The sequence below is a fragment of the Vombatus ursinus genome, unplaced genomic scaffold, assembly GCF_900497805.2.
Source record: "Vombatus ursinus unplaced genomic scaffold, bare-nosed wombat genome assembly UNPS02005659.1, whole genome shotgun sequence".
In the NCBI taxonomy this organism is placed as follows: domain Eukaryota; kingdom Metazoa; phylum Chordata; class Mammalia; order Diprotodontia; family Vombatidae; genus Vombatus; species Vombatus ursinus.
The window spans coordinates 22,110,522-22,243,104 of NW_020945437.1; the positions used below are offsets into that span (position 1 = coordinate 22,110,522).

Genomic DNA, 132,583 nt, shown 5'->3' on the forward strand with positions numbered 1-132,583 from the left:
TCACTGGAGGGAACTGCTGAGTCAATGACTTCCATTGACTCAGTACTTTGAGAGTCGGTTAACAGCTCTTCAGTCAGGTACTAATTGCATCCAATGAGGTTTGCCTGAAACATGGCTTTCAAGTGGAATGAAGCTTTTAGATCCCAAAGAGGCAATAGACTCAATGTCCCCCCAATCCCAGAAGGAAGTATGATTTCGTGGGAAGAGCACTGGACCTGTAGTTAGTGGGCCCAAATTCTAGATTTGCCACTCATTAACCAGGTTAAGTGCCTTAAGCAAGGCACTTCTGCTCTCTTGGCCTCAGTCTGCTCAGATAGAAAGTAAGGAGGCTGGACTTTGTGATCTTGCTAGTATCTTCCTAAGATAAATCCTGTGACCTTCTCTCATAGGATTCTGGGAATCTCGTAGGAAAATCTCATAGGATTAATAGGAATTATTTAGTAGGAATGATCTCATAGGAAACTGGGCCTCAGTTTCCTCTTCTGGAGAATGGTGGTGTTATTCGAGATCATGGGTTCTTACTCTAGGATCCACAGACAACCAGGGAGTTTGTGGATAGATTTCAGGGAGTCCCTGAACTTGGATGGGGAAAAATACATTTTATAGTCACTAATCTTTTATTTTCTTTGTAATCATATGTATTACATCTTACGAATTTTAAAATATAATTCTGAGAAGGGGTCCAAAGGCTTTGTCTGACTGCCCAAAGAGTCCATGACCCAAAAAAGGTTAAGAATTCTTGGACTAGATGGTTTCTAAGGTCCTTTCAGTTCAGCTATTCCATCATTCTGTGAGATCTGGGCTCCAGTTTGCCTGTTTACCAAGGCATGGAATGGGTTTGAAACAGGAAGTGATAGGGCCAAAATGCCTCTAAGGACTGACTGAGAGGGAAGAGAACTCAGTGGAACAGTGGGTGGCACCCACATCTAAGGCAGTGTGGTAAAAGGTCCTGGAAAGTGGACTGGATCACAGCCACGTAGACCAGAGGTGAAGTAGGTGAGAGCCATGAGAGATTCTAATGAAGAGCTTGGTCAAGGAATTGCATAGTGCTGAGGTCATGTGTCCCCCTTACACCATTCCATTGTTCCTCTAAGCCCCGAGGCTCTGAGAATGGGAGAACCCATAGGTGGGGCCTTGTTTACTTTTAATAACAAGTCAGCTATCCTGAGCCTGGAATTTCTTCCAGGGGTGAGACCTCAGGGCCTTTGGAAGCTCAGGAGCCCCATTTAAATGAGGGTTTTGGAATAGATGATCTCTAAAGGTACAAAGGTTGTTAGTGTGGTGCGGTGGAAAGAACAGACCTGGATTCAGGAGACCTGGATTCAAATTCTGACTCTTTCACTCAGTAGTTAGAGGCAAGTTATTAATCCTCTTTGAGTCTCAGGTTGCTCTTTTTTTTTTTTGCCAGTCAATAGGGGTTAAGTGACTTGCCCATGGTTACACAGCTAGTGAGTATCTTGTGTCTGAGGCCAGATTTGAACTCAGGTCTTCCTGACTCCAGGGACAGTACTCAATCCACTGCGCCACCAGATGCCCCTGCTTTTCATTTCAACCTATGAAATATGTTTGATGATACGTACAGTATCCTCCCTCATAAGATCATAGACATGGAACTGGAAGGTACCTTACAGAGATCATCGCACCCAATGTAGGAGCTCTAGCTCTGGTGTTCTATGTTCTAAGGTCTCTTCCAGTTCTGGCATTCTAGATCCTAAGGTCCTTCCCAGATAACGTTCCATGTTTTAAAGCTCTGACATTTCATGTTCTACAATCCCTCCCAGCTCAGACATAACCAGATCCATTTTAATTCTGACATTCTATCTTCTAAGGTTCCTTCCCTCTCTCGCTTTCTGGGATTCAATGATTCATAGAAATTATTTGTTGTTAAAAGCACTGTGAGGTTAATGAAAGGTAGGAAGCAGGAGAGACAGGATCACAGAACATAGAACCTCAGAGCTGCATGGGCCTCAGAGGCCACTTGTTTCTATCTGTTCCTGAAAAAATCCCCAGTCATATAGCTTTTGCTTAAAAACTTCCATTAAAGTTTAGGTTTTCAACATATTTGGTGTGAGATCTGATGAGTTCACCAGCAGGCTAATAGTGGACAACTCTAGAAAGAGGAAGGAGGATTTTCTTCATTTTCCAGTGATGCCCTCAAACTTGGCATGCCAATAATGGCAACAAAAAACTAAGTTCCCTTCAGACCACGTGTGGAATATTGTGTTCAGTTCTGGGCACCACAATTTTTTTCCATTAAAAAATGTATTGCCATTTGGTTTTATGTCATCTTAATTTCTAAATATATTCCCCAACCTTTCTTTATGCACATATTCCTTATAATGAAGAATAAAAAAGAAAGAGAGAGAAAAGGGTAGTTCAGCAAAACTAACCAACAGATCACCTGGGTCTGATAGTGTACGAACTATTATTCCATACCCATAGTTTTCCACTTCAACAAAGAAGGGGGTGGGGGTAGGTGCATATCCTCATCTATTCTTTGGGGCCAGATTTATTACTATCATCACATAGCATTCACCTCTGGGGTTTTGTTTTTTTGTTTTTGCAAATATCATTTTCCTGGTTCTGCTCATTTCATTCTGCATCAGTTCATAAAAGCATCAACCACCAGGTGGCACTGGTGAACAAGACAGGCTGAGCTGTCAATCATCACCTGAGTCGCAGGACCCAGTTGAGCATGCTCAGATAACTTACTCTCCTACCTCTGGCTAGTGGTAGGGCTTTCTTTCAGGAATACCTCCTTTCACAGGGCTGGCTTTTCCTTTCCAAGCAGCTTATTTCTCCTGTCTTTGAGGAGACACATCTTTCTTTGTGACTCTAGGGGGCAAAAAAGAAGGAGGAAAATGACTGTATTTTGTTTACTTTCAGCAGTTACTATCAGCAGATGCTTTTAAAGTATCTGGGCTTTTGGATTTCTTGCCAGGCTCATAACAATTCAATGCTGTCACCCCACTTTGCCCTAATGTTTCCATTCTCAAATTCAGCCACCCACATGTCTGAAACAAACGTTTTATGTCTGTAAAACAAAGAATTCTCTCTCTTATTGTCTCTCTATTTGCAAAAATTGAATAAAATATACACGGCTTCGTATTTCTGCAGGCCAAACGGGTTAAAATAGAATATTTTTTTAAAATTAAAAACGAAACAGATAAGGAGCAAACAAGTTCACACTTGTAGAGAACCGGAAAAGCGTCAAGCAGTTTTACCAGAAGGTGAAAAGGCTCACGGTATCAGTACTATCACATCTCTCCCTGCCCTACTTCTCTGGATGGTATTAGGCCACAGTACTAGATCAGTCTCACCTCCAAACAGGTCCATAAGATTTGTCTTTCATCAATTAGTTACTCTTAATTGTGACTGCTGGGCCACTTGTGATGCCTTCCTCCTTCATCTTATTCACCTTCCTCCTTTATTGCTCCATCTTGCTTGGCTTCTGGATTTTTATTACATACAAGTCCGTTTCCTGAGGTCTGATACAGTGGCACTATGATTAGTCTGACCACATGTTAAATCTGAAACCCTCGAAGAACTTAGGAAATGCTGGGAGAAAGGCTGTTCTCCAACAGACAGACCTCTTTTGATTTGGTGGTGTTCAAAAGGCAGGTTCTATAAGTCTTCTCATGTTTCCCTAAATTCTATCACCTTCATTTGCCACAATATGTCTAGCCATTACCCAATTTCTAGGCATCTACTTCATTTCCAGTTTTTTGATACTATATAAAAAGCAGTTGCCACATTTTAGGGGGGACATTGACAAACTGAGCATTTAGAGAAGGACAACCAGTAGGAACTTGAGATCCAGCAAAGAAGGATCAGTTGAAGGAATTGGAGATGTTTAGCCCAAAAAAGAGAAGACTTCAGAGGAATTTCATAGTGTCTTTAATTATTTCAAGGCCTGTTGTGTGGAAGAGGGAATGGTGTTGGGATTTGGGGTTCCAGAAGGCAGAACCAGGGGCCATGGGTGGAAGTCGTAAAGAGTCTACATTTAGGCTTGATGTTAGGAAACCTTCCCAACAATTAGAGCTATTCAAAGGTAGAATGGGCTGCCCTTGGCGGGTAGTGGGTTCTCCCTGCTTGGAGGTCTTCAAGAAGGACCTGGATAACCACTTGTCTAGTGTGCTATAGTGGAGATTCCTTTTGTGTATGGATTAGATGAGGACCACTGAGGGTCCTACTGACTCTCAAATTTGGTCATTTTGACTTGTTCTGCTTGGCTCCAGAGGTAAGAACTAGGAGCCATGGGTGGAAGTTACAAAGAGGCAGGTTTAGGCTTGAAATAAAGAAAATCTTCCTAGCAATGAGAGCTATCCCACTGGCTGCCTCAGGAGGCAGTGAGATTGAATGACCACTTGTTGGATACATTGTAGAAGGGACTTCTGTTCAGATTCAGGCTGGATTCTATGGTCTCTGAAGTGTCCTCTAGCTCTGACATTCTGGAATTCTGATTCCATGATACTTTGAAAGATTGTAGGAAGATGATAGGAATAACTTTCCTAAGGAATTAGGTGATTCCAATATCTAAGACTGGGGTTCCTAACCTTTTTTGTATCATGGGCCCCTTTGGCAGTCTGGTGAAGCCCATAGATCTCTTCATATTTTTTTTTCATTCTTTTATTTATTTTTAATATATTTTCTCTCCCCCATTACATTTTTCCACTTAACAGTATTTTTTCCAATTCATGTTTTTAAATATACAAATATACACACTCATATATATGTGTATATTTATATACATATATAAATATAAATACATAAGTATATATAAATATAGATCATGTTTTTAAATGTATAATATAAAATACAGATTACCAAGGAAGCTAATTATATTGAAATATAATGATCAATTTTTTTTTTTAAGTTCATGAACCCTAAGGTAAAAAATTCTGTAAGAATTAGGCTGACTCAAGCATCCAGAGCATTTTACTACTGTCAGGCCTACATTTATCTCTTTATAATTCTCACCTGTTTTTCCTAGTTCTGACCTGAGGATCAAGCAGAACTAATCTAATGTGTCTTCCGTATGACAGCCCTTTAAATGCTTGAAGACAACTATTATAATAGTTGTCACAGTGGATAGAGTGCCGGCCTGGAGTCAGGAAGACATCTTCCTGAGTTCAAATCTGGCCTCAGACACTTGCTAGCTGTGTGACCCCGGGCAAGTCATTTAATCCAGTTTGCCTCAGTTTCATCATCTGTAAAATGAGCTGGAGAAGGAAATGGCAAAGCACTCTGGTATCCTTGCCAAGAAAACTCCAAAGAGGGTCACAAAGAGTGGGACGCTACTGAACAACAACAACAATATCCCCCCAAGTCTTAACTTCTTCAGGCTAATTCCCTCATAAATATATGTTGACTCTCTCATAAGACATGGACTCAAGGTTCTCCATCTTGGACCCTTGTCCTCCTCTGGGCATGTTCTAGCTTATTAATTATATCCTTCTTAAACTGTGGTGCCCAAGCAACATTCTAGATGAGGGCAGAATACAAAGGGTCTATCTCCTCCCTAATTCTGGAAGCAATTTCTGCCTTAATCCAGCTTTTCCCCTTCGCCTACCCTTCTCCTTTACCCTGACCCTGAGTAGCAGTCTGTAACACATAGGCCTGCCTGGCAGGAAGATCGACGTGGCTGTTGATACTGTCTGAATAAGCTGGGAATCATCAATTCAAATCAGTCAGGTGGAGATGGAGGACCATCAGACCATATCATCTGTCTTGTCATTGTTTCCTAACATCCTCAAAGCCTTACCATGTTCTGTGCCTTCCCAGACCTCCAGGCACTGTAATCTGGCCTGCTGACATACTCTAAGAATCCCTCAGACTTGCCCTTCACACTATCTCTTCACCTTTCAGACTTTCTATCAGATTTTCAGAACTTTCTATCTGCCCTGCAATTGAACTCTCTTGAATTCATTGGCATTGCCAATTAAAGCACGAGCCCCTTGAAAGGTGGGACTTTCTCATATCTTGAGAGCTTAGTATAGTGCTTGGCATGTGCTTAACAAATGCTTGTTCATTAATTCATTAGTCCATTCATACCATTAGTTTTCTTGGCTGCTGCATCTTATTGCTGACTCCTTTCTGGCTTGCAGTCCACTAACCCCCCCACCACCTTTTTCAGAACAACCACTGTCTATCTATGCCTTTCTTCATCTACTTGTGAAGATGATTGCACCCAAGCGCAAGACCTTACATTTATTCCTATTTAATTTCATCTTATTTGATTGAACCCCATGCTCTAGCTATCAAGATCTTTTTAAGGAATCTGACTCTGTCATCCAGTGTGTTATCTCTCCCTGTTGAGTATCTATCTGATCTGTGCCTTTATACCAGTCATTGATAAAAATGGTTAACAGCCCAGGGCCAAGCATAGATCCCTAGACTATTCCACTGAAGACCTCTTGATTGACATTGAACCTTTAACAACTACTCTTTGATTCTGTTCATCCAACTAATTTTGAGTCATCCTAAATGTATTATCATCTAATTCATATTTTTCCATCTTCTTCACAAGAATAGGTAGAGATATTTTATCAAGCACTTTGCTAAAATCTATGTAAATTATAACCACAGCATTCTCTTATCTACTAGTTTAGTAACTAATTTTGTCAAAAAAAAAAAAAAGGAAATGAGCTTAGTCCGACATCTCCTATTCTGGATGAAGGCATCTTGGCTCCTTGTCTTCACAGCTTTCCATTCTACATGTTAGTCAACCATCTCTTTAGTGGTCCTTTCTAGAACTTTCCCAGGAACTCAAGTCAAGCCCACTGATCTATAATAAGTGGACCATGCTAATTTCCCATAAGGGATATATACCCTTCTCCAATCTTGTGGCAGCTCTTCCATTTTCCATGATCTTTCAAATGTCATTGACAGTGGCTCTACAATCTTTTTTTCTTTTCGGCTATCTATCGCTTTGGTTATCTACATAAGCATCCTTCTCCTTTCCTCATCTTTTTCAGTTGAAAGTCCTTTTGTTTAAATTTGCAAGATTCTTAGCAAATAGATTCTTATCAGCCTTTGTCAGGTGTACTCCACCTCTGGTCTAGAGTCTGTTATCCCTATTTTTTAAACCATGGTCCAGAAGGCCAAAGTCCATTCTGACACATCATCTTCTTAACATTCACTTGAGAAATTCATTTTCTTCTGTATCCTTTTCCTTCAATGGGCAATGGTGGGAATAACACAGCCTCTGCCCCTGTGGTCTTTAGCTTCTTGCCCAAGACTTTATAATTGTTGGCAATCCTTTTTAATGTTCCTTTCGGTGGTGACCACATGCCCACGTGACTTACCAGAAGTGGTCAGTTGTCATTCATTTTGACAAGTTTTTGAAGGCTTTCTTCTCTTCCTCTGCCTCTTGGTAGACACTTGCATCATTACACTCTGATGTCATGGGCATTATTCAAGCTTCCAATCCAGGTAAAGGAGATCAGGAAATCCAGCTCCATGCTCTTTCCTTAATACCAGTGGCTAAGTGCTACAGTTGAAGTCCTGGAGACCTGCGTTCAAATCCTGCTTCAGATACTTACTAGCTGTGTGACTATGAGCAAGGTTCTTAACTCACAGAGCCTCAGTTTTCTCAGCTGGAGATAAGTATTGTATCTACCTCATAGGGTTATTGTTAGGGTCCAAAGAAATTATGTATGTAAAGTGCTCTGGAAATCCTAAAGCGCTATATTGGGGCAGCTATGTGGCACAGTGGATAGAATGCTGGGCCTAGACTCAAGAAGGAAGACCTGAGTTCAAATCAAGCCTCTAACACTTACTGCTGTGTGACCCTGGGCAAGCCTCTGTTTTCCTCAGTTTTCTTATCTGTAAAATGAGGATAATAATAGTACCTATCTCCCAAGGTTGTGTGAGGATCAAATGAGATAAGAGTTTAGCAAAGTGCCTGGTATATAATAGGTGCTATACAAAAATTAGCTGCTATAATAACAATAACAATAATAATAATAATAATAATAATTATTATTATTATTATTATTGTCAAAAGCAGACACTATGGTGTGGGACTCCTGGCTTGGACAGCTTCATGAGCCAGGTTAGACCTGAGGAGCTTTACTTAAGACTTAGATTAGAAAGCTAAGGAGCTATTCAGCTTTGTACTATATTATATTCATACAAATAATGACTTTATATGTTGTTCTTATTATATATTATTTCTGAATTAGTATCTAGAGGCTCTTTAAAAAGGCAGAGGTCATACTGCTCAGAGTTATCTCTTGCCTTGACTATCTCCTAAGGGAGCTTATCTCTCCTTTGTTTGTTTGGTTTTTTTGGTGAGGCAATTGGGGTTAAGTGACTTGCCCAGGATCACACAGCTAGTAAGTGTCAAGTGTCTGGTCTGAGGCCAGATTTGAACTCAAGTCCTCCTGATTCCAGGCCCAGTGCTCTATCCACTGTGCCACCCAGCTGTCCCTAGACCTCGCTTTCTTCAAGAAGACAACCACAAGAAGGCTAAGGCTATGGAGAGTATGCACAAAAATGGGGCTTCCAAATAACAGAAGTGTATTTTTTTTCCAGCTGGTGAAAAAAAAAAAAAACGAAACAGCTCACTCAGACACTTGTCCTAAATGGTTCCCCTGAGACAGAGAATGAACAGAATCTGTTGTATGGGAGTTGACCCGGTGAGAGCAGCTCTGCAGAGTGAGAGAGGAGGGGAAGGAGGCACAGTGCAGTGGTCTGACCATCAGTTGGGTCTGCCACATCCTTAGAGCTGATAGGCTCTCTGGACAAACTGGGCTGAGCTAAGAAACATGAGGCAACCAGCCCTGCAGCTTATTGGCAAAGGGTACATGGAGAGACAATGAGCCATCTCTGCCCATGCAGGCAAGGTTTGGGGCACACCAATTTCCAGATGCACAGACACAATTTGGGCCCAGCAGCCCTGGGCTGGTAGCAACCAGACAGCAAATGTAGGTATGAGCTTTTTATGCAAGAAGCCCTGAGAATCACACAAATCCGCAAGTTAATAACAGCTCTACAAACAGCCTAAGGAGCTAGCCTCAATTGCCTTACTAGAGGTAACTGGCAACAGGAACCTAAGTAGCAATTAATTGCTATACCCAAGGCAGCTACATTCAGCAGGCCCTTAGGTCAGGGCAAGGCAGGACAGACAAAGCAGAGACAAAGAAGGCAGCTGTGTTGGAGGGGGGAGAGCTCACCCCAGCCTGTTATCTGGTAGCTTCTCATTTCAACTAATTATTCCTGCTACCTAAATACTAAGCTCTATTGTTATTCAGCGGTGCTGAAACCACTGGAGGTGCTTTCGGTGTCTGCTAAGATCAGTGCCCTGACCAAAGTGCAGATTGCTCTACCCTAGTTACATCTCTGGCGTCAAGGGTTAGTGGACCTCGACAAGTTCTCCAAGACCTGGGTTGTGAAAGCAAGCCCAGTGGTACGTGGTGAGGCAAATGGTGCAATAATACAAAGTCTTGCAGTTGCAGCAAACTGCGACATTCTATGCTAATAATCAGGTGTGGAGAGGACAATATCACCCCCGGGAGTAATTGAGGGCTATGAGGCACCTGGAGTGTGAGCGCTGATGTTTCTGTGACTTGGGTAGCTCAGGAGGTTTGCTGAAAGCAGTGGGAGGGGCAGTGAGGCGCTCCCAGAGAAGCCCCAGTGAGGGAACAAACCCGGATCACTTTTACTCGGAGCTTCCTCCGGGGCAGTACTGGAAGTCACAGTGATGGCACTTTTCTCTGGGGCTGAGCTGCTGTGTTACTTTCTATGGTGTTCCTTATGATATAATAAAATTCCATTACATTAATATGCCATAATTCATTCTGTGGAAGAACCCTTGAGATTAATACATCTGTTTACTATGAGTTACCTTACCAGGCAGGTGCCCTGGACACAGAGTAAGCCCGTGTGCTGAAATGAGCCGTTCAGGAGCCTTCAGTGAGTCCAGTCTTGCTCAGTCCCAGATGCCTCTGCTGGGGTTCTCTGGCTGAGCTGTGCCCACCACCCCAAAACTGACCCAAACTGGCCTTGCTGTCAGCTGTTCCTGCAAAAGCCTGTCTGATGGGGTGCTTGCGTGCTTGTGCCTGTACTTGGACCCCAATTTCTCCCTAGCCTCAGAAACACTGTCTCTGACAACCACTCCCCAGGCCAAGGACACTGTGCCTAGAAGTTATTCATGCATGGGCCCCAGCACGACCCTTATCTTTCTCCCTGGTGCAGCTACACAAAGCTGGGTGAGACAGTGCTGGACTGCTCAGGCCCCAGCCCTCAGATCATGTCTCTGGAAGCCTCCCAATTCCTTAGTAAGTTCCTGTTTTGTAAGAAAGCTTTCCCTTGTTGCAGAGCATTCTCTCCTCAAGACAGAGGGAGAGGGGTGCCTTGCCCAGCCCAAGGAGTTTTGTCCTTGTCTGGCCCAAGGACTCTTCCTCCCACCAGATTCCCAAGATCCATGCCTCCGTCATCTCCATCCCTGTCTGGTATACTCCCTGTACTTTCCCATCCATAGCTCCCGAAGACACCTGCACCTTTGGATTACCTCATCAGTGTCCCTGGCATTCCTTTCCCATGCCCTTTTTCATATAAACCCGAGCTCTATCCTCAGTCTCTCACAGGTTCCTTAAGAATCCTTGCCGCTGAAAAGCATAACAATAAATCTTTGCCACCTTGACTTAAAGAATGCTTGAGTCTGTGAATTCATTCCAGACGACCCAGTCCTATACTTTGGTCTTTGAGGGGCCTCAACCTCTCAGACTGCAACATGTCCACTCTTCTCTCCAAGCCTTCTCTGAACCTCCCTTTGTGGTTCTCAAGCATAAATCTTCCCTGATTCTTCTGGACCTCGGGCTCCTTTGTACTTTACTTTGTACTGGGGGCCTCAGCACTAGTGTCTGATTTTTCTCCTATTAAAACTTTTCTGTATTCAACTCCACTTAGATCCTCTTCATTTTGAGGGGTAGACTTCCTCCGGTTGACAATGCCAAGGGGCAGCTAGGTGGTGCAGTGGATAGAGCTCTGGCCCTGGAGTCAGGAGGACCTGAGTTCAAATCTGGACTCAGACACATAACACTTACTAGCTGTGTTGACCCTGGGCAAGTCATTTAACCCCGTTGCCTGGCCCCCCAAAAAATAAAAAAAATGGACAATTCCATCATTCTCTTATCATTGGACACATGCTATATCTCTAAACTTTTCCTATTGCAACATAAGTTGCTGCTATGAATACTTCCATGAGGTTTGCTTATCAAAAACCTTTTTGTGAGTGTAAATACATTAGTGGGTCAAAGAGTATGAATAATTTTTGTCATATTTATTGCATGATTTTATCACATCATATATTTCATAAGTATGCTGGTAAATATTTAACAACTGACTCTCTGAATACAAATGTACACTTGACACACTTTTAAGTTTAATTTGCCTTATATTTTCTCCTTCACTTTCAAGTCTAGGCAATCAATAAAACAATAAACCAAAGCCTGATTAGTAGTGTTTGCTGAGTTCTGATTTGCAAACGCTCACATTGAAAAGGTAATAAGCTGACTCTGTAAGGCGGGCTTGAGCTGGCTCCAGCACCCACTTCTTTGAGACAGTAAGCCCCTTATCTAAATCTTGTATTTCTCTTAGTGCCAAGTATAGGGTTCTGTATACAGTAGATGCTTAATAAATACCTCTTAGTAATGGTAGGGCTATTACCTGATGTCTTCCCAGAACCATCCTCATCCTCTCCCTTTATGATGATCTAAAAGGGTAGGATATGAAATTAGAGAGAGGCCTGCTTATCCATGTGACTTCCACAGGGAACCTTATTAACCTAGGAGTTAGTGCCATGTGGAGATGCAGAGAGAAGAAGCCTGGAAGAAAGAGAAATCTTAATGACAGAAGTTGACAGAGAGAGTCAAGATGCCCAGCCTTAAGTGGACTTGGAGGTGACCTGTTTGATTCCAAAGGGGAAGAAGGAATCATATTAACAGAGAATTAGAGAGTTGCTTGAGGCCCTCTAGAAAGGATAGGATAATTTACCTGACTGTTCAAGGGCTTGAGTACAAGAATGGTCTACATTTTCAGTTGGGTTCAATGAATTCAATGCCTTATTAACCAGAGTGTTTGCTGGGGAAGTGAGGGTTAATTAAGGGCAGGTATTCTTAACTTTTTTTGTGTCATAGACTACTTTGGAAGCCTCATAAAGTCTATAAATCCATTCTCAGAATAATGCTTTTAAGTGCATAAAATAAAGCACATACAATTTCAGATGAAACCAATTATGTTGAAATACGGTTGTCAAAATAAATAGAAACAGAGACAGGTAGAAAGCAGGAGAGAGAGACAGAGACAGAGAGAGAGACAGAAAGGAAGGAACGTAAGAAGGAAGAAAGGAAAGAAGGAAAGAAGATTATAGATAGACCATTTATTAAGTGCTTAAGTGGTATTAATGTACCCTGCACTGTGCTAAATGGTAGAGAAGTAAATTCAAGCAATCCAAGACAGTTCCTGCCCTCAGGAAGCTTACATTTTAATGGGGAAAGACAACACATAAAAAGGACCTAGAAAATGAGGTGGGTGGGAGATGGTTCCCTGGGGTGGGGAAGAGCAGAAAAGGATGACAGGAGAGGAAAGACATGTTTTGGAGCTGGTATCCAGGAAGAGGGATGGAGGTCTGGTTTCCTGTAACATAAGGCAAAAAATCCCAGGTAATTCCCAAAGCAGAGTCCAAGTTTCTGGTTAGGATGATAGCTTTACTGGAGCCAGCATACTTTAGTGGCCAGGGAGTTAGATTCTAGAGGTGAGGCCAGGATTATAATTTCTTAGAGCTCTGGACCTGGAGTCAGGAAGACCTGAATTCAAAGCTGGCCTCAGATATTTAGTAGCTGTGTGTCCCTGGGCAAGTCACTTAACCTCTTTTTGCCTCAGTTTCCTCAATTGTAAAATTGGGATAATAATAACACCTACCTCCCAGGGTTGTAGTAAGGATCAAATAAGATAATTTTTGTAAAGGGCTTAGCATACCTAAAAAGCTATATAAACGCTAGATATTATTACTAGCTTTTCCCTGAGGCATTCCATCTCCAATCTCTTTCTCACAGCTAATCCCTTAAACCTAACATGCATTTCCTATTTACTCTCAGTCCTCTTCTCCTTGGAAGCAGGGGCCCCCTCCTCCAGGACGAGTTGTCAGTACTCTCTCCAGTTGTCAGTACTCTCTCCTTCCTCAAATTAACTGCTATTTACCTATCTGTTGTCCGAGTTATATCACCTCCCACCCCCAGTAGAAGGTAAACTCCTTGTGGGCAGGGTCTGAGTCCTCACAGCTTTCCTTCCCTAAACTCACTGCTCTGCAGTTATAACAATAATACAAGTTGACATTTACAAAATATTTACAGGCTTGCAGAATACTTCACACACATCATGTCACAAACCCTAACAACAGCCCTGTGAAGTAGGGACTATTGCCCCCATTTTACAGACAGGGCAACTGAGGTCCAGAAAGGTTCAAATGACTTGCCCATGCAAGCAAGTATTGGTGCTGGGATTCATACCCAGGTCTCTGCTGACCCCAATCTAGCATTCTGTTCTTTATAGCACACTGCCTTTCAATAAACCCTTAACAAATTAACGGAATGAATGAATAAATGTCTCCATCCTTTGACTTCCTGGGGTCCAAGGAGAGGCTGGGTCAGAGGTAAACATAATAACACAACACCTTCTTCTTGTCCTCAGACCTCCTTCTACCCACTGCGGGGGTAGAAGATGTCCCCCCAGCCACGTCTACATAATTACTTCTCTCCCTCTCCTAACATCGATTTCTTCACTGTTTGATATTAATCCCTCTCTGCGTCAGAGATGAGGGAGAAGTCATCCTGACTTAGCTCTTGCCTAATGGCTGATTTTGGAGCTCACTCTATGTTCCAAGCCTGAATAACTGAAATCTCAGAGACACAGAAGCAAAAAGAACTTTGGTCTTGGATGCAGGCTTAGAACCACGGGGGAAACGCCCTTCTGTTATTCTTGTGGATTACAGGTAGTGTTGAGGAGGAGGAGAAGAACCTTAACCATAAGGAGGCCAACGTAAAAGTTCCTCCTGAAAGATCCCTGGTTTTGGATCTCAAGACCCAGACGTGAATCTAGACAGCTCCGTTACTCATTGGCTACTCTAGTCCATCCTCCACATCGATCATGAAGGGATTTTCCTTAAGCCCCCAGATGTAACCATTTCTTCCTCCTACTCAATAAACTTTTGATAGCTCCCCATTGATTCTAGGGGAAAAAATATGAACTTTGTGTAGCTTTTAAAATTCTTCACGACCTGTCCCCCACCTTCTTCCAGCTTTATTGTAAATTATACCCACTCCTGCACTCTGTAATTTTGCCATACTGGCCTTTTCCCTGATCCTCATCAGAACACAACATGTCCTCTGTGTCCTTTCTCTGGCTGTCTGCCATGCCTGGAATGCATTCCTTACTCATATCAGCCCCTTGGAATAATTTTCTTTCTTAAATATCTCTTTTAAATGGTACCCTTTACATTCAAGCTTTCTTGATAATAACATCTCTTCCAAATAACCTTAAACTTAACACCTTTGTATTTAATAACATTAGTAGTTAGTATTTATATAGCACCTACTATGTTCCAGGTGCTATGCTAAGCACTTTACAAACATTATCTTATTTGATCCTCACAACAACCTTGGGAGTTAGGTGCTATTATTACCCCTGTTTTAAAATTGAAGAAACTGAGACAAACAGAGGCTAAGTGATTTGTTCAAGGTCACATAGCTAATAAATGTCTAAGGCTAGATTTGAACTCAGATCCTCCTAAGTCCAAGCCTATTACTCTACCCACTGTGCTGTCTAGCTACATTCTGTGTGTGTCTGTGTCTTTGTGGTCTCCCTATTAGAATGGTGGTTCCTTGAAAGTAGGGATCATTTCTTTCTTTGTACTTGTATCTCCAGTGACTAGCACATAGTAGACATTTAATTAATACTTGCTGATTTCATGATTGATTGAAGAATATGCTGCAATTAATATAAAGGAGTAAAAATCTTGGAATACAATAATCTGAAAGGAAAAAGATGTATTCCTATAACTAAGAATAACTTAGCCAAAAAAAAATTAAGTACAATAATTTAAGAGGAAAATGGTCTTTTAATTAATTGGAGGAATTTTAAGTCTTACTGATGAAAAAAACAAAACTGAGTACAAACTCTGAAATGCAAACACAGGAGTCAAGAGAAACCTAGAAAGGTGAATATATTTTAAAAATTAGAATGTGCAAAATGTTGATGAAGTGCTTACATTGTAATAGGCAAAGAAGAGACCCATAAATCAAATTATAGGAAGAAATAGATAGTAAAAGTATAATAGGTGGGTAACTGGGTATGCCTCTTTTAGCCCTAAACAAATCTAACAAATCGATCAACAAGAAAAAAGTTAAGAACCTGAGCAGAGAGTAGACTTCTGGGAGCCAAGATGGCCGAGTAAATTATCTCACATAAAAGAGGGAAGAAAAAGCTTTTACACACAATCAGTTGAATATAGAAATCTATCTTACCTGACAGGGAAGTAGGAGGGGAGAAGATTAAGTAAAGGGGGTGGGTAGGGACTGACAGGAGGGTGGGCAGATCAGGGAAGATGGTAGACAGAAGCAAGACACTAGTGAGGAGAGATGGGGTGAAAGAAGAGAGAGGACAAGCAGGAGGACGAATAGGTTGGAGGCCAATACACAGGTAGTAATCATAACTGTGAGTGTGAATGAGATGAACTAACCCCATAAAACAGAAATGGAGAGCAGGGCGGAGCAAAAACTAGAATTCTACAATATGTCGTTTACAAGAAATACCCTTGAAGCAGAGAGACATACACAGAGTAAAGGTAAGGGGATAGAGCAGAATCTATCATGTTTCAGCTGAAGTAAAAAAAAAGTAGGGGTAGCAATCCTGATCTTAGACAAAGTAAAAGCAAAAACAGACCTGATTAAAAGAGATAAGGGAGGGAACTACATCATGCTGAAAGGTACCATGGACAATGAAGCAATCAAATTAGAAGAGCAAGGGATAGTCTACCTGTCAGATCTATGGAGAGGGGAAGAATTTATGACCAAACAAGAGACAAAAAGCATTATGAAATGTAGAATAGATCATTTTGATTGTGCTAAAATAAAAAGCTTTTGTACAAACAAAACCAATGTAACCAAGATTAGAAGGAAAGCAGAAAGTTGGGGAACAATCTTTACAGCAAGTGTCTCTGATAAAGGCTTCATTTCTCAAATATATAGAGAACTAAGTCAAATTTATGAGAATACAAGCCATTTCCCAATTGATAAATGGTCAAAGGATATGAACAGACAGTTTTCAGATGAAGAAATCTAAATACCTATAGGCATATGAAGAAGTTCTCCAAATCACTTTTGCTTAGAGAAATGCAAATTACAACTCTGAAATCCACCTTGCACCTATCAGATTGGCTAATATGACAAAAAAGGAAAAAGATAAATACTGGAGAGGATGTGGGCAAATTGGGACACTAATGCACTGTTGGTAGAATTGTGAACTGATCCAACCATTCTGGGGAGCCATTTGAAACTATGCTTAAAGGGCAACCAAACTGTGCTTACCCTTTGATCCAGCAATAACACTACCAGATCTGTATCCCAAAGAGATCGTGAAAAAGGGAAAAGGACCTACATGTGCAAAAATATTTATAGTGCACTATTCATGGTGGCAAAATATTGGAAATTGAGGGGATGCCCATCAATTGGGGAATGGCTGAACATGGTATATGAATGTAATGGAATACTATCATACAGTAAGAAATAATAAACAGGCAGATTTCAGAAAATTTTGGAAAGACTTGTATAAACTGCTGCAAAGTAAAATGAGCAGAACCAGGAAAACATGGTACACAGTAACAGCAAAATTGTGTGATGATTGACTATGAATGACTCAGCTCGCCTCAGAGATATGATGGTCTGAGACAAGTACAAAGGATTCAGGAAGGAAAATGCTATCCACATCCAGATAAAGAACTGATGGATTCTGAATGCAGATCAAAGCATTTTTTTTCACTTACTTTATTCTTTCTCATGGTTTTTTTCCCTTTTAATCTGTTTCTTCTTCCACAAGTGTGGTAAATATGGAAATATGTTTTACATGATAGCACATGTATAAACTATATGAAACTGCCTACCATTTTCAGAAGAGGGGAGGGGAGGGAGGGAGAAAAATTTGGAATGCAAAATCTTGTAAAAATGAATGCTAAAAATTTTCTTGATATGTAATTGGTGAAAAAATAAAATACTATTAAACTTAAAAAAAAATAAGAACCTGAGCAGAATTTTAGAAAACTTAGATCTGGTGATTTCTGAATGGGAATAGAAAAGAATATATATATTACTGAGCTGTTTAATGACACCTTTATACAAATTAACCATACCCTGAGGGATAAAAACATCACAAACAGATGTTAAAAATCAAAAGTATTAAATGCATCTCCTGCTGACTACAACACAGTAAAAATTATAATCAACAAAGGGCATTCAAAGAAAATATTCAAATAAGTAATTTAATCTTAAACAACCAGGGTATCAAAAACATATTAGAGAAACAATAGACAATGTTATTAAATAAAATTATAACTATGAGGTAGCATACAAATTCTTTTAGGATATATCTGAGTAGTCTTATGGGGAAAATTAAATCTATAAACATTTTCATCAACAAAAGAATGAATTATAGCTCAATGAATTTGTTATGCAACTACAGGTACTAAAAAAGAAAAAAAAGAAATCAGAAACCACCAACCACACAAAAAAGAAGACATTCTGAAAGTCAAATAAGAGATGAACAAAATTGAAAAATAAAACAACTTGATAAACTTAGCAGTTGCTTTTTAAAAACTGGCAAAATAGCTAATCTGATCAAAAACAAGAGAATAACTAAATTGCCAATATTAAAAATGAAAAAAATTGTAATTCACAGCAAATGAAAATAAAGAATAATAAAGAAAAATACTAAAAACAATTTTGCCTAATTATATACTAACAAAACTTTACTGAACTGAACTGAAGTGATATGGATGAATATTTACAAAATACAAGATTTCCTCTCCTCCCTGCCCTTCCCCCTCTGACCATGGCATCTAGCAATTGTCAGAGCTACTTGCCAGAAGGAGATACCCTAACAAACAGTCAAAGAGAGTTAGGTTGAAAGAGTTCAAGGCACAGTTGAGGGAGACATATTCTCCAAACAAACACAAATGAAGAAAGGCAGTTGTTTGAGGTCAGAAGTAACTCCAAGAAGCATGACAACTAGAAGCAAGAGAGAGGAAGGAAAAGGGGGGAGGGAGGCTATGGATTCAAGAGAGATACAGCCCTGAAAATTGAAATGGAACTTGAAAAGAAACAGATACCTTAACGAAATGTGTAGGAAACACTTGGAGCAAGAAATGGGGAAATTGAGAAAAGTCAAATGAAGATGAGGGATCAAAAGTAAAATACTAAACAAACAAACAAACAAAAAGACTGCAGAAGAGGAAGGGGGAAACTATTCCTTAATATCTCTATCAGATATTAAACGAGACAAACCAATTCCACAAGATTTTTTAATTTTGTCAAAATTATATCTGTCAAGTCAACTATCAGAATGTTCAGGCAGTAGTAAAACTGACAGTATCGATGAATGTTCAGGTTGTGTTCTCATTTGCCAAGCAAATGCATTGAGTGTACAGAATAACAAGCACACAGAATCATCCAGGATTCAACCCAAAGACAGACTGAAATGCAGGGAGATTGTTCCAAGAGATAGTTGGCTTCCAAATTCTTCCTTCTAGCAACAGTCATATAGAAGCTAGACCCTAGACCAGAATGAGGTCAGGAAAGTGGTCAAGTAAGAACAACTTATAGATTATAATCCCAGTCATACCATAGCCTCTCGGCATGCTGGGTATCACATATCTGTTTATGTCACCACATTGACAATAGTAAACAACAAACAAGCAAATAACAAAAGCCCTACCATGTCAGAAAAGAAAAAGAACGTGGCAAATTAAAGGCTAAAATGTTTGAATTAAATGATTCAAGTCAAATGATTTGTCTTAGCCTTTCTAAAACAGGCAAAAAATAAAAGGATAATGGAGATGAAGTAACATAGGGAGCAAAAGAGAACTGGAAAAATTTCACAGAGAGCATGTAAAAGTTGAAGACAAAATGGAATCTAGTCAGGGTAGAATTCTAAGCATTGTGAACCAAACCATATGAGATAAGCAGAGAAGATTTAAAGGGAAAAATTCAGAAGTCAAGGGTGCAGAAAAAAAAATGAATCCATTTTATGGTTAAGATTAGTCATTGAGTGACAATAAGTATCAATGAGAACCTCTTTTTTGGGGGGACCATAGCATAACAGCTTGATTTTCCATGTTAAACATACATTTCCCTCAAAGGCAAAAAGGGACTTTTTCCTAGCTAAGATTTGTTTCTTGCTGTGTTCTTTTTACATCAAAGTTTAACAACATGACTTTTTATGAATTGGTAAAAGTGTTGCCTTATCTTCTTTATTAGACTGAAAATTCCTTCAGGGCAAGTGCTGTGCCCTCCTCTTTGTGATAGGCAATGAGGAAAGAGAGGCTGTGTGCCTGTTAGTAGTTATTATTTGACCCCTGGAACTATAAAAAATATAATCAGTATGTTCTAATATTGTACATGAACAGAAAATACCTGGGCTGGAGAGGAGTAGACTCAAACAAGAACATCCGTGTATGAGTTAGTGACTGACTTTTATTAATTGTACTTGTTCTGTGAAGTTTGGATTCAGTCAAAGGGCCGTACTTGAGGACCTAGAGGGCCACATGTGGCCTTGAGCCACAGGTTTGCCACCCCGAGTTAGTGTGTGAACTTTGTAGTGTGCACATTAGTGCCATGCATGGTGTCTTGCAAGTGGCACACAGACAATAAATGTTGAAAGATGAATGAATATTTTAAAAAAGATGGGGCATTAGAAGCATGGGTAGAGGTGCAAGGACCAGAACTCTGGGCACCAGACTATCTGAATGGGATAGATGTGTTGGTACATGAGAAGGAATGAGATATGTTGGGACAGATAATATGTTGCTGAACCATTCTCTTGTCCCAGTGCTTTATCCCTCCACTCCCTAATGCTCTATCTCCTTTCTCCTTCCAGGCTCCTTCCTGGAAGCCTGAAGCTTTTCTTCCAGAGGAATGGGAAAGTCTGTTTACTTTCCTCTGTTTTAAACATTTATTTTGTCTTGTTAATCATAAGTATTTGTTAGGCTGGGTGTATTTATTCAGAATGTATTTATTCTGGAGGAAGAAGCTCAGGGAGCAAGCATTCTCAGAGGAGAGAGAGATATAATAGTAAGGTATTTTGACAGTGGGCTGGGGATTCAGAGGAGAGAGATATAAATCATATAATGACTTTTTACAGTACAATACTATATGGTTACATGATACAATATTGCATCATCAAAATTTCAATGCAGGAAAAAACCTACAAATTTACAATAAATTATTCAATTTAAGATGCATCATTTTTTAGAACTTATATTTTTTTGAATGATTCAAATTTTTAAAAAACATTAAAGGGTTAAAGAAAGTAGATTTCCAGGGGAGTATTGAGCAATTTTTTTTTTGAAAAGGGGATAGTAGGCCAAATAAGTTTGGGAATCTCTGCTCAGTAAGATGAGTCTTCCTGACTCCAGGCCAAGTGCTCCATCCACTGTGCCACCTAGTTGCCCAACTAGACTACAGGATGATTAAATATGCCTTTCTGTTAGTTATAAAAATAGCAATATTTATTTTTAACTAGACCATAGGATAATTAAACAAGGACTGTTGCTTTTATAACCAACAGAAAAGCAGACTTTATGAGTTTTGCCTCATAAAGGAAATACTAGTCACTGAGCAAGCACTAAGAAGCTGTGATTTCATCCATTGAGAGAACCCAGCAGAAAAGGAAATGACAGGAAAATTAAGACGTTGCCAGCAGAGGCAGTCAGCTGAGAGAAAGACTTTACTTGTTAGATCTAGGGCTTGCTGATTAAAGGATAAATATCACTATTTTGATTGACTGAAGAAAAGGCTGTGAGCCTGCCGCCTGGGGCAGAGCTAAATTCTGCTATGGGCAGTTAGGTAGCACAGTGGATAGAGGGCTGGGCCTGGAATTAGGAAGGCTCATTTTCTGAGTTCAAATCTGGCCTCAGACACTAACTAGCTGTGTGATCCTGGGCAAGTCACTTAACCCTGTTTGCTTCAGTTTCCTCATCTGTAAAATGATCTGGAGAAGGAAATAGCAAACCACTCCAGTATCTTTGCCAAAAAAACTCCAAATAGGGTCACGAAGAGTTGGATACAACTGAAAAATGGCTTAAAAGCAAAATTCTGCTGTAGATAGAGCTATTGCCCCTTTGAACTATCTATAGTATGAGAGAGATGAGGCCTTGAAGAAGTACTTGATAGCTCTGTGCTGCTGCCTATATGGTTTGAGAGAGGAAAGCAGAGGGGAAAAAGTTGGGCTTTATCACTGCTTTAAGAGATTTGAAGTTGATTGGACAACTTAGCTGACTATGGTGTGAATAACTAACTAGGCTAGTCTGCACTGACCAGAAAGCCAATCTGAAGAACTTTACAACTCTCTGTGAGGAGTAGAAGCACATCAGTTAGCAGTGAAGCAGATTCATGTGGTACAAATTGCCCAAGGACATTAAGGCCTAAAGTGAGTTGCCCTGAACACATAGGTTGCCTCCACTCTCTAGGTTTCTATTAGTATGTGTCCACTCTCTCCCATGCATAATGCGTGAATGTGTGTGTGACCCATGTTAATGTGTTAACTTTGATATATTATTACTGCATTGCTTTATATTGAGAAATTGTGATGTTATAATTATTCTTTGCTTTTGACTTATCATCAAGTAAATGTTTTATGTTTAAGAGTTAATGATGTCATCGTTGTGAATAATTGATTTTGTGTAGACGGAAAATACACTAGTGCTAGCTCAGGAACCATAGTAGTAAGAAAAGGGAATATCCCAACCCCCCCCCATAGCAGGATTATTCTTTGGCTCCTGAGAATGCTTTTGAGGTAGCCACATGGCAGGAGTCCTTCTCTGGAAACCCAGACTTGCCAGTGTGAGGGCAGGCTTGGGGAGCAACCCAGCCCAGAGACAGGGTGGCCCATACCCTGTGGGGCCCATGACAGTCACGACCTCAGGCAGGTGATACAAAAGTAGGTATCACTTCTAAAAAGCCACCATCCTTTCCTATTATTCATTGTAATGGGTGTAATTTTCTGTTTCCACACCCCAGTGCCTTAGTGATAAATGCAGTTTTAAGCATGTCTAAATAATTAAAAAAAAAAAGTTAACACAGAATTTGAAGACTTTGGATAACTTCAGATATGAAGGAAAATTCACACAGCTCCCATAATGAAAGCATTTTCTGATATTTTACATTAGGGAGGAAAGAGTCTTTGGTTCTACTTTGTGCTTCTATCACAGTGGGTGGTGAAGCCTAGTCACGTCTTTATCAACTTCAATTCATCTTCTTGACATCTAGCCTGAATAGTGGGCACAGAGTCATGATTTCAGACTCTTTACAAATGTTGTAAGAAATCACCATCTGCCTGCACAATATCTAATCATTCGTTCCTTTTCATTTATCGAACAAATATTTGCTAAAAGTCTACTAAGAACAGGACTCTCCCCTCCATCCCTTCCTACTTATAATTCAGTAGGGGAGGTGACTAGCACAAAAAAATTAAAAGTCAAAAGGACAAGATATTCTGTGATAAATGCCTCACAGAGGGATTTGTTGAAGTTAAGATCATTGAGGGTGGCAGAGTCTGGTCTACAACAGGGCTTCTTTTTTTTTTTTAATTTTTAGGCAATTGGGGTTAAGTGGATTGCCCAGGATCACACAGCTAGTAAGTATCAAGTGTTTGGTCTGAGGCCAGATTTGAACTCAGGTCCTCCTGACATCAGGGCTGGTGCTCTATCCACTTCGCCACCTTGCTGCCCCCTAGAACAGGGCTTCTTAAACTTTTTTCCTCTAGTGACCCCTTCTTATGTTTCTGCCCCTTTTGTTAGTGTTATGTGGCCTGAGGACATGCACAGTGCAAAGTGCACATGCTTTGTGTTCAGAACCACGGCTGCAGTGAAGTTGTGTGATGCAATACGGGCAAGCACTGCCAGAAACACCTCTGATTCATTACACATTTGATTTTGAATTAATTTTTGGTCATGGTATTTGCATTTAGTCACACCCTTTATAGAATATCTCTTTTCTCCTAGAGTAACATTGATTGGTGATGCCTCCTGACCACGAATGAAATAAAATTACTAAGTTTCTTTTCCCCTCTTTTAACGACCTTTTACTGTTGCCAAATCTTTCATGACCCCATATGGGTTCTAGACCCACAGTTTAAGAAGCCCTGGTCTATAACACCGGTGTCCTGAATCTAAATCTAATGCCCTAACTTGTTACATAAAATTGGGTGAGTATATGCTCTGGAGTCAGTGTCTCAACCTGTACTTGGACTAATAGGTCACATCTAGAAAGAGTGGCCACCACTTCTCTCTTCAGTATTCTAAAGTTAAACCTGAAAGGATGAGGAATTTTCTCTGGTACTGTTTCTCATGAGTCCCAAATGTAGTGTGACTGAGCTATACTCAGAGAGAGGTATGAGGGCATAGCTCCTCCATTTTGTACATAGGAACATGAGTCCAGAGCTGAAAGAGACCTCCAAGGTCATACAGCCCAATCCACTGATTTTACAGAGAAGGAAAATGAAGCCCATACAGAGGAAATAACTTTCCCAAAGTCAAGCACATAGTCATTTTCAGGGGAAGGGATTTTAATCCAGGTCTTATAATTCCAAAGCCATGCTCTGTCCACTATACCATCCAGCCTCCATTATTCCTGATTATTTTCTGCTTTTATTTTTTAGCCAGTTGTCCTTTTTGCCCTGCTGCCTCACCCCAACAAAGGGTTCATTAGTGCTGTTGACCCCTCCCTTTATTTCTCTTTCTGGCGTCCTAAGTGTTCTCCCAGAAGGTAGACTCTTGTACCTTCTTCTCTTGGTGTAATTTCCTGGCCTGGGGCAAAGGCCTGAGTTTCAATCTTACCCACTAATTGCTTCTGCTATCCTCCCGTAAAGGTGGGCATTAGGCTACACCTCTCACAGAGAATTTCAGGATGAGAAAGGATCTCAGAGGCCATCTATCTACTCCAACCTGTCCCTCAACAAGACTCTCTACTACAGCACGCTGGACAAGTGGTAATCTATTCCTCACTGGAAAACCTCCAAGGAGAGAGAGCCTGTTCCCACTGGAGGTAGCCCATTGTGCTGAGGGATAGTTTTGACCACTTAGAATGTTTATCTGATGTCAAGCCTGAATTTGTCACTTTTCATCTTCCAGTCATTGTTTCTTCTTCTGTCCTCTGGGGCCTTGACTTGCCTTGGGGCATTATGACTTCTGACAACCTTTCCACGCTCCCCCCCAAAAAATGTCAATGAATTGACTGGAACCTGAGGAGAAAGAATGAGTTGTTCGTAAATTTTTTTTTAATTATCAACAATCACTTCCATATGCTTTTGAGTTTAAAATTTTTCTCCCCCTTCCTCCCCAAGATGGAGCACAATCTGATACAGGCTATACATATACATTCCTAGTAAACATTTTCACATTAGTGATGTTGTAAATAAGAATTAGAACTAATAGGAGGAACCACCAGAAAGAGGAAACAAAACAGCAGAAGAAAAAAAATAGCAAATAATACGCTTCGATCTGCATTCAAAGTCCATAGTTCTTTCTTTGGATGTGGATAGCATTTTCCATCATGAGACCTTTGGAGATGTCTTAGATCCTTGTATTGCTGAGAAGAGTTAAGTCTATCAATATTAGTCACAATTAGTGACTACTATTGTGTACAATGATCTCCTGGTTCTGCTCACTTCACTCAGCATCAGACCATACAAGTCTTTCCAGGTTTGAGAACAAATGGGTTGTTCAGCCCAAGGAAGAAGCTGTATATTTCTAACCTATATTCAGCAAAACATGCTTTCTTTGTTTATCTCTTTTTATGTTTTGAGTATTTGTTTTTGTTTTGTCTGATAGAATAATTTCAACTTCTACTTTTTCTAGATTCACCTGATGCACAGTAAATTTTTCCACCCTCTCCTTTGTATTCTGTATTTATCTTTATTTTTTAAAATCTGTTTCTTATAAGCAACAGATTGTAGTTTTATTTTTTTATCCAGTCTGTCATTCTTTTTCATTTTATTGGATTGTTTAGTCCATTAACAATTAAGTTTATGCAAATTGGATTAGCATTTTCTTCCATTTGTCTTTAATAATTTTTTTTTCCAAATCAGGACTTTTCACTCTTTCTTGTTAAACATGGTACTATGTCTCTTCAGTTAATTGAGCTAAATCTATTTTAAGGCAAACCTATTCCCACCAGCTCTCTTACTCTCATCCTCAAACCCCCTACCACCCCTTTGTTTTTTCATTCCCTAGTTTTGAGGTTTGACTAATTGGATCCTTTTCCTGGATTGTTTTTAAACTTTTAAAGGTATTTAAACTTTTTTCTTCTTAATTAAGGAATCAAGAAAATCTTTGTTCAGCTCCCCTTCAACTTGTTTGTTAGTTTTTTAATTTTTCTGTGCCTTTTTTTCTAAAAAAGATTTCTTTCTCCCCTTCTATTCAATATTTATCTTCTCTTTCCATTTCTTCTAGACTTTTATTCTTTGATTCCTGGCTTTTGTATTTATCTAGTTAGTCCTTCTTTAGTGTCTGTATTCATCATGGAATTAAAGCTTTGAAGGTACCTATTTGGAGTTCCTTCTCCTAAATAGTTTCTATGTCATTGCCTTGTTGATCTTTCCTCCCCCACTCCCATCCATGCCTCCTTTTTTCTGTTGTGCCTCACTCAGAAATATCTATTCTTGGGGGCAGCTGGGTGGCACAGTGGATACAGCTCTGACATTGGAGTCAGGAGGACCTGAGTTCAAATCCAGCTTAGACACTTGATACTTACTAGCTATGTGACCCTGGGCAAGTCACTTAACCCCAATTGCCTCACAAAAAAAAAAGAGAAATATCTATTCTTACTGATGATAGAAAGGACATTGCTCTATGGTAGGAATTTTCCTATGTCCCTGATAGTGTAGTTCACTATTTGCCTTGAAATCTCTTCCCTGTGTCCAAGCCCCTCCCTTACTCTTCAGGGTGTCAATTTCCCCCAGAATCTTTGATTCCCTTTCTCCTGATGTAGGATACAGGAGGAGCAATCTCTCTAAGAACCAAACAGGTGCCCATTATATCCACGGTCCAGATTTCCCTTTACAGAAATCTCTTTTCTCCTACAGGAACATTGGTCAGTGATGCCTACCTCCAACAAATGAAATAAAATTTATCAGTTTCTTTTCTTCTCTCTCAATCCCTCCCTTTGCCCCCATCTCTTATTCTGCGATAGGCTTTCTTCTTCCTGAGAGACTACAGGAGTTATTTTTCTTTCATTGTCAGCTCTTAACTTGATTAGGCTTGACTTGATTTGTGATTGTACATCATATATTCCCCTCAATTTCCTTCCTTCCCTCCTTCCTTTTACATGCCCTCCCATTCTGTAATTTAGTCCCATAAAAAATTAAGAAAAAAAACACATTGTTTCACCTGTAGGCAGGCTATTGTGAAGTTTCATACATGATACTATGGGTCTGTTTCTCCACTGTCACTTCTATTTCATTTCTGTTTTTATCTGTGTCCTTGTGTGCATTTGTAAAGCAATATATTAATGATAGCTCTGTTGTTATTTTGTTTGTTGTCCTTGGTTCTGTATTTATTTATGTTTCTTATATTTCTATTGTCTGGGGTGTTTGAGAAATAAATGATTTCTTCAGGTCTGATTTTATTTCCAGGAATGTTTTGAATGACCCTTTTTTTATTGAATGTCCAACTTTTTTTTTTTAATTAATAGTGAAGCTCACATTTGCAGTTACCTTGCATTGCATCTTAATCTACTTTGCTCTTTGGAACACATTATTACATTCCTTCCTGTAATTTCTTGTGGGTGCAGAAAAGTCTCCTGTTATGCTAATTGCCTAATTACCTGAAGGTCTTTCTCCTGGTCTTTTGTGGAATTTGTTGTTTGTCAATGAAGTTGTTGAGTTTAACCACCATATCTGCTGGAGTTGGCAGCACAGGTTTTTGTTTGTTTCTTTCTAGAGGCAGTCTTTAGATTCTTTTGTTTGACACTTGGTTCTGTGTTCAGATGTTCTGGGCAGTTTTCTTTTATTATTTTTTGTGTGATGGCTTTTAGGTTTTTTTACTTTTGTTCTAGTAGACCTATAATCCTTAGCTTGTCTCTATGCATCCTGTCTTTGAGATCAGTATGTTTTACTTCTATGGGAATACTTTTTAAAAAATGTTATTGCTTCTTGCTTTTCTTCTTCCATATTGTCTTTCACTTCCATGTATTTGTATTCCCAACCGGTTATTTTCTCCTTCATTTCTTTGGTGAAATTTGCCACAGTGGACTTAAGCTTTTCTATTCTGTTAATTATTTCTGCTCCGCAGGCCATAAATTTTGTTTTCACAAGTCTCATGTCTTATCTTGCTGTGCTTCCATGCACTCTTGGGAATCCACAGGGTATTTTGTCTTATTGGGTGTTGATTCATTTTTCTGTCTTACAATATTTATTCATGGATGCCTGGACCCTTTCACCTGATCTGGAGGCCATTTTTCCTTCTGTTATCAATATCTTCTTTGTTGGTCTATCTGCTTATGTTTAAAGTTTTTAATTTAGCTTTCTTCCTTCTGAGATCTTTGGTTATTTCAGTCTTTTTTGCCCTTATTTCCCCTTTTTGCTCACTTCCTGACTCCTTCCCCTCTTTGATAAGGATTCCCCTGGGGTTAGATCTTAAAGCTGTCTCAGTTCCCTCCCTGATGGGTACTTCATGTTTCATAGGCCTCGATCTCTGTCCCGCATGGCTTGCGGGAGGGATAGAAGTGGGCCAAGATAGACCCTGGACATTTTCCCTCGGGCTTAGTAGATGGCACACGGCCACACCCGTGTGTCCTGCCCCAGTTCTACTTATTCCCCAGTTGTCTGGCTGAGCTTGCTTGTGGCATCAAGCCGTCACTGCCTAAGCAAAGTTTTGCCTTTTGGATTTCTGCAGCTCTTGGGGTTAAATGGCATTCTGTTGTAAGCTGGTGGTTCAAGTCGTATGGTCACATTTCCAGAGTGCAGGGAGTGGTGACGGAGGGGTTGCTGAGCAAGTAAATCAGGGATTATCCACCTTCTCTGTTGTTAGTTCATTGGGTTTTTGCCTGATTTGGGATCTTGGCATCCTGCACTGTGGAAACAGCTGCAATTGTTTTATCTCTTGCACATAATTCCTATTTTAGGGAGGTTTGAGAGATTATAAGGATCAGAGAAAATGGCTAGTCTTCCATCTTGTAAGTCCCATGGCCTGAAAGGCTCTGACAGTCCCTAACCTACATTCATGAGCTACAGTTACTACTTTGCATCCTAGGCTTGGAGAGAAGATGCCTCTGTTTGGGGTGGATAGATTAATCTGAAATTTCATTGCAGAAGAGTTTGGCCCAGGCAGTTCCATGGCAGAATTTTCACATGGTGCTATGCTGTGCCCCCAGGTCAAATCCTAGCCACTACAAATAGTACTTTGGATACACTTAGGCACTTGGTAGAGTGGTGTATTGACAGGCATTTAAGTCTCACTCTGTGAGCCAGATTTATAAGTGGCATATTGACTTGAGTTCAATAGAAGCAGGGGTTATTCTCCCTGAGCCATTATAACCCAAACATTGTGACTCTGTTCCTGGTTCTTGGACTTTCAGACAATGCTGTCTTATCCTAGAATTTCCCTGTGCCTGAGACCTCCTCATCCTGGAACATCTAACCATCTACCCAACCTGGAACATCCTTCTCTAAGGTCCACCCCCTACACTCATTAATGAGTTCCTTCTAGAGCCTCCATTTTGTGAAGCTGCCCAGGCTGTCCTTCATTCCCTCCTAGCCCTGATCTAGCATTTTTCCTGTTAATTATTTCTTATTTAACCTGTATTTGGCTTGTTTGTATACTTACTTGTTTATTGTCTCTCTGGTTAGATTGTGAGCTCCTTGAGGGCAGGGACCATCTTTTGCCTCTTTTTGTATCTCCTGCACTTAGCACAGTGCCTGACACACACTAAGTGCTTAATAAATGCTTGATGATGATAATGAATGGGTACTATAAAGGGTTGCAAGGTAGGAGAGAGCTAGGTTATGAAGGGCTTTGAACACCAAACAGAGGATTTTGCATTTGCTCCTGGAAGTGATAAAGAGCCACTGGAGTTTATTGAGTAAGGAGGTGACATGGTCAGAGCCAAACTTTAGAAAAAACTGTACTTTTGATGGCTGAACGGAGGAAGGATCGGAGGCTGGAAACCCACCAGCAAGCTTTTGCGATAGACCAGTGATAAGGGTCTGTACCAGGGTGGTGGCATTATAAGTAGAGAGAATGGGGCATATTGGAGAGATGTTGCAAAGGTAAAATCAACAGGCCTTGGCAACAACTTGGAAATGGAGGGTGAAAAATAGAGAGAAGTCCAGGATGATGCCTAGGTTGTGAGCCTGGGGGACTGGGCTGATAGTATTGCCCTCTAGAGTAATAGAATATATAGTACATAATATATAGAGACATATATATGACTCCATGTGTGTCATATATACACTATGTATAATATATATACATATACATCTTTATAAGTGTGTGCATATAGATAGATGGAGACAGCTTGGAGTAGCTAGGTGGCTCAGTGGATAGAGCGCTGAGCCTGGAGTCAGGAAGATCTGAGTTCAGATCTGGCCTCAGATACTTACTAGCTGTATGACCCTGGGCAAGTCACTTAATCTCTGTTTACCTTAATCCACTGGATAAGGAAATGGCAAACCATTCCAGTATCTCTGCCAACAAAACCCCATGGACAGTATTGGTGTGCCCATGGAGTCACAAAGAGTCAAACATAGCTGAATGACTGAGCAACAACAAGATAGATAGAGAGAGAGAGAGAGAGATAAATAGATAAAATGTTTCCACTTTTCCCACCACTTCTGTCAGCTTATATTCTATAATTCTTTCCAGTTCTGTTTTGAAAATTTCATGTATTTGGTGTTTGGGCATATATATGTGTATGTATGTATATGTGTCTGTACAAACATATATACACTTACATGTAGTAATAGCGAATATTTATATAGTGCTTACCATGTGTCAAGCACATTGTGCTAAGCATCTTATAATTATTATCTCATTTGATCCTTACAACAGCCCTGGGAGGTAGGTGTTATTATTATCCCCATTTTATAGATGAAGAAACTAAGACGATTGAAGGTTAAATGATTTGCCCAGGATCACATAGTTAGTAAGTGTCTTGAGGTCAGATTTGAACTCAGATCTTCCTGACTCCAGGCTCAGCACTCTCTCTACTGCACCTATACATATAAAGACATGCCTATGTACATAGATATATGCGTATATATGTATACATTTTTATCTTTGTATATATTTGTGTATCTACTCATATATGTATACACATGAATATATGTGTTAACTTTATACTTGTCATATTTTTCGTATAGATACTTCTTGTCTCCCCCATTAGAATGTAAACTCTGTGCAAGGAGGGATTTTTTTCCTTCTTTGTGCTTGTATCCCTAGTACATAGTAGAGCGCTAGGCACATAGTAAGTGTCAGTCATTACTGAAAGACTGACCATTGATTTGCTTTGTCTTCCCACTAGAGTGTAAGCTTAGTGAGATCAGGGACTATCTAGAATTTTCAATGTGTATCAGTGCTTAGTACAGGGCTTGGCCCTCAGTCCACCATGCTTTTTCATTCATAGACAATTTTGAAGATTGCTCCAGCCTAAACATTCTGTATCCTGTGTTCTAACTGACATTCCATGCTCTTTGTTCTAACAGTTTGTATCCTGTATCCCACAATCTTTCATGTCTAAGGTTCTTTGTTCTAAAGCCCCTTCCATCTCCAACCTCCTATACTCCAAGTTTGCAAGCCCCACCACCATCCTCCAGGGGTTTTCTGCTTCCCTCGACCCTTCCATGCTGAGAAGAAGCAGGTAAAATTCAGCTCACGTACGCCTGCATGCAGAGCAGCCACTCTTAATTTTAATTATGACATGATTGATGTAAAATGAAAGCTGATTGCCAGGAATCTCACATTTTAAAGCCAGCCAGGCAGCTTTTAAAAAATGTATTCACTCATTTTCCTATGACAACGGGGAAGGTTCCATGCCAGCAAACCCATCGAGTCAATTGCAGCCAATGCCCTTTCTTTGCAGAAGATTGGCTCCGATCTTGGGGTTTACAATTAATCTGCAAAATGAATCTGCAGTCTTTCTGCAGGAGGGAGACAGAGGTTCTCTCTCACTGCCCTCTTCCCCCTTCCCAGAACCCCCATGGCTTATTAACGTGTTGAGAGACTCCACTGGGGGCCCAGATCTGACACTATCAAATGAATAGAGCCTGTAGCCTGCTTCTGTCAACAGTTCCTGTCCTTTTTTTCCCCTGCAAAATGTCTCTCAGATTAACACCTTTCCCACAATCCAATCCTAGCCCAGATCTTAGCTCATTTCCCTTTCTTGCAACAACCTTCTGTTGTCCAAGGCTCCAGCCTCTCCCACCGCAACCATCCTGTACATCTAACATTCTGTATGCTGAGGTTACCACGCCTCCTTCACCGCTTTCACAGTCTACAGTTCCTTCCATTGGAAGGAATTTGAAACCATTTGAAAATGCCTTATATATTTGGTGTTACTCCATTTCTATGCCCAGTACTTAACACAGTGCCTGACACACCCTACTATGCATTTAATGCTTGTTGACTGACTGTAAAATGAAAACTATTATGTTTACAAGTCAAGTAAAATAGGACAAAAGTGTGTTTGGGTTTGTTTGGTTTTTTTACATCATTAAAAATGGAGAATGTATTTCTCTAATTATTTAAAATCAAGTAACAGTGGCAACAGTGCTGGACTTGGTTCTGACCCTACCTTCGTCACTTAATGCCTCTGTGGCCACCTCTCTGAGCCTCAGTTTCCTTATATGTAAAATTGAGATGATAAAAGGTAGGGTACCTACCTCATCAGATTTTTGTGATGCTCAAATGAGATGACATATTGCACACTTTAAAGTGTCATTTAAAGATAAGTTATTACCATTTTCTTATGGTGATTACTACAGGAAATGAATATTCTAAGATCTCTCCCAGCTTTCAGACTCTATGTTCTCTGTCCTAACATCTTCCTAATACACAGTACTGCGATCTTATCATAGCCATAACCAGAGCTTTACTAATTCCCCATTCCCCGGAGAGAAAAATACAAATTCCTTTCCATGGCATTTAAAGCCCTCTATTATCAGCTCTGTCCTACCTTTCCTATTTCACAAGACTCCCTTTTACACACTCTTTGTTCTAGTCAAACTCAGGGACCCGCCCTAGTTTCATTCAGATCTTTTCCCTCAAGGAGCATTTGTTAATAGATCTTGGCAAAATCACTTAACCTTGTTAGGCCTCAGTTTCTCATTTGTAAAATGAGGGAGTTGGACCAGATGATTTCCAAGGTCCCTTCTGGCTCTAAAGTCTATGATTCTATATGATTTATAATTTTGCATGTCTAAAATGGAACATTTAGCTCTCTCTTCCCCACTTCACTATACAGCCATTCTGTCACAGGCTGTTCAATTACCTCTCTTCTTTCAATATTCAGTCTAGATACCTCCTTTTCCATGAATCCTTGCAGATTCCCCCACTGGGAAGGAACCTCTACAACTCCTATTTTTCCTGGAACATGTTGCCTGTATCTCTCCTTTGTCCTTACCACATCTTGAGGACTTCTAACATTGCTACTTATCTAACTCTTTATTAGGATATTTCCTCAATTCATGATGAAACATGCTATCCACCTCCAGATAGAGAGTGATGGATTAAGAGTACAGATTGAAGCATATATGTACAGATACATACAGAAAGAGACATACACACACACATATATATACATACACAAATAGATGTATATATTGTATATGTGTATAGATACACACATACATATATATATACACACAAATACATATCTAAATATACATATCTGTACATGTTGTATTTGGGTGTATATACACACATATATTACATGGCCAATGTAGGAATTTATTTTGCTTGACTCTACATGTCTATAGTGGGTTCTGTTTTTCTGGCTCTCTCAATATGTGTTGGGGTGGCGGTGGGGGGATTAGGGTGATGGAGACCTAAAAATAAAATGAAATTGAATTTTTTAAGAAGGTAATATCCACAGTGCTGAACACAGGGACTATGTAGAATAGGCAATTAATAAATGCTTATTAAATTTAGATCAAATAAAGCTTCTTAATTTACACTTCTCAGGAAAGGAAAAATCTTATTTCTTGTTCTTAATTTAATCAGTACTTTCCCTTCCCCTCAAAGAAAAAAACATTTCCATAAACAAAATACAACATGAAAAGATTGATATAGGTGAGAACAGAGATCTCTATTATAGTTTGCTTTTTAAAAATCATATAATAAATTCAATATGTTACTATAGTTATCCCTTCCACATCACAACTTTCCCAGAAAGTCTTGTGGTTTTGCTATGTTGCAGGTCGGCATAAGACACTAAATTGGAATTTTTTAGGAGTTTTGCTGAATGACTGCACTTTCAAACTTGTCCTACTTGTCTATGTTGCCTTCTGAACTTCTTTCTGTGATCTTCTGCACATTGCTTAAAAGTTTCAATGGCCTTCTCATCTTTCTTTTCTTCTTTGTTGTTTTTTCGGGTAACTCTCTCAATAACTTCCCTCTGTTCCCCAAATTCCCCCTCCTCTACAATAAAAAAAAGGAAAAAAATCCTTATAATTAATAAGATCAGTCAAGCAAAGCAAATCTATATACTTGCCCCATCCAAAAATACATCTCTCATTCTGCCCCTTGAGGGGGGCATGGTCGCTCTGTATATATATATTGGCCAGACGATTTCAGAAAGGGTTATTGTACTTACTATGGTAATACAGTTGGTATGAAATACTCCCCCCTCCCCCTGCAATGCACACACAAAAGGCCATGACACACTCTCCCACCAGTACCTAGAGAATTCAGGAGAAAGATTAGACTCCAGCTTTAGAAAGTCCTTGTCACAAAGTGGGCAACTCATAACTCCTGTTAGTCCTAGATTACAGCACAGTTTTCTCCTGCTGGGCTCTTTTCTACTGTGCTTTTGGAGGCCTAAATGTGTGTCTAAATTGTCCTTGGATCTAATGTAGACACTACTCTAAAGCTATTCTGGGAGGGCTCTTAGGATGCTGATTAGAAGACAAGAAGGTCAGAGTCCTTCCAACCTTGAAAAGCTCACAAAATTCTCTGCCAACTCAGGAGTGTGGGGGGGGGGGTGAAGAAAGGAGGAGATCTTGAGTCTAAGGCCAAGGCCAAAGCCTCCTTTTTCTCTCTCCCTCCTCCCAAGAAGTTCTTTCTCAAAGGTTTGGCAGAAATACTTTCTTCTAGCTTGATACTCGAATCCTTGATTTTAACTAACTCAGTGTTTAAACAGGCCCCAGAGGTCATGACCAATTAATTCCCTTGACTAATATGAATAGACTTGCTACTGCACTTTGGGAAGCTACCAGGCCTTGCTCAGATGTAGCGAATAATTGAGATGTGCTCTCAGATGATCATTATATGGGGGCTGAGTGGGGTGATTTTGATTCTGACCTTACATACGCTTCCTCATCAGTTCCATAGAGTCATGATTGGTCACCATCCCTTTCATCATTCCTTATAGCACAATAATATTTCATTATATTCAAACCCCATAATTTGTTCAGCCTTTTCCCAATTGATGTGTATCCCCTTTGTTTCTAATCTTTACTACAACAAAACAAATGATGCAATAAATATTTTTGTATATATTGGTCTCTTTATTTTTCTTTCTTTGATCTCTTTGAATACATTGCTGGGTCAGAGAGTATGTGCAGTCTAGTGATCTTTTTTAAAGTCATAATCCCAAATTGTTTTCCGGAATGGTTGGACCAATTTACAGTTCTTCCAACAGTACACCCATGTGCCTAGCTTCCAATAGCCCTCCAACAATTGTCATTTTCCTTTGTTGTCTTCTTTACCAACATAATAGATACTAGCTGGAACTCTAGAGTTGTTTCAACTTGCATTTCTCTAATTTTGAGTGATTTGCAGTCTTTTTCATAGACAGCATGCCCCAAAAGTCTTAGTGAAGTCTTAAGCTTCAATAGATATCAAGGCTATTATTACTATTATTATTCATTATTATTATTTTAAGCTACAAAAGGGTAAAACTCAACTGAGACTTTTGAAACACAGTATTTGTTGATAGCTTGAATTTCTGCCTTCGAGAACTGTTTTTTCGTATCCTTTGACTACCTATTAGAGAATGGCTGTTATTCTTATATATTTTAATCATTTCCTTAAATATCTTAGGTATCAGAACTTTGTCAGAGAAATGTATTGCAAAGTTTCTCCCCCAGTTAACTGGGAATGTTTCTATTCTAATTTTAACTCCACTGATAATTTTGGCCCAAATCTATTCAATTGTATGTATGGAAAATTGTCCATTTTATTTTCTATAATCCTCTCTATGCCTTGCCTGGTCATGAATTTTTTTCATATCCATAGTAATGAAAATCAATCCTTGTTCCTTTAATTTGTTTATGACATGACATTTTATATCTGACTCAGATCCATTTGGAACTTATCTTGATATATGGCATAAGATGTTAAACTATACATAATTTCTGCCAGCCTGCTTTCTAGTTTCCCAGTAGACTTTTGTTAAATTATGAATTTTACCCTAGCAGTTGGGGTCATTGGATTTATCAAACACTATACCACTATGTTCACTTGGTTCTGTATAATGTCTACTTAATCTCTTCCACTGAGCAACCTCCCTATTCTTTAGCTAGTACCAAATAGTTTTCCTCTTTTTTTTTTTTTAACAACATCGAGTTGATTGTATCAAGCCTAGAAATGCTAAAGGATCCACACAGGGAAAAAACCAAACCATTGTCCAGTTGGATGGATAGCCTATAGACTATCCTAAGCACTAACTTAAATTTTAACTAAATTTAAATTTTAAGCACTAACTGAAAACTACTGTTTTATTCTCCCAGCTAGTTGAGACAGATAAAACTGTTCTATCACTATACCTCAAGAAGGATGGACAATGAACTTGGCAAAAAAAAAAATATATATATATATATATATATATATATATATTAGAAAGAAGAGAGTAAGCTAGATTTAATTTGAGAAATTTCAAGCATTTTTTTAGAGATCTCAAGTTGTTCCCAGAAACAAAGAATCTCTCCTTTCAATATCAGTGTTCATCCAGTGGATGTTATCTGGCTATGGCTCATAGCACCCAGAAATAGCTAAAGAATAGTAACTGTAAGTGAATCAAAGTGAAATGATACAACTTAAGAGATTCAGGATCATAAAAGGAGGTGAAGGATAACATATGGACAGCCTATGTGCTTCACTGGTACCCCTGTATTGGTAAAAGACTTTCAGCATTTTGAGTGAACTTCTTCTGATGTTTACTCTCTGTTACTCTTCTTCCCTAAGCCTCAGTTTCCTCATCTGTAAAATGAAGTGTTAGAACAGATGGTCTCGGGGCAGCTAGATGGTGCAGTGGATAGAGCACTGACCCTGAAGTCAGGAGGACCTGATTTCAAATTCGGCCTCAGACACATAACACTTACTAGCTGTGTGACTCTGGGCAAGTCATTTAACCCCAATTGCCTCCCCAAAAATAAATAAATAAATTACTCAGAATAGATGGTCTCTAAGGTTCCCTCGAGCTCTAAATATTATGACATTTATAGCCTCTGCTTAAAGTCCTCCAGTGATGGGAATGTGTGACGTCCCGAAGTAGCTCATTCCACTTGTGTGCAGCTCAAAATTACTGTAGGTATTCTGAGAAGAAACCAGCCCTGAGATCACATAGCACCCGGCACAATTTCTTCCTAATGAGGGCAGTCAGATTGGATTATGGTGTTTATCAGAAATGTGCTTCCCGGTGACGAGATAATAATGCCTGAGCCACAATTTGATTTATGGAAATAAAATTATGTCACTAAGGAGCACGACCTAAGCCTGAGGAAGTTTACTAGATAATTGACTTAAATCTGAGCAACCCTTTCATCCCATATGATTCTCCAAGTAAAAAACGCCTGTGTTTGACAATCAATTCTAATTTTAAAACATACACGATGATTTTTTTTCTCTCCCAGAAACATCCTTTATTACTAGTGGTGAAAAGCTCTCTACAAATAACAATTGTTATTCCTAACAACCAGAACTAACAATGGAATGCACCACCTCCAGAAGTGCTCAGTTCCCTGTCACTGGAGACCTTCAAATGAAAGCTTAAAGACCTAATGACCCCTAGCTGGGTGAGCTGTAAACAGATACAGGTAAACAGAAGAACTGGTTCAGATATGGGTTAGATTAGATGTCCTCTGGGCTCTCTTCTAGCTCTAAGATATGTGACTCTATGAAATAGAAAAAAATACATACATATACACACATACATGTGTGTACATGTATGTGTATGTATGTATGTATGTTAGATGCTATAGCCAAAGACCGTGGTGGAGTAGAGGAGTAAGTCAGTCATTCAGGAAAGAAATATTTATTAAGTGCTAATTATGCATGATGCTAAGTGTTGGGGATATAAAGGAAGGCAAAATCAGGCCCTGTCCTCAAGGAGCTTCTTTATATATATGTATATGTATATGTATATGTATATGTATATATATATATACTTTCCTTTATTTCTTTTTCTATTGATATTTCATTTTCCCCCAATTATATGTAAAAACAATTTTTAACATTTTTTTTAAGTTTTGAGTTCCAAATTCTTTCCCTCCCTCTCTGCTCTCCCCCCTCCCTGAAACAGTATGCAATCTGATGCAGGTTATATATGTGTAATCATGTAAAACAGTTCCATATTAGTCATTTTGTGGAAAAAGATGAGAGAGAGAGAGAGAGAGAGAGAGAGAGAGTATACTTGGGTCTGTTTTTGGTTGCCATCAATTTTTTCCCTGGAGGTAGATAACATTCTTCATCATAAGTCCTTTGAGATCATCTTGGATCATTATATTGCTGAGAAGATCTAAGTTATTCACAGTTGTTCATCATACAATGTTGCTGTTACTGTGTATGATGTTCTCCTGGTTCTCTCACTTCAGTCTGTATCAGTTCATATAGATCTTCCCATGTTTTTATGACACCACTCTTTGTCATTTCTTACAGCACAACACTATTCCATCACAATCACATTTCAATCATTCCCCAATTGATGGGCATCCCCTCAATTTCCAATTCTTAGCCACCACAAAAAAAATCTGCTATAAATATTTTTGTACAAATAGGTTCCTTCCCCCCTTTTTTTAAACATCTCTTTGGAATACAGAGTTAGCAGTGGTATTGCTGGATCAAAGGGTATGCACAGTTTTCTAGCCCTTTGGGCATAGTTCCAAATGGCTCTCTAGAATGGTTAAATCAGTTTGTAACTCCACCAATAGTGCATTAGTGTCCCAGTTGTCCCACATCTTCTCCAACATTTATCGTTTTCCTGTTTTGTCATGTTAGCCAATCTGACAGGTTTGAGGTAGTACTTCAGAGTTGTTTTAATTTGCATTTCTCTAATCACTGGTGATTTAGAGCATTTTTTCATGTGACTATAGATAGCTTTGATTTCTTTGTCTGAAAACTGCCTGTTCACATCCTTTGACCATTTATCAATTGGGGAATAACTTGTATTCTTATAAATTTGACTCCATTCTCTATATATTTGAGAAATGAGGTCTTTATCAGAGATATTTGTTGTAAAATTTCCCCCAGCTTTCTGCTTTCTTTCTAATCTTGGCTGCATTAATTTTGTTTCTGCAAAAACTTTTTAATTTTATGTAATCAAAATTATCCATTTACATTTTGTAATGCTCTCTGTGTCTTGTTAGGTCCTAAATTCTTCCTTTAGCCATAGACTTGACAGGTAAACTATTCCATGTTCTCCTAATTTGATCTTTATGTCTAAATCATGTTCCCATTTTGACTTTATCTTGGTATATGGTATGAGATGTTGGTCTATACCCAGTTTCTGCCATACTGTCTTCCGGTTTTCCCCATGGTTTTTCTCAGGTAATGAGAAAAGTTGGATTTTTGGGTTTATCAAACACTAAATTACTATGGTCATTAACTACAATGTATTGTATACCTAATCTATTTCATGGATCCACCACTCTATTCCTTAGCCAGTAGCAGATTGTTTTGATGATTATTGCTTTACAATACAGTTTGAGATATGATACTGCTAGGCCACCTTCCTTCACATTTTTCCATCAATTCCCTTGATAATCCTTTTTTAAAATAACTAATTTATTTTTAGTTTTCAACATTCATTTCCATAAGATTTTGAGTTTTGAATTCTCTCCCCCAACCTGTCCTCCCCTCTCCTTCAGATGGCATGCAATCTGATATAGGCTCTACTTACACATTCATGTTAAACATTTTCACACTAGTCATGATGTAAAGAAGAATTATAACTAATTGAAGGAACCATGAGAAAGAAGAAACAAAACAAAACAATGAAAGAAGAGGAGATCAAATAGTATGCTTCCATCTGCATTCAGGCTCCAAAGTTCTTTCTCTGCATGTGGATAGCATTTTCCATCACGAGTCTTTTGAGTTGTCTTAGATCCTTGCATTGCTGAGAAGAGCTAAGTCTATCATGGTCATCACACAATGTGGCTGATGCTGTGTATAATGTTATTCTGGTTCTGCTCATTTCACTCAGCATCAGTCCATACAAGTCTTTCCAGGTTTTCCTGAAGTTCACCTGCTCATCATTTCTTATAGCACAGTAGTATTCCATTACATTCATATACCACAACTTGTTCAGCCATTTCCTAATTGATGGACATCCCCTCAATTTCCAATTCTTTGCCACCACAAAAAGAGCTGGTATAAATATTTTTGTACATGTGGGTCCTTTTCCCATTTTTATGATCTCTTTGGGATACAGCCCTAGAAGTGGTATTGCTGGGTCGAAGGGTATACACAATTTTATGGTCTTTTGGGCATAGTTCCAAATTGCTCTCCAAAATAGTTGGATCAGTTTGCAGCTCCACCAATAATGCATTAGTGTTACAATTTTTCCACATCTTCTCCAACATTTATCATTTTCTTGTTTTGTCATGTTAGCCTATCTGATAGGTGTGATGTGGTACCTCAGAGTCATTTTGATTTGCATTTCTCTAATCAGATTTTAGAGTATTTTTTCATATGACTATAGATAGCTTTGATTTCTTTCTCTGAAAACTGCCTGTTCATATCCTTTGACCATTTATCAATTGGGGAATGACGTATATTCTTAGAAATTCAACTCTGTTCTCTATATATTTTAGAAATAAGGTCTACATCAGAGACACTGGTTCTAAAAATTCTTTCCCAGTTTTCTGCTTCCCTTCTAATCTTGATTGCATTGGCTTTGTTTGTGCAAAAACTTTTCAATTTAATGTAATTAAAATCATCCATTTTGCATTTCATAATGTTCTCTATCTCTTGTTTGGCCACAAATTCTTCTCTTCTCCATAGATCTGACAGGTAAACTATTCCTTGCTCTCCCAGTTTGCTTATAGTATCAGTCTTTATCACTAAATTATGTACCCATTTTGACTTTATCTTGGTATAGGGTGTAAGATGTTGGTCTATGCCTAGTTTCTGCCATATTATTTTCTAGTTTTCCCAGCAGTTTTTGTTAAATAGTGAGTTCTTATCCCAGAAGCTGGAGTCTTTGGATTTATCAAATAATAGGTTACTATAGTCAATGACTGTAGTGTCTGTAATATCTGAACTATTCCACTGATCCACCACTCTATTTCTTAGCCAGTACCAAGTAGTTTTGATGATTGCTGCCTTATAATACAATTTAAGATCTGGTATGGATAGGCCACCTTCTCTTGCATTTCTTTTCATTAATTCCCTTGATATTCTGGACCTTTTGTTCTTCCAGATGAATTTTGTTATTGTTTTTTCTAGCTCTACAAAATAATTTTTTGGTAGTTTGATTGATATGGCACTGATAAGTAATTTAATTTAGGTAGAATTGTCATTTTTATTATATTAGCTCAGCCTACCCATGAGCAACTGATATTTTTCCAATTATTTAGATCTGACTTTATCTGTGTAAAAAGTGTTTTGTAATTGTGCTCATACAGCGCTCATATAGCTCACATTGTGCTCATATAGGGTTTGTTTTAGCAGGTAGACTCCCAAGTATTTTATATTGTTTACAGTTATCTTAAATGGAATTTCTCTTTCTATCTCTTAAAGGAACTTATATTCCAATGAGGGAGACAAGATGTAAATAACCAGGTCCGTATAGAATACATACAAAGTAGGCAGAAGGTAATCTTAGAGGCTAAGACTCTAGACACAAACAGCACTGAGAGAGGCCTGTAGAAGAAAGTGGGATTTGAATTGAGCCTTGGAGGAGGCCTGGGAAACTAAGAGACCAAGGTGAGGAGGGACAGAATTTCAGGCAAGTCAGCAGGGCTATAGTCCCAGGTGTCCTAATTCCTTACATGACCTTGAGCAAATCAATTCAATTCAAGAAACTTCAAGAAACATTTATTAGGCACCTACTATGTGCAAAAGCATGTAGGTGGCACTGTGGATAGAGCACTGGGCCAGGAATCAGAAAGACCTGGGTTCAAATCTGACCTCAGACACCTACTAGCTTTGTGACCCTGGGCAAGTCAGGAGTCTGCAATGTTTGCCCCAGTTTCCTCATCTGTAAAATGAGTTGGAGAAGGAAATGGCAAACCACTGCAGTATCTTTGCCAAGAAAACCCCAAAAGGGGTCACAAAGAATCAGACATGTCTGAAAACAACTAAACAATGACAATAACTGCGCAAACTCATTGTACTAGACACTGGGGAGGCTACTTTGACGGATCTGTGATCTGGTTCATATAGCCACTCACTCTGAAAGCTGCTATCAAACATAGCTACCATGCTTTCTCACTAAGGTAACTCTTGTCTATGTCTTCCCATAAATCAGCATGGTATGGGAAGAATCCCCAACAAGAAGAGAAATTTCATCTAGATTTCTTGAACTGAGAAAAAAAAATTTTGTTGTTCAATCATTTTTCAGTCGTGTCTGAAGTAGAGGGTAAGTGACTTGTCCTCTGGGTCAAGGGTCACCAGGATTGTAGGTTGTCTGAGGCTGGATTCAAACTCTGGTCTTCTTGACTCCATCTAGCAGTCTACCACCATTTTTGTTGTTGTTATTTGGTGGTATCCAACTCTTCATGATTCCCTTGTGGTGTTCTCTTGGCAGAGATACTGGAGTGGTTTGCCATTTCCTTCTCCAACTCATTTTACAGATGAGGAAACTGAGGCAAACAGAGTTAAGTGACTTGCCTGGGGTCACACAGCTAATAAGTGTCTGAGACCAGATTTGAACTCAGGAAGATGACTCTTTCTGACCTCAGGCCCAACACTCTATTCACTGTGCCACCTGTCACCTATCACCACCTAACTGCTTCATATAGAGGCCACTCTTTCTAGTAGTTTAATGGTAAAGGGGAGAGAAGAGACAATATGAAAGTTTGAGATCATAAAAGGTCAAAGAAAGAAGGGAAGGAGGATAAAGGACATATTAGAACATGAAGAGGGAAACAAGATGATGATGATGATGATGATGATGACAACGATTATGACAATGATGAAGATGATGATAATAATATTAAGGAAACAGTTGAATTTTTTTGTGAATTTACTCAAAAGTCCATATTCTATACTAACATCATATCTTCCTGTGAGTAATCATTTTCTCCATGTCTTGAGTTTTGCTTGTTTCTGTTTTTCAAGAATCTGTTTCCCAGCTACCATAGATAAAACAGTCAGAAATTCCTTTTCCTAAGGCCTACCTCCACTCTGCACTGAATTTTGCCCCTGGAACCGAATTTTTTGGCAACCACTCCTGGCCAGTAAACAAATATTTAAAATGAGTATATGAACTGTTTCTCTTTCTTAGAAAGGTAACTACTCTGTTGGTTATCAATAGCAAAACTTGTTGATATAGCTGTACCTATCTGACTATCCAAAACAAAGGAGAGAAAGTTACCCTCTCTCTCCTCCTCATTGGCCCAGAGGTTGATACATGTGCTGAATATTGACCAAATATGGGATAAACATAGGGAACATGCAGCATGGGGAAGGGTACTTGCAGACTGCAATCGCTTTTGCAGCCAAGTGATCTAGATGGCCTGATTTTGTCTTCCCTGACATTTCTTCCTTTGGGGAGACCAAAAAAGAGTTTACTCAGCAAAGGGGCAGTGTCCCAATTACTGCATCAAATCCTTGAACCAACAGTGACCACTAGGTACCACAGAATTGGAATCTGGGGCCAAGGGTTAATTATGTGGAGCTGGAAGGGGTCATAGAATTCAGCTAATCTAATCCCTAATTTTAACAATAAGGAAACTGAGGCCCAGGAAGTTTTGGTGACTTGCCTAAACTCATAAAAATAGAAAGCATCAAAGGTGGGATTTGAACCCAGGTCCCCTGACTCTGGGATCCAGGGCTTTTTCAACTGTATCACACTGCGTGGCTGAGGTGGTTGTCCATATCAGCATCCATAGTGACTGTACTCATTAGAGAGGGGCCAGGGGACTTCCATTTGTCCTCAATTTGCTGTCTGTCCTTCCTTCTGGAAGAGGACCATGACATCAGGGAGGTGATGCCATGACTTGCAAGTGAATTAAATTTAAGCAAGGGAGGGCTATGCAAAGTCACCAGCCTCACTTTTTCCTTCAGAGACACCTGCGTCCAGTGGAGGACATAGTCAGGACGTCAGTATCTGTACAATAACCTTACCTCCCTCTGGAACTGTGCCCCTTGTATGTTTACTTACCTATACCTCCTAATTTGGACCTGAGCCTTGATCAATTGGTCTGCCGTGTTAATATAAATAACAAAAATGATACTAGGTCATAGTTATGGAGAATTCTGCAATTTACAAAGCCTTTTTCTCTCACCAACCCAGTTGAGTTGGCAACACAGGTATTATTATCCCAGGTTCACTCAGGAAATCACAGAGATTAGATAGATTCAAAGCCTGGCTTTTTTTCTTTTCTTTTTCAATTCTGTAAGACTCAACAAACATCTATTAAGCACATACTGTACTTGGTTCCAAGGATGCAAATATCAACAACAACAAAACAGACCTCACCCTCAAGATATTTATATTCTAAATGGGGAATGGGGATGGGAATACATGTATACAAATAATCATGCCCTTGACAACTAGAGAGATTAGTTTCATGGAAGAGGTGTTACATGGGCTGAGAACTGAAGGAAGACAGGATATTGAGGAGAGAAGGAAGGACCTTTCAGGCATGGGGTGGGGGTGGGTATGGGGGTGGGGTAGGAATGGCAAATGCATGAGAGAGTAGCTGGAGTATTCAGTGCAAGGAAGAGCCAGTAACTTAGGCTGGATGCAACATCAAGTTCATCAAAGGGAATAGGATGAAGGATTTAAGGTAGCAGAGAGGAAAAGGAGGCATATGAGATAAATCTGGAAACGGAAGGGAAGGCCAAGTGATGGTGGCCTTTGAATGCTGAGCCAAGGAGTTTGGACTTTATCCTATAGGCAGTAGGGAGCCATTGAAAGTTTTGAGTGGGACAGTGCCATGATCAGAGCTGTGCAATAGAAATAGCTCATATTTATACGTCACTTTACAGTCTCCAAAGCTTTTTAAAAATTAATTAATTAATTAATTTTTACTTTTCAATATTCACTTTTATAAGATTTTGAGTTTTAAATTTCCCCCTCCTTTTCCTCCCTTCTCCCCAAGACAGCATGCAATCTGATATAGGCTATACGTGTACAATCATATTAAACATATTTCCACATTAGTCATGTTGTGAAAGAAGAATCAGAACAAAAAGAGAAGAACGATGAGAAAGAAAAAAATGAGAAAAAAAGAGAAAATAGTATGCTTCAATATGCATTCAGACTCCATATTTCTTTCTCTGGATGTGGAAGGCATTTTCCATCATGAGTCTTTGGGAATTCTCTTAGATCATTGCATCACTGAGAAGAGCTAAGTCTCTAAAGTTGTTCATCACGCAATGTTGCTGTTTCTATGTACACTATTCTCCTGGTTCTGCTCAATTCATTCAGCATCAGTTAGTGTAAGTTCAGGTTTTTCTGAAATCTGCCTGCTCATCATTTCTTATGGAACAATAGTATTCCATTACATTCATATACCAAAACTTGTTCAACCATTCCCCAATTAATGGGCATCCCCTCAATTTCTAATTCTTCCAAAGCTCTTTCCTTACAATAGCCCTATTAGGTAGATGGCACCAGGATTATCAGACATTAGCATCATTACGGATGAGGAAACAGAAGTTGAGAGAGAGGGGGAGAGATGGAGAAGGGACTTGCTGAAGTCACCAAGTTAGTGGCAAAGCTTCAAGACGAAACTGGTGTTCTGGCTCCTACTCTAGTGTTTTTCTACTACTACAAACTATCTTACTGAGCCTCAGTATCCTCATCTAAAAGATGAGGAATTGAGTTTGATGACCTCCAAGATGCTTGCCAGCTCTAAACCCTATGATCTTATGATGTTCTGCAAGATTATTCTGGCAACATGTGTGAAATGGCTTGGAGGGAGATGAACGAAGAGAGAAGTACCAGGAAGAAGACTTTGCTGGTAAAGGAAAAACTCCCAAAACTGTCAGGTAGGGAGGGGTAGGGCAAGTGAAATTAGGGTTCAAAGTAGGGGAAGGGTAGTTTTTGCTTCGTGGAGGAGTCATGGGGACATAAACAATCTCAGATTCTGATAAAAAGGGAGTACAGGAATAGTGGTAAGAAGACCATTAAGGCTGGTGAGTAATGAACTGAGGACAGGATACTAACTTCAAGAAGGTACCTTTGGCTGGGTCATTGTGGATTTTTTTTGGGGGGAGAAATGACGAAAAAGTATGAAAGGTGTCTATAATTGGATAACACATAACAAATAGTAATTAATGACCAGTCTTTGTCATAGAATCATGGAATACTAAAGCTGGAAGGATCATGAATTTGGAACTGATAGCATACAAGCTCTCTACTTTATAGATAATAGCAATTATAATTATTATTTATATGGTGTTTTGAGGTTTTTCATGTGGTTTACATACATTATCTTATTTAGTACTGACAGCAACCCTGTGAGATAGGTGGTATTATTATGCCTTTTTTACAGATGAGAAAATTGAGGCAGATAGCAGTTAAGTCGCTTGGTCAGGGTTAAGTAAATTTCTCAGGCAGGATACAAACTCAGGTCTTCCCACTCTAAGTCCAACATGCCGTCCACTGCACTACCTAGCTACCAGATGAAGAATATGAAATTCAGAGAAGTGACATCTAAGGTCTTGGAACAGAAGTACTTTTTGAAGACTTGGAGAGACTTTATATATCTTGTTTGTACATAGCTGTTTGCATGTTGTGTCCCCCATTAGACTCTGAGCTACTTTTGAGAGTAAGCTCTGTGTTTTTGCCTTTCTTTGTATCCCCAACACTTAGCAGAGTGCCTGGCCTTTCCTGCCTTAGTCTGTCTGCTGATCTCCAATCTCACATTTCCAGCAGCCTTTCAGACATCTGGAGCTGGATGCCCACTAGATATCTTAAACTCAATATGTCCAAAACAGAACTCATTATCTTTCCCCTTAAACCATCTCCACCGTCCACCTCTTCCCTATTACTGTAGAGGAGAAAACCATCTTCCCCCAGGCCCAAAACTCTAGCATTCTAGAGGGGGTTTAGGTTTCTTCTTTTTGGTGAGGGAGTTGAGGTTAAGTGACTTGCCCAGGGTCACACAGCTAGTAAGTGTTAAGTGTCTGAAGTCGATTTTGAACTCAGGTCCTCCTGACTCCAGGGCTGGTGCTCTATCCGATGTGCCACCTGGCTGCCCCAATTACACTTAGTCTGATTGGCGCCAGATGGAACCACTAGGAGTAAAGAATGGAAGCTGAGGAGAGACAGATTTCAGTTTGGCATAAGGGAATATATCTTAACAATTAGAACTATCTAAAAGTGTCATGACCCACCTTTTAGTTGGTGTGTTCCTCCTCCCTTGGTGGTCTTCAAGAACCAGATTGTTACTTGGGGACACAATATTATAGAGGAGAAGCTTGGATAGGTACTGGTTGGACTAGATGGTCTCAGAGATCCTTCCAATTTGAATATTCTTTACTGTGATGTATTATGCTCTATGCACACATCAGTTCACACCATTATTCTACTCAAAAACCTTCAATGTCTTATTATTGCCTCCCAAGTAAACTTCAAACTCCTTGGCCTGGCATTCAAGGCTTTCTATAATGAGGGACCAACCTGTCTTTCCAGCCTTATCTTATGTTCACCCCTTCAGTCTATGCTGCAGCTAAACTGGAAAACTCTGTTGCCCCAAATACATTCTGTTACCTATGCCTGAATTGTCCTCCCTCCTCATCTTTGCCCACTGGTTTCTGTCATGTGGAAGAGGCATTGAACTTATTTTCTTAGGCCACAAAAGGCAGAACAAGAACAACAGGGCTGAGGCATTTAACACTAAGGAAGATTTCAGCTTAAGGTGAAGAAAGCATTTTCTAGAAATTAGAACTGTCCAAAAATGGAAAAGGTCACCTCAGGAATTACTGAGGTGGTAGTGGGTTCTCCCTGCACAAGAGATGCCTCTGGGAAGCTGCCAAAGTTTTGGGGGGTATGCTTAGGACTGCCCTAGAAGCCCCACAGATCAGAGACATAGGGGAAGGTTTCTTTAACTGAAATGCATTTATGCCCATTTCCTTCTGAGCTGAGAGTTCTTTCCCCAGATCCTCTCTGCCTTCAGCCTCTCTCTTGACTTTGAGGAAGGGATCTGTCCCAAAGCCTGGTTTCTTATATTGAGATTCACAGAATAACTGAGTAACAAGGGTCCTTAGAAATAGAAGGTTAGAGCTAGTAGGGACCTTAGGACATAGAATATTAGAGTTTTGGAGACCATTGAGCTCAACCTTTTCATCTTATGGATGGGAACTGTGACTCAGAAGGAGAAGTGACTTGCCCAAAGTCACGCATCAAATTGATGAGGGTCAGATTTCAACGTGGCAAGATGTCTCAAAGAATTTCAAAGAGTCAAACCAACTTGAACCAGTTAGGGAGATTTATTGTGGATTTGAGGTTTCACACTCTGGTGAGTGGCTAAGTTCCTTAGAGGAACTTGCAGTTTCAGTAAGGTAAGACAGAGAATTTTATAGGGTATATGATGCTGATTACACAATCAAATTTAATAGAATATTGGAATATGATTGATATTAGAAAGGCAGGAGGGGTTTGTTAAGGAATTAGGTAATGGGGGGTGTCCCTTCTATGGTTAGGTGGCCAAACATCCTGGTCATGCTGTTTTCTGGTTGGCTAGCTATTGTGGCCCTGTCTGGTCAAGATGGATAGTTAGGTATTATGGTCTTGTCTTGGGCTAAATGGATGATATGATTGTGGTTGGGAACAAGAACATACCTGTTCAAATATGTGGATTGGATCTGGGGGCAGTGGCCAGCTAGGAGCAGTGGGCAAGCTGTTCAGTGTGGCCCATAAGGAAGTTAGAACACTGGGGCTGGGGACAGCTTTGGAATTCCATCAAAATCACTGGCAGAGTCACAACTAGAAATCAGATCTCTTTAACTACCAACTCAGTTTTCCCTCTTCCCCCAGCATCCATTAATTTGCCTTTTCCATACACTAATTTCCAGTCAGCTTATACTACATCTATTGTGTGGATACTTGGGTTCTAGTCATGTTTATCCCATTCACCCGTTTCATGACTTTAGTCATCATGTCTCTTCTCTGGGCCTCAGTTTCTTCTTCTGTAAAATGAGAGCATTAGATTTAGATGATCTCAAAGGAACCTCTTTAAGTGTACCATTTTGTGATTTTGGTTATTACTTTTAAGTTCTTTAAATCATTTTCAGGTGTGTTCTGCTGTGTAATCTGCCTAAAGGCTAAGATAATAGATTTAAAATTGGAGTGAAGCTCAGAGACCATACAGTCCAACCCCCCCATTTTATAGATGAGGAAACTGAGGCTCACAAAGACTAAGTGACTTCCCAAGGCCACACAGGTAATAAGTAGCAGAGCCAGAGTTCAAGCTCAGGTCTTCTGACACCAAATTCAGCATTCTTTCTACCATACCATACTGCCTCTGATCCTCTGGCTTTCTCTCTGCATGACCTTGTCAGGGCTGTTGTGCCCAAGGGCAGAGGTGGTGGTGGAGGGGGAAGGGGTCAGAAAAGTCAGGAAGGGGGTCTGACCAACTAATTTGCAAATTTCAGTTTGAAGAGACCCAGGGAATTTTACTTTGAGAGGTGAGATAAAGTGCAAAAGGGAGTGAACTGGAAATCAGAAGTTAGGTTCAGGTCCTAGCACTGGCACTTACTAGTTGTATGACTAACTGCCTGGGCAAGTCATTTCCTCTTTCTGAGCCTCAATCCACCTTACAGAGCTGGGTGGTGATGATCAAAGGAGAAAAAAAAATGTAGACTGAGGTGAAAGTATGTTATAATTTCTAGTTCCTTAGAAGCTATCCAGTCCCAGACATTGTCCTCTGGTCCTTTGGTTGCAGGGTGTGAGAAAAAGCCTGGTTTCTGCTGCTGTCCCTTCTTTGGTGCTGAATAGTTGGGGTCTGTAGCCTCCATTCCATCACAGTTTGCTGTGGGGAGGAGGGAAGGTTGAAGAGCTAAGACTCTCCTAAGGCTAGTACCACTACTCAGGGAGAATACCCACTCTGTCCTAGGGTACCCCTCCCTAAGAAAGTCAGCCTTGAGGCTAACTAAAATGTGTTCTCCACCAAACAGGAGAAAAGTAAATAAACATTTGTGGTCTGCATCAAACTGAATTCCCAAAAAGGGCTTTAGTGTTTTCAGGGCGCGGCTGAGCTGCTTGCGATGGGTTGGGGAGAGGGAAGACCTTTGAAAGGGGTCAGCCGCTTTAACCGTTTCTTTCCCCTCTGCATCCTTCCAGAGAAGAGCAGCTGCTCAGAGGCCTGGCTCCCAGCTGAGAAGGAAGGAGTTACAGAGGGGGAGGGGGAAACAAGCTCACAGACGCTGCGCGCTGACGAAAGCAGGTGATTTCTCCGCAAAGCTCTCTCCCTCAGCATCTTTCTTGGTGTGGGCTTTTTTTTCCCCCTGCTGATAGTGGGTGGGGTCGCTTCCCCTGCAGCAGTAGCAGCGTCGGCAGCAGCAGTGGCAACAGCAGTTCCAGCGATGCTCCGGATTCCCAGCAGATGATCGCCTCTGGGCAGGTCACTCTGTCCTCTTTCCTCCTGGCCTTGCCAGCCGGGAAGAGCTAAGTAGCCCAGGCGGGAGCGGGGAACTGAGAGTGGGGAGCAGGATCTGGGGAATAGCACCGCATAGGGCGGGAAAACCGAGGAGCCCGGAGGCAGTCACCTCTCCCTGGACCCTGCAGGCTGACAGACAGCCCCGCCCGTCTCTGCAGCATGGCTTAAGCCTGCAGCAGCCTCTATGGGTTCTACTCGGGGCTGACGGGCGAGGCCAGCCCGGGAGAAGATCTTGCACCTTTGTACTGCAATTGCAGCCTTTTTGCAAAGCAGCGTTTGCACCCTTTGCAGGGCAGGTTGCACGTTTGCAGACTTTTTCATCCCAGAGAACATCACTGACCCCGAACCTTGGGGCTAGTTAAGTAGGGTGGGTGTGTGCTTTTCAATAAAATAAAAACTTAACGGTAGTGAGTGAGTAAGGGGGCAACACAGTCAGGAGTAGGAGGCTAGCTCCTTCAAAAGGGAGCAAGATCAGGGCAGCCTAGCTTGCTTAGGTGGGAAGAGAAAAGGCAGGCAGAAGGAAGGGTCTTTGGACAGAAGCATCATGGCTTGGCCGTGCATCACCCGTGCCTGCTGCATCGCCCGCTTCTGGAACCAGCTGGATAAGGCGGACATCGCGGTGCCCCTGGTCTTCACCAAGTACTCGGAGGCCACGGACCACCCGGGTGCCCCGCCGCAACCGCAGCAGCCCCCAGCGGCGCAGCCGCAGCATGCTCCCCCCTCGGCGCGCTCCGTTGCCATAGAAACGCAGCCGGCCCCGGGTGACCTGGATGCTGTTGCCCGGGCAACAGGGCCCGGCGGGGAGCGGGAGCCTGGGCCTCCCAGTGCCCAGGCCCAGGCCAAGACAGCCGCCGGCCTAGGTCCGGCGGACTCGGTGATGCGGCAGGACTACCGGGCGTGGAAGGTTCAGCGCCCAGAGCCTAGCTGCAAGCCCCGGAGCGAGTACCAACCGTCTGACACGCCGTTCGAGAAGGAGACCCAGTATCAGAAGGATTTCCGGGCGTGGCCGCTGCCCCGGCGCGGCGACCACCCCTGGATCCCCAAGGCGGCCCCGCCGCCTCCGCCGCAGCCGCTGCCAGCCCCGGCTTCGGCCTCCCCGGGCCCGCCCAAGGCGGAGGAGCGCCGGCGGCGGCGGCAGCAGAGTCAGGAGCGGAGGTCTGGCGAGGCCCCTGCCCAGGCTCAGGCTCCGGGAGATGAGGAAGGGGGAGGAGGAGGAGGAGGAGGAGACCTCCCTGCCGGGAAAGCGTCTGGACCAGACTGGTGGGAGGTGCGCAAGAAGGCTGGGCCCGCGTGGATGCTGCGGCGGGCAGAGGGCCAGGGGCTGCAGGGGTCCGAGCCCCAGCCCCAGCCACAGCCACAGCAGCCCCCCGAGGCCGGAGGCGGCAAGGGGCGTGCGGCGGCCGACGCCCTCAATCGCCAGATCCGCGAGGAGGTGGCGAGCGCTGCGGGCAGCTCGTACAGGTGAGGCAGTGCCGGGGAAGAGGAGGGAGGAGAGAGGGAGGGGCGCCGCTGGTGCCCCAGCATCCCGAGCCCGATTTCATCTCTACCTCTTACTCTTTGTATGACCTTGGGCCAGTTACTGTAACTCCCGGGGCCTTAATTTCCCCGGCTGTAAAATGAAGGGGTGGGACTAGATAACCTCTAAGGTCCCTCCCAGTTCTAGATTTGGGACTAGACCCCGCCCTCTGCCCGTGACTCCACCCACCCCCGGGGGTTACTTTGAGGGATCGGGTATTTTTTTTCTCCTTTCTACCCGCGGTGCTTTACAGTGTCTGAAACTTGATAGGAGCTTAATAAATGTTACTTGGCTGACTGACTAGTCGCTGCCCATGGCCCCACCCAAACCTGTGCTCTGCCACCCCACAGCCACAACACCCTTCTTCCCTTGAACCTGCTCCACTCATTTCCGTATCTGGCTTCTTTCTTCCTAGCCAAGGGACCTCACTGCATTTCCCTCCACCCTTACTGCTTTCAAGGTCCACTAGTCTTACGTGGTCTTTATTAGTTCTCCCTTCTCTACCCTGATAGTCTACTGTCAACCCACTGAACCTTTACGTGGGTTATCCCCTCTCATCCTTCTTCCTGGGCCCTGCTTCACACATATTTTCCCATGCTTTTGACAACATCCCAGTACTGCTATCACCTTCTTGTTCTCTATTCACATTCTCCTTTTGACTCATCCTTCATCCTCTCATCACGGAAAAAAAAAAGCCAAGGGCTCCCACTGGATCCCGGGCCATCTCCAGTCGCCCTGATTTATCTCTTGCCACTGGACCCACACGACTTCAGAGGAGAGAGTGAAGCTGGCGACTTTACACAACCCTCCCTAACTTAAATTCAATTCACTTGCAAGTCGTGACATCTCCTTCCTGAAGTCACGGTCCTCTTTGAAACCTGTGGGGAGTAGTAGCTGCCCCACTGGGGACCCAACTGGCCAGTTCCAGTTGGACAACTCAGCTCCCTCCTTCCTTCCTTCCTTCCTTCCTTCCTTCCTTCCTTCCTTCCTTCCTTCCTTCCTTCCTTCCTTTCTTCCTTCCTTCCTTCCTTCCCACCTCTTCTTCCTCTCCCTCTGTCCCACATGGGGAATCTTACCCTTACCTGCCAGTACTCTGCCCAAAGGAATATAAATTTTGATTGTGAAACCTAGCAAGATATTTTGGGGTTTACAGGCTAGATTTCTTTTTTTATGGATGTCTTCAAACCAAATCACTCTCTCATTGATTGTCCAGCAATGGTTTCCAGCCTAAGCCTCACTTGATCGCTGTTTGGATTCTGTTGGCTCTGAGTGAGTGTAAATAGCAATTGTTTCTGCATTGTTTCTGTTTTGGCCAGAAACCCTGAGGATCTTCCCCTCCCTGATTGATTTCTTTTTTATTTTTTATTTTTTGACTAGGTAAAGAGGCCATTCTCTACCTCCTTTCTTACCTAGCCTTAATCACCAAATGGGCGTTGCCTCAGTTAAACAAAGACCTGTTAACAACCTTAGCTTAAAAAGGCCAAGGTCTCCCACTGCATCCTGGGACATCTCCCATCTCCTGATCTATACCTTGCCGTTGGACCCAGATGGCTCTGGAGGAGAGAGTGAGGCTGGTGACTTTGCACAGCCCTCCCTCACTTAAATCCAATTCACTTGTGAGTCATGACATCTCCTTCCTGAAGTCAAGATCCTCTTGGAGAACCAAGGATAAACAATAACCAATATCGCCTCTCTTTTGTTACCCATATCACAACTCTTTCCCCAAGGCCTTTGCTTTTTTTTCCCCCAAGCTGCTTAAACTACTCCTTCCCTCATTTCCAACGCAAACCTTCTCCAGACTTCTTGCTCCTCTCACCTTCCCTTTTTTTCATGTTCTACTCCATCCCCTTATCACCCAAACTGGGAAAAGGGAGCCTTTGAATTTGGTCTCCTCCCAACTATGCTATTTCTGCCAAAAGCTCTAGCGTTCTACTAGTCACACTAGTCATCCTTCACTCTGCTGTCATTTCCAAGAGCCAAACTCCCTTCCCTTGTCACCACTGTCCTATTAGAATGTAAGTTCATTGAGGGCAGGGATACTCTTAATTTTGCATTTTCGTATTCTGTACTTAGCACAGGATTTGGCACAAAGCACATGCTAAATAAATATTTTCATTCATTTGTCTCCTTGCCACTTACTACTATTTATCTGGACACGTCAGAATAATCTCCTTGGTGCATCACGATTTTTAAGTAAATGTTCTACTCCCCACATTTGTAACAACCCCTTTCTCCAGCTATCCATTCCATGCTTCCTTCCACCTCCCTTCTGGCCTTTTCTACCATCAGCACATGCTTTTTCCACTCCTAGTTTGAGCTTTCATTCCAAGCTAATGAGTAAACAGATTGTGCTGTAGGTTATTCTGGAGACACTGAATATGAAACCCTGGGCTTCAGGTCTCTGGAGAATCCAGATGTGTACAATGAATAATTAGACAAGAGATGTCCAATGTGTGACCCTGGGGCCCTATATGAGGGCCACAGCCACCTGCTTCTTTCTCACAGCAATTCAGTGAGGAAGACCACAGGTTTGTTATGTGTTGCCAAAAGCCTACAATCGTTTCAAAATTTAACTTCATATGTTAGAAATTTATTGCTTTATCTTTTTATATGTGTGTTTATATACAAAGGAAAATATTTTACAAATATTCTTGCATATGGTAATGAGGGCTGATGATTTTAGAGCTACCAACATCCATATTATTCATTATTTTTAATGTTCTTTTTATATGCAAATTCATTACACAGACGATTGATTTCCAGACAAGTTAATAAATTAACTGTTTAAATAAGGAGGAAGTTTCTAATGACACTCGAAGGTCCACTCTCGTACAGTGTTCCATTTCTTTAATAGGCAATTAAAATATATAACAGTTGATGTGAAATTTAATATTTTTTTGATTCAGGAGGAAAGCAGTTGTAAAGATATTGGATCCATTATAAAGGAAAAGAAACATCTGAAAATAATCTGCCTTGAAACATTGATTCCCCAGTGCCCCCATCTTGTCTCATAGTCTTTGCCCTCTTGTGTTTCTAGGCATTTCTCTGATTCAAATATATTCCTCATCTGTTTCAAATGGATTTGAGAGGCCATATTGGTCCCACTTCAATGACAATTTGATTTATTATTCCCCATTCCTTCCAGAATAAATCACAATGTGTTCAGGGCACAATGACTAATTAGTTAATCTCATGAGCTTTAAAGATGGCATCTGCTGCATGATATTAATGTTAATAGTTCACTTACATATGAAAAGCTCACATAATTTACCATTTTAATAATCTGTAGTTTGACATCCAGATTAAAACCATAAATAACAATAAGGTGTCTTTACTGGGGAAATGTGGTTGTTCCAGAAACAGAAATACATTTTTAATAACGTTGACGATTTTGAGAGACCCCTATTTATCAGACTTCCCAATTCATAGTCTGGCCACCTCATTATGGGGTTCTGCCATCCAGTGCTATTTGAAGTGTGATTTTGAGTTATTGACACACAGCGTTGAATTAATGCAGTGAATTATGACACTGTCAAGTCTGTCACTGTTTATAATTCTAAAAGTGCATTTCACTGGGCAGACTTTTGTAACAGACGTAGCAGACACACTTGTTTAGAAGATCAATTTGTCATTGGGTGAAGGAACAATACTCTTTGGGGGAGGGGAGGAGGGAGAGGGAAAATTACCCTTCCAATCAACCTCTCTGCCCTTGCAGTAAGTTAATAGGGATGGATGAGGGTAGCAGGTGCTCCCCATAGGAATGCTAATGGGAGAGACCTTTCATGGCAGAAGGCAGCTGATGCTCTGGGAGATAGAATCTATCAACCAAGGAGATAGAATTTCAGGAAGGAGAAAAAGTGACATGGACATCCAAAAGAAGGAATCATTGGGTTTAATATTCTAGGGCTATCCCAGGAAGGCTGGAGAAAGTGGGAAAAGCCCCTTCTTTAGTGTCAGGTAAAAGCTACATTTTATATGGACAACAGGAAAGAAAATAGTTATTTTCCTCTTTTCCTTTCATAGAATCAGGGAATTCTTGTTAAGTTGAAACAAATCTAGTCCAACCCATACCTGAGCAGATCTTTCAATAACACAGGTGCAGTGAAAAGAACATTGGCTTGGGTTCAAGGCCTTGCTCTGACACTAGTTTGGACCTCACACTAATTTTCTTCTATTTGAGCCTCAGTTTCTTAATCTTTAAAATAAGGGTTTTGGACTAGATGTTCTCTAAGATCCTTCCCAAGCTAACATCTTGTGAAGTGGTTATCTGGGCTCCTCTTCAAGACTTTCAGTAATCAGGAACCTATTATTATGAGGTGACCCATTCCACTTTGATCTATTAGGAAGTTGGTTTTTTTTTAACATATTGAATTGGAATTAGCCTTTGAAACTTCTATTCATTGCTCCTAATTCTGTCCAACGAGAATAAACAAAACAAGTGTAATACCAGTCATAATCCTATGCCCTTTGAATGTTTGAAAAATGCTAATGAAACCTAAGTATTTTATGGGCAGAGATTGTTATTGTGTTGAGAGTGTGTGTGTATATGTATGTGTGTGTGTGTGTGTGTGTGTGTACGTGTGTGTGTGTGTGTGTGTGTGTGTCCCTAGACCTAGCACAGTTCATTGTTCATGGTCAGCATTTAAATGGTCATTGAATTGAATCATGTGCACCCCTAAAATTTCCTTTTCCTAGGCTAAATAATCAATGGATACTTGACTGGTATGTTTCAAATGCTCTTCATCATCTAGTTCTATCTCCTATTTCCTCTCATACACAGTAGCTATCAATGCTCATTTTAAATGGGATCTCAGAAGTCAAGGCAATGCTCTAGATAATGGTCTGGTTAAGGCCCATGAGATCGAAGCTATCACTTCCTTCATTCTGGACACTATGCTTTTATTCATGCCACCTAGTAATGCATTAGCTTTTTTTTTTTTACTGCTATGTCAAACAGTTGATTCATGTTGAACTTGTAGTCAACACAAAGACAGATTCCTAGGGCACCTCATGAGGAACTGTTTTAGAAAGTGTGCTTCCTTCTAGGTTTTCACCAATCAATTAATCAGTGTTCTTTGGTACTAGTCCTTCAAACAGTTCTAGATCCATATAACTGTACCATGAGTTAGCTACCCTCTCTCAATTTGGCCTATCAGAAGATACTTTATAAAATACCTGGATGAATTCCAAATGTCAGTGGCATTCACTCACAAACAGACACTCACAAATCATCCCTTTAACAACATATTTTAGAATTTTGTTAAAAACTGAAGTCACACTATGTGGCCCATTGAAGAACTCACTTTCTTTTTTGAGAACTAGGGCCTTTTGGCATCTCTCCCATTCTCCACACATTCTCAAAGGTCACTGGCAATGGCTCAGCAACCATTTCTACCTGTTCTTTCATTTTGTCTAGGCCTGGTCACTTAAGGCAGGTTAGTTGATTTCTTAACCGACTCTTCATCCACCTTGGGTTTTGAATTCCCTTTTAATCATTTTTATTCTATACTTTTCAAGTCTGCAGGGCATCATCTTTGGTAGAGAATATGGAAGCAAGATAAGAGGCACAAACTTCTGCCCTCTCTCTTTAGTCTGTAATCATTGTCTCATTCACGCTAAACAGAGGTCTTGAATCTCATTTTCTTTAGCATTTATCACAAACAAGGAGCTTGTTTCAGGGTGTTAAGGCTCCTAACACCCTTTCAGGATCTCATTTTCAATCCATTTACAGTTGATCTGTCCTTGCTTTCATATTTAGAATGTCTTAGCTCCCCTTTTTCTTCCTCAACAGAAGCATTTGTGTTTGGATCATTGGTATTTCTTTCTGGAGAGCACCTGGTACCTCTTTGTCCAATTTCCCAGGGAAATTTTCAACCTATGGCCAAATTTCCTGCCTGTCCTTGCTCTGATCTCTTTGAAATTCATGCTTTCGAAATTTAGAAGGCTATCCTAGGATCATTGGATATGTAAGTGGGAAGGACAATGGAGATGATCTCATCCAACACTTTCCTTTTACAAATGAGAAAACTGAAGCCCTGAGGTTAAATGATTTGCCAACTTCTGCAGGTAGGAGATTAGGATTCAAAAACAAATTGACTTCAAATCTAGTCATCCTTCTGTTCTATCACACTGCCAGTAGACTAAGCCTAGTCTCCCCCTCCTTCTTTGTCTGCAGATAGTGCCCTCATTTCTCCCTAGTTTCCACTTTTAATTATGTGTTTGGCTGGGAGGCAGCACATCAGAGCTAGGTCTGTGGTTTTACTTTGAGTTGTTTGGAAGCATTGATAAAACTACATATTTTTCTCCTTCCACTCCTACCCCTTCCCCTGACAGTTTTAATGTTAAGCAAAAAGCAGCTATCTAATGGATTCAATTTTTATAGAAATTCTACTTTTTGACTTTCAAAAGCATTCAACAACCATGTATTAAGTGCCTACTTATACATACAAGACACTGTGCTTAGTGCTCTGGTATATATGAATATATTTTTTAAAAAGAACAACACCTCTGCTATCAGTTTTATAATCTGATAAAGGGTGATAAAATGTGTAGAAGAGTAAATACAATGCAATTTAGAAAAGGATAAGGGCATAAGAAAAGTAAAAGTGCAATGAGTTCAATTGAGGGAAAGATCACAGTTAACTTCAGAGTTCATTGAAGGCTTCACAGAGGAGGTGACATTTGAACTTATTTTCAAAAGATGGAAGGTAATGACAGTATGGTGTAGTGAAATGATTGTTAGTCTTGGGTCAGGAGAAGAAAAAGAAACTGAGGAAACAGACATGGGCAGAGAAGAAATAAAAATATCACTATTTGCAGATGACATGGTGACTTATTTAAAGCACCCTAGAGAGTTAACTAAAATTGAATTGAAACAAGTGAGGTCAGTAAACATTTATTAAGTGCTTACTGTGTGCCAGGCACTGTGCTAAAATACAAAGAAAAGCAAAAACAGCACCTGTTCTCAAGGTGTTTCAAAATCTAATGGAGGAGAAAACTTGGAGAAAAAGAAAAAAAAACCTATGTACAAACAAGATATATACAGGATATATGGGAAGTAATCTCAGGGAAGGTACTAGTATCAAGGGGAACCAGAAAATAACATTTTAGCTGAGACTTGAAGGAAACCAAGGAATCCAAAAGATGGAAATAAAGAAGAGAATTCCAGGCATGGGGGACAGCCAGTGAAAATGCACAAAAGGGAGGTAGAGTATCTATCATGTAGGAGGAATGGCAAGGAGGCCATTGTAGGTGGGAAAGGGCCAGATTACAAAGGGCTTTAAAAACCAGAGGATTTTATATATGATCCTGGATATAATAGGGAGCCAGTGGAGTTTATTGAGTACAGGAATAACATGGTCAGGTCTGAATTTTTAAAAGATCAGCTTGACAGATGAGTTGAGGAAGGACTCAATTTGGGAAGAGACTTGAGGCAAGGAAACTGAGGACCTGCACCAGCCTGGTTTTGTATAGTAGCATTATATAAAATAAACCCACAAAAATTATCGACCTTTATTACTAACAAAGCCCCTCAAGAAGAGATGGAAAAATAAATCCCATTAAAAAAAACTGTAGAATGCATAAGTTATCTGGGAGTCCATCTTCTAAGACTCACTCAGAACTTATATTAATACAACTAAAAATACTTTTTGAAGAAATGAAGGAAAATATAAATAATTGTAGAGAATAATTATTTGTAGTTAGACTGTTCTAATATAATAAAAATGATATTATCAAAATTAATTTACAAATGTAGTGCCATATCATTCCAATTACTATGATATTACTTTATAAAACTACACCCCCCAAAAATAGAATCTATCTGGAGAAACAAAAGTTTAAGCATCTCAAGGGAAATACTTAGGGGAAAAAAGTGAAAATGAAGGACCCTAGCAGTAACAGATTTCAAACTATATGAAAAATCAGTGATCATCAAAACTATTTGTTACTTGGTAAAAAAAAAAAAAAGCAGTTGGTATTGATTAAAAAGTTGATCAATGAAACAAATTAGGTAAACAAAACACAGAAGCAATCAAACTTAGTAGCACTATATTCAGTAAATCTAAGAGTAGCTGCTGCTGGACTCCCAATCTGACAAAAACTGGGAAAAGCAGAGAATAGTTTGGCTGAAAATAGGCTTAGAGTAAGATCTCACACCATATACCACAACAAGCTTCAAATTAGTATGGCATCTAAATTTTAAAAGTCAAATAAAAATTAGAGAAAGGAAGGAGTTAGAGTTCACAGCTGTGATCAGGGGGGAAATTCTGTTCTAAACAAGGAATAGAGATGATCATAAAAGACAGAATTTGTTGTTGTTGTTTAGATAATTTCAACCATATAAAATCTAAAAGCTTCTGCACAAGCAAAATAAATGCAGTTAGAATCATAAGGGAAACAATTAATTGGGAAAAGTCTTCACAACCAGCTTCTTAAATAAAGGTCTAATATCTTATATGTAAAGAATTGCTACAACTATATAAGCAAAATTCATTTGTAAATAGACAAGTAGTTAAATCTGAATAGGTAAGTCTCAGTTGAAGAAATGTAATCTACCAACAGGAGGCAGTTCAGTGGCTCAGTGGATAGAGCTCTGGGCCTGGAATCAGGGCATATGAAGTCAGGTACAGAGTGAGAAAAGAACCCAGGGTATATTTAGAAGGCAGAAAGTTGTCTTGTTTGGATGGAGTGTAAAGTCCATGGAGTTACGTGAGATGAGGTTGAAAAGGTCAGGTAGCACCAGGTTGTGGAGGACTTTGAATGCTAAGCAAACAGGCTATAACCACATGGCAGCAAGAAATGACCATGTTATATGTGAAGGAACACTGAGCTTGGAATTAGAAGGCTAGAGTTTGAGCTCTGGCTCTGCTACTTAATAACTATGTGACCTTGAACAAACCTCTTCACCTTCCTCAGCCTTATCTATAAAATGAAGGAGTCTAGTAAATGATTTAGAAGGTCTCTTAGACTTCTAACATTCCACAGTAGGAAGCCCCTGAATATTTTTGAGCCATGCAATGAGTGACATGCCTCACTCCATCCATAAAGAAGCTGAGCTTGGCAGCGGTAAAAGGAAAGGGCTGAAAGTGGGATGACCACTGGATACTGTGACAGTGATCCTTTCATGATTGAGAAATTTTATTAGGTAACCCCTGAAGTCTCATCCAACTTTGGAGACTTCAGGATTCTTTGATGCCTTGTGATTTCCAGAAAAAAGTTCATTAAAACAACATAACACAAGTCACTTAACCCCAATTGCCTAAAAAAAAAAAACCATAACAAGTATACAAATATAATAAAAACATAATAATGGATATGAATAATACAGATAAGTATGGGAAGACATATATGTGTTTATATAAAGTGTGAGTGCTGGGGATACAAAGAGAGGCACAAACAGGTCCCTGACCTCAAGGACCTCACATTCTAATGGGGGAGACAACATGCAAACAACTATGTACATACAAGATATGTACAGAGTAGACAGAAGGTAATATCAGAGGGAAGAGAGAAGGGAGGGGCTGGGGGAGAGGATGGGTTTGACCTGGAGAAGATCCAGCATTAGCAGACTGAGTAGTGGTCAGACAGGTAGCAGGAGAACCAGGAGAGAGCAGTGTCACAAAGACCTGGAGAGGGAGAGTATCCAGGAGAAGAGGCTAGTTGCAGGTGTCAAAAGCTATAGAGAGGTAACAAAGGATGAGAACTGAGAGGCAGAAATGGGAAAAAAGGATTCACATTAACTACAGCAAGGTCAATGAAAAGGAGCGAAAGGTTGACAAAACTGAATCTGCATGACTTAATGACTGAATGTGAGGAAAATATGAGAAGAGAAAATGTATATCCCTCCCTTCCTTGCAGAGTTGAGGGACTGTGGGTGTGGAACATTGCATCTACTCTAGCACAGTGCCTTGCAGAGAGTAGGTACGTGATAAATGCTTGTTGATTGTTTGCTACTCAGTTGATGTGTTGGTTGATTTTGTGGAATTCTTTATGTTTTTGTTTTTTCTCTCATTCTTTGTTACAAAGGATAACTCCAGGTAGAAGAGGAGAAGGACTATATATAAGTAGATAGATAGATTTACATATATACATATAGGTATGTTGTTGTTCAGTCATTCAGTCATGTTCAACTTTTCATGATTCCATGGATCCTACTGGGGGTTTTCTTGGCAAGGATACTGGAGTGTTTTTCTATTCCTTTTCTAGTGGACATATATGCATATGCATATGTGTATGTGTGTATATGTATGTATGTATGTATGTACGTGTATATGTCTATCTAGATATCTATTTATCTTTTTTTTTTTTGGTGAGGCAATTGGGATTAAGTGACTTGCCCAAGGTGATACAGCTAGTACGTGTCAAGTGTTTGGTCTGAGGCCAGGTTTGAACTCAGGTTCTCCTGACTTCAGGGGTGGTGCTCTGTCCACTGCCCCACCTAGCTGCCCTATCTATCTATCTTTATCCCTATATGTGTGTATGGAAATTAAGGCAATGTAAAACAAAAGATATAAGCACACATTTTAAAAATTACAAATAGATTATATTGTGCACCTGGAAAACGATAAACATGAAGAATACAAAATAATATGATAGGGCATATCAAGTAATACAAAGTGAGGAGAGCAAAACTGGAAAAAGAAAGTAGAGATTGTCTTTGATGATATTTAAATAACTAAGCTTTATGAGAAGGAAAAGATAACAGAAGGGAACACAGATATTTTCATATATGTATATTTTCATATATGTTTTCATGATTTTGTCTAAAAATTACAATATACTTTTTGGTTTTTAATAAAACTATAAATATAGTTCAGACTTTTTTGAATTTATTTAGGGCTTGATTCCAAATTCTGTTTATTTGTATTGGTTGAGAGGGGTTGTAGAGTGTGTTCCGGGAAGACTAGCATCTCTGGTATGAGGGCTGCTGAGCCCTTTTCAGGGTTGCTTTCCACATTTAGTGTCCACCTGAGTCACCCAACTTTGACCTGTGGCTACAAGAAGTTGTAGCATGCATAGTGGCCACACCCAGGTGAACCCTTTCAGCAGGTGGGCTAACCAGGTTGAAAGTAACTGAGGGGCCTCAAACCCTTTGGTGAATTAGGGGAGTGTCTACCGTAAGCACGTGAAGACTTCCCTCATCCAAATGGGCAGATGAGAACAATTTGTTCCAACAGCCATGAAGGCAGCTGAAGCAGGCACTGTGGAGCACTTAGAGCTTGATTAAACATCGAAGAACCCAAGGTCATCCACTGCATCCTGAGTCATCACTAGTTGTCTTGACTTTGTCTTGCCACTGGACTCAGATGACTCTAGGAGAGAGAGAGAAGTCTACAACTTTGTGAAGCTCTGCCTCACTTAAATCCAATTTATGCATAAGTCAAGAGACATCACCCATAACATTTTACCATTTTACCTACCTCAAAGTCCTGTGGTGATGGGCAAGTGATGAAGCAGCAGGTATGGATACTCTGGGAGCTATAGTCACATCCCCAGGTAGCCCAGGCCATAGGATAGTCTTCTCACTGGACTGAAGCAGCAGTGGGATTTGGCAGCCCACTGGGTGTCTGAGTAGCCTTTTTTAAGGCTAGGGTGAGGAAGGGGCCAGAAAGGGTACCCTAAAAACTGTCTGCTTTACCAAACTCTAGTGTGCTTACTGCAGCATGCAGAGATCCCACCCTGCAGTCAAAACACAAAAAAAGGTATAAAAACTTCTGCAAAGATGATTCCACTCACCATTGGTACATGGAATGTGCACACACTTATAAACAACACAAAATCCAGTACACCTGAAAGATGAACAGCTCTTGTTGCAAGAGAACTCAGCAAGTATCATATCCAAATAGCAGTGCTGAGTGAAATAAGGCTGGTAAACGAAGGCCAGATTACTGAAGTTGAAGCTGGATACACATTTTTCTGGAGTGGCCACAGTGAAGGAGAGCACCATGAAGCTGGTATAGGTTTTGCAATCAAAACTAATCTAGACAATGGGCTTGCATGCCTACCAAAGGGAGTGACAGGCTTATGACAATGTAATTGCCACTTGCAGGAAAGCACCATGCCACCATCATCAGTGCATATGCTCCCACCATGACAAACCATCATGAGGTCAAAGAAAAATTTTATGAAGACCTGGAGACCCTCATTGTCAGTGTACTGAAAGAGGATAAGATTATAATTCTAGGTGACTTCCAGACATGGCAGGGGGTCCTTGGGAGGAATGGAGTCAGAAACAGCAACAGCAATGGTCACTTACTACTAAAGACTTGTGCCTATATTACAACACTGTCTTTCATTTACCTGAAAGTAATAAAACTTTATGGATGTACCCTTGTAACAAGCATTGGCATTTAATAGACAGAGACAGACAAGATGTGAGAATGACGAAGGGGATATATGTCAGAGTGCTGGACTGGTTATAGACTTATCCTCTCCTAGCTAAATATTCACATTCAACAAAAGCAGGGGCCCCAAGGCAAGACAACTACCAGAAGACTTAAGGTCAACAGATGAGAGAGCTTTGTATGCAGAAAATTCATTGTTAACTTGGAGGGAAAGCTGAGCCAACACAGGTTGGCAACAGTGGGCAGCTTTCAGAGATTTGGTGTACAGCACTGCACTGGCTCATCTGGGTCAGAACACTCACAAACACCAAGATTGGTTTGACAAAAATGATGGAAATTCAGAAGCTGACAAGCAAAAAACAAGAACTCCACAGGGTTTACCAGCAGGATAGTTCATTGGTACCTAAGAAGGCAGCATTTATTTCCATCAAAAGCAAAGTGCAAGCAAAGCTTAGAGAGATGCAGGATTCTTGGCTCAGTAAGAAGACAGACACAATTCAGTTTTATGCTGATAATAACAATTCAAAGTGCTTTTAGGATGCCCTGAAGACTATTTATGGGCTAAAGATCTATGGCACATCTTAACTACTCAGTGCTTATGGAGCCACATTGATTAGTGATAAAGACACGGTCCTGGAGAGTCGGGCTGAATGCTTCCATAAAGTTCTCAACAGACCATCATCAATCCATGCTGAAGCCATTGGCCACGTACCTCAGGTGGAAGTCCATCGTCTCTAGCTGAACTTCCAACTGAAGAAGAGGTTTTGAATTCCATTCGGCATCTCTCCTGTGGCAAAGCCCCTGGTGCTGATTCTGTTCCAGCTGATTTACAAGGCAGGGGGGTCCACGGCTCATACAAAAGCTGACTGAAGTTTTGGCAAGAGGAGGTTACCCCCCAGGAGTTCAAGGATGCCTCTATTGTCCATCTCTGTGGTCCTCTTTGAGAATGAAGGACAAACAACATAAAAGTAAAGGAAATAGATTGTCCTGAGACATTCACAGGGAGGTCTCTCTCTAAGTCATTGTACGAAGATTCTTGCCAGAGCCCTCCTTAATAGGCCAATCCTTCCCCTGGAAGATGGTCATCTCCCTGAGAGCCAGTGTAGCTTCAGAAAGGGCCAAAGAATAATTGGTACAGCATTTGCTCCCTGATAACTCCTGGAAAAATGCCGGGAGCTGAACAGAGGTCTGTAAACAATGTTCATTGATCTGACAAAGGCCTTTGATTCTGTCAGTCATGAGGACTTGTGGAAGATCATGGCAAAATTTTGTTGCCTGAAGAAGTTCATCAGTATTGTACACCAGGTCCATGACAACATGCTTGTGTGGGTTCTGGATAATGAACAATGTTCTCACACTTTCCCAGTCACCAAAAGAGTGAAGCAGGACCGTTTGCTTGCTCCCATGCTTTTTAGCCTGATGTTTTCAGCGATGTTGTCAGATGCCTTCGATGAGGATGAACACAGCATCAAGGTCAGCTGCTGCACTGACGGTAAATTATTAAACTTGCAAAGGCTACAAAGACTAAAGTGGAGGGAGAGTTGGTGTGTGACTTTTTGTTTGCAGATGATGGTGCGCTCAATGCAGCCTCTGAGGCAGAGATGCAGCAGGGTGCAGAGTTGATTCTCTTCTGCTGGTGTTAATTTTGGCCTGACAATTAACACTAAGAAAACAGAAGTTCTCCACTAGTCAGTACCACACCATGCATACGTAAAACCATCAGTTACAGCAAATGGAGAGATTTTGAATATTGTTGATAAGTTTACTTACCTTGGCAGTGTACTTTCCCAGAAATGTACACATAAAAGATGAAGTAGATGCATACATTGCCAGAGTTTGTTCAGCGTTTGGGAGGCTCCAAAGGAAAATGTGGGAGAGAAAAGGTATTAGGCTGCCTACCAAACTGAAGTCTACAGAACCATTGTGCTGACTTCATTGTTGTATGCCTATGAAACCTGGACAGTCTACCAGCTCCAAGCCAGGAAACCCAATCACTTGCATTTGAATTTTCTTAGGAAGATTCTGAAGATCACCTGGCAAGATAAGGTACCAGACACTGAGGTCCTTTTTGAAGCCAAACTGTCAACCATTCAATCTTTATTGCAGAGAGCACAACTCTGATGGTCTGGCCATCTTGTTTGAATACTAAACATACATTTGCCTAAAAGACTTTTACAGAGAACTCACCCAAGGCAAGCACTCCCATGGTGGTCAGAAGAAGCAACACAAGAACACTCTCAAGGTCTTTCTGAAGAACTTTGAAATTGATGGCATGACATGGGAGGCACTGGCACAGGACCACCTAGCATGGCGTGCCCACGTCAAAGAAGGTGCTACGTTCTACAAGCAAAGCAGAATTGCAGTAGCTAAAAAAAATGTGAGATGTGCAAATTCGGAGACATCTCCACTCCAAATGTTCACATGGACTATTGTTGCCCAACCTGTGGTAAAGCCTTCTGAGCTCATATTGGCTGATCAGCCATAGTTGGATATACCGGACCTTGACTCCAACATAGTGATGTCATTTTGGTCTTCTTAGAGAACAAAAGACAACAACCAACCAATTGGTTGAGAAAGTTATTGTTTATGATTAGAAATCATTTTTAGTGGGAAAATTTTAATTACAGAATTAATCTTAGATATAAATGATGCTCGTGAACTAGGGCAAGTGCTACATCATTCATGAAGCCTCTTTGATCCCTACACTCCTGCCCCCACAAAGCCTGGACTGACCTCTACTTCATTGGTGTCACAGTATTGTGCATACTTCATGTTCTCATATTGATTTCATTTACCAGTATTTATGTGTTATTTCAAATAAATTGTAAACTCTGAGAGCAAGGACTGCATCTTAGTATTCTTCTTTTGCCCCCAGGCATTGCATGGTGTTCAGCATATATAATAAATACATAAATGCATTTTGTTAAATGACCATTTTCTTAATTTAAAGCATTGATAACAAAATGGCCAGCCTACCTTCCTTATTTTAGTGCTTTTGCTTTGATCAAAATCATGAATAATAAGCATTCTCATTTAAGAGATGTAGCATGGTGTAGTAGAGAGAGGCTTGGATTTGGAGTCAGGAAGACCTGAGTTCAAATCCTGCCTCAGACACTTACTGGGTGACCCTAGAAAAGTCACTCAACTGCACTGAGAAATAATTTCTTCATTTGTAAAATGAAGGACAGGGCATGATTACCTCTGAAGACTCTTTCAGCTCAAAATCCATGATCCGATGGTCGTAGAAGTACATCTAGCGCTTTATGGTTTACAAAGTACTTTCCTCACAACAAGGCTGTGTTGGGCTTCACAAGTACCTTATTTTATAGATGAGGAAACTGAGTCCCCAAAAGGGAGAACGACTTGCCTAAGGTTATGTTGTAAGCAAAGGGACGGGAGCCCAAACTCTGTTCTCTGAAGATCAGTGTTCTTTCTATTGTATACCTTTGTGGCTCAAGACCTTATTCCCATAGAGGGCATGTTCAGTGAAAAGCATCCTTGAATTGGAATCAGATTCAAACCCCAGCTCTGTGTCCTAGTATTTGTAGGACTTTGGGTTAAGCCACTGAATCTCTCTGGGCTTTGGTTTCTAATCTATAACATGAAGGGACTGAACTAACTGACTTCTGAGACCCTCTCTAGCTCCATTCTCTGTAATCCTTTGCCATTCAGAGATTCCTAGGTATCTGAAAGTACTTGGCCAAGACTGTTAATCTCCTCAACAGCCACAAACTTTGGCACTAGCAGTCAATATGGCAAAAGTTTACTCCTTTACTAAATATAACATACTTAGGTGATTTAATCTTAGTTTGTTTCAACATGATTATAGAATTGAACAGCGAAAGTTTTTAAAAATTCAGCTAGCTCCCAGGATAAAAGGAAATTTTACAATCTTTCCAACTTACAGTCCAAGGCCACCACCAAAATATCATTGTTCTCTTCTGGTAAAGAACTAAGGCTTTCAAAGTAGATTAGTTTTACAGTATTGCTGTTACTGTATAAAATATTCTTCTGGTTCTGTTTACCTTACTTTGCATCGGTTCATATCTGCATCATCTTCCCAGGTTTTTGTGAAACCATTCCCTTCATTCTATTCAGTTCAGTTTTTTTTTAAAAAAGTATTTATTAAGCACCTACTATGGACCAGGCACTGTATTAAGCCTTGGAGATACAAAAAAAAGCAAAAGAAAGGCTCTTCCTTTAAGGAGCTTAAAATTTAATAAGGGAGACAACATGCAAACTAATTTATACAAAGCAAGCTATATGTGGGATAAATAGGAAATAATTAAAAGATGGAAAACAACTGGAATTAAGAGGGGTTAGAGAAGGCTTCCTGTAGAAGGTGGGATTTTACTCTGGACTTAAAGGAAGCCAGGGATGTCAGTAGTGGGAGTGGAGGAAAGAGTGTTCCAGGCATAGGGACAGAGCCAAGAGATGGAGTGTCTTGTTTATGGAATAGCCAAAAGGCTAGTGTCACTGAACTGAAGAATGTAAGTTTGGGGGTAAGGAGAAAGAAGACTGAAAAGGTAGGAAAGGCCTCGGTATGAAGGGCTCTCACTGCAACCAAGCAGGCTTAGTTCCCTCTGCACTGAACAGATATTTATAAAGCACTCATTACATGCCTAGGGATATACTAAGGTCAGTGATATTAGAGATGCCATGAATGCTGATCTCAAGAAGCTGATCCTTTAGGATAAACTTATTCCTAGCTCTAACATTCTATGTTTCTGCAACTCCAAATCAAGGCTTCTGACTCCAAATCCATTTCTCTTCCTACTATGCAACATACTCCAGACTTATCATTCACAATCTTAAATTTGTGTTTATGTGTATATATATATAAAACAGGAACATATTTAATGTATGTATATGTACATGCATATATTTGTATATATGTTATATTTAGATAACAAATTCAAGAAATTAAAATGATATCTTGTTATATATACTATATAATACAACACATAATAGGAATTCTGATATATATCAGTTTAAGATTTTGAATAACAAGTCTGGTATAGAGGAAAGAACACTGGACCTGGAGACATATATATATATATATATATATGTATATGTATATGTATTTGTATATGTTTATACACACATAAATACATAGTAAATCAAGAATTATAATAACTATATATATGCATACATATACACACATGTCAGAGTGCCTGTCATGGTATTGTTGTATTAACCATAGGTTCTAAGTCTCTCAGGAACAAGCATTCTGACGTTGGAGAAACAACCATAAAAATGCACATATAGAATTTTTTTATTTGTATTTTTAGATGAGCAGGCATCTGGGAAGCCCTAAGCTGTAAAGGTTATGAGCCAATTTTTGTTGTGTATAGAAACTGGATTTTCTGCCTATCAGTTCATATCTACAAAAGCATAGTATTCCTGCCTGGAGTGACTCCCGGAAGATTAGAATTGTTGAAATTTAGACTTGCTTATTAGTAGTAGTAATAATAATAAAACCAACATTTATACAGCGTCTTAGGATTGTATAACGTTGTATAATCATTATTTCGCTTGAGCTTCACGACAACTCTGAGAATAGCACCATCCTGTGTCATGAGATACAGAGCTCCTGTCTAAGCTCTACCACTTACTCACGGTTATTGTTGTTGCTGGCCCTTCGTTGTCGAAGAGGACCAGTGGTATCAGCGGGGTGATGTCTTGACTTGCGAGTGAGTTGGATTGAAGTGAGGCAGAGCTGTGCAAAATTGAGAACACAGGCAAATCACTTCCCTCTCTAGGCCTCAGTTTCCTCCTTCATAAAATGAGGAGGTCAAGACTAGAATGACCAGTTAGATTCGGTCCAGCTCTAACACTCTGCATGTCTATGAGGTGGGCAGTATCCTTCCCATTTTACAAAAGCAGTAACTGAGTCTCAGAGAGAGATAGCGGTTTACCCACATAGCTAGTAAACAACCAAGCTGGCATTAGACCCAGGTCTTCCAACAAGTACGGTAATCTTTCCAACACACAGCATTGTCTCGAAGTAATCACCCAATGTTGGAGCTAAAGACCACCTTAGAGATCTGGTTGTCCGGCTCTTTTATTTTACAAGTAAGGAAGCCGGCCAGGGATCCAGGGACTCACCCAATGGAGTAGCATGCAGCTAGCAAAAATGTCTCAACTGTCCTCAAATCTAGCTCTTTCTGCTGCAACAGGTTTGAATTAGGAATGATCTTTAAGTGAGTATTAAATAATTTACCTAAATCCGTTGAATCACTTTTTTTTTTCAAATTTCAATGCCACCAGCTAGAGAGTAGGTTGATTGTGTGCAAAGTATGGACACTTCCACCCCAGAATCTACAGCATTTGCAGCCAGATTTCTGGGCTGGTTTGGCAGCATTCTACTGACTTTTTCCTGAAAGCTTCCATAGACTCTCTCCTAAGAACTGGTTATGTTTGCTGAGCTCTTTCCTATGTTGCAGAAAACTCTGCAGTTTACTCCATAGCTTCTCTAGACATTCACGTCAGCTATAGTAATAGTAATAGTAAGGTATACTTACCGAGCACTTTGTAACCACTGCACGTTTTTGGAGCCCCACAGCAAGCTAGTGAGGTGAGCCACTAAGTTCACCATACGAACTTTACTATTTCCAATACATTTTCCTCATAACAACCCTCTGAAATATAGGGACATGTATTAACTATTCCTGGTTTTTTGGAGGAAAAAAACCTGTGAACTAAAAAGGTTAAGGGGTTCGTCCATAGGTTGCGCCACACCTAGAAGGTGGCAGAGCTAGGACCTGGGAATGTAGAGTATACAGCTGGGGAGACCCAGTCCAAGCCCCTCATTTAATAGAAAAAGAAACTGAAATCTGGAGGTGTTAACCCAACAGCAAAGGTCTGAGCATGTTTCTTCTTGGCTCAGAAATCTTTATTGCCCCTAGGAGTAAATACAGATTCTGCCCGGCACCCAAGGCCCTCCACGGCCTGACTCCAATCTAGTTTTCCAGTCATATTATGGTAATTCACATTTATTTAATGCTCTAAGATCTAAAAAGCACCTTCTCATAACATTCTGTGAGATAGAGGGTAAATGTATGATTACTCCCATTCAGCAGAAGCCATCTTAGCAAAAGCTAACTTACCCAGCAACACAGAGCTAGTAGTAATTCTGGGAGCTGGGATTGTAAATGTTATTCGTTTACATGGGGTATTGGCAAGACGAGGTGGTGGCCAGTTGTTAAGCTAGTTTTCAAGATGGTCTGAAAGATGTTTTGTACTTTCTTGGAATTTAATGTCATAGAATAGCTCAGCTGGAAGAGGCCATAGGGATCTGCTAATCCAATTCATTGATTTTACTGAAGAGAAAACTGTAGCCCAGACTGAGGAAATGACTTGCCTGAGGAGAAATGTCTTGGCCAAGGGCACAGAGAGCTAGTCGAAAAATTGTAATTAGAACCCAGGTCTGCTACAGAATTCCCAGTCCCGAGCTTTTTCCATTTAGTGTCCGTTATTAAGTAAATGGGGCAGCTAGGTGGTGCAGCGGATAGAATGCCAGGTCTGGAATCAGGAAGACCAGTTTTCCTGAATTCAAATGTGGCCTCAGATACTTACTAGCTGTGTGACCCTGGGCAAGTCACTTAACCTTATTTGTCTCAGTTTCCTCATCTATAAAATGAGCTTGAGAAGGAAATGGCAAACTACTCTAGTATCTCTGCCAAGAAAACCCCAATTGGATATGACTAAAATGACTAAACAACAAAACAATAATTAAGGAAATAGGCAAATGGCCTAGAAAGCACAACTCTTTCTAAGATAATACTGTTCTGATCCTTCCAAGAGACAAGCTTGTTTGAATGCTTGATCAGCCAGCGCCTACCTGACTAAACACCAGAGGCCCCCTAGCTTGTCATCTGCCTAACTCTGTGCAATATTGATTTCCCCCCTCAGAGAAAAAGATCTCAGAGACCATCCAGTAGGCCACATGTTTCTGTACATCTGAAATGGGGGATGGAAGCTAATTCCAGTGTGAGAACCTTCTTTGTGTTCACAGATAATGGGTTTTAAATCGGTGTCTGATGGCAAGGACGACTACTCCGGCACTGGAAGCCCCATTGTGTAGTATTAGTTGTTAGCAAATCCTGACAATCAATGAGGGCTAGTCACTGTAAGTACAAGTAAGTCCCCGGGGGGCTGAACTAGGAGCAATAATGAAAATGCCTCACATTTCTGTATTGCATTAAGGTTTGCACACCACAATTGGTAGGAGCATTTGTAGAAGGAAGAGAAGGAACAAGATTAAATGGGGATAAAAATTCTTGCTCTGGATTCAGTCAGTGATGGACAGTGGGTCCAAGAACCAGTAGAGTGAAGTTTGGAAAGGCTCATCGCCAGGTTGACTGTGCAGGGTGATGATTTTTCAGTCATAGCCATTGTTGAAGACCATCTACCAAGTTCTTGAGTCATGGGCAGGGAGCACCCATGCTGATGAAATTGCAGGTTATTTAATTAAAGCATTGTGAAGTAATAGTACTGCCACCCCTTATCTCCCAGGTATGTACAAGGAAGGAGCTCTGTCAGCCTTCAAGTGCTAGAGAAACATGAGTATTATTAATAGTAGTGAAGATCCACATAATGCTTGTCTCACAACGACTTTAGGAGGTTGGCTAATACAACTATTATGATTGACATTTTACAGATGAAGAAACTGAGACTTACAGGGATAGAGTAATTTGCCAAGGAGTGGCAGCACTCAGATTCTAACTCACATCTCCTGACTCCAAGGCAATTGTTATTTCTACCACACTAGACACTACCAGCTGCAGCTACACAGGAGATAACCCAATAAGCCCAAAGGGAATTATAATCATGAAGGACTTTCTTAAAGCATTAGGTCCTTGGGACCACAGTCATCATTTCAGAATTCAGCACCTTAGTGGTCCTCATTCATCCAAAAAAAGAATCTCCATGTACGTGGCCACAAGTGGTTATCTGGCTTTTGCTTGGAAACCTCCAACAAAATGTGGCGACACACTGTCTGCTGGCCAAACCAAACATTTCCTCTGAATCAGCCAAGTGCAGCCTACAAATCGCAGAGTGGTTTGGTGATTCCAACACCAAGGGAATTGTAGCTATATAGCTTCTCTATAAGAAAAAAAAAATTAAAGGAGCCAGGGTGCTAGTGTGGCAAGAGCCATGGATTTGGAATCAGTCATAGTTCTACTTTTTTGTGCCTCAGTTTCCCCTTCCACACAATTAAGGAATAGGACTTGTTTCAAAGGTCTCTTCCAGTTCGAATGTGCTACGACCAGAACTCACCCCCTCACTTACCACCATGAACTCTGCCACTATGTGAAATATAGTTAAAGTCATTTACTTCTTTTTTTTCTTTCTCTTTTTAAACATTAGACCACTTAATCAGAAATCCCTATGTGTTTGGAGCCACTCAGGTTGTTTACAGTTACAATTACAAACTGTCAGCCTCCAACAGGATGGACATCAGTTACACAATTATAGCAGAGTTAGTCATGCTCACGTGTGCTAATAAGGTAAAAAAAAAATATATTGAACATTTCAAGGGGACTTCATTTGGCCCTGTGGACAACTGGGTGGACATTTTGGGACTCAATCATCTCTGATCTTTTGTGTCCCTTTCAGTTCCAACATTCTATGTCTTAGAACACTCCTGTAAGAGGAAAACAAGAACACTTCATGCTTGTGAGGTGACCACCCAAAAAAAGGCTCTATCTGAATCTGGTCAGAAAATGTTATCTTTGAGTTGAAACTAGGCTTGGGAAATTCTTCTGTTCCCTGTTTTAGGCAAACATATCTACAGAAGCACAGATTTCCCCATAGGCTGAAGAAAAACAAGAAAGGAGCCAGGCTGGATGTTAGACTTCAAAAATGATCAGGGCACAATCACAGCAGCCGATTCTGTTCAATGCCCAGTGAATAAACGTGACAGTCTTTGACCATCTGCACTGAGCAATGGAGACTGTCTGAGAGAGAGGCAAGTATCCATGGGAACACTGCAGTCAGAGAGCTCTTTGGCTGCCGGCCAGAGAGGAGAATTGAGAGAAAGTGGAAGTGAGTGAGGCGGTTCTCTGAGCTCAGCAGGGAGTGGATAAACCAGACCCAGCACCTGGTGCTCCAGACTCAAGCAGCCCGCAGACTTGTGCTGGGGTCAGACAGAGGAGGGAAGCCTCTGTTGTTGCCAGGGGCTCCCTGGCTTTGCACTGCAGAGGAGACGTTTGTCTTGGGGTTTGGAATTAAAACCAGGCCCTAGGAGGGAGCTCTGCAGTAGACAAGAGTACTGGATTTGGAGTCAGAATCTGGATTCAAATTCCAATTATGCTCTCTTAAAACAGATTCAACTTAACATACATTTAGGAAATGCCTGTTTTGTACAAAGCACAAATTTGGATGAGGCATATTGTCTGGAGGGTACTCTCAAGGAGGGCGTCTATTAGGATCTAGTGAGATCAAGTAGAGATCTAGTAAGAGGGAATTTTATCTGATCTCAAGAAGCCCTTCTAGCAGTGAGGTGGTCCTCTTCCTCCCCAGTTGCTTCTCTATTCTACTCATCAGAGCGGCTGGTCCAAACCTTGTCTTCTCCCCTTAAACCTTTCAGAGCACCCCCTTGCACCACCCTACCCACTGAAGAGTATGCTTTATATTTTACTGGGACAGTAAAGGCCATTCACCGTGAGCTCCATCTTCTTTCTCTTCCTACATCCACCCCTGCCCATCCCGACATCATCCCCACTATCTTTTCTTTCTCTTCAGTCTCTGAGGAAGAGGAAACCCTTTTCTTTCCCATGGTCACCCTGTCTGCTTATGATCTTATCCTCTCTAGAAAATTACCTCCTTTGACATCCCCACTCTCTATCTCTCTAATCTTCACTCTCTCCTTATCTACTGGTTCTTCTACTTCCCAAAATATGCCGTCTCCCTCATCCTTAAAAAAACAAACCCTCACTAGCTCCTACCATTCTTGCTGATTACTATCCTACGTCTCTCCTCCCCCTTTCAGTTAAACTCCTTGAAAAAAAGCTATCTATACTCAGTGCCTACATTTTCTCTCCTTTCCCTCTATCCTAAATATCATCTGCAATCTGATTTCTTACCTCATCCCTCAATTGAAACTGCTCTCTGCAAAATTACTAATGATCTCCCAATGGCTACACATAACGTTCTTTTCTAAAGTCCTGTCTTTCTTGACCTCTCTGCAGCATTCAACATTATTGTCCTCCCTCCTGGATATTGCCTTGTCTCCCAGTTTTCATGCATTGCTCTCTCCTGGTTCTCCTCCTATCTGTCTGACTGCTTCTTCTCAGTCTCCTTTGCGGGATCTTTACATCATGCCTTCTAACTGAGGGTATCCCCCAAGGCTCTGTTGTAGGCACCCTTTTGTCTCTGTACCCTCTCATTCAGTGACCTCATCAGCTACCATGGGCTCTGTTGTCTCTCGTGGATACTTTGAAGTGGATGTTCCTTACACATCTCAAGTCTAACACATCCAAAACACAGTTCATTATGTTTCTCCCAAAAAATTCACCCTTCTTCCATATTTCCCTTCGTGCTGAAGACACCTATTAGAATGTAAGGTGTTTAGAAAAAAAGAAAACATAACGTCCTTGAGAGCAAGGATTTTCTTTTGCTTTACAATGCCTAGCACATAGGCTTTAATAAATACTTTTTTTTTCAGTACTTTTTTTTTTGTTTGTTTTTTTAGGCAATTGGGGTTAAGTGACTTGTCCAGGGTCACACAGCTAGTAAGCATCAAGTGTCAAGTGTTTTGTTTGAGGTTGGATTTGAACTCAGGTCCTCCTGACTTTAGGGCCGGTGCTCTATCCACTGCACCACCTGGCTGCCCTTTTAGTACTTTTTCATAGTACTTTATGGCACTAATAAATACTTTAATAAACACTTTAATAAATACTGTTTGATTAATTGATCTTGGACAAGTTAGAGTGTTCCAAAAGTCTTCATTCAGCTTTAAGCTATTAAATCTCTCCAGGGCTCAGTTTGCTCATCTGTAAAATAAAGGTGAAATGGGTGGACTAGATGAAGGGCATCCAGGTTTTTTTTTGGTTTTTTTTTTTCATTAGTGGACCACATGATCAGAAATCAAGCTAGGTTTGAGCCATGAGATTATTTTTACAATTATATAGTGATCCTCACCTCCTAGCGTGTCACCTGGCAACTGTCAATTGCTTGAGCAGACACAGACAGCGAGGGGTCTGCATGTGTGTATGTGTGTAAGGATGAGTCCTCACTAACCTACTAGTTCTGGTATGCTAGCTAGGGAAGTAAAAACATTTTTTTGCTGGAACATTTTAGTGGGATCCTTCCCAGGGTAAAGTGAGCTGTATTTGGCTCCTAGCCAACTTGTTCGGTACCTGCAAACAGGGTGTCTAAGGTCCCTTTCAGCCTAAAAATCTATGTTCTATGTCCCAGGGCTCCTCCCAGTTTTGACAGTCTATGGAACTTAGTAATTCATTGCTTAATTCATTCAAGAAACACTTATTATCTTCTCCCAGATCTCATTTATATAGAACTTTTAAGGTTTGCAAAGGGCTTCACATAGGTTATCTCATTCAAGCCTCCAAACAACCCTGTGAGGTAGTCACTACAAATTTTTTATCCCCATTTTATAGCTGAAGAGACTGACACTCAGAGGGGTAACATGATTGCCTATGGCCTCACTGCTAATAAGCATTATGTGGAATTTAGAGCTAGGTCTCTGGAGGCAGCTAAGGTGGTGTGGTGGGTAGAAGGTGGGTTCTAGAGGCAGGAAGACCTGAGATCGAATGTGACCTCAGATATTTACTAGCTTTGTGACCCTAAGCATGTCACTTACCTCTGTTTGCCTCAGTTTCCTCAATTGTAAAATGAGGATAATAACAGCACCTACCCCACAGGGTTGTTTTGAGAAGAATATTTGTAAAAAGTACATAGTATAGTGCTGACACATAATAGGCATTATAAAAATTCTTCCTTTTCTTTCTCCTCAAGGTCTTGCTGATTCCAAATCAAGCACTCTTATCTACCACATTGCATAGCTTGTCATGTACAAGTTCATTGCTGTGGTAGGCCCAGGGAGGAACACAGGCATGAGTAAGATACCATCTGCTCAGCTGCTTTGTTACTCCTAAATGTAGATTGAGATTTGTGCTCCCCTTTTCTGGCTACCCTTCAAAATCCTGAAGCAGTCCTTATCTGATTAAAGAAAGTAAAAGCCAGGGAGGCAGAGACAATGGAGACTAGGATTCTGATTCCCTTTAATGTAAATGGAGCAACCCCCTCCCCACAAATTAAAAGAGAATTAGATTAAAAATTATGAATTCATTTGATACAGATTAAAAGAGAAAAGGAGTCATAGCTCTTTAAAGAACTGCCTAATTCTTCACAATATCTTATTTAATTGATAAGCATTTATTAATCCAATGCTAGGCACTGTGCAAGGTCTGAATGATTGATTAGGCAATTGGTACAAGTGATAGGAATCCAAAAGACAAAGAGTACCTACCCTCCAGGAGTTTGCATTCCCCTGGGTAGAATATGACCTAGTTATGGATGAGAAAATGCAGGAGATATGCAAAATGAATACTCAGTGGTTGGAATGGCGACATGGGAGATAAGAGAGCATTGCAGACACCCCAAAAGACCTGGAAAGGTTCTACTGTTGTTGGGTTTTGGTTGTTGCTCAGTCATTTCAGTCATACCCAACCAATTATGACCGCATTTGGGGTTTTCTTGGCAGAGATACTGGACTGGTTTGCTATTTCCTTCTCCAGCTCATTTTACAGATGGGGAACTGAGTCAAACAGGGTGAAGTGACTTGCCCAGCGTCACACAGCTAGTAAGCGGCTGAGGCTGGGTTTGAACTCTGGTCTTCCTGACTCCAGTGCTCTACCCACTGCATAACCTAGAAGGTTATTCCTTTTTTACAGATAGGCAAACGATTTTGCCTATTCCTGAATATCTCCTGCAGTTTCTTGCTGGCTCTTATTCATGATACTAAATCTATCTGAAATATTCTTCTCCTGGGCCCCATTTCTACCTGTCCAATTACTACCCATCCTTCAGAGCCTAGTTCTGTTGCTAACTGTTCTGTTAAGCTTTCCCCGTTCTATCCCACATCCATCTACGTATGATCTCTGACTCTTATGAACTACCACAGTGCTTTATCTATACCTTTTTTTATTGCTACTATCCCATTCTACCTAGTATAATAACATTGTTATTCTTCATTTTACAGTTGGGGAAACTAAGGCAGACAGAGGTTAAAGTGACTTGCCCAGGGTCACACAACTACTAAGTGTATGAGGTCAAATTTGAACTCAGATCTCCCTGACTCCAGGTCCAGTATGCTATCTGCTGTACCACCTAGCTAGCTGCAAAATTCTGGTCAATACCCAGTGCTCATCCATCCTGAAATCTGAGCTGCTTATTCTCTGCACACACTCCCATTCTGCTAGTAATTTACTGTACTGTAATTAGTATGCTGGTAATTACACCATTAGTAACTTGGCATGGGAAAGCCCAATAGGAGACAGATAAAAAGGAATGTTTATGGCTGTGAGTTTACAAATGACAAGTTTTCAAAGCTCTAAACATTCATTAAAAGTGCTTGTGGTACTCTGAAAAAAAATGCCAGCATATCTATTAATTTTTATGCTTTGTAAGGGGTCAAGCATTTTCCAACCAAAAAAAGCCTTGAGTATAAGTCAAGGAAGCTATTCATAGTGTCCAGGCATCTTAGAATTCCCTTCTAGAATTAGAAAGGAACTTTAGACATTATCTAACTCTCAACTTTCTGTAGGCATCAGTTTCTTTATCCATCAGATGAGGGGGTTGGATTATTTCTAAGGGGCAGATAGGTGCCAGAGTGGATAGAGCACAGGACTTGGAATCAGAAAGACTCATCTTCATGAGTTCAAAACTGGCCTCAGACACTTATTAGCTGTGTGACCCTGGGCAAGTCACTTAACCTTGTTTGCCACAGTTACCTCATCTGTAAAATGAGCTGGGGAAGGAATGGCAAACCACTGCAGTATCTTTACCAAGAAAACCCCAAATGGGGTCAGAAAGAGTCAGACATGACTGAAATGACTAAACAATAACAACAAAAACAACAAGGTCTTTAAATACTAATAGGTTTTTTTAAAAATTCTAGATACAGAATGAGAAGTTACCTTTTTGTGAGATTACCCTCACTTTATTGTTGGTTTTAAAGAATCTATCTCTCCCCGTCGCCCCCCATTGAACAACAACAAAATGAAAAATAAAACCTTCATCATAAGCACATATAGATCAGCAAAGCAAAATCCCACAATGTCCATGCCCAAAAATGTATGGCTTTTCCTGCATTTTAAGTTCATCATTTCTCTGGCAGGAAGGAAAGGACACATTTCATCTCCAGTCTCTGGACTCCATTTATCACTGCATCCTCTCATAGAGCTCTTCCCTCCATTTTCTCTAAATCTGTCCATTTCATCCTTTCTTCCAGCACAGAAATATTCTATTACATTCACATACCACAATTTGTTTAGCCATTACCCAACCACCCCTTTATTTTCTAGTTTTTGGCTACCATGAAAAGAACTGCTATAAGTATTTTTGTACATATAGCCCCATTTGTTCTTTCTTTTATCTCTTTGAATATAGGCCTGGTAATAGTATAGCTGGGTCAAAGGGTATGAACAGTTTCATAACTTTGGGGCATAGTTCCGAATTGCTTTCCAGAATGGCTGGAGCAATTCATCGCTCCTTTGTTGTTGTTGAGTTGTTCAGTTACGTTCAACTCTTTGTGATCCCATTAGGGGTTTTCTTGGCAAGGGTAATGAAGTAGTTTGCCTTTTCCTTCTCCAGCCCACTTTACAGAGGAGGAACCGAGGCAAACAGGGTTAAATGACTTGTCCAGGGTCACACAACTTGTAAGTGTCTGAGGCCGGATTTGAACTCAGGAAGATGGGTCTTCCTGATTCCAAGCCCAGTGTTCTAGCTGGGCCATCTAGCTACCACTAATTTATAACTCTGTCAACGGTGTATTAATGTGACCATTTTCCTGCGGTCCCATCAACATCTATCATTTTCTTCTTCTGTCATCTTTACCTGTCTTATGAGTATGAAATGGGAACTTCAGTTGCTTTAATTTCTTTAATTTTCTTCAATTAAATTCTCTAGCTATTAGTGATTTAGATGATTTTCCTATGTAGTTGTTCATAGCTTGTATATCTTCTGACCAGTTATCTGTGGGGAAATGGTTCTTGCAGCCAAACAGCACTGAATGATCTTATAAATTTGAATCTATTCCTTACATACCTTGAATAGGAGACCTTTATCAGAGAAATGTGCTTCAAGGATTTTTCCCCCTCGTTTACCTGTTTCTCTTCTAATTTAAACTACTGTCTATTAGATTTGTTTGTGCAAAATTTTTTAAATTTTATATAATCAGAGTTATCCATTTTATCGTGTGTGATTTTCCTCTATCACTTATTTGTCATGAACTCTTTACCCTATCCATTGATCTGAAAGTTATTTTCTTCTAGTTTCTTGCTCTTCTAATTTGCTTATGATCTTATCTTTTATATCCAGATCATATATTCCTTTGGAACTTAACTTGATATATGGTGTGAGGTGTTAGTCTAAACCTAATTTCTGCCAGACTGCTGTCCAGTTTTCCTAGTAGTTTTTATTAAATAGTCTTTCCTAGGGGATTTGGGTTTAACAAACACCCTGCTACTTTGTTTGTTCACTTCTGTATGTTGTGTATACAATGTGTTCCACTGATCAACCTCACTATTTTTTTAACCAGCCTTAATGATTAATGCTTTGTAGTACAGTTTGAGACCTGGTGCTGATAGAACTCCTTCCTTCCCGTGCTTTTCATTGCTCTTAAGATTCTTTACCTTTTTGTTCTTCCATATGAATTTCATTATAATTTTTACTACCTTCACAAAATATTACCTTGATAGTTTGATTATAATACTGAATAAGTAAATTAATGTAGGTAGTATTCTAATTTTTACTGTATTGAGTTGACCTACCCTTGAGCACTTAATGTTTCTCTATTAGACTTGCCTTTATTTCTGCAAAGAGTGTTTCGTAGTTGGATTCATATAGCTCCTGAATAAATCTTGATAGATAAACTCCCAAACTATTTAATAGCCACTATAGTTATTTTGAATGGAATTTCTCTTTCTAGCGCTTTCTCCTGGGTTTTTGGATAGCATATAAGAATGCTGTTGATTTACTTTATTTTACATCTTGTCACTTTGCTAAGTATCTTAATTTTTCCAATAAATTTTGTTTGACTCTTTAGGGTTTTTTGAAGTAAACCATTATCTGCAAAAAGTGATCATTTTGTATCTTCTTGGTTTGTGTTTATTCCTGTTATTTCTCTTCTCTTTTCACTTCAGCTAGCATTAGTAGCACTGTATTAAATAATAATGGTTCAATGGGCATCCTCGCTTTACCCTGATCTTATTGGAAAGGTCTCTTTAACTTTTCTCCAGTACATACAATGTTTGTTCTTGGATTTAGATAGATATTATTATGTTAGGAAATGGTTCCTTTATTCTATGCTTTCCAGAAACAATAAATAGCTTTATCAGAGTAACAGTATAGAAAATAAACTCACAAAAATCAATAGCATATCTACATGGCAACAATAAAATCCAGGAGAAAATAACAAACAGAGAAGTTTCTTTCAAAATGACTAAAAAATGCATAAAATTTCTGAGGGTCATTCTACCAAGTCACAACTCAATACCTACACAGATACAATTATGAACCTCCCCTTAAAAACAAATGAAGGGTCATTCAATGCTCATGATTGGGCCATATCAACAAAATAAGAATGACAGCACTACTAAAATTAATTTATTACTGTGCCAATGAAATTACCAAGAGGATGCCTTATGGAGTTAGGCAAAATAATAACAAAATTCTTTTCAAGAAGCAAATCTCAAAGAAAATAATAAGAAAAAAAGTAGAAATGAAAGGGGGATGGCACTTCCGGACATCAAATTATGCAATAAAGCAGTAACCATCAAAACTATTTGGTATTGGCTAAAAAATTTAAAAGCAGATCAGTAGAAAAGACTAGATTAGGAAGAATCAGAAACAATTGAATTCAGTGACCTAGTATCCATTAAGCCTTTACAATTTAATAACACACCACAGTGGTCACACCCCATGATCTTAACATCTCCCACAAGTGTTCAGTTACCGTGATCATAAATTCTTAAAATTCCTTTACCAATGTTTCCTATAATTTCCTATGCCTTAGGCATCCTAAATATATTTTTCATCCTTCCTGTGATCTCCAGTCCCACCAGCCCACAAAACTATCCTAGGCCATCTTCCCTGTTTTAGCTTCATTTTCCCTTCTGCCAAATCTTATGACTCTATGGTTAACCTGTCCAACTCAACACTATCCTCTACTCTTGAATCCCTTGCCCCCTTATCCTACCCATTAATCCCAACATCTCCCTCTCCCTTCCACTCCTAACCATGTGCTGCAAAACAAAACCAGAGAAAGTTGAGAAACTATGCTGATTGGGTTCACTACAGACATATGTTATCTAATCTCAACTGGGCTCACACTGCCCTAAACCACCCCTTTCACCACTCTCAGACTGGTTCTCTATTAAACTCCCCATGGCAGCTGTTCCTAGCCATCCTTTATCTGGTCAAGCTTCCCATCGCCTCCCTACTACTCCAACTCTCAGCCAAGGAAGTAGCCTCATACTTTACTGAAAAAAATGAGGCTATTCCCTGTGAGCTCCCTTTTTCTCCCCTAATTACGTCTCAAAACCCCTTTACATCATTACCACTCTCTCCTCCTTTGCTCCAGTCTTTGAGGAAGAAGTGGTCCTTCTCCTTGCCAAGGCCAGTCCTTCTACATGTACAAAGATCCAATAGCCTCTTCCAATTTATGTACAATCATCTAATTTTTCTCCCTAACTTCAATTTTTCCCTTCTGCCTTCTGCCTACATACATACATACATCCCTGTTCTTAAAAAGTGCTCACTTGATCCTACCATCCCCTTAAGCTATTGACCTATATCGTTCTCCTTCCCTCTACTCATAGAACCACCCCTCAGGTTCAGGACCTCCTTACCACCCACAATAGACTGTTGTGATAGTCTTTGTATCTCCAATACCTAGAACAGTGCCAGGAACCTGGTAGGCACTTAAGAAATGCTTTTGTTTAAACTCGGGGATTTATATAGCACTTTAAATTATTTTTTTTCAATTAGTTAACAGGCAATTAGTTAAGGGCTGTGTCCTGTATTGTGCCAAATTCTGGGAATACAAATACAAGGAGAAAGAAAAACAAATCCCTGCCCTTGGGGAACTTATATTTTATTGGAGGAAGGCAACACACACACACACACAAAGAAAATGAAGCTGAAAAGCAGTGGGAGTGAGGGGTAGGGTGGGGGCAACTAAGGTGCCAGGCACAGAAATATGGTGAGAAAATCTGGAGTTAGATTTACAAAGTGTTTACAAAGTGCTCCCATTATGCAGATGAGGAGCCTGAAGCTAAGAAAAGGGTAGTAACTTCCCCAGGATCCCTATAGCTAAGTGTTGGAACTGGGATACAAAGCAAGGTCTCCTTACTCTATGGCCAGTTTCCTTTCCACTACATAATGCTATAATGAATTCCTTGATGGAAGGCAAGTGATCTCTACTAAGAAATAAGCTCTTTTCATTTAAATCCCTTTGGTCTCAGAATAAACGGCACATTTTGCATGGCTCAGTATTTATAGTAAAGCCTGTTATCCTTTGTCAGTAAATTGCTATTGAAAGTCTGAGAGCAAAATTAATTCAAAGCTCACCATCCTTTGAAGCAAGGTTTCAGCAAGCCACCAACAGAAGCTTTTCATTTTAAGATAGTTTTTTTTTTTAAGTTTTATTGAGGGCTTTTTGATTTTACATTACAGTCATCTCTGGATAGAGCCCCTCAGCCCTACCCACCCCACACACACCCAGTTAAGCAAAACCAATTGACACATAAACCCCATCTCACGGTGTATGAAACATTCAACACCCCTAGTATCCCACCTTGCCTAACAAAAGTATTTCCTCATTTCTGGGGCCAAGTCTGGTCATTATAGTTACATAGTATTCAACTTCAAATTATTGCTCTTTTTGTTTCCATTGTAGTCCTTGTATAACTTGTTTTCTTGGTTCTACTTATATCACTTTGCATCAATTCATGCAATTATCTCATGTTTCTTTGACTTCCTCATATTTGTCTTTTCTTGTAGTTTGATAGTATTCCATTATGTTTGTGTACCAGAGCTGTTTAGCCATTTCTCAAATATGGGATCGTACTATGCATCAGGAACTGTGCTAAGCCCTGGGGATACAAAGAAAGGCAAAAAATGTATATTGTTCAGCCATTTCAGTCATATCTGACTCTGTGACCCCATTTGGGGTTTTCTTAGCAAAGATATTGGAGTGGTTTGCCACTTCTTTCTCCAGCTTATTTTACAGATAAGGAAATGGAGGCAAACAGGGTTAAGTGACTTGCCCAGGGTCACACAGCTAGTAAGTATTGGAGGTGGGATTTGAAGACAGGTCTTCCTGACTTAAGATCTAGCACTCTCTCCCCTGTGCCACCTACTTGCCTATCCCTACCCGCTAAGAGAATCCATTCAAATGAGGGAGACATGTTCTGAGTAGAGATAGGTAATCACAAAGAAAAGGCATTAGCAGGTATGGGAGTGGGGGGCAGGGGAGAAAAAAATAACCAGGAAAAGTCCCTTGCTTAAGGTAATATTCAAGCTGTGTCTTGAACGAAGCCAACGTGTGGGGACAGAGCATGCCAAGCATGAGATACATCACAGAGAAGGGAGATGGATTGTAGGATCATAATTTCAATCAACCAACAAGCACTTATTAAGTGTTATGTGACAAGCCTTGGGGATATAAAGAAAAAGCAAAAATAGCCCCTGCTCTCAAGGAGTTTCCATTCTAACAGTAGAAACAACATACAGAAATTAAAACATACAGGATAGACACCAAATAGGTAGACTATAGCCCTGGAGTGGATGTCACTAACAGGAAGACTAGGAAAGAGCTCCTGGAGGACTTGAGTAAGGAAGGAAGAAAACATGCATTTATTAAATGCCTACTATGTGCTAGACATTATGCTAAGCATTTTGCAAATATTGTGTCATTTGAACCACATAACAACCCTGGGAGATGGGGGCTATTTAGCATCCACCCCTGGCCCTTTCACAGATGAAGGAACTGAGGTATGGGGAGGCTAAGTGACTGCATACAAATAGTCTAAGGTCAGATCTGAACTCAGCTCTCCCTGATTCAAGCTGAGTATTAAAGGAAACCAAGGATTCTAAGTCAGAGTTTGAGAGGGAGAGCATTCCAGGAATGGGGAACAGCTCATACAAGGTAGTTCAAGGGAACAAAGACAGGAGATGAAGCCTCTTGTTTGAAGAACAACAAATTGGTCAGGGTGGCTGTGCTGTAGAGTACATGGAAGGGAGCAGAATATAAGATCAGAAGGGGCTAGATTATCAAGAATTTTAATTGTCAAATGAGTAACTATATATTTGATCCTGGAAGTAATAGGGAACCATTGGAATTCATTGAATTGGGAGAGGGGATGGAGAATATGATCAGACATATTTATAGATGGAAAGGAACTTGGAGTCCATATGGTCCAACCTCCTTATTTTACAGATGGGAAAATTGAAGCTAAGAGAGGTTAAATGACAATTCCCAACTGACACAGAAGGATAATTTGAACCCAGGTCCTCTGACTCCAAAGCCAGTGCTCTTTCCATTATGCCACCCTGCATCTCCCATTTTGTTTATAAACCTTAAAATGCTTTGTGTTAGATAGTAATAATAAAAACTATAATAATGACACTATAATAAAACCATAATGTTAATAACAAACTATAATAAATAATAACAACAAATTGTTTTCCAGAATGATTAGACCAATTTACAGCTCCACCAATAATGTATTAGCATACTTATCTTCCTACTTGCTACAGTCCCTTCAACATGGACCATTTTTATCTTTTTTCCATCTTTGTCCATTTGTTGAGTGTGAGGTGAGAGCACAGTGTTATTTTGATTTGCATTTCTCTTATTATTCATGATTTGGAGCAATCCTTCACTTGCTTACTTATAGTTTGTGATTCTTTTGAGAACTGTTTGCAACTAAGACCTTTTATAGTACCTTGCCTTGGCATAGGCCCCTATAATAACACCTCTGAACTCATTTCTCTATTTGCCTATTGCATGGTAAACTACCCTTTCATTATCCTGGAGAAGAAAATACTTAGGGGCTGTGGTAGTCATGTTCACACATATAAAAGATTGTCTTGTGAAAGAGGGATTACGCTTGTTCTACTTGGCCTCAAAAGACAGAACTAGATGCAATGGATGGGAGTTGCAGAGAGGAGATCTGGGGCTTGGTGGAAGGATTGCCAGCCATTTGAGCAGTCCAGAAATGGAATGAGCTGTCTTGTCAGGTCCTGGGTATCTTTTCATTGGTGTCTTCATGTAGAATCTTTTTGGATATAAATTGGATTAAATGGTGTCTGAAGTCTCTCCCAGCTCTGAATTTCTGTTTCCCAACCTCATCTGGCTTTTGAAAAGAAACACACCTGAAAAAAACCTCATCAATTTCTTCAAATGCAAAGGGAGGGATTATCCCATCCTTTATAAAGGTAATATTGTTTAGTGATTGCTTGGTTTTGTGCCCAGGAACCTAAACATCCAGGAAAAATGGAAGGAAAGATTTAAGAGGAAGGGAGTGGAAAAGAGAAGAAATGCTCTTGGATGAGCATTGAGTCCCAGAATTTTAGAGCCTGGTGGAAGAAACTCTCAATATCTATCTGGCATAACTGGCACCTGACCTTCAGTTATATTTTACGGCAACCCTTGTTGAGGTTGTTGAATAGCTGATTCCTGTTTAGATCCGAGTAGAATTAGATAACCTCAGAGTCCTTTTTAACTGCAATTCTGTAATGTTTGGGGTGACTAGCTCCAAATACTGCCAGTAACTTGTCAATATAGTTATGTTCTTTGTTGCTGCCTGATTAGAATGGGGTTGTACACAGTGGCCATCTGCAGATGGATTTCCAACAGTCTCTTTTCAAGGATCCCCAGGGATTTTGCTGATATCTCCAGTGTTCACTGACGCAGAATGACAGTGCTAATTCTGTTGTTTAGAAAGCAATTACAAGGGTCTTCTTTATGAAATAATTATTAGCAAGCAAATTATTTTTCAGCCTTATATATTGTTCTATAATTATTGCTTCTGCTGTCAATCTTTCCCTGTTAATTGGTGCTGAAGCATATCTTTTTATATTTATTTACAATATATCATAATAATTTATATAAATATATACATGTCTTTATATTTTTATTAAGGAATCAGTTTTTAAACCATCTATTAAATTAGCTGTTAATATTCTTACTGAAATAATTTACTTATATTGAATAGGATTAAGAGGTAGCTAGAGTTATGGAGTCAAAAGACAAGTGATGCAACTGAGAAATGCTTACTGCATTAGAGATGGCAAAAGTATATGTCTTTCATTAATAAGGATCCATTTTAAGCTTGTGTTTCTCTAAGTTATTGTAATGCTCCCTCATCCCACAGCTGCCCCTCTCCACTACTGAGAGGAGCAAAGAAGAAGTTTGGGGTGGGAGTTGGTGTTGCTAAGCAGGGAGGTGTAGTATCCTGATACAGTGGCAGCAGCAAGAGTGTAGTAGTCAAGATCAGAGTGAAAAGGATGCAAGAGCCTTCAATGGTAGATAGTGGGGCTTTTTCCAAGAGTTCCTGTTATTCTCACCCTACTCAATGATGGGGTAGCAGCAATTAGACAAGGTCACAGGTCCTTGCGAGCAGCAAGGTAGCTGAAATTGAAGATGGACCAACACTATAGAGGTCCAGTTTGCACCAGATCCCATGTTCCTCTCTTCTAAGTCATTAATGAGCCAAGACCCCAAATCCAGAGTTTTTACATCTATACTTGATGACCAATTCTAAAGGAAGTATGATGCATCTATCCTGTGGGCACGGTGCCATTGCCCTCCTTTGCTTGCTCAAGGATCAGAATAAAGGAAATGTTTGGGTAAAAGAGGTAAGTGGAGTACACTCCAATGTCTGTTAATGGGGGAGGTACAGAGATGTGAAGTTGAGGAAAGAACAGACCTTTTATTATTTTTTTAAACTACACTCAGTTCTTGAAAAGGGGAGTACAACTTGGAGCTTCAAGCCAAGTCATATTTCAAGATTTCTGCAGAAGACCAATAGCCCACCTCAACCTCTCCCTTCTGTGCTGCCGCCCTGTCCTCCTTTCAGCTTTTTCTAGCTTTGCTGCCTCTGTGTCATTGATGTTTTCCATCTTGATTTGTTAAGTCCCAGGTGGGGTTGAGGAGGTCATCTCCCTGCTTCTTCCTTGCAGTCTGCTCTCCCAATGACTGTATGTCTCTTTTAAAACTCCCAGTGTGACTAAAGTGCCCTTCCCAGCTCAAAGATCTCAAAGGGTTGTGCAGGAACACTCTGAATGATAGATCCTGGGATATTGGTCATTTCATACTGCTACTACATGTCTTTTTAAAAAATATATATATTTTATTAAAGAAACAGTTTTTAGAACATATATGTATATTCACTTAGCTATTGATTTACTTACTAAAGTAAATGATTTAAAATACTGAATAGGATTCAGACCTAAGTACAGTCATGAAACAATGCCAGCAGAGACCTCTCTTCTGCCTGACACTGATTGATACATTGGTTTTCTTTGTAAGGAGTTAAACAGTCACGAATCTACCTGACTCTCCTATCCTTTAATTTACATCCATCCATTGTGTCTAAAAATGATGTGTTATTTTGTCTTGTAGTCTAGCTTGAATCAAGAATAAATGTGGTTCTAGTGTAACCCTGCTTAACTAACCTACTAGTCATGAGAAAAGGAAATAAAATTAATTTAACATGACCTAATGTTAATGAATATTTAACTCTTTGTGATCATTGCTTTTTCTTATCTGCTCACAAGCTGTTTAATAATCCTTTCTAGAATTTTTCCTGGGATTTGACCTCAAATTTAACAATCTATAGTTTCCAATATTGACTTTTTTTCATTTTTGAAAATCAAGATGTTTGCTTTTATCTCATCTTTTGACATTTCCATTCACTATAATGTTTTTCTTTAATTATTGAAAATGTTTCTGTTGTATCTTCACATTAGTTAGTTAGTTAGATGGAATAAAATTCATCTGAAACCCGAAGTTATTTCAAGTGGCTTAATGTTCTCTTGCTATCACCACACCTACCATGATCCTTAGTTCTCTCACAACCTCATTGGCTTTATGCTTCCCCATTTGTACATCTTTATCTTTGATGGGGGGGGAGATTATTAAGTAGTTCTACTTTCTGCCTTCCATCTATTAATCTTACATCATCTTCCTCAAGAAGTGGGACTGTGCCTTTCCTTATTCCTTTTTTTATTGTAGGCATTAGCTCCTTTTTTGCCTCTAGCCTTAACTCATATTGGGCTTAGCTTTACTGACATTCTTACAAGTCTGTGCCCTCCTTCTGTATTTGTCTTTCTTTGACCTTCCATCCTTCCTTTTTTTCCCACTACCCTTTTAGTGTTTTTAATAAGCTTTCTATTGTGGTTCTTAATCACATGCAGCATTTCAGCATCCCTTTGAAGTGCTAGATATAACCAGCAGTGGCCCTGATGAAGTGAATTTTGGACGTTATGTAGTTACTGTTTCCATAATAAAGACCTTTCATTAATTTAATCTGTCCTGCAGTGACCTTGGAGGCTTTACTTATAATCAGAATGAGCAGCCTCTATTAAAAAAAACAAACATAATTTTTATAACACCAGACTCAGAATGGTTGAAGAATTTGGAATTTTAATCTTAGAAAAGACAGTTCTAGAAACATGAAAAGCTTTGTTTCAGTAGACTGTCACCAAAAGGAGGAGCAAACTAGTTTTGCTGGGCTCCAGAGAGTAGATCTCCCCCCCAAAGGGGAAAAGTTGCAGAATTTGCTTTGATATGAGGGGAAAAATGTGCTTATCCAAAAGTAGAATGAGCTTGAGGTTGGTTGACTTTTGTCAGGGTTGTTGTAGAGAGAACTGATGTTCAGTCACAGGTTGGACTTAACGGCCTCTCAGTTTCCTTCTAACTCTAGATCCCATGATTCTATCAATTAAAGTCCCGACTCTGCGCCTTGTTAGTATTGTCAGTCTGTCATTGGACCTGTATGCAAAGATTTTCCATCTCTACTGGAAAGGCCAGAGCTTTTGTTTCACTGGGATAGCCTTCAAGAGCTTAGAATCACCTTTATGTCGTGGGGAGGTGCCAGTGCAGTGGAGAGGAAATGAGTGGAAAGGGAAGTAAAATCCCTCCCCAAAAATTTCCATGTGAAACATTATAAAGAAATGTTAAACTAACAAAAAAGAACCTCTTTGGTTTTAGCTCTGTTTTCCCTAAAATGTAATCTCCTTAAAGTGTCATTTTTAATTTTTTTTTTGCTAAAGTGACTAATATAGAGACATATAGTTGAGCATAATAATAATAATTATAACTCCTTTTCTGTACTATCCTAATGTTTACAAATCACTTTTTCCTTAACTGCCCTGTAAAATAGCTCATGCAAGTACTAGGAGCCACATCTTAACAGAGGCTTAGGGAGGTGACATGACATGATGTGCACAGAATGACAGAATTAGCAAAGCTGGACCCCCGGTCTTCCAATTCCAAAACCACTCATATCACATTATACCATATTGACTTTTATTTTATCATGAAGGAAAACAGCACAATTTTGCACCTAGCCAGTATACAGTACAAAAGCCACAGTTGTAGTGTTGTTGTTGTTGTTATTGGCAGGTGTCTATAATCAAGGCAGAAATGTGCACCAAGAAAGTGTACAACAATGATTTTAACTCCTTTACTTAGTTTTGTTCTTGCCCAGATTCATTTTCATGCCAGTCTATGGAGGATATGGGGAACAAGGTGGGCTCCATAGTATCAGACTCCACACAGCTCTGGTAGATTTTCTTTAGCAGACAACCCCTCCCAGGACATGGATTTTATGAACTTAGGATCCCTATAAGGGCTTAAACTTGAGTTACAAGTAATTTCTAACCAAAAGTGAAACAGTTGTCTGGGGCAGTGTACTTTGAATCAGCACCAGATACAAGTAGTCAAAAGAAGGGAGTTAACCTTGGTTTGGGCACCCTAACTGTCCCTTAACAAAGTGTGGTGGTTCACAGAATGAGTAGTTATGAACAGAATCAGCTATCAGCCTGCCCTTATGAGGGCAAAGTGGTCTAGTAATTGCACCTGTGGATATGGACACTAAGATGGTCAGCAGATGACCCTGAAGAGATGAAGCCCAGAATTTAACAATAAACTGTGTCCAACCTGGACAACATATTCAGAAAAGAGTGGGGTTGTGGTACTGAGCAGAGCCAAAGTTCCCAAGTGAAGATCAGAGACCTGAAGCTTAGAGTGTAGTAGCATGACATCACCAAAAGACATCAGCTTTCCTAGAGCATTAGAGATGTGAGTCACCTTGACCAGTGCATATGTGTCCCTTATGTGTGTGCTCTCTCCATCTGTGACCCAGCCACATGGACTCCAGGCATGTGCTCTTTCATGTGTGTTAACAAGTCATGTGTCTTCTTGGCATATGTGCTCCCTTGAACTAGTGGCATGGTAATTTGTGGAAGAGGATATCCCATTTGGGCATATATGTTTTCCTTGGTACATTATTCACTGGACTGTTTGATTAATATTTTTTATTGTGAAGTAATATGTATGCCCTACAAAAATTTCCCCTAAAATATCCCTGACAACTAGTGAAGCTAGCTACCTATAGAGCCAACCCTCTTTTTTGTGTTACACAGAGCTGAAAACATTGAAAGTGCATTAGTTTTCAAGTACTGTAATTGAGACATAGCCTAATGACTATTATATGTTGTATATGAAGATGAGGAATACAGATAGCATTGATTGGATAGACATTTTACATTAAATGTTAATTGCTTTCACAAAAATGCTCTTGGATACTTTTGTGCTATAGTTCTAGGCTGGCTGAAAGCCTGAGTTATTTTAACTAAAACAGCAATCTTACTAGTAATGGGTTAGTAGCTTTCCTATGGAATTTAGGAATTGGAGGCTGTGGTTGAAGGAACAGTAAACCTGATGGTTTCTCTTTCTGGAAGTTACTTATTCTCTAAATTTATGCCAAATTATCTGAAATGATAGTGACCTCAAATTTCCTATGGATAAAAGGCCCATCTTTTAATACCAACATTACCCTACGGTTGCTATATAGCAATGAGACATGAATTTCAACAGTCCTCCAAGAATTAAACATGAATAGGACACAAAGAGCAATGGAGAGGTGTATGGTGGACATGAGCAGGCTGTAACATGGAACCAATGAGGAATTTTGAAGAATAAATGTGAAAGATGTCACCAAGGAAATATACAATAAGAAATGCAAATCATTCCCCAATTGATAAATGGTCAAAGGATATGAATAGGCAGTTTTCAGATGAACAAACTAAACTATCTATAGTCATATGAAAAAATGCTCTAAATCATTATTGATTAGAGAAACACAAATCAAAACAACTCTGAGGTACCACATCACACCTAGCAGATTGGCTAACATGACAAAACAGGAAAATGATAAATATTGGAGAAGATGTGGGAAAATTGGAACATTAATTCATTGTTGGTGGAGTTGTGAACTGATCCAACCATTTTGGAGAGCAATTTGGAACTATATAAATGTACATACCCTTTGACCCAGCGTTAGCACTTCTAGGGCTGTATCCCAAAGAGATCATAAAAATGGGAAAAGGACCCACATGTACAAAAATATTTATAGCAGCTCTTTCTGTGGTGGCAAAGAATTGGAAACTGAGGGGATACCCATCAATTGGGGAATGGCTGAACAAGTTGTGGTATATGAGTGTGATGGAATACTATTGTGCTATAAGAAATGATGAGCAAGCAGACTACAGAAAAACCTGGAAAGACATGTATGGACTGATGTTGAGTGAAGTGAGCAGAACCAGGAGAATGTTGTACACAGTAACAGCCATGTTGTACAATGACTAACTTTAATAGACTTAGCTCTTCTCCACAATGCAAGGATCTAAGACATCTCCAAAAGTCTTATGATGGAAAATACTATCCACATCTAGAGAAAGAACTATAGAATCTGAATACAGATCAAAGTATACTATTTGTTCTACTTTTCTTTTGTTGTTTTGTTTTGTTATACATATGCAGTCATCCAAAACATATTTATATATTAGTCATGTTGTGAAAGAAAACACAGACCAAAAAAACATGAAAAAAAATTAAGTAAAAAATAGTGTGCTTCAATATGCATTCAGACTCTTTCTCTGGATATGGAGAGCATTTTTCATCATGAGTCCTTTGGAATTGTCTTAGATCACTGTATTGCTGAGAAGAGCGAAGCCAATCACAGTTGATCATTGTACGATATTGCTGTTACTGTGTACAATGTTCTCCTGGTTCTGCTTACTTCACTTTGCATCAGCTCATGTAAGTCTTTCCAGATTTTTTTTGAAAGCATCCTTGGAGCATAGTGTATTATGAGAAGTATTATCACTTTGTTCAGTGGTCTTCTGATTATCAAGGTGAAGTAGAACATGAAACGAAAAGTCAGATACTGGCTACAGGTATTAGCCAGTGCCTTGGAGGATGACCAGTGCAGAATCGAAAGTATCATAGAACTCTTGCTCTGAAAAGGTAATTTAATTCAGCCTTTGCCTCAAGAGTAACATGCTACCCCAATCAAAGAGATACTTAAAAGTAAACTTTGTAAACCTCAAAGTGGTATATAAATGTTATTATTATTTGTAATAACAATAATCAGTGGATCAAAAGCAACAGTTTCTGCCCCTAGCACTAGGGAGATTCCCAGCCTTTAGGTAGGAGATAAAAGCAGGGTGGGCTGGAGCCTATGGGCTGGTATTTATACTATATATATTGATATTGTAGATCTCTATGTGCTGGAAGGTTCAGTCTTTCAGTCATGTCCAACTCTTCATGAGCCCATATTGGGGTTTTCTTGGCAAAGATACTAGAATGGTTTGCCATTTCCTTCTCCTGCTAATTTTACAGATGAGGAAACTGAGGCAAATAGGGTTAAGAGACTTGCCCAGGGTCACACAACTAGTGAGTGTCAGGCTGGATTTGAAATCAGGTCTTCCTGACTGCAGGCTAGGCTCTCTATCCACTGCACCACCTAGCTGCCTGTGTTGGAAACAGGAGAACAAAAGAACCAAGTGAGATCTTCTCATAGCAAAACATCATAGCTTTGGGGTCTAGCTCCTGGAGGTTGTTCTGGTGAACAGTGTTATGCATGTTCTCCTGTTAAATGCGTCCTTGGGGAAGGCTCATGTTGCCTTGAGAACAGAGAATTAAAGGGCTAGATAATAATAACTCTACTCTATTCAAGTTGACAAGCAACACTTTGACAGAAATTTTACTTCCAGAGCCATGGAGAAAGGAATTTAAATTTATTTGCACTAGGAATTAACATAAATGAATCTGGAATTCATTACCCCCTGCTAGATAGGAAAAGAAATGGATATCCGAGTAATAGACTTTCTCTTGATTGATCAATGTAGTGGAAAGAACATCGGATTTGGAGTCAGGGAATTTCATTTTAAATGCATACTTTGCTAGAGGTAGCTTCTGTGATGTCGAGTAAGACAGTTAACCCCTCTGAGCCTCACTTTACCGTCCTGTAAAATAAGGGAGTTTGGCTGGCTGCTCTCTAAGGCTATCTCTTGTGATTCCGGGTTGTTGTTGAGTTGTGTCCGACTCTGCATGACCCCTTGTGGGGATTTCTTGGCAAAAATATTGGAATGATTTGCTATTTCCTTTTCCAGTTCATTTTACACATGAGGAGACTGAGGCAAACAGTGAAGTGACTTGCCCAGGGTCACACAGCTAGTAAGTGTCTGATGCTGGTCCTCAGGCCCAGCACTCTCCATTGTACCACCTAGCTGCCTGTGATACCAGGCAATATTATTTAATATTATTACTATCCCAATCACAAAAAGATGTAATTTAGCATAAATTACTAGATGTAAATTTATTCACCCATGTGGCATCTATCTGTGGTCTCTGGGACTATCATACAGATATATATATATTTTTTTAAAGTGAGGCAATTGGGGCTAAGTGACTTGCCCAGGGTCACACAGCTAGTAACTGCCAAGTGTCTGGTCTAAGATCAGATTTGAACTCAGGTCCTCCTACTTCAGGGCCGGTGCTTTATCCAGTGTGCCACTTAGCTGCCCCAATTAAACTATATATCGTCCCTTCATTTTCAGTTATATTTCATTGGAAATATATTGGTGACAAAATGATAGACTTTTTTTTTTAATTTAGCAGCTAGGGCTTATTGAAGGTCCTGAAATTTCCCAATGCCCAGTCCCCTCCCCCTCCTCCCCTTCCTTCTTCTCCTCCTTCTTCTCCTTCTCTTTCTTCTTCCTTCTCTTCCTCATTTTTGGGCCCAGTTCACTGTCAGTCTGCAGTATTTGTATAAACCCTCCATGTTGACGGGCTAACTCAATAGGTTACATACACAGTTGCGTGTCATAGGCTGGCCAACATACAGGTGTTTTCTTTCTACAGTGATTTTACTTATATCAGTCTCTCCTTTTTACTCCCACTGCAATCACTCTGGTTTCTGCCTGCATCTTCCACCATCTCCCCAACCATTGCAATGGCCTCCTAACTTATCTTTACTTCAACTACACATTTAATTAATTTCAACAAACATTAAATGCCTTCTTTATGCAGAACACTGGGCTCTGGGATATTTCAAGGTTGGATGAAACAGGCTTTGCCCTTATGTAACTTATACTCTAGTAGGAGGAAAAGGCACACAGAGATAAGTAAAAATACACTGTAATATAAAATAATCAATCAATAAACATTTATTAAGGATTTACTGTGTACCAGTTAGGGGCACCTAGGTACTCAGTGGATAGAGTGTTGGGCCTGGAGTCAGGAAGTCCTGAGTTCAAATCCCACCTCCAATACTTGCTAGCTGTGTGACCCAGGGCAAGTCCCTTAATCCTGTTTGCCTCAGTTTCCTCATCTGTAAAATGATCTGGAGAAGGAAATGGCAAACCACTCCAATATCTTTGTCAAGAAAACTCTATATGGGGTCACAAAGAGTCATGACTGAACAAGTCAACATGACTGAACACAGTGCCAGACACTGTGCTAAGTGCTAGCAATACGAAAAGAGGCAAAAAGCCCCTGCTTTCAAGGAGTTTACAACCTAACAGGGAATTACTGCCTCCAGTCTCATCTATATCCTAGCCATTTTTCACATTACTGCTTGGATAATCTTATCCTGTGCTTTTTAGGCTCCATTATTTTCTCACAGCATCTCCAGGGCCAAGAATGGACACCCTTCCCTTCCTGTGGCACCATGAAAAGAGCACTGGGGCTAGAGTCAAGAAGACCTGAGTTCAAATCCGATCTCAGATAATTACTAGCTGTGTGACCTTGGGCAAGTCACTTTACTTGTTTGCCTCAGTTTCTTCATCTGTAAAATAGGAATAATAATACCTACCACACAGGGTTATTGTGAGGAATATTTTGTAAAAAGCATAATACATGAACATGAAGGAGAGATATGGAGGCAGCTGGGGAAAAATTAGTCATAGAAAGGCTATGAATATTTTTACTTGTTTTTTAAGGATGGCACCAGGGGAAGGCTGCCATGGCAATGTGAGTGTTGCCTCCCTCTTGGCACTCTGCCAAGATTTGGGGCAGACTATTTCCTGGAGAGTTCAGTTTCCATGGTGATAGCCTCTTGATTGAGGTTATTGAATGAAATGGGCATGAAAAACCTTAAAGCACCATAGAAATATTAATCCTCCCACAATGAGGATGAAAAGAAAAGATTTGTTGGCAGTTATGAAAGCTTTACCTAGTTGCCCAGATTCCAAGAATTTGCTTCTGTGAGTGTCAAGGTCTGGTGAAGCTCATTATACAAAGAGGAAGAGTGACCTGTAGAGGGGTGGTGATTTTCTCAAGGCCATATGAATTGAGTAGCAGTCAGGTTTTGAATCCAGATCCTCCTATTCAAAATGTTGTCCTTTTTTTTTTTTTTTTAACATTCATAGGGACTCAGAAGTTGGAAATCCACTTTCTGTCCTTAGTGTACTTGCAGTGTGCCTGAGGGCATAATCCTTGAAAATGAAATGAGTAACTATTTATTGAACACATCTTTGTGCATTTTTCACATATTCCCACTAATGGAAATAACCTCGGACTCTTATCTGCCTTGTTGCATTGCTGAACAAGAAAGACTTAAGTAAATCACTAATGGCGTAGCCTCAGAGGGGACAGAACAGCTTGCCACTGGGAGGAGGGCTGCCAAAGTGAAGTGGATGGATCTTCCAGGGTGAGAAGGCAGTTGAGACAAAATTGTTTGTTGAAATACAGTGAACTGAACTTTTGGGGGCTTTGGTTTCCTCATCTGTAAAATGAGACTGACCTGGATGAGCTCTGAAGTGCCTTCTAGCTGTGTCCTAGGAAACCCAAGGAAAGTCAAACTTCACAATCAGTTGTAAATTTCCCAAGGGTGAGGGATTTGTCCTATCAATCTCCCCTCTCCCTCAGCCAAGCCCAGCACTCACGCAGAACAGGTTTCAACTGATATACTTTTGTGCATGGTAAAAAAGATTTTTCTCTCTGTCTCTGTCGCTGTCTCTGTCTCTCTCTCCTCTCTCTGTCTTCTCTCTCTCTCTCTCTCACACACACACACACACACACACACACACACACACATGCATTTTCTCTGTCATATTAAAATATATTAGAAAGCAATTTGTTGCTGCCCTTTTTCAAGCTGTGGGAGACACGTCATATGCGAGTAGACGGTGTTACTCCTATGGGACCATCTGCACATTTCATAATGTCAGAGTAGAGTCTAAAGACAGCCAGAACATCCCTTCTGTATCAGCAGTTAGTGCTTTCTGTTGATGTTCAGTCAAGTCTGCTTTTTCAGAAAACGTTTGTTACTCATGCACCAAGTAAAAGTTCTCAAATCTTCCTTCTCCATTTCTGTGGTTAAGGCCTAAAGACGCTGGTGCCTTTGTAGCCTTTTCTTTGATTCCTATGTTGGAAAGCACACAGGACTGACAGTCTTGTGAAAGGTGGCAGGTAGGAACCCAGGCTGGACCAGGAACTGGAGATGAGTTTGAGAGAAACCGCCCTCACGTGGTTTAGGGCAGAATTGTTTCACCTAGGTTCTACACTGCATTTAGCACTGAGGTGTAATGACAGGCCAAGGGGACTCGGGACACTTTCTCCCACTTGTTGAGTCAGTTCAATCATGTCTGACTCTTCATGACCCCATTTGGGGTTTTCTTGGCAGAGATACTGGAGTGGTTTGCCATTTCCTTCTTTGGCTCATCTTACAGATGAGAAACTGAGGCAAACAGGGTGCCAGAGTCACAGTTAGTAAGTGTCTGAGACTGGATTTGAACTCAGATCTTCCTGACTCCAAGGCCAGCGCTCCATTCGCTGCACCACCTAGCTGCCCGTCTGTGAGCAGAAACTACAGTAATAAAAAACAACTCAAATATCTATTGTACTTGAAGGTTTACAAAACACTAAGAGGGCCCAGCTCAAGGATCACTTTCAAATTGATTTGTCCTAGGGGGGCCTGGCCTCTAAAAAGAGGAATCATGTTTTCTCATTGTCTCTGGGTCTTAATATCCCACAGAAATCTGGGAGAAATTGCTTAAAGCTTAGGTGTGGCTCATGGCTACAGTTTCTGTGTACAGCGTAGAACAGGTATGAGATGGCTATTTATTTTGTCCTCACAAAAAGAATGCTTAATGCACAAAAGACTCATAAATACACACTGACAAAACATGAAACATTAACCCAAAACTTCTATTATGCTGACCTGGGTGGATAGGTGCATTATTCCAAACCACCAAGTCCTTCGTTGTTGAGCCAAAACACACATGGCCCACCAGAAGTGGCCAGGAGAGCTCAGCTGCTCAACTCAGCTTCTTCCAGGCTCCTTGGCAGTGTGCTCTTACCTGAACATACCCAGTGGTTGGGGAGGGGGGTGGCGGGGGCAGGGAGAGGGGGATGATTATCCTCATTATATGTGTATAATTGGCAGGTCAGCCCACACTTTGTGCAGTTTCCAGTGTGTGTCTAGGAGAATTCAGTAATAAATGATCAGGTAAAGTTCAGAGAAGCTTTCAGTAGTTTAGTAATAACGATAATAATAGCTAATATTTATTGAGTGCCAGGCATTGTGCTAGCACTTTTTTACAAATATTATTTCATTTGACTCTCACAGCACCTCTGGAAAGTAGGTACTATTATTTTCCCCCTTTTACAGACAGGGAAACCGAGGCAAACATAGGTTAAGTGACTTGCTAAGGGTCAGACAGCTAATAAGTAAGTGTCTGAGGCTAGATTTTAACTCTGATTCCATTACCCAGTACTCTCACCACCTACCATACCACCTGGGATTCCCTTCTCATTTCTTTCTGTGTTTGTTTTGTGTGTTCAGTCAGCTAACTTGTTGGGGAAGTGAGTCATGAATTCCTGTTTCCCAAACTTAACATATCCAAAATAGAATGCACTGATTCTTCCCCCAAACCCACTCGTTCTTTAGTCTTCACACCCTCCTTCTATTGAAGGGAACCACCATCCAGTTCAATCACCCTGACTCACAATCTCAGAGTCATCTTTGATTCTTTCTTCTCCCTCACCCTCATCTCCAATCCAATTTAATTCAAACCCTTATCATCTCTTGTCTGTACTACTGCAATACTAATTGGTCTCCATGTTTCTATTTTCTCCCTTCTCCAGTCTATCTTTCACACATCTGCCAAATTAATATTCTTTCTTTCTTTCTTTCTTTTTTTTTAGGCAATTGGATTAAGTGACTTGCCCGGGGTCACACAGCTAATGTCAAGTGTTTGGTCTGAGGCTGAATTTGAACTCAGGTCCTCCTGACTTCAGGGCCAGTGCTCTATCCACTGCACCACCTAGCTGCCCCACCAAATTAATATTCTTAAAATATGAGTTAGACCACGTCACTGTCCTGTTCAAAAGTGTTCAGTGGTTCCCTATGCTCAGTCACTTCCATAGCTCCCAGACAGACCAAAAGAATGAGTTCCAAGGAGCCTGCCAACCTTGCATTACTGAGCGCAAGATTAGCTACCTGAGCATTCAGCTAAATCAACCTTTCCTCCACGGCGCCATCAAAATTCAAACAGTAAAATTAAGACCTGTGAAAGGTATGGCCGAGATGTATTAGAAGACTGACTCTTGAAATTAAGCGCAATGGAAGTCCTATGGTTTACAGACCTTACTTTGTTTTCTTTTTTGAAAATCAAGACTAGCTTCCTTCAAGTCCCATTAATTAATTTAATTAATTAGTTAAAATCCCTCTTATACAGGAAGCCCTTCCCAGTCTCCCTCAATTTTAGTGCTGTCCCTCTATGGATTATTTCCAACTTATCCTGTATAAAGCTTGTTTGTTCATAGTTTTCCGCATGTTGTCTCCACCATTTCATTGTGAACTGCTTGAGGACTGTCGTTTTTCAGTAGTGTCTTTCTCTATCTGATCCTATTTGTGGTTTTCTTGGCAAAGATACTGAAATGGTTTGCCATTTCCTTCTCCAGTTCATTTTACAGATGAGGAAACTGAGGCAAACAGGGTGAGGTGACTTGCCCAGGGTCACACAGCTAGTAAGTATCTGAGGTCAGATTTGAACTCAGGTCTTCCCAACTCTAGGCCTAGTGCTCTATCCGCTGTGCCACTTAGCTGCCTGTACTTGAGGAGAGAGACTCTTTTTGCGTTTCTCTGTATCCCCAGTGCTTAGCATAGTTCCAGGCACATAGCAGGGGCTAAATAAGTGCTTACTGACTGACTGAGCACAATGGCCCTTCTCCAGTCCTGTGCAGCTCTTCAGTTCTCCACCATCTTTTAAAGATCACAGCCAGTCGCTCAACAGTCACATCTGCCAGTTCTCTTAGTACCCAAGGATGTAGTTTATCTAGGTCTGGAGACTTCTATTCATCAAGAATAGCTAGGTACTTCCTTATTATCTCCTGAATTATCTTGAGAATCAGCTTCCCATTAGCCACTTTTCTTCTAGCCTTTCCAATCCAAAGATCGTTTTTCTTAATATTATATTAATATTAAAAAACAAGAAGAGAAGAAAGAGAAGAAAATTATGAAGTGAGCTACAGTGTCTTATCTCAGTCCTCCATTATCACATTCCCATTAACTTCCAGCAGCAGTAATGTCCCTTCTTCCATCTAAATTTAACTCCTTTCTTCCTCTTTTCCTTAGTGTGGCTTAAAAAAAAACCCCAACCACCCTTTTTTTGTCCATGGCTTTCCTCATCAACCTCAGTTCATTCTGAACTGTCACTATTCTTTTAACATCAGTCATGTTTTTCTAATCATTACCAATTTTCCTCCCTTCTTATACATGCCTCTCAAATAAATCTAAGTCAGTCGGTAAATTACGCACCCATCTCATTTGATAACTCCCACTTTTCCTCATCTTTGACATTCTTTCTCTTTGAGTCTTCAAAATTTTATTCTTCAGAGTCATGGAATCCTACCTATCCTTTCTCTATGCCAGAAAATCTTAACCTGGGGTCTGTGAATGTGTATTTTATATATTTTTATTATTGTATTTCAACATAAATCCCATGTATTTTATTTTATGCATTTTAAAATATCATTCTGACAAGGGGAACATAGGCTTCACCAGATTGCCACAGGAGTCTATGACACAAAAGAGGTTAAAAACCTCTGCTCAAAACCATTTGGAATCTGTTTCCCTGAAATCTAGGATGCTTGTCAATCAATAAACGTGCCATTTATTAAGCTCTGGTTATGTATCAGGCACTATACTAAGCACTGGGGATACAAAACAAAAAATGAAAAAATCTCTACTCAAGGAGCTTACATTTTATCAGAAGAGCCAACATGTACATATGTATTATAGAACATAGATATCTATGATATAATAGTATTAGGAAGCTATTATACTATTATATATATATATAAATGCATATATGAGTGTATATATGTATATACACAAAAACGTATAAAATTAATACAATGGACTTAAGCACAAGATGTGGCCAGAGGTCATTGGCAGTTGAGATCAGGAAAGACTTCCTGGAGAAGGTCATCCTTCAGCTAAATCATGAAGAAATGAGAGATTTATCTGAGGCCAAGATGAGGAAAGAATGCCCACTGGGTATTGAAAAAGGAGATGGAGTATGTAAGGAAAAGAGAGAAGGCCAGCTTGGCCAGACCGTAGAGTGTGGGAAAGAGAGTAGAGGAATAGTGTCAGGTGGGGCTGGAAGGATATTGGTTGGGGCCAGGTTGTGAAAGGTTTTAAATGCCAAAGAAGGCAGAGCCAAAACAGCAGAACAACAAAAAGATGTACAATGAGCTCAGACCTAGAAAATGCACCAGACTAAATCCCAATTAGTGTTGTTGTCAGCAACAACAATAAAAATCCTAATTAGCAAATACAAAAAAAAAAAAATCATAGTGACTCATTTTTTGTAGCCCAGGGAGATAGAAAGAATGTGTAGACAATGGGGTGGGGGTCTAGCCAGGAGTATGCCACATAGCACCTTCTAGATCAGGGAGAGGCTACATAAAGCAAGAAGAGGTCTCTAATCCAACATAGAGGGGCCTGAACATGTGTAGGTTGTGGGAGCAGATGCCAACTGGCAACTCTGTTGTTCACTTCCTAGTTCCAGGTCATAGATTCAGAGTGGACTAAGGAAGGGGTCCTATACCTGGTGATGGTGTTCCAGGGTAAAAAATGGTCATGGGCCATAGGCTGTTTATTGAGCAAGAAGCAAGTTCAGAAGCAAGCAACAGCTATGTGGCTGAGACCACAGGAGTGCAGTGGGTTCTCATTTACAGCTTCCAACCCAGTCTAAAGCCTGCAATGGAATAACAAGGTCAGGAATTTTGGTGTAAATGGAAACCTACCGTTCTGTTATTCTGAACTAGCAGAGCTTTCCATCTGACTGATAACGCCTGTGTCTGCAACAGTCTAGTGGAACTCCAAATGGGGCAATCCCATAGGTGTATTGCTCAGACCCCAAACCAGGTCAGGAACTTGCAGATCTCAGACCAGGAGGACTATGATCAGATTCTTCCCTAGATCAGACTCCTTTTGGAATACTGAAAGCTTTCAATTCCCTAGCTTGAATGGTCTCTGGGATCCTGAAATACCACAACACTTAATAATCCAAGAAAGAAGCAGCAGGACCAGACATTCCCTGCAAAATTATGCCAGATTCTTACATGGCATATGAAATCAGGAAGCAGGCTGGAAGAATGAGCAAACAAAAAAGGATCCCATCGTTAAAAGCTCTTACAGTGACAGGGACTCTCAAGATACAAACCCAGAAGAAGAGAATGTCTCCAAAACATTTACAAACAAAAAGCGTCAAAGGAAAACACAAGTTAGGTACAAATTCAACGAGAATTACTAGAAGAGATGAAGCAAGTTTTTTTTTTAAGCAGTTAAAGACATATTTATTAATAAAATGAAAGCACTAGAGACAAAAAAAGAAAAGAAATGAGAGCTACAGAAGAAAGAATTTGAAAGGGAGTTAACATCTTGGCACAAGAAGTACAAAACTTTACCCAAGCAAAAAAATCCCTGAAAATTAATGGACCAAATAAAAGCCAATGACTCTATGAGACATGAAGAAATAGTGAAACAAAGTCAAAAAATGTGTGGCATCTCACAGCAAAAACAACTGACCTATGAGAACAGATTGAGGAGAGATAACTTAAGAATCATTGGATCTAAAATATGACACCCCCCCCAAAAAAGAGCTAGGAACCATACTTCAAGCATTTAAAAAAAAACCTGCCCATATCTCTTAGAACTAGAGCAAAGTAGAAATAAAAAGAATCATTGAGAGGCAGCTAGGTGGCACAGTGGATAGAGCACTGGCCCTGAAGTCAGGAGGACCTGAGTTCAAATCCAGCCTCAGACCAAACACTTGACACTTACTAGCAGTGTGACTCTGGGCAAGTCACTTAACCCCAATTGCCTAAAAAAACAAACAAACAAACAAACAAAAAGAATCATTGGTCACCTACTGAAAGAGATTTGAAAATAAAAACTCCTTGGATCATTATATATAAAATACAGATTTTCTAACTCAAAGAAGAAAACACTACAAGCAGCCAGAAAGCAAAAATTCAAATACTAAGGAGCTACAATCAGGCTCACACAAGATTTGGCAGCCACAGCTATAAAGAAGTAGAGAACTTGGAATACAATATTCCAGAAGGCACAGAATATGGACTTATAACCAAGAATAACTTATCTAGCAAAACTGAGTCTAATCCTACAGGAGGAAAAAAATAGATCTTTAGTGAAATAGAGAACTTCCAAGCATTCTGACTAGAGCTGCACAGAGACTTTGAAGTGCAAACACAAAAGTCAAGAGAAACTGTTTAATAAAAAGGTAAACATTTGTGAACAAACATAAGGGACTATACCAGTATAAACTGCTTATATTTTAGTATGGGGAGGTGATATATGTGTCTGCTCTGAACCCTATCTTCATCAGGGGTCATAGAGAGAATCTGAATTAGACAGGCCTATTATATCTTAGTGATCTTAAAAGAAAAATGGGAAGGGAAAGGAAGAGGAATATACTAGGGAGAGGAGGGAAAGAAAGGGATGAAAAGGTTGAAGAAAATTATTTCACATAATTAATTATGCAAATGGAAAGCCATTTCCCAATAGATAAGTGGTCTAAGGATATGAACAAACAGTTCTCAAAAGAGGAATGGCAAACTACTGACAACCACATGAAAGAATGCTCCACATCACTATTTAAAAAACCCTGAGGTTTCACCTCATGCACTGAAAATCAGAGAAGATGAAAAAAAGATGGGAATAGTCAATGTTGGAGAAGGTATGGGAAGATGGGCTCACTGTTGCATTCTTAGAGGAGCTGTGAAATGGTTTGCAATTTTGGAAAACAATTTGGAATTATGCAAATAAAATGACTAAAATGTCCATACCCTTTGACCCAGAGATTCCATTACTGGAGTTATTTCCCAAGAAGGCCTTGATAAGAATAAAATCTCCATATCTGCCAAAATATAACCACAGTTTTTGTGATAACAAAGAATTAGAAACAAAGTGGACACCCATCAATTGGGTAATGGCTATATAAATTGTCATACTTGAGTATAATGGAATATTATGGAAGTTTAAGAAATGATGAATGTGATAATACAAAGAAGCATAGAAAGATCTACAAGAACTGATACAGAGTGAAGTAAGCAAAACCAATAAAATAAAATACTCAGTGACTACAATAATATAAATGGAAAGAATAACCCCCATACATGCACACACACAATCAATCAAAAGTAAATGTTGCAGAATTATAAAGAAAGAAGCATGTCTCAAAAAAGAGATATTAGAAGACACTTTCAACCCACCCTTTTGAAGGGGTGAGAGGTTCACAAGTGTTTCACCTTGCAAATATTTTCAGACTTTTTAAATGTATTGATCAGTATGCTGATTTTTTTCCTCTTTTTTATCTTAAAAATACTATTTGTTTTATGGGCTCCCTAGAAGAGGGAATAGGAAGGATATTGGGGTACATCACTATGGTGATGTAAAAAGCAAAAGAGATCAATAAAAAATTATTTTTAGAAAGATCTGTTGTAGAGTGAAGCAAGCAGAACCATGACTCATAATGAAACATGCCACCCACCTAATTAAGAGATGAAGGACTCAGAGTGCAAGATGAGATTTTAAAAAATATGGCCAATGTGGAAATTTGTTTTGCTTGACCTTACATTTGTAACAGAGATTTTGTTTTTTCTTGCTAAATAGGGAGATTAAGGAGGAAGGTGAGAGTAAGAGGAAATTTTTTGCTGATTAAATTTTTTTTTCAATACCAACCAAAAGAGCTTATAGGCATGAAAACCAATTGGGAGACTATTGTAATATTCCAAATGAGAGGTGATGAGGGCCTGAACTAAGGGGCTGTTAGAATAGAAAGGAAATAGAGAGATATTGTGAAATGTGAAATGGTAAGATCTGGCAACTGATTGGTTGTGTGGGCAAGTGAGAGGTTGAAGATTAAAGTCATGGATATGAACCTGAGAAACTGGAAGAATGGTGGTAGCCTTGACAGAAATACGGAAGTTTGATAGAAAGGTGGATTTGGAGGGAAAGAGGAATTCTGTTTGGGGGATGTCAGAATATGACCCCCTTTCTTCTTCTCAGTTACAGATTTCCTCAGAGCAGTATACAGTTATCCTTTCCACATCATGACTTTCCCCATCATGGTTTTGAAATATTGTGGGTAGGCATAAGAAATTAAATGGGAAATTTGGGGGGACTCTAACAGAAGCTACAGGTGACATGTGAAAGTCTGCAGACAACACAGGAAAAGTGTAGAAACTCAGAAATGTATAACATATATACATATATAGTATTGTGTAATATCAACGTATTTTATCTTTGAATACTATAGTAATTCACACTTCTTCTCTGGTACGAAGGAAGGGCCAAAAAATTTTACATGGATTTTCTAGATGGTGAGGGCACCATGCCCCTAACCTCCACTATATGGAAAGAATAACTATATATTTTTTATTTTCCCAATGCTGCTTCACCACCTCCATCTGCTTTTATATATCATTTTCTTTCCAACCATAGCGATGGCTAGAACAAGGATTTCAAATCTGTCTCCTCACATTAGGATTTACAGTAATAGTTTACCTTGCTTATTAGCTATACTTTGCACATTCGATAATGCCATATAAGACCATCATTTTTATTGCTGATTCCTTTCTTGGATTCCATGTCTTGTGAAAAATCTGCATTATAGCTACACTCTATGGCATGAATTCTTAAATTTTTTTGTGTGTGGCATGGTGAAACCTATGGACCTCTTCTCAGAATAGTAGTTTTAAATGCACAAAATAAAATACATAAGATTACAAAGGAAACCAATTTTATTGAAAGACAGTTATGAAAAAAATTTTAAACAGGTTCACAGACCCCAGGTTAAGGACCCCTGCATTATGGTATCTAGTTTGGTGCATGAGCAATCGCTTTGTTCTTTTTCAGTTTAAGGCCTTTCGGATTCAACTTGAAAGACTCCAAGCAAATGCATTTCTACTGGTCTTTGTTTCATCCTTGATAAAGAACCAGTCAATCCTGTATTTAAAATCATGGTACAGAAATAAAAATCCTATAATTAAACATAATCTTTGCTACTTTTTTGTTTCTTTTCTTTTTTGTTGTTTTTTTTAAATACTTCTATTTCCCTTTGAAACACCTACTATTGCATTTTAAAAATCAGATTTGCTATCCCCTTTCCCCTTTTTGTTTTTGTTGTTCAGTTGTTTCATTCATGTCTGACTCTTCATGACCCCATTTGGGGTTTTCTTGGCAAAGATACAGGAGTGGTTTGCGTTTCCTTCTCCTGCTCATTTTACAGATGAGGAAACTGAGGCAAATAGGGTAAAGTGACTTGCCTGGGGTGACACAGCTAGTAAGTGTCTGAGGCCAGATTTAAACTCAGGAAGATCAGTCTTCCTGACTTTAGGCCTGGCATTGTATCTACTGTGCCACCTAGCTACCCCTCCCCTCTCCCTTAATTTCAGGGAAAAAAACATATCATCATGATAGCAATTCACATTTTCCATTCATCTTTTCTCCTTCCCACCCTCTTGTTCCTGTAATGACCATATGAGCTTGGGCAAGTCACTTAATCACAATGAGCCTAATTTTCCTCATCTATAAAATGGGGAGAATAGTATTTGCAGCATATATGCCTCATAAGGCTAAATGTGAAGATCAAATAAGAGAATATATGTGAAGGATTTTGCACATGGCAAAGTGATGTCAACGTTAGCTACTCACACATTTTAAATATATAATAATAAACAAGCTATTAAGTGGTACCTTTGGCCTTTAATTAAAATCAACTTTCTTATTGCAATTATGCACATAGGGCCCTATTCAGCTCTGGATGTAATGCCCTCCTTAATGCCCTCATATGCCCAAGTGAAATCTGCAGAGGAAGCTAGAATAATCTTCCCTCTCAAAAAGGTTCTTTTGGTTCTGGGGCGAGCAAAATGAGGAATGAGCACTTGACTACTCAGCTAGCCAGGGTACACTTTGTTATCTGTGTTTGTTTGTTTTTGGCTAGGCAGTGGGGTTAAGTGACTTGCCCAGGGTCACACAGCTAGTAAATGTCAAGTGTCAGAGGTCAGATTTGAACTCAGGTCCTTCTGACTCCAGGGCAGGTGCTCTATCCACTGCACCAATTAGCTGCCTCATCTTTGTTTGATAGTAGCAGGTAACAAGCTGATCCTTGCTGATTTATTAGCTTCCCTATATCAATTAATTTATGTTGCAATCAATAAGACTCTAGCACTAAGGATTTTGAAGTCACAGACAAGAAACTGAAGATGTCAGGGGCAGAGGTGGTATCGCTACTCGTGATTGAAGGCAGATGTGGAAAATAAGTAGCTTGGGGGGTAAAGTATGGATTGTATTATATGACCCTTAAGATCCCTTCCAGCTCTGAGATTGTGTGATTCTATGGCTGTCCTTTTTGACAATGAGGTAGAACAATGGATAGAGTGCTGGGCCTGGAGTCAAGAGGACCTGAGTTCAGTTCAACCTCAGACACTTACTAGTTGTGTGACCCTGGGCTAGTTTCTTCACCCTGCTTGCCTCAGTTTCCTCATCTGTCAAATGAGCTGGAGAAGGAAATGGCAAACCACTTTACTATCTTTGCCAAGAAAACCCCAAATGAGGTCACAAAGAGTTGGGCATGACTGAAACAACTCAACCACAACAACAAAGGTCTGAAACTTAGGACTCACATCCCAAGTGGCTTTTTTGTATATTGTATATTATTGTATTGTTATATATATTTGTATATATTATATATTACATATATTTTTATATTGTATATTATTGTATTGTTATATATATTTGTATATATTATATATTACATATATTTGTATATGGTATATTATCAAAGCTGTGAGTGGCCCATAGAAGTAGAAAATAACCCTTTAAGGCAAACCTTTAAGGCATATGAATAATTTCCTCATTCAAACTTGCTAGAATTATATGGGAGCTATTCATTGGATACTAATAGCTAAAGTTCAAATAATGTTCTAAGGTTTGCAAAACGCTTCACATAAAATATCTTATTTGATCTTCACAATAACCCTGTGAGGTAGGTGTTATTGTTATCCCTATTTTACGGACGAGGTAACAGGTTCAGAGAGACAAAAGTGACTTTCCAACATCACACAGCAAGCCAGTGTCTGAGGCAGGATTCAAACTTAGGTCCTTTCTGACCCCAAGTTCAGTGCTCTATCTACCATGCCATCATCGTCATCTTGGAGGACTAAAGGATCAACCATGTCCCTGGTGGCCTTTAAATAGTAAGCTAGCCAGCCCTGAATCTCAAAAAAGGGGGCTGCCTTCTGGAAGAGGGGCAAGGGAAAAGGTGGAGAATGATTCCCTCTTGAAAGCAGGGTTCTTTCCTCCGTAGCTAGCTCTCCTCTAGACTGCCAAAGAGGATCCCCTCCTTCAACTTCTGCCCTCCTTGTGATCTTGTGGCCTCTTTGTTTGGGCTTTATAGACGTAGCTGGTGCCGTTTCCAGATGAGCCGTGTTGTGATACCACTGAATGAACTACAGCCATCAGTAACCGTTCAGTGCAAAGCACTGGTGGGAGAGATGCACATTTGAGATGAGGCGTTTCTCTGTCACTATAGAGCTCATGTTTTAGTAACCAAATACAGTTATCCGTCATACCCATTAATAGGCGAGCACATAAGAAAGGTGGAAGCGAAGGACCAGGCGAGAAGGAAGATTCTTAGCCAGAGGTAGTGTGGTGAATGGGATGCTGGTCTTGGCAGAAAAACCTAGATTCCAGACCTGCTTCTGATGCTTCCTCACTATATGACCCTGGGCAAGTCTCTTAACCTCAGCCTCAGCCTTCCACATCTCTAAAATGGAAGGGTTGGCTTCCGTAGTTCATCTCTAAAGCTTTGAACCTGTGAACTTTGGGTTTGATCAGGGAGGTCTAGAGTGGTACTTAGCACCAGAAGAGGGTCTTGAACATGGAAGTTATTTAAGAAATGTCCAGCTGAGTTGAAGTCAATTGAATTGAGGCAGTATTGACGTTGAGCCCTGGAGGACAGTGAGGAACTCAATAGGCAAAGAAAGGGAAAAAAGGCAACACTCAGAGACAAGATGGCCTAAGGTATGTCCCATGGGGTCAGAGAGCTGTCCAGTTTGGGGGCAGCATTAAAGTTATTGTTGTCTATCCTTCATGCTTGAAGAGGACCAGAATAACATCATGGTGTCAGAGTCAATGTATGTTGTGACTGAGTGTGGCTGATCAGATCAATAGGAGCTCAGAAGCCTCTAGATGGTGGAGGGGAGTAGTGCAAAAGAGTTGTCAAGGGAGAAGATTATTTTCTTACTAACTGCTGATGACTGACACTTGGAGAGTTGGGATGGGGACCCCCTTGCCTTGGCTATTTAGGATTGTAATAGATTTAATGATTGTCATCAAAATGTCTACAACCTTAAACAAAAGCAATGTTACTGATCTGCTGTCAGCAAAACATATATATATATATATATATATATACACACATATATATATCACTTCCTGGGCCTCAGTTTACTACTCTGTCAAATGGAATTTGAGTTTCTAAAGCCCTTCCTGACTGGTGTCCTATGTTGCGTTCTAAGAGTCCTTCTATGGGGGCAGCTTGGTGGCATAGTAGATAGAGCACCGGCCCTGGATTCAGGAGGACCTGAGTTCAAATCCGACCTCAGACACATAACACTTACTAGCTGTGTGACCCTGGGCAAGTCACTTAACCCCATTGCCTAGCCAAAAAAAAATTAAAAAAAGAAAAGAGTCCTTCTACGGCCAGACGTTCTGTGACTTTTGTGATTGGCTCAGTACAGTGCTGGGCATGTAGCGCTCAATAGATATGTATGCAAGACTTCCTCCAACTGAAGTAATGTTTGCTGTGCACTCCAAGCATAAAGCCCTGGAGTCCTAAGGCTTGAGTTCAGATCCTGGCTCCACAACTTGATGGTTGTGTGTGACTTGACTCAAGTCATTTAACCTCTCGAACCCCAGCCTCAGTTTGTTCATCTTTAAATGGAGATAAATACCCCCTGGAGTACCCATAGCATGAGGTTGTTGGGAGGAATGTGCTCTGTAAATTGTAGAACACTATATAAAAGCCATAGCTATAAACATATATATATGTTACATATGTAACTTTGAGATTTACAAAGCGCTTTATATATGTTATCTCATTTGATCCTCACAACCCTATGACGTCAATGCTATGATTATCCCCATTTTAACAGATGAGAAAACTGAGGCCAAGAGCCATTAAGTGACTTGCCAAAAGTCACACATCTCGTAAGGATTCCCAGCATTTAGCACAGTTCCTGGCACACAATAAGCACTTAATAAATGCTTGTTGATTGAGTGCATGAATGCAGCAGGCTGCGATGAATGCTGTTTAGAAGGGTACCATGAAATATTTATTGTGTAGTTTCACTTGTATATCTGTGTCAAATGTTGGCCTTCTCTAGTGTGGCTTTGGGAGGGATGTAACCAGAATGTAACAGAAATATATATTTTAGAAAGGAAGGAAGGAAGGAAGGTAGGTAGGAAAGAAGAAAGGAAGGACAGATGGACATTGAGAAGCTAGAACACTTTCAGAGGAGGGTTACCAGGATGGGGAGGGGACGTAAAAATCATGCTTGAGGTGAATTGGTGGAAGGAACTGGGAATATTAGCCTGGAAGAGGAAAAGACTTAGAGGAGGCACTAGCACTCTCTTCAAGCATGAGAAGATCTACCATGAGGAAGATCAATTAGGCTTCTATGTGGCCCTAGTGGGAAGAACCAGAGACCAAAGTGACAAGTGTTAGGAAGGCGCATTTTGGCCAATATGAGGAAGGACACCCTAACAATTAAAGTTGCTGAACAATAGCGTGGACTGCCACATGAAGTAGTTATGAGCTGTCATAGGAAGTATCAAAGCAGAGAATGAATGGCCGCCCACCAAGGATATTGTAGAAAGGATTCATGCATGAAATGGGGTTGGCTAACATGTCTTCTAAGGCCCATCCTCTCTGACAGTCAATGATCCTAAGTACTCTTTGCTCTGCTTTGCTCTCCAAATGTCTAGCCACAAATATATTTCATGTCTTTGTGTGTGTTTTTTGATTTGCAGAAATGAATTCAGAGCGTGGACGGATATTAAGCCTGTGAAACCTATCCGAGCCAAGTCCCAGTACAAGCCCCCGGAGGATAAGATGGTTCATGAAACCAGCTACAGTGCCCAGTTCAAGGGTGAGCCAAACAAGCCCACACCAGCAGAGAATAAAGTCATTGATCGCAGAAGAATCCGCAGCCTCTACAGCGAACCTTTCAAGGAATCACCTAAGGTGAGCTGTGGACCAAAGCCAACGTGGAGAAACAACTGACATTTTCCTACAGCTCAGGGCACAAGAACCCTTGCCCACCCTAAAGGATAAGGAAGGGCTCAAAAGGTGTTGCCAAAGATACGGCTATAGCATAAATAATAATAATAGTAATAGCTCACACTGAGTTAGCACTTTAAGATTTGCAAAATGCTTTCTAAATATCCCATGAGGTAAAAAGTACAAGTGTTGTTACTCCCAGACACAGTGGTTAAGAGAAAGTGAAGGCACTTGCCTTTGATTACACAGCTAGAAAGTGTTTGTGGCAACATTTGAACTCAGGTCTCCTGAATCCAAGTCTAGCACTCACTGAGTACTAGAGTACACAGGGTAATCCCTTCCTAGCTCTTTCATATACTCTGTGTGGCTGAAGACCCCAGGCAGCTGGCAGGACACCCCAGACAGATTCTCTCTGTCTTCAAGAAAACACAGATTTAGACACACAAGGAATGGCGCCCAGCTCATCAGACTCCCAAGAGCTAACGGTGCTCCACTATACTGAGGTTTCACCTGCCACTCTTGCTCCTTCCCTCTGTCAATATAGTCCCAGTATAGGATCCAGTATAGTATAGGTCCAACATAAGACTCCCTGGCCTAGGGGGAGAGAAGGTGACACCTTCATTAGAGCTGTTGGCCACAGTTACAGCATTTCTTTTTCCATAATTCTACTGTCCTGGTTCCCTGAATATAATAACACTGGACACAGATTTCCCGCCCCCCCCAAACTCTATTGATTTTATTTCATTATGCAGAAATTTTCATTGTCATGGGGTCTCTAGTCCTGACCTTTCTATTTCTTCATTTGCATTGCATTCTATATCTCACTGTTGATAGTATAATGCTCTAGGTATCATTGTTCTTTTCATATCATAAAATGACACATCTTGGTAGGGACAATAACAAACTGAGCTCAGCCAGAGAAGGACAACCAGAGTGAAGAGGAGAAGGCTGGAGACCATGCCATACAAGAATCCTTTTAAAAGAATCCACATTGCAAAATGGTGGAGTAGTTGGTTTCCATAAACCTGAAGTCCTCAGAAAAAGGAATTATGTGACAAATACAATGTTTATTAACTAGAGCTGAATCTACAAGGTAAGAAAATACATTACACAAGGTAAAAAAAAACCCTCATGACAACTGCAATACTTAAGATCACATAATGCCCTCCCATATGTATCCAGCCTGTGCAGTCTTGTAGGCATGTGCTTCGGGGGCTATTTGAGAAGGTCCCTGCTCAGGTGTCCCACATCAGTGACTTGGCCTGAACCATCCCCACAACGTTCTACAAGAAAAGGCAGGCACAAATACTACTCACTTAGCCAAAGGGATGCGGGAATGACTGGGAGGTGAAAAAAAGGAGTGTCATGGTAAAGATGTGGTCAGTGGACAGCCAGCAAGAGGTGAAAAGAACAGTGACTGTAGAAAGGGAGATGTACATCCAGTGGGAGCCAGTCTTTGATCTCCCAAAGTTCATTCTAGGCAGAGCCGTGGGCACACATTCCAATACTAGGAGGCTAAGGACATCCAACTTTGAAGAAATAGAAAGGGTAGAGGCCAAAGAGTGAGGAAAGAGAGCAGAAACAAGCAACTAGGAATACAAGAGAAAGGTTGAAAGACCAAAAGAGGAGGAAACCTGAGCACAAGCCTAACTCACAGGCAGATAAACCAACAGAGTAGCTCAAAAAGACAAAGAAAATGAGATAGAAATCAGAGAGGCCAGAATACAATGGGGAAAATGTTACACTGCGAAGGAAAATTAATCAAAAATCCTCAAGGAAAAAGAGAATTCTTTGAACTCCCCAGAGGTCATGAAATGACAAGAAACACCAGAACAGTTCAAAATATATGTAAAACTTTTAAAAGAGGCATTAGGAATTAAATTAGGTTAAAAATCAGAGCTATCAAAGTAGAATTTTTTTAAAAACAAGGCACAGAAGTTAGAAGACCTGGTGGAGAGTCTCCCCAGAATTAGAAACTCTGAAAGAATGACACATTTGAGACAGAAAAATACAGAATACAGGAGACAATTTTGCAAAAGAAAAGCAGTTTTAAGAGAACACATGAATTCTATTCAAGCCAAAGGGACTGACAGTGGGCACAAAGAAAACATAAGGATCATAATTCTCCCAGAAAAAAAAAATGACAACTCACAAAACCCATCATATGGCAAGAAAAAATAGAAAACTGAGCAGAACTATTGAATGAAGATGACAGTGTACCGCTGGAGCAAATGTTGATACCAGAGGAAAAAAATCCATGCTCAAAACTCCAAGGCATATAATGGTTAAATGAGCAGCAAATTTTACAAGCAGCCAGAAGAAAAACCTTTAGCTATGAAGGCGAACATCAATTCGAATAACCAGAATTGCTCTGTAGTTGTGAGAAATAAAAGGAGAGAATGGAATAGTATTTCTAAAAAGCAAAGAAGGCCAAGGTCAACACAATCCACAACAATGTGTCCCACAAAGCTGAGCCCAACTATCCAGTAGGAAAAAATGGTAGGCTTTCAGCAAAAGACATCGGAGGCACTCGTGAAGGGAAAAATAAAATAATACTAATAATAGTAACAGCATAGAGGTGAGCAGAATATGCAACTTATAAACATACCCAGTGAGAAACATAACATAGGTAAATATAATTATTAAGAAAAGTGATTTCATTTGAAATCAGTTTTCTCACGTTTAGTGGCTATTGTTTAAAGAAAAAGAAAAGAACTCACGGGGTAATATATAAAGGACAGATATTATCAAGGGACAAAAAGCTCTAAGAGACACTTGAAGAGGCAGGGAAGGAAAGGAGAGCTAAATTAACACTCTATGGACTAAACCCTTAGGTCCTTCATAAGTGAATCAATATCTTTTGAGGACAAGATAACAAGGTGGGAAGTTGCCGAGGTAAGAGACAGATGGGGCAGGAGATGTACCCACACCTGGTCTCTAGGTGAACAGAGAAGTGAAAATAATTGCTTTAGTTCTCAATAAAGGGGGTGTGGAAGAATAAAATAAAAGCAATTGAGGGAAGGGACTGGGATGGGGGTAGAAGGGGATGTCAAACCCTGACAAGAAAAGGAAACAATGCAGCCAAGGAACATTCCTAGGGTGCAGGTTGCATGTCTTTGGTAAAAGATATGGGTCATAAATTGGGTTTTGTCTTGGGGGAAATTGCTTATTAGGATATCATCTTGTGTTGGAAAGAGTTGTTATCTTCCAGCACTACGTCCAAAGCAGGAAAAGCAGACACCTGAGTCCCCAGGGTCAGGCAGCACCCAGGCTGATAGCAAGAACTTAGAACTGGTGTCAAGATAACTTCTTTTTAGGAGAGGTGAGTAAAATGAGGAAGGCAGAGTGTAGGACCAAGCCTTGTGACTCTGAATACAATGTCATCCCCACCACACAGTAAAGCTTCCTTTTGATATTGCTTTCTTCATGAGTTAATATTCATTAATACAACGAGGTACAATAGGGGGGGAAAGGAGGACTGGGTAAGACCTATAAATGCAGTAACATAAAGAAATAAAAGTAGGAGTTCAAGTTTGGCACTCCAAAAGATATGCCCTCATGAAAGACACGGAATAAGGATGAAGCAAGTAATGGTTGAGAGCCTCTCTCCACATGGAATCAGGAGGAACAGCAAAGAGGGCAGTGACACAGAATCATGGAATACATGGAGGAGAGTAGGGCATAAGAAGACTGGAAAGGTAAGAAAGGGCTAGATTATAAAGGGCTTCAACTGCCAGACAGAGAATTGTATATTTGATCCTGGAGGTGATAGGGAACCACTGGAGTTTATTGAATGATGGAGGAGAGGGGGAGGAAAAGAAGTGACATAGTCAGACCTGTGCTGAGCAGGAGATGAATGGGAGTAAGGAGAGACTTGAGGTAGGGAGATCCACCAGGGAGGGAGGATATTGCAATAGTCCAAATGTGAGGTGATGACGGCCTGCACCAGAGTGGTGGCAGTGTCAGAGGAGAGGACAGAGCATAGATTAGATATGTCCTATGAGTAAAACTATAAATGTAATTAATCATGTTAAGTACAAAAAAATTAAAATCATATACTTATATCAATAGATGCAGAAAAATAATTTGCCAAGATGCAACACCTGTTTCTGTTGAAAATACTACAAAATGTAGGAATAAATGGATTTTTTCCTGAATATGGTAAATAGTATCTAACAAAAACCAAGAGCCAGCATTATATATAATGGAAATGGATAAACAAAGTCCTTTCCTTTAAGCAAGGATGGTCATTGTCACTATTACAATCAGATACAGTACTAGAAATTCTGGCTACAGTAATATAGGCAAGGAGGAAACAAAATTTTCACTTTTGTAGATGATATGATGATTCACTTAGAGAATCCTAGAGTCAACTAATAATTAATCAAATTAATTAATAACTTCAGCAGAGTTGCCGAATAAAAAACAAATCCACATAAATTATCAGTATTTATGTACGTTACCAACAAAACCTACCAGGAAGAGATAGAGAAATTGCTTTTTGAAAACTATAGAATGTAGTATTTGTAGCATTGTATATACAATACTTTGGAGTATATCCTATCAGGATACACACAGGAACTATATGAATACAACTACAAAACACTCTTTCCAGAAATGAAGATAGACCTAAATAATTAGAGAAATGTTAGTTGTTTGTGGGTAGACTGAGCCAATATAATTTTTTCAATGACAGTATTACCTAAATTAACTTCCTTAGTGCCATCCCAATAAAACTACCAAAGAATACTTTGTAGAGCTAGAAAAAAATAATGAAATTCATATGGAGGAACTGAAGGTCAAAAATATGGACTGGGAATAATGAGGGAAAAAGTAGGAAAGAAGGAGGCCTAGCAATAGCAGATTTCAAACTATACTACAAAGCAACAATCATCAAAACAGTTCAGTGCTGGTCGAAAAATAGAAAGGTCAATCAGAGAAACAGATTAGTTATACAACTTATGGAAGCAAACAAACACAATAGTTTGATGAACAGTAGTTTGATAAACCCAAAGACACCAGCTACTGGGAAACCACTTAATATTTGATGCAGACTTCTGGGGAAACTGGAAGCAGCCTTGCAGAAACTAGGTAGAGACCAACTTCTCATACCATATACCAAAATAAACTCCAAATGGATATATAACTTAGATGTAATGGGTTTAATCATAAACAAATTAAATGAGTAAAGAAGGAATTAGCTTCCAGGACTATAGACAGAGGAAGAGTTCATAACTAGGCAGGGGATAGTGAGGATCACAGAAGATAAAATGGACAATTTTTATCACAGAAAATTAAAAAGTTTTTACACAAATTAAGCGAATACAGCTAAGATAAGAAGGCAAACAGTTAACTGGAGGAAAAAATCCTTTACATCAAGGTTCTACAATAAAGACGTAACTTCTAACATATACAACGAACTGATTCAGATATATAAAAATAATACCCATTTCCCCAATCAATAAATGACCAAAGGATGTGAATAGGTAGTTATCAAGGGAAGACATTCAAGCTATCAATACTATATGAAAATATACTCCAAATCACAAACGACTAAAGAAAGACAAATCAAAGCAGCTGAGCTCCCACCTCATACCTATCAAATTGGCAGCATTGACAAAGGAAAATGAAATGTAGGAGGGGCTGTGGGAAAGCAGGCACGCTAATGCACTGTTGGTGGATCTGTGTCCTGCCATCCTGGAAAACAATTTGGAACTATGCCCCAAAGATTATTAAATTGTAACTTCGACCTAGCTACTGTGCCTATATCCGAAAGAGATCAAAGAGAAGAGAAAAAGACTCCATTATGGAACAACTCTTATTGGTGGGAAATTTTTCTTCAGTTGAGGCAACATCTACCTCCCTGTTACTTCCTCTCTTTGGTTTGGTTCTGCCACCAAGGGCCACACCAAATAAATTGAATCCCTTTTCATCATGAGAGCATCTCAGACACTTGAGACATTTGAAGACAGTGATTGTGTTCCTCACTGTCTTCTTCTATTCATTCTAAAGATCTTTTCCTTCAACTGAGGTGTAGCACTTAGAGTTTGTCAGGCATCCTGGGCCATCACCAGTCATCTTGACTTTTTTCTTGCCACTGGACTTCAATGACTCAGGAAGAGAGAGTGAGGCTGATGACTTTGTACAACTCTGCCTAACTTAAATCCAATTCATGTGCAAATTAAGTTTATGGGTAGATTGAGTCAATATAATTTTTTTTAATGACAATATTACCTAAATTAACTTCCTTAGTGCCATACCAGTAAAACTGCCGAAGATTACGTTGTAGAGCTAGAAAAAAATAATGAAATTCATATAGAGGAACCAAAGGTCAAAAATATGGACTGGAAATAATGGGAGGAAAAGTGGGAAAGAAGGGAGCCTAGCAATAGCTGATCTCAAATTATGTCATTGGTCCTCTTTGAAAACAAAGGACAAACCACACCCCTATATTGTTTATATGTATTTATATATACATATATGTACAAATACATGTACATATATATACATACCAATTACAATTATGTAAAATGGTTACATATTTTCTCTCATTTCTATAACACCTTATACTTCCAAAGCATTTTTCTCACCACCATCGTATGAAATAGAGAGTATAAATCATGTTACCTGACTGAGGACTCCAACATGTCTTCTAATCATACAATAAAGCCACCTGAGAGAGAATTTAGAGTTTAACGTTGTGTAGGCTCTTCTTTGTCAGTTGTAAGCTCATTCTTTTTTTTAAAAGTATATGCGAAAATAAGAACTCACATTTCAGGTGAATTTAAGATTCACAAAATCTTTTCCTTGGAACATCCCTGTGAGGTAGGCATCTGCTGTTACGTCCATTTTACACACAAGGAAACTGAGACTGAAGAAAGCTTTAAGTAACTTGTCCATGGTCACATAACTATTATAGGTAGGATTTTAACCCAGCTCTTCTGATTTCAGGTGTAATATTTTGCCTATAAAAGCTTTTGCTTACTGTCCACAGCAATTTGTCAGACCCTCACAACTAAAATGTCAAATCCTGTATATTATACTGAAGGGCCTACCCTAGGGATGGGGGAACGTCAAAGAGGCTAATCTCTATAGTGAGCAGAGCACTTGACTCAGTCAGGAGACCAAGGTCATGCCTTGACTCTGCCACTACTTGGCCAAATGACCGTAGGCCTACAGTCCCTTGAAGTTCCTCCTAGAGCTCACCAGATGCAGAAAGTAACAGACTTCCTTGGAGTCTGCTTTGGAGTTTGGGGGGCAGGGAAGCACAAGGCCATGGACAGTACCAGGGGGCCAGAGGCCAATATGTTACAGTTAACTTTCAAAACCAATGAGAGAGAGAGAGGTATCACCTACCTCCCAGGGCAGTTGGGAGGAAAGTGCTTTATTGATGTTGATGCCCTCTAGAAATTAGCATTATGGCAGTGGTGGTGGTGATGCCACTGATAGTAATGATGATGGTGTTACTGCTGATGGTGATGATGATGATGAGGAGGAGGAGGAGGAGGATGATGATGATTGTTGTGTGTGACACAGCCCCATCCTAAAACAGAAAACAATGTCAGAGTGGGGCTTCAGCTAAATCAGGTCAAGATGTGGTCCAAAGTCACAAGTCAACAAGGAAGACAAATGCAGAATATAGTATATCAAAGGCAGGGCTCACTAAGCTAGGCATCCTCAGGCCCTATGTTTCACTTAGTTCTGATGCTTTCTTGGGCTGAAAGATGTGGCCCCAGCCACTCTGATGGATGGTGACAATGGATACTCTCAGCCTCAGTTCCCTCATCTGTAAAATGGGCACAAAATCTGCACTACTTATCTCACACTGTTATTCATGAACAAAGTACGTTATCAGTTATAAAGTGCTATGTAAATGTGAACTATTGTTACTGTTTCTCCAGATTCTTCTTGAAAAATTAGTCCAGACACTTGCTATAATTAATTGGGGGAGGAAAGGGAGAGGCACGAGGTAGAAGGGAAATTACAAGTCTGATGTCTTTCCTCTCAATCCATTTTCCTGCCTTTCTCTTCCGTGTTTCTGTGTTTCCATGTCTCTGTGTATGTGATTTGTCCATTAACCCATTCAGGTGGAGAAGCCCAGCGCTCCGACCCCTAAACCAAAAAAGACCCCGACAAGCCATAAACCACTGAAAAAGGCCAAAGAGAAGCAGCTGACATCTGGCCGGAGCACCAAGAAAAAGGGCCCAACAGCGAGCGGAGCCAGCGGGGCTGGGCCGCAGGACAAGGAGCAAAGTAAAGAGATGAACAATAAACTGGCTGAGGCAAAAGAGTAAATTTCCTTGCACCTTCCTTTCCCTTCTTCTCTCCTTTGGGGTTTGTTTTTTTTTTTTTTTTGGTTGTTGTTATTTGTTTTCTTTTTTTTTTTTTTAATAAAGGCCACAAAATTAATTAGAGCTTCTAATCTGCTTTGGTTATAAACCTGTTAGAAGCTTTTGGGGGAGGGAGAGGCTGGGGAGGGGTTTTTGGTTTCTTTTCCCATGGCTGGCTAGAAAGCCTCATTGCTAAGATCACAGATTCCATCATGCTTCCAGCACTCCAACCCACTCTAAACACACAGGACCATTAAAAGAGAGAGGCACGGGGCTACAATGACCCATGCATACCTATCCATGTTAGTACCCATCACTCTCCATCCCTATTGGGAATGAGATTAGAAGAGAAGGCTGAGAAAGATATTTGAGACAGGACGCAAGAGGCGTAGTGCCATTGATAGATCGCTGGCCTGGATTTGAGTTCTGGTTCCACCATGAGGTTGCACATTTCATTTATTCTTTCAGAGCCTCATCTGTTAAATAAGGGAGCTAGAGTAGATGATTTCTATGATTCCTTAATGGTATGAATTTCTATGATTCCTTAAGATTCACTGATTTCACAGGGGTCTTCTTGACTTTCATGGAAATCTCCTGGTGCTGCTTTAAAGTATCCACAGAAACGCCTTCTCATGCTCATTTTTAGGGTCTTTCATGGAAGACATGTTCATTTCTCAAATTCAGATGATTATCATGTGTTGCAAAAAAATGTCAGTAATTGTTTGTGGACATATAATGAATGATCTTGGCCTTAATGTAGATAAAACAAAATTAGTCACAACTGTCAGGATTCACTGTGTTTTTATAGAAGGCTCCATTAGAAAGATAGAGCTATCTATGTCTGTTTCCAGTAACTACCCTTGAAATTCTGTGTCAATTCACAAATGTGCTGAATGATCACATGGAGCCAATATAGGAATGACTTAGGAATGTCCTAGAAGACAGGATCAGTTCACCAGGGAGCAGAGATGGAAGCAGATGTTTGCCCTAGTGACTGAATGTTATTTTCAGTGCCTCAGACTTTGTAGACAAGACCAATTCAAAGTAATGCAACTGAAAGAAGAATCCAAGAGTCATTGTTATAGAGCCTATAGAAAGAGATCATCACGTCTCTTAGAAAAAAGGTAGGATTTAAAGTAGGGATAGTAGTAAAATTTGTGGTGGTTTTTTTTTTTTTTTAGATTTTTCCTCTTTCCAAGCTCTTCTCTTTTCCTCAGAGAAGAACAGAAGTTGCTGAAGCATCACTTTGTAGGAAAGTTTCTAGGACTTGGTTGGAGATTGAGAGTTGTATGATAAAAGTGGTTAGCAAGGTTTTGGGACCTAAATGACAACCCAGTGAAGAGCTTGGTGTATTGTGTAATGTATCTGTATGGCTTGTGCCCCAGGTCTAAGGGTCACATTTTGTGTGTCACCATGGGAATCATTCCCAAGCATAGCTTTAGAGTGTGAACTAGTTAGGATGTCAATGTGAAAATACCTTCAGTACTTAGGAGGGCACCATGGAAATCACCCAGGGAAACAAGGCCTTGGGACCACTTGAGGACATAACTCATTCTGACATGCATGCTTTCATGGACCCCACCTCACTGATCTCACTCATAGTGATCTTCAATGTCCCCAAACCAAGGGAAATACCTTAACACTGCTTGACAGCAAGCATCAGCTGTTGATTCTTTTGTGTTTTTTCCTTTCATGCAAATAAGGGAAACTTGATATATCTTAATGAAAGTAGAATAAAGGCCTCACAATTCCTCATTTCAAATATACCCTTGGGTCCTTCCTGTTCCCTGGAAGTGGGCCTTCACCAAGTTCTATGGGATTCTTAACCTTAAGGCCAGAACTTCCGTTCACACTTGTCTGTTTATGGGTCATGATGAGTCTGACTGTCCAACTCCTCAACAAATTAACTAAGCACTTAAAATGCCTAGTGACACTCACTAGTGCCCCGTCAGACCCATTAGACCCATCTTTTATCTCAGGATAGAGGACTGTGAGGTAGATAAAGAGCTATAGAAAATAGAAGGTTAGTCAAAATCAGACCCTAAACTCCGGTCATTCCTACTTACGAGAGTTTGTTTCAAGATGCATTGTGGATGAAGTCCAAATCTCAGCTATTAGCTGGCTAAACTTAACATTAATCAGAAGTTCTTGTTAAGAGAGAACCAGATAATCTTGAAGTTGCTCACATTTCCATTGCTCTTTCCAAAACTCAGCATTCATCAGACAGGTTGACCCTAGCAATGGTTTACATTTTAGGTATAACACAATCATATAAGTTCCTTTCAGATCATCTTGAATTCCTTTAAAAATTTTGAGCATTTCAAGTTAATATTTCAAAGTATGGATAACAAAGAAGATTTTTTTTTAACAGCGAGCCCCATTCTTGCCACCATATGGTAGTTTTATGTACCTGGCAGCAAAACTGTTTTGAGAACTTTTCCAACCAAATGATTTGGGAGCCAGGTAATTAACATCTATTGCCTGCATGCTGTCTGTCATATAGTAACAAGAGCTCTAGTCTTGAAGTGAGGAGACCTGAGTTCATACGCCAGCTCTTTATATTTACTAGCCATGTGGCCCCAAGCAAATCACCTTCCCTCTTGGGACCTGTTTCATCACCTGCAAAATAGAGGTAGTAATCCACCTCACTGGAGCACTGTTATGAAAGTGCTTTGCAAGCCTTAAATAATAAATGTTTCCGTAATGCCTTATGGTATATAAACCGTAAGGTTTACAAACAGTTTACAAACCATCATCCCATCTTACCAAGGAAGAAACTGAGGCTCAGCAGGGTTAAGTGGTTTATCTGGAGTCACATGGTACTATATATCAATGCGAATTAATAATATTATTATTATTACACACTCGCACAAAATGATATTTGTGGAAGTCACTATACACAGTGGCATGGTTTAAAATGCCTTGTGGTTATGTTCTCATATATAAAGATATACTCTTCAGTTTGACCTGAAGCTACAGATGGCTTCTGCGGTCTGCACAAAGGATGGAATTTGACCTCTTGTCATTGAGTTTAGCGAAGGATATTGCACGTAGTCTAATCTACATTCAGGTCCTGGGCCTTCCAGGACAGAACCCCAAGTGATTCAATCTAGGAAGTCCAGGTGATGATAGCTCAGAAGCATTTGGTGTGTGCTGTGACTGGCCAGGGAGAAGGGAGCCAGAAGACCAGTTACATGGGGTAGGCATCTGTTCTTAAAAAGCCACATAACTAAGGAGCGTCATCAAGAAAGCTCATTCATTCATTCATTTGTTCAACATTCAGCAAGCATTTATCAAGCACCTACTGCATGCCATTTAGAGTTTCCTTTGAATCTTAGGCTTCTTTGGAAAATCCTATTTCCCATTTCCAAATATAACTCACCAGGTGCTTGGCCACCAGATGATGAATTTTCTTGGCCGCAGTAACTCATGTAAGAGTCTGCTAAAGCATGCAGGGGTTACCGTCTGTCTTACTGAGGGGAACGCTCACACCAATGAAATCACATATCTTTCAAGTGTTAAAGTATGACTGACAGAGCAGATTCAACTCCAGCTTCATTCCCGTGCCAATTTGTAATCAATGTGGGTTTCATGTAAAATGTACTATCTCCTCCTTACGAAAATGGAGGTGCTTTGACCACCTGCTTCGTCCCATTTTGTCCTTGTACCTGGCTACCTCCCTTTGCAATATCACGCTCAAGTTATTCTTTTGTTTGTCCTGAGAGTTTGCTGAATAAAAATCCATGCTCTTGCTTACCTGCGGTTTTCTGTTTGCTACATTCTTCTCATCAGATCCATGGACTTTTGCCTTGTTGCGCCAGATCGGAAGCATCTAATTACTATTTTGTGGCCTGGGTTTTGTCACCTCTCATGGATTATCTATGTACTGTGCTGAGCCTTCTGGCCTTGCTGTTAGTAGGAGAATGATACAAAGTACCCATGTATAGCCAATTGATTGTGACGTGCTTGTGGTCTTTGCTTGCTCAAAAAAAAAAACATACATACATACATACACCATTTTTTCCCCCAATGATAAATAAATGCTAAAGACAAATACCATTTTCTTGATCTTGTTTCGTTGATGAGATGCAGTGGGTAAGTGAAGGAGCTTCCAACCTTCTCTATTTGAGCCCCGTCCCACAGCATGAGCTGTGCTATGTCATGTTGCCAGGGTTCACCATAATGCAGTTTGCCTCTTGTAGATTGACACCCAAATCCTAAACATATGCTGTACGAATTAACTCTATGTTGGGAAAGATGAAGATGGACCCTGAGACCCACTGACCAGATCAGGTAGTGTGATTTTTTTTTTTAATTTCAAATACCGATGAAGGAATGACTGCTTTCATCTTCACCATCCTGCATGCCGAGGTGTGTAAACCAAAGTTTTCTCTACAACGGGTCTGTGAGGCAGGTAGCACATGGAGAATTATGCCAGTTTTACAGATACAAGAAACTAAAACTCAGAAAGATCAATTAAGCGTAGAATTTCTGTATCCAATGGTTCTCTTTTCATTATACCATATTGCCTCCTGTATGACTGATTCCTTACATGCTTCCTTTAGGGTATCCAAAATGTCAAGTTTTGATTAAGAGTCAACTTAGTGGGGTGAAATGGACACTGGACTTGATGACAGAAGACTTGGACTTAGGCTTTAATTCAGTCACTTACTAGCCATGTGACCATGCACAAGTCAGCAAGCATTTAGTAAGCACCTACTATATGCCAAGCACTGTACTTACCATTAGGGCTACAAAGAAAGGCAAAAAAACCCAACATTCTCAAGAAGCTCACTACCTAGTGGGAGAGACGACTTGCAAACGACTGTATACACACAAGATAAATACAGGCTACAGTGGAAATATTCTTAGAAGGAAGGCACTAGCATTAAGGGGGATTAGGAAAAGAACATGCTACTTTTCTTTCCAAGCTTCAGTTTACTTATCTGTAAAACAGGAAAAATAATATTCAAACAACCTACCTGATGGAGTTCTTATGAGGAAAATCATTTGTCAACTATAATATATGTATGTATGTACATAAACATGTATATGTGTGCATGTGTGTGTGTGTGTGTATTTCCTAGAGGAATGGTAGTTATTTTTATGACCAGATTTTATTCTATGAGATGGCAAAAATCACTGGGAAAAGTCACATATCAAATTAACTCATTTAGACCACAATTCTCAATTCTGATAAATACATGTGCATCTGTATATATGTATATACATATATCCATATATAGGTATATGTGTATATGCACATATATCCACATGCATGTATTGTACATATGTATGCATGTGAGTATATACCTGTGTCTATATATGTACACATGTGTGTATGCATATATACATGCGTGTGTATATACATATCCTACATATACATACATGAAAAGCATATATATACATAATCTGTTCCAGTTGTCAGTGACCAGTAAGGGAGAGACTAAAGCAGGGTAGAAGACAGTAGAAAACAAAATTAGGAATCAGAACACTTGTGTCTTAGTTCTGGCCACTAACTTACTGTATGACCTTGGACCAAGTTCCTTCCCATCTCCTACAAAACCTCAGTTTCCTCTATTGTAAAATGAGGTATTTGGGTGTTATTTCTGAGGTTTCTCTCAGCTTTAACAGTCTGTGAACCTGTACCACATATCTTCTTTTAAGCATGAATTGGTGGAGGGGGAGGAGGACGGGTAGAGAAGAGGTGAGAGACAACCAGACGGAAAAGAAATAACCAAGGAAGATAAAAAGAGAGACCAAAAAAATGCAGAAACAGGGAGCTTGAAATGGAGGAAGACACAAAATCAGCCAATGAAAGAAAGATGGGAAGTTCTATTAACAAATATATCCCATGATGTGCAGGAGAGCAATTCTATATAATTTAGCATACCTCTGGTTGTGAAAATGCCTCTTCGGTGTCTGCCAAATGACTAGGAATCTGGTATAACTCGTTAATTCTCCCTTTTAAAAATGGGCTTTTAAATGTAAAAGAAAATAGTTGTGGCCAAAACTTGCGTGAAGCATTTGAATTCTTACCAAAATTCAGGGAATAGAGATGATCTTGAAATTTCCTCTTCATCATTTTCAAATGGAAGTAAACTAACTTTCTGCTCATGAAATTCGGGAGGGTTACATGTCATTTGATAATGGAAAAGGTTATCCTAGTCTTAAAGGCCATTGACCTTGAGGACACAGCTACTGAGGGACTTTAAAGACATTTTGTGTCTTCAAAATTATAGCAAAAAAATATTTAATGGAACTTTACACATGGACCATATGAAATTATCAAGGGCCAAGGATTCCCCATCCCTACTTTTAGTGTGGGAGACTTTAAGATGCCAGCCAGGACAACAGGCAGTATAAAATGGCTTAGCTCATGACTATCACCCAACAGGGCTTTCTTTGCATATGTTCATCTTATTGAACTGAATTATGAGTTAAAAGGAAGTTTTTTTTGTTTTATAAATTTTATTTTATTTTTTTAGGCAGTTGGGGTTAAGTGACTTGCCCAGGGTCACACAGCTAGTAAGTGTCAAGTGTTTGGTCTGAGGCCGGATTTGAACTCAGGTACTCCTGACTTCAGGGTTGGTGCTCTATCCACTGTGCCACCTAGCAGCCCCTGAAAGGAAGTTTTTAAATGGTAGATCATACATTGAGATTTCCCCATGTAGTGAGAAAAATATTATCACATTTCTATAATCCTTTAAATATTACAAAGCTCTTTACAACACACACACACACACACATATGTGTTAATCTCCATTTTACAGATGAAGGAATTGAGGTTCTAAGAGGCTCAGTTCAATAAAGGCTTGCCCAAAGTCACAGGTAGTGTCAGAGCTGGGATTTGAACCCAGGGCTCCTGAGTACAAAATCTCAGAGTTGGAAGGATCCCTCAGAAGTCATCTAGCTCGACCCTAATTTGGACAAGAATCTCCCCTACAAAATAATAGTTTTTCTACATTTGATGTTTACCAAGTGTTATACAATTACCTTTTTTATCCTCACAACAATCCTGGGGAGGTGGGTGCTATTATTATTATTACCATTTTACAGATGAGGAAACTGAAGCAGAGTTTCAGTAATTTTCCCAGGGTCACACAGCCAGCAAGGCTGGCTTTGAACTCATATCTTCTTGATTCCATACCTGGCACTCCACTGTGCCCCTAGCTGACCCTAACTTTGAACCCGAGTTGGCTTAATCTGGGTAGCGTACAATGGAACTATTGCCTCCCTTTGTCCTGGACACTGCGTCTCTCTAACATGTGCAAACGAAAACCATTTTGGCTAACATCGCCCTGTTGATGGATATTGAGCTTGCAGTCAGCTGTAGGCATCACGTCACCCCTATTCCTACAGCTCGAGCAGTGGTTCAGAAATCCAAACCCCATTCTCAGACACCATCTTCTTACACAGGAATAGATTGTCCAGTGTCCCTTCCCAACTCTGTATTGGTGAAGTTAATTTCTGAACCCTAGCAATGATCTTTAATTTGTTCTTAATGAATTTCATCCTATTAGATTCAGCCCACCATTACCATCCATTGAGATCTTTTTGGATCTAAACCTTGTCTTCCAAAATGTTAATTATTCCTCATGTCATCTACAAATTTGGCAAGCACGTCCTCTATGCCCTTATCTAAGTGATTAATAGGTGTACTACATCTACTATTGACCCAACAGCCTGACTACCCCATCAAGACTGGGAATGAGTCTCATGTAGCACGACGAGCTCTTACGGAGGCCATATTGGCTCTTAATGACCATCGATTCCCTACGTACCTACAAGTCATCTCTTTAGTCATGTATTCTAGAAACGAACCAGGAATTAAAGTCAAGCTCATTTTCCTATATCTTGTAGACTGCTTCTCTCCCCCTTTTGAAATGCGGGACATTTGCCATGCAGCGGTACCTCTCCCTTTCTCCAAGACCTTTCCGAGTTCACTGATAGCGGTTCAGCCATCCCATTGCCAGTTCTTTCTGTACTTTGGGGTATAGCTCACATGGGACTAGTGACTTCTGTCTAATCATCTCCTCACCTATTTTGAGTTTTCAGTCCCTATTCACTCTCTTTGTTCTAGTCTTCCTAGTCCAGATGTAATTGTCCACGGAAGAGAACAGGGGGAAAGGAGTTGAGGCAGTTCCGCTTTCTTACCACCCTCTATCATCTTAGTCTAGGACTTCCTACAGGAGTCACTTGTTCCTACAGTCTCTGTCCTTTCTCCTGAAGCAGCTAGTTTCTAGAATCTCATTCATAAGTATTATTTCTAGAATAGCAGTTCCCTTTGTCTTTTCCTTCACCTTAAAATAATTAAATTAGCATTAAAGCAAGTTACAAATTATCTGCTGCTCTGTATATGATAGTGAAGAGAGAGAAAGAGACAGAGAAAGAGAGAGAGAGACAGAGAGAGACAGAAAGAGACAGAGAGAGAGAGAGAGTTTGAGATTTTAGGTGTTGTGCAGTCATTTTTCAGTTGTATTTGACTGTTTGTGATCCCATTTAGGATTTTCTTTGTAAAACTGGTTTGCCATTTCCTTCAGCTCATTTTGCAGTTGAAAAAACTGAGGCAGAGTTAAATGACTCACTCAGGATCACATGGTTAGTGTCTGAGGCCAGATTTGAACTCATGAAGATGAGTCTTCCTGACTCCAGGCCTGGCACTCTATCTCCTGGACCACCTAGCTGCCCAAATGGTTAGTGCCCCTATCACAGCTATATCCAGCTTCCATTCCTAGTTTGTGATGTGTTTCCCACATTCCTCAAATTCCTTCTTTTGTATAGATGGCTTATAGTATACTCTGATGACAGTGCTCTCTTTCTGACTCTATTAACGTTTACCCAAATGCTCTCCACCATGGTCGCCTCCCCACCACTATTGTGTTCCTGGATTTACTCAAATATTTTCTTACTAGACAATGCTGCTCTGATTACCAAACTCTCATCTTATCTCCTCTGGCTTGTTTTTGCTTTTTTTAAAGTAAGATCTATGTTTGTTAGTACCATCCCATCGAGTTTTGAAGATACCGATAACATAAAATTTGCTTCCTTGAATTATAATCTCTAATTCATCTTGTTTTTGGTATCCATCTTTGGTACATTTGTTTATAGATGTTGATAGTCACAAGTTTTATTGCTGATACTCTTCTGTGATTCTTGTTTACTAAGAATTACTGATCCTGTCTTTTATTATTTTTTTGTTATATTCACAATTCTTTAAGTTTTCAAGTTTGTCCAATCTACTTAAACAGGCTTTTTTTTTTCTTTCTTCTTTCTTTAGTTTAACTCTTCTTGGTTTGATTCACAAGATTTTAGACAAATGTATTTTTTTTTGGTTGGGTACACTACATCTCCCCTCTCCCTGCCCCCAGAGCCCATCATTTCTGCAGCTCAAGCAATGTACCAGAAATGAACCAGTCTTCCAACACCTTGCCTTCCAAGGGTACCACAGTCATTAATGATGTGATCCAAACTCTGAAAACTGGTCAGGTAGTGGGAGAATAATAGATCATGTTCTTTGGTGGTACGATGGATAGATCCTGGAGTCAGGAAAGACCTGAGTTCAAATCCAGCCCCAGACACTTGCTAACTTTGTGACCCTGGGCAAGTCACTTAACCTTACAGTTAACAGACTGCAAAATGGGGATAATAACACCTACCGCACAACATTGTGTGGGAATTATTATTATGAGGATCAGATGGGATAACGTTTTTAAAAAGTGCTTAGAATAGTGCCTGGCACAAAGTAGGTATATGTAAATTTTTCTTCCTTTCCCTAGCCTTTTCAAAGTTTAACCCCAAAGAGTTTTGTAAAAAGGGATTTGTATCAGGCTGAATGCCTTTACAAAGAACATTTAAAACTAAGATGAAAAAGATGAACAGTAATTATTCAATTCAACAAACATTTATTCTAAAGCCTACTGTGTTCAAGAGTCTCTGCTGGGCCCTAAGGGAGATACAAAGATTGTCACCATCACAATCATTGTCATCATCACTGTTGCTATCATTTACATAGCACCCTACAGTTTGCTAAGCACTTTATACATGTATTGACTCAACTACCTCCATTCCATCACACTTCAAGATTTTCCAAGCAGAGTTCACAATGGCCCCATGTGGGTTATAGTGTAAGGATTAATTATTATCCTTATTTTCCCTGGAGGAACTGGGCACAGAGAAATGAGATGACTCGCCCAGGGTCACATAGGGACGAAGTGCTGGGGCTAAAATGCATGCCGATTCCAAAGACTGCTCGAAGGCTGGTACTCTTTGCATTATACCAGGCTGTAAGAACACAAGCTCTGGATCAGAAAGAGGCCTTAGAAATCATCTAGCCTAACACATTTTAAAGAAAAGGAAACTGAGCCCCTAAGAAATCAAGTGACTCACCCCAGCTCACACGTGTAGTCAGCTGCAAGGCTGGGGTTCCAATCCAAACCTTTTGACTCCAAATCCTGTGTTCCCTTCACCTGCCCATGCCCTCAGAGAACTTAGAACCCAGGAGGAAGAGATGAGGACAAAAAGAGCTTCAAGGTCACATGTATAAGAACAAGCACAAGAGGAAGGGACGAAGTGCTAGGAGACATCTAAGGAGCTTGTTGAAGGGGACGAGGAACAATCATCATTCCGCCCAGCCAACGGTTCTTAATTGTAAGCAGCAACATAGAATAATATTTAAAATTTTGTTTCTGTGGAGAGACGGCAATCAGATAATGGAGAGGACACCTAGCCAGGTGAGTTGGGCTCCTTGCTCTGCTACTTCTAGATGAGTGACTTCAGGTGAATCAGTGGCCCTGCCTGTAACAGCTTCCCACCTCATGCCCCTTAGTGCAGCTCTGCTGCTGAACAGTAGGAAAGTCACTTCCTCTCCCACAGCCTGTTTCTCTGTGTGTGAAGTGGGGGAGTTGAATTCAATTGTCTCTAAGGCATCTTTCAGCTCTAATATTCTATGCTCTCAGATCCCGTCCAGCTCTAACATTCTGTGTCCTAAGAGTGCTACTCACTCTAACATTCTCTGTTCGGTCTTCTAAACTCCCATCTCTGACATTCTGCGTTCCAAGGTTTCTACTAGCGCTAACATTCTATGTTCTAAACTCCCATCTTTAACATTCTGTGTTCTAAGATTCCTATCCACTCTTACATTATCTGTTCTGTGTTCTAAATTCCCTTCTATGTCTAATATTCTATGTTCTAAGGTTCCTTCCAGCTCAAACATTCTTTGTTCTGTGTTCTAAACTCCCATCTTTAACATTCTGTGTTCTAACATTTTTACC

The 132,583-nt window shown here is 40.1% G+C and overlaps 1 protein-coding gene across 1 annotated transcript; it reads left to right on the forward strand.

Annotated features, from left to right (window-relative positions):
- The first annotated feature begins 51,019 nt into the window (after window positions 1-51,019).
- On the forward strand, window positions 51,020-121,274 carry MAP6 (microtubule associated protein 6). Its single transcript, XM_027848032.1, has 3 exons — window positions 51,020-51,936; window positions 112,731-112,944; window positions 121,068-121,274. The coding sequence occupies exons 1-3, from the start codon at window positions 51,020-51,022 to the stop codon at window positions 121,272-121,274; spliced, it is 1,338 nt and encodes a 445-aa protein (XP_027703833.1).
- Window positions 121,275-132,583: the final 11,309 nt, after the last annotated feature.

Coding starts and splice junctions, on each gene's coding strand:
- MAP6 (XM_027848032.1), top strand. CDS start 51,020: ATGGCTTGGCCGTGCATCACCCGTGCCTGCTGCATCGCCCGCTTCTGG. Junction 51,937..112,730: donor GCTGCGGGCAGCTCGTACAG/GTGAGGCAGTGC, acceptor TTTGATTTGCAG/AAATGAATTCAGAGCGTGGA. Junction 112,945..121,067: donor CTTTCAAGGAATCACCTAAG/GTGAGCTGTGGA, acceptor TAACCCATTCAG/GTGGAGAAGCCCAGCGCTCC.